Source organism: Electrona antarctica (assembly GCF_951216825.1).
Source record: "Electrona antarctica genome assembly, chromosome: 20".
In the NCBI taxonomy this organism is placed as follows: domain Eukaryota; kingdom Metazoa; phylum Chordata; class Actinopteri; order Myctophiformes; family Myctophidae; genus Electrona; species Electrona antarctica.
The window spans coordinates 3,697,688-3,841,866 of NC_136801.1; the positions used below are offsets into that span (position 1 = coordinate 3,697,688).

The window sequence follows — 144,179 nt, forward strand, 5'->3', positions numbered from 1 at the left end:
AAAGCATAACATAATGCTAACACCAAAAGGGGTTCCCGCCCAAAATGGGTTAAGTTGGTGACTGCCTTCATACATCCTTGAATATTGAGTCTTTTAAAATAAATGTCATTCTCTGCTCTGCTGCACAGAAGTAATAAAATAAAATAAAAAAGACAACGCACAACTATATTTGCAATAATATAGATCTATATTGTTTAATATTGAAATGATTTCATTACGCTCCTCTGTGTTATACAGACAGTAAACACTATAGTCAATAATACAATAAAAGACAAAATACAGTCTAATGTTAATAGCACCTCTAGACACAAATTGTCCTTGTGTTTTAGTATTCTGGTTTATAGAGTCGACAACTACTGCCTACACATGGTCTTTGTACATCAGAGTTATAACTAAGACATTGTGTTTACATTGTAAAGTAGAGAATCAGCAAATAACAGTACACATTATGTTTTCTTTAATACAGCTGCGATAATGGGTTAAATACAGCAAAAATGGAGGGGTAGGTATATGGATTATCCGAATACATCTTTGATTTGAGTATAACATTGTCGTCTATGGTTAATACCACATTATAATCTTTGCCCAAAAGGGGGAAAGTCCAAAACATTTAATGTGCAAAATAACTTATTCTCAAAACTTATTCTTTGACTTCAAATGTCATATTCTAGTTTTTGCACCTAAAATATGAGCTGAATAAAAAAAGGAGAGGAGGAAAAAAAAAACGTGTCTATTCATAAAATGACTTGTGTTTCTACTGTAGTTCTTTATCTTCAAAAACAAGGTCTTTAAAATCCATATATACATACTTTCTCTCTTAAGTAATACTATTTTTAAGCTAGCATGGATGAAATTCCCACCAAGGCCAGAGACACAATTCCTCTTGGAATTCACTTCCTCTCCAGCAGTGGTGGAAAGTAACTAAGTACATACTTTTACTCAAATGTACTTAAGTACAATTTCGAGGAACTTTTACTTCACTTGAATATTTCAATTTTTTCAATACTTTTATACTTCTACTCCACAACATCTCAGAGGCAAATATTGTACTTTTTACTCCACTACAGTTGAGACAAATAAGTTAACAGTCTAAGGCTGAGCTCACACCTTTCATGCAATTCTCTGTGCTCGTTGGGTGTTGTGTCATGGCCGCCCAGCGGCCCAATGCATTTCCAATGGAGGTCACATGGTTTGACCCAACATTGTGTTGTGTGAGGGGGAGGGGCGCACGACTGCACCCCTCCCCCTCACACAACACAATGTTGGGTCAAACCATGTGACCTCCATTGGAAATACATTGGGCGGCCATGACACAACACAACATGCATCCAACGAGCATCCAACGAGCACGAGAATTGCATGAAAGGTGTGAGCTCAGCCTAAGGCCTCACTCAGACCTTTACTGCATTGCTGTATGCTTGTTGTGTAGTGTCATGGCCGCCCCAATGCATTTCCAATGGAAGTCACATGGTTTGTAGTCCACATTTTGGACTACAAGCTGTTGTATGGCTTTCGGCTGTGTTTCGACTGCGCCCCTCCCCCTCATACAACACAAATGTTGTGTCAAACCATGTGACTCCCATTGGAAATGCATTGGGGAGGCCATGACACTCACAGCATTCATACAACAAGCATGCAGCAATGTTTTAAAGGTCTGAGTGAGGCCTAAGTATTCTGACTCCTCCCCAAAAAGGCCTAGCTGTCCTGACCCCTTATCCATAATTTATACATTATGGACAATTATTGTGGACTTGGACTGTTATTCGTCTCAACTGCTTAATTACTTGTAGTATAACAACCGGTTTTGTGGATTTTTAGATTATTACAAAATACACATTAATCTTCATTAAGATTGTAGATCTGCTAACTTTGAAAGATTTTGGCAAATTTTGATGCCAAAAAGTTTCTACTTCCACTAAAATGTGGAACACATGGTCCTTTATTTTATTGCGGTAATGCTACTTTTACCTAAAGTACAAGATCTGAGTACTACTTCCACCACTGCTCTCTAGCAGCTGAACCAGCACACACACACACACACGCACGCACACAGGCACACACACACACACACACACACACACACACACACACACACGCACACGCACACGCCTTTCTTTTTGACGACAAACATTAGCTTCAGGTGCATTGCAGAATGCACGGTTATTGTGGCTGCTAAGCACCACCTATAATCGCTCACGTACCCTCATTTTAGGACAAGGGCAGGTCCACCTTTGCTTAATGAAAAACAATCCTTTGGCTGCTAGCCTTTAGAAAAAAAAGGAGAATTTGGCCATTAATTAAAAAAGAAAACATAAAAACCTTGTCTAGAAGACAGACACGTATCAGAGCAAGTGTGCAAGGATTCCCCTCTCAATTTCTATATCTCTATTTAATAATGTCAAGATAACATTAGAATCTATGTCAAAGCACAATTCACGTAGTTGTTTATTTTTGCTCTTAACCCATTTTGGGCGGGAACCCCTTTTGGTGTTAGCATTATGTTATGCTTTAGCCATTGAAAAATAGCAGATCTACAAGCTCATAGCGCGCCACCGAGTGGCGTGCTACGAGCTTGTAGGTCTGCTATTTTTGAAAAATCGTGAAAATATTTATTTCAGAAAACTGGAGGATTTAGAAAAAATCTTTTTTAAATTTCGAGGTCAGGCCAAAATGGTTGTTTATTTGTGCTCTTACTGTATGTCAGTCAGGGTGGAACCCCGAGGGGTTTCCCTCCCCTAAGTGTTACATAAAAGCAGAATACGGCCCAGAGGAACAGCTGAGCAAACAGACCTCAGTCTCGTCATCCTTGTTGAAGACTAAAAGGATTCTTAATCTATTTTGACCTGAGATCAGATTCTAAAAATGTCTTCTACATCCTGACAGTTTTCTGAAAAAGCTATGTTTCTATGTCAGTCGTTCTTCGATTTTTCAAAAATAGCAGACCTACAAGCTCATAGCGCGCCACTCGGTGGCGCAGGCACTACGAGCTTGTAGATCTGCTATTTTTCAATAGCTAAAGCATAACATAATGCTAACACCAAATGGGGTTCCCGCCCAAAATGGGTTAATCTATTTCGTGAATTCTGTTTCAGCGTGAATTCTAATCTTCAAGACCCCAGACCATTCTCTTAACACTTTGAGCGCTGCGCCACGTTCTAAAATATGTGCATAAAGTGCTAACAAACACCAATTAATATATTATAATCAATCTATAACCAATTTGGCAGTATAGCCGATGCTGTTTTCCTTTACGTTTTGTGATTGAGGAGAGACCAAATTACAAACAATACATATTTCATGTACTGAATAAGAACAGTGCAAAGCAGGCATACTGTACTCCACAGTCCACAGCAGCACACACACGGATATACACAGTGTACGTTGGCTTTGTTCTAGGGGGTGACGTTCTGATTCCTCGCAGATTAAATTCTTGCAGTGCACTGCAGTACCATCGCCCCAACGAACAACACTGTTATTTAAACAGCAAAGTACATGTCAGAACTGAACCCACCACATATCAGCATGGCCATAGACTTCCCACATAAATAATAAACCCGACATAATCTGTACAACCATGTCCAAAAAAAACCTGTAAAAGGTTGATTGTGGTTTTAGACATTTTTTTGTCATGCTTGATCAAAACCTTTTTATGAACACAATAAACTCCCCCCAAGGTACATTTGAATATAAAATGGCATACCTGTAGATTGGGGTTTAAACTGTTGGTCACTTTTGTATCTGCATACATGTTCCCATCATGCGCTAGCGTGGCAACATAGTTCAAAGTGCATTTATCAGTAGTATTAACTACTATTCCTCCTCACCTTAGCCATCATCTACAATATCCAAAAACATTCAATTCCATGGCATATACTTTCCTTCTCCGTATAAGGCAAATGTGATCTAAGTATCACATTGGATCCAAATATCACCGCGACATATCGATAATAACTTTCGGGCTTGTGTTGTCAAAACAGTCAAGTAGGCGAAACACGTACATGATTGTGTCTTCTTGGTATTCTCTTTTTTATTATCTTCGATCATCTAAAGTAAGTACTACAGTCTATGATGACTAGAGATGCTTAAAGATGGAGTGCCACGATTTTTTCCCACCCTAAAACATGATCATCAGGTATTATTATAATATAAGGAGGAAGAACCTTTTTCCCAAAAGTGTACAGTATTTGTTAAAATCATGCTTTTATGTGGGCACGTCCACCAATTAATTAAGTGTGCCTGGTTTGGCTGGTGATGGGTGGTGATCCACCTGAACTGAAGTCGCACCCACAGCTGTAGTTGTATGATAAAGGGGGAGGGGTTAGGGGAGGTGCTGATAGTGTGATGTCACTATTTTACTGTTTATTTCATTGGCCCGTTTGACTGTCAAGGGTTCAGCCTCCAGGAAGAAACCCTAAATACAAAGTTAATACACCATTGCACATACAAACGACTCCAGGGTGTCTAATGAAGTACTGTCACCTCATAGACACATGAAAAACTGGAAAAATACAAAAATCGTGGCACTCCATCTTTAAGGATAAGGTGCTCTAGAGAGCATTTTTCTTGTATCCTTGTATTCTATTCCCTAAGGCAGTGCAGTACACTATGTTGCCACATGAGGGCAACATGTCTCAGAGATCTGTGCTGTGCCAACAATCACAAGCACCCATTAACCAATGACAAAATTAAGCTCCAGATATAGGCATAAGATGTTGATGACAACACAATAAAATACATCCAAATATCTGTTGCTGTTGTTTTAAGTGTATTAAAAGTAAGGGCTTTTACCTAATTTCTGGCAACAGTGCTTTATAGAGCTCATTCTCCAATAAGGATCCGTTTTCTTTACTCTTTTCTCTTTTTTCCCCTTTTCTTTTTTTTTTCTTTTTAAAACCACAGCCAAAATATAGCATTCAAAGTGAAACAGCTCACCAGATCTAACCTCTTCTTATTTAAAGGGCAGTCCCAAACTGGACCCTGTACAAAAGCAGCAAATCAAAGAACAAAAATGTGTTAGACACATTGAGAAAACCCCTCAAACAAAACAAAAAGTACCATTATTATCAATGTAGTTGATCGATTAAATGGCCCTAACCCCATGTTACCATGGAAACTACTATATAAACACACATGTAACTACCAACTGGGGCGACATACATAAGCTACAGTATGCTAAGGTGCAGAAGCAATTCTTTTATAAAGAAATGAAAACATAAACACAGCTTATTATTACATATAAAAGCTTATCCACTTTCAAAGACTTTTCAATAAGTACCAACCAAGACACGTGGGAGTGGGGGAGGGGGGGTATTAATTTGAATCCAAATGTAAACTTGAGGAACTAAATCACAAAGATCACACCTTACAATATATATACACAAGTTAATGCTACAACGTACTGTAGGCCATTTAAAGATAAAGTGAGCATCGATAGTGCACAGGGCGTCTTTTTGTGGAAAAAGTTATCGATCGATCAGATTCTAATAATGATTAAGATTCAATTAAAATTCTATAAGTTCTACTCCTTCAAATGAATATCATTTGTCAAAAAGTGCAAGTAGAGGCACAAGTTACATTTTTTTTCCTTTTCTTCAGCACAATTAAATTCACAAAGCAATAAAGCTTATAGGCTACTTTATATTTTAGTGATGAGCTTCACTGTGCAATAACTATTAATTGTTTTGACTCGGTGCTGCTCTCTAAAAAGCTCCTCGAAAAGGATTCGGCAACAAGCATACGACACTATGCTTACGTATGATTTGGAAATATCGACCACATTGCAATACGATGCACATTATTGGGTATTTAAGTCAACCACCTCAGAGGCAGATTGAAATAAAAACTTTTCCCTGTGCTGTTGGCTTTCTGCAAAACACACATAAACACACATCAGGAGTAAAAGATTTAGGTGGGGATGTGAACCGCATACACACTATTTAACACTATATATGCCAGGTTAACAAGCGTCCCACAGTTCAACATGGGCTTAAAACCTACAAATACAGGGATTGGTATATTGAACTATATACTGTAAAGTCACAGAAAAGTGCCATATTATATCATCTCAAAGGCCAGATTCTACAGGGTTTGACAGCATGTTGCTTAATGTAAGCAACAGACAAGAGTCAACATCATTTTTCACTTCCCACCTTGGGGAACGTCAGGCGCTGGTTGGCTGATTTTAGATCTAAGGATCCCAGTTTCCCAACAGCACCTATACTCAATCTGTTCTGCTTCATATCTCTCTCTCTCAATCTCTCTCTCTCTCTCATACACACACACACACACACACACACACACACACACACACACACACACACACACACACACACACACACACACACACACACACAGGGGTGCACAGCAATGTCCGTGTTAACCTACATATGTGACTATGTATGTGACTATGTTACTATGAGTACCGGTAGGGGCAAAAGTGGCGCTGTTGTGCCAGAAACAGAGAGAGAGAGATAGTGCTGCACTGTCGCCTGCTAATAAGAGAGAGAGGGGGGGGGAGAGGGGAGAAGGGAGTTGCACCACTCAGTTCACACGGGTGTGATTTTTTAACTAGTGGATAGCTACATCACACGCACACGCTCGCACATACACGTGTGCGCAATTGATTGCCGATTGAAATAACCTCTCTAATATGTACGTAGGCCAATTTATTAACCAACAATATCAAAATGTATTCTATTTACTTGCATAATGGGGATACTTTAGTGTTGTCATATATGCTTTTACCTTGCATACATCACCTCTGTAATTTGATGAGTTCACGAATCCATGAAATGAAATGATTACTATATTTACCCAGGGTATCTGGGCTAAGCTCAAGAACTTGTTTCCAGCCAGGCCCTGCTCATAGAACATTTCATCGTAGTGGTTCAATGCCTTGTTCAAGGGCACTTCAGCGGTGGTAATTTTAACGTGTCGGACCGCTGATTCGAACTGGCGACCTTCCGGTATCAAGACCGCTCTGCAATCCGTTCGGCCACCGCTGCCCCATCAGCCACTGTTATCCAAACGTCCTCTTTGGACTGCTTCAGAACATCTGACAGTATGTCCTACAGCTACAGTACTTATCAGGTCACACAATGGACCGTTGGTACCGTATGCATCCAGCCAGGGTCATTCCTATGTTCATTCACGTTGGATGACACTCGCAAGCTTTTGTAAGCTTTGTTAACCCATTTTGGGCGGGAACCCCTTTTGGTGTTTTAAACATTGTTATAATTTAGCTAATGAAAAATAGCAGATCTACAAGCTTGTAGGTCTGCTATTTTTGAAAAATCGTGAAAATGTGTCGCAAATTTGGAATATATATTTTTTAACTCAAATCTTTGCTTCTGGGGGGTCCCTGGAACAACATTCTTTTAGATGGAGTTCAGCGGCCTCTTACATAACATTTTTGGGTTCCTTGACATGAAATATTGAGCACCACTGATATAGAAACATAGGTATTTCAGGATTTAGACGACACTTTTAAAATTTCGACGTCAGGCCAAAACGGGTTAAGGGGTGCGAAAGCCGCTTGGTTGGTCGACGCACACGGGTACGCAGTGGAGCGGCACTCCACTTTGCCCCACCTCCAGTACACCCCTGCGCACGCACACACACGCGCGCACACACACACACACACACACACACACACACACACACACACACACACACACACACACACACACACACACACACACACACACACACACACACACACACACACACACACACACACACACACACACACACACACACACACACGCACACACACTACCAGTGCATCGTACATGGTCTCTTCTTCTCCTCTCTGCAATCCTTACAAAGATAACGTGCCACAACTTACGCTATACCACGATAAAAAAACAAAAACAGAAGAGAGAAGACATTAAAGAGTACAGACAATTAAATATCACTAGGGTTAATAATAATAATAAGGTGCAGAATTGCTTATAAATGCTGTATAACATGACCTAAATATAGCAGGTGCTAACAGGATTTGGTTATTGGCCAACGCCATATACAGGTATACGCTCAAACATATTAATCAGCATTTGGTTATTGCTGGGTCAGGTCTGAACCGCAGGGTCAGGTCTGAACCGCAGGGTCAGGTCTGAACCGCAGGGTCAGGTCTGAACCGCAGGGTCAGGTCTGAACCGCTGGGTCAGGTCTGAACCGCAGGGTCAGGTCTGAACCGCAGGGTCAGGTCTGAACCGCAGGGTCAGGTCTGAACCGCAGGGTCAGGTCTGAACCGCAGGGTCAGGTCTGAACCGCAGGGTCAGGTCTGAACCACACTCTATTTTGGTTTAGGTTTAGGGCATTAAGCGTTCATTAGTTCCCACTCAACAGGTGTTGCTACTACAATCAATGTGAATAGAAGAGGACTACCGTATGTAAGTGTGTGTGTGTGTGTGTGTGTGTGTGTGTGTGTGTGTGTGTGTGTGTGTGTGTGTGTGTACGTGCGTGTGTGCGTGTGCAGTGGTGCGTTCTAGTTATTTTTGTTGAGTGGTGCAACCACTCCAAGGAACAGCAATGTCCGTGTTAACCTATGTGACTATGTGTGTGACTATGAGTACCAGTAGGGGCAAAAGTGGCGCTGTTGTGCCAGAAACAGATAGAGAGAGAGATAGTGTTGCACTGTTGCCTATAGTGCTAATTACAGAGAGAGAGAGAGAGGCGAGGGGAGTTGCACCACTCAGTTCACACAGGTGTGATTTGTTTTGGAGGGTATACCATAATTATTCCCTCCCACACGCTATGGCACGTGTACATGTGCACGTACTGTATTATACACGCACGTGGTCACCGAATGAAGTAACCACTCCAACGTGTATATGTGTGAACTACTTAAAAACTAGTGATGGGCAAAACGGCTCATTTCAGTGAGTGAACGATTCGATTCACACTCACGGCAATGATCCGATTCAATGATTCGATCACGTTCACGGTCGGGTCTTATGAACGAATCGCTCGCTCGCGACCCACCACAATTCGAAACGCTCATGGCCAGCGGTCATTATCACCTCAATAGCCAGAGACATAAGCCTTTTCACCTCGGACGTCACATTGTCCCAAGAAAAAGGCTATAGAAAGTCTGCATGCCCCCCAGCGTTAACACGATAGAACACACTACTGTGTGTGTGTGTGTGTGTGTGTGTGTGTGTGTGTGTGTGTGTGTGTGTGTGTGTGTGTGTAACCGTGCGTTGTGATCTGAAAATCAGGGTTAGGGTTAAATTAAACACTATTGAGAGTAAATGCAGAGGATGAGGGAGAAGCATATGGTTTACAACATGTCCTACTGGACTCTGAGGTTAATCTACTGTATTCAACAGAATATAAAAGAACTATTGTCAATATGGTACAGTAAGTGTATAATAGAGTTATACTATATGTTCACTAAAAAGCCTCCAATATTAATGTTAGCCGTCGTCACTGGTTCAGTTACTGCTATAAGACCAGACAGTGGAAACCAATCGCCAGCACACTGCAGTAGCTGGATGGGCTTCACATGGCAGTTGTTTTCCTCTGTGCAAATGTCACTGATGTATGTATTATATATACTGTACATCATCGCTCTCCTGTCCTCAGGAGTTCTTCTCCAAAGGTCAAGGAGTCAAAGAAAAGAGGGGGGGAGGGGGTGGTGGGGGGAGGAAATAAACCCAACCGTTATAAAAGACCAAAGTGCTCTTAGTTGACGCTATACCGTTAGTTGTTGGAGTTCATCCTACCAGCAGAGAACAGGGGTGGCGGCGGCGGTAAATGCGCCGCGGGAGGCGCCAGCCCCCCCATGGAGTGTAGCAGGGGGTGTGACAGCGGGACGCCGTGGAGGGGATGGGTGGCGGCGGAGGCGTGGGGGGGCGTGGTCGCGCACGCCGCGGCAGCAGAGAGCGGCGCTCCCAGCGGGAGCTCATGACCGGCCCCGGAGTCCATGGAGCGGTCGAGGCCGAGGGGGTCGCCGACGCCGACGACGTCGCCGAGCATCATGGGGTTGCTGACGCGGAAGCACTTCTCCTTGTGGGCCTTCAGCATGTTGGAGAAGCGGAAGCGCTGGCCGCAGACCTCGCAGGGGTACGGCTTCTCGCCCGTGTGCGTGCGGCGGTGCCGTTTCATGTTGGGCCGGCTGGTGAAGCTCTTGCCACAGATCTCACAGATGTACGGTTTCTCTCCTGGTGGACACAGTGTGGTGAGATTTGGGTTAAAATGCTTGAAAAGCTTACCTTTCAGCAAGAACACATACGCAATTAAACAGCAATTTACTAGTAATAAATCATTTTGGTCCCCAATCCCTTTTTGGGGTCACTGTATATTTGCACATACATGAAATTCATTTATGATGAATTCCTGTTCTGTTCTCTGGCTATATAGAAGTGTCTATTTGTACGTCTCTAAATGTTTTGATGAATTGAACAAGGTGGACCCTCTTGTAAACAAGTGTAATGCTTTATTGGGTCGTCCACTCACAGTTAACAGTCTTTGTATTGAGTTGTTCTTGAACTGTACTGTAATTCTGCAAACTGTTAATAAATATTTCAATCAATCAATTTGTCCTCTGCATTTACCCATCCTATATGAACTCCAACTACTGAGCACTGCAGCCATACGGCACTCAGGGAGCAATTTGCTCAGAGGGACACGCATTGCTGGCCTGGCCTGGGGTCGTCCCTGGGACAGCCAGGGGGCTCTGGCTCCCCAGGCGGGCTCGCTAACCACTCAGCTATGGCCGCCCCCCCACCTGGTTCTCAAACGTTTTAATTTCATGGACATTTGGTTCCATTTGTACAATCTTAAGAGTTACAGACCTGTCCATTTGAAACCCTGTTCCTTGACGGTCCCTGAACCCCCCTATACTTTGAGAAACCACTGCTATTGACGTTGCCTTGCTGGGGAATCCGACATGGTTTGAAAAACTATCAAAAGTCCTATGAAGGGGCACGGTGGCACAGTTGGTAGTGCTGTCGCCTCACAGCTAGAAGGTCCTGGGTTCGATTCCCGCTCGGGACGCTGTGGGTGCTGGCGGCGTGTTTCCTCCTCCGCGTCATCAGTGCCCATACCCGAGGCGGGGTTGGCGAAAGGGCCTTTCTGTGTGGAGTTTGCATGTTCTCCCCGTGTCCCCTAGGGTATAGGTACCCTCACAAAAAACATGCAGTAATCCTGGTCTCTAAACTGCCTCCCCTTGGCCAGCCGGGGGCGCCCGATGGAGGGGAAAGGAACTGGTTGGAATAACGTGTTCCTTCCACGCGCTACGTCCAACCAGGGAAACTCCCCCCTGTCAGGTGTAAAGGAGCAACTTGGACACTCAGGCATGAAGGAAGCATGAGTTCAAGTCCGTTGCTCTCCCCATGTCCCCCATATATGGGGACTAGGTTGGCGGAGGGTGTGTAGAGCCCAGGATCACATTAGATAATTGACAAAGGGATGAAAAATGGGTTACAAAATCGTGGGATAAAAATTATATATAAAAAAGAAGTCCTATGAAGGTTCTTCTCCTCACCAGTGTGTGTCTTCATGTGCTCGTCAAAGTACTGCTTCATGTTGAAGTCCTTGCCACACCACTGGCACATGAACTGCTTGTGTCCGATGTGGATGCTCATGTGGGACCGCAGCTGGTACTTGTACTGGAAACGTTCGCTGCAGTTCTGAGGTGGCAAGGAGTGAAAGACAAGCAAGGATGAGAAAGTACAAATACAGTACGTTCTTTAACCCATTTTGACCTGGGAACGATTCTACAAAATGTCTTCTAATTCCTGACAGTTTTCTGAAAAGCCCTATGTTTCTATGTTAGTGGTTCGCAACTTATTTCATGTTATGGCCCCCTGAAATGTTATGAAATTGGCCGCCGACCCCCATCTGAAAATATGTTGTTCCATGGACTCCCCCAGAAGCAAAGGTTTGAGTTAAAAAAACATTTGCTCTGAAAGAATATATATATTCAAAGATTTGCGTCACATTTTCACAATTTTTCAAAAATAGCAGACCTACAAGCTGCCGCGCTACGAGCTTGTAGATCTGCTACTTTTTCAATAGCTAAAGTATAACATAATCCTTTAAAACACCAAATGGGGATCCCGCCCAGAATGGGTTAATCAGAGATGATGATAATACTATCATAGTATTAGTAATGCATGTGTGTGTGTGTGTGTGTGTGTGTGTATAACGAAGCAGAAGAGCTTAATGAACAGAGTTCAGACCTCACACTTGAAGGGCTTCTCTCCAGAGTGCTGCAATGAGTGAACCTTCAGAGACATGCTGCGCTTGAACGACTTCCCACACGTCTCACAGGTGAACGGCATGTCCTTGGTGTGGGCTGCGCACGCACACACGCACGCACGCACGCACGCACAGACACAGACACGCACACAGACACGCACACACACACACACACACACACACACACACACACACGCACACACACGTGCACACACACACACACACACACATTTTTTTAAAGGAGCATTCAGTGATTTGGGTGATTTGGAAAAAAACGTGGTCCGCCCCGGTAACAAGATATGCACATGCACACGCTCTACATTGGGGGGACACGCAACAGGCCAACAGCACGCGCACCAAAGCCCGCCCCGCTCGATCCTGATTGGAGGAAGGCCCCCTCTATCCTGATTGGACGAAGGCTTTCTCACCCACCACCAAAACAGAAACTAGGGTTTTTTGACCCCTGCGGTTCACTGGGAATAGGGAGGAACTAATTATATGGTCAGCACACTCTATAGTAGGGAGGATTATCACAAAACAAGAAAGAAAAAAGTGATATTTGAATTAAGTGAAATCACTGAATATACCTTTAAATAAATAGCTGTTAAAATTAGACCTTGCTGCCACTGACAAAGCAACGACCTTGAGAGCCTTATGCGCACAGGCTTAATTGGTACTGAATATCTGAGGACAATGGACTTGTTTGATCTTAGTAGGAAGTCGTTTCAGGATAAGGTATTTCCTCTGCCGCGTCAAGGAGGAGTGGGACTACCTTTTACGCAGAGCCTCGGTTTCGATGGGGCGCTGATGGGACGCTTGTTTTACTACGTGGCTGCCTCAAACCCTAACCTAACCATAACCGCAAGCACGGAGCAGCGCATCCCTCAGCAACCTTAATCCGGTCGTTTTAACGCACCCCTCACCAACCTTAATCCGGTCGTTTTAACGGACCCCTCACCAACCTTAATCCGGTCGTTTTAACGCACCCCTCACCAACCTTAATCCGGTCGTTTTAACGGACCTCTCACCAACCTTAATCCGGTCGTTTTAACGGACCCCTCACCAACCTTAATCCGGTCGTTTTAACGGACCTCTCACCAACCTTAATCCGGTCGTTTTAACGGACCCCTCACCAACCTTAATCCGGTCGTTTTAACGGACCCCTCACCAACCTTACTCCGGTCGTTTTAACGGACCCCTCACCAACCTTACTCGGGTCGTTTTAACGGACCCCTCACCAACCTTACTCCGGTCGTTTTAACAGAGCCCTCACCAACCTTAATACGGTTGTTTTAACGGACCCCTCACCAACCTTAATCCGGTCGTTTTAACGGACCCCTCACCAACCTTAATCCGGTCGTTTTAACGGACCCCTCACCAACCTTAATCCGGTCGTTTTAACGGACCCCTCACCAACCTTAATCCGGTCGTTTTAACGGACCCCTCACCAACCTTAATCCGGTCGTTTTAACAGACCCCTCACCAACCTTACTCCGGTCGTTTTAACAGACCCCTCACCAACCTTAATCCGGTCGCCTGTAAAACAACCGCCCCCTCAGTGACCATCAACTACCAGGCTCTGCGTAAAAGGTCATCCCATCAAGGAGTCTAAAGGCCACCCTCAGTTGCCAACAGCAGCTTCTGTGCACCCTCCCACTAAAGCGGTGTACACTATTATACTACGACAGGTCATTTGAAAGAACCAAACATCAGTGCCATTGCCATAGCATAGTGACACGGGGCTCCAGTGCAGGCTATTTAGGACTAGACTAATTAGTAATTTAAGTGAACATTGTTTAATAGTTTGTTAAGTTTTTAATAGCTTGTGCAGAATGAGCAGCATATTTTGTCATCACATTATTGTATCAATACAAATTTAAAACCATAACTGTGATGGATTTGCATTTTCAAGGGTATATGATTGCGAACGAAGTGATTGTGAGCAAAGTGATTGCGAACGAAGTGATTGCGAACGAAGTGAGCAATTACTATAGAAGCCGGCCTAGCTTGTCTGTCTGTCTGTGTGTGTGTGTCACGCTGTAACACCACCCGCCCGCCACCAGAGGGCTTAGGTCTCTGTGTGTGTGTGTCTGCCACCAGAGGGCTTAGGTCTCTGTGTGTGTGTGTGTGTGTGTGTGTGTGTGTGTGTGTGTGTGTGTGTGTGTGTGTGTGTGTGTCAGACTGCCACAACAGCTTCGTTCGCTTCCCGCGTTTACGCGTCTTACTTGTGTATGTAGTAGAGACATTGATTGTAATTAAATGTGAGTTGTTCATCTTTGAACAGAGGTACTGTATACTTTCGAGGCGGCGATCTCAATTATTCACAAAGGGCCAAAAGGGAACCCCCCCCCTTAGTCAAGGGTGATACATATAATTAATACACTCATCATTGCGCTACTGGGCTTCAATCAGGGCATGCTGCATTCACCGCCCAATCTGGACGAGCCCCCAATGTTACCAGCTGAATTCAAACCCAAGTCTCCCCTGTGACCATTGCAGATATTATATTAGGCGTCTGTGCTACACTGGCACAAACCCTGTTTCATTGTTGACTTAATGGGCGTGTGAGTTCTATCAATCAGGAGCCGCTGGAAATGGGGTAAACCCAAAAGAAATGTAATCGGATGCTATCTCAACATTACACTCTCGACAGCAACCCACAAACAGTCTGATGTACCGTGTACGCTGACCCACTGGATCCTTCATGAAGTGACTCACCGACCATGTGCTTCCTGACGTGGGCCATGGTGTAGAACTTCTTCTCGCAGATCTCGCAGGAAAACTTCTTCTCAGCATAGCCATGGACAATCTTGTTATGCTCATGTAAGGACCACAGCTTCTTGAAGGCCTTGCCGCACGTAACACACTGAAGCACAAAGATAGCTTAATGTAGCGTGTACTGTAGACATTCTCTTAAAAGATACATGTTATTGTATTTAAGTTATTTTTCAAGTTAATAGTCCCACATCCAAGTGTATGTGGTCACACAGACGCTGATACATTGATTGTAGAATGTATCACGGACTGTCCAAATACTGTCTACAAATCGGATTGTATACAATTATTTCTAAAACATTATGAATGTATTCGTAGTGCTAAAGGGCCTGGTCTGGCATGTGGTGGGTTTATAGCAGACCTACAAAGCTCGTAGCGCGCCACTCGGTGCCGCGCTATGAGCTTGTAGATCTGCTATTTTTCAATAGCTAAAGTATAACATAATGCTTTAAAACACCAAAAGGGGTTCCCGGCCAAAATGGGTTAAGAGACGCTTTTGAAAAATCTAGCTGAAAATAGTCTTTGGAGATAAGACTGATTTATGAACAAAATTCAAATGTCCATGAACGTGCAATGATGTTTAGCTGACACTGACTCAACTAATTTTGTTTTAATGACTTTGGAAAAAACATGAACATGCTCCATGATACAGTATAGTATGCCTGAGGCTGTATTACTAGTAGTACTACTGACAGCAGTATCGTCCCTTTAACCATGTTAAACTATACCTCGAAGCCGAGTGGCCTTTTGGCTAAACTCTAGCCAAAAGGCCACTCGGCTTCGAGATATAGTTTAACAGAGTGTCCGCCCTAAGGCCTCACTCACACCTATCGATCTAGCATACAACATTGTTGGATGCTAGATGTAAACAAAGGGTAAGTGTCATGGCCGCCCCAATGCATTTCCAATGGAAGTCACATGGTTTGACACAACATTTTTGTTGTACGGCTTTCGGCTGTGTTTCGACTGCCCCCCTCCCCCTCATACAACAAAAATGTTGTGTCAAACCATGTGACTCCCATTGGAAATGCATTGCTAGCTTGCGTCAGTAAACAAGTCTCATGCATCAGCTATACAACAATCTGTTGTGAAGGTGTGAGTGAAGCCTAAGAGTTAGGGAGGGAGTTGGGTTTCAAATCCCTGGGACCCAATGCAACCCAAAACAAAAAGTTGAGACATTTTCGCCTGTAATGACATGCTGCAAGTTGAAACAGCTCAAAGGATCACCATTACTGGATGAAACTAAAGCCACAGTACCTGGATGCTCTTCTCACAGTCCGTCTGGTGGTGCAGCAGCAGCTCGCTCTCCAGCAGGAAGCGCTTGCCGCAGCTGTTGCAGATCTGCATGCGGTTGTGCGTGACATTCATGTGCTTCTCCAGGTACCAGCGGTTGTTGAAGACCCGCGGGCACTTCTTGCAGGCGAAGTGCTGCTTGTCCTCCAGCCTCACCTTCGGGCCCAGGCTCTCCGGGTCGCCCGGCGTCCTCTTGCGCCCTCGCCGCTGGTTGGCCATGGCGGCGGCCGCGCCGAGGGTCTGCCGCATGGAGGCGGCGGCCGCGGCCATGGCCAAGGCCCTGGTGCCGCAGCGACTTCGCTCCGGTATGGCAGCTTGCTCCAAAGCTGGAATGTTTTATTATTATTATTCAATCATCTTTGTTTGAATTTGTAACCATATTCTATACATACATACACAACAAGGTCGACCGTTTCCCAAAGTGGGTTTAATTTAGCTCAAGAAGGGCAGCGTTTCGATCCAATCGGCAGGGGAGAGGGGAGCGCACGCACACGCACACGCACACGCACACGCACGCACAAGAAACCAATTTATTACTAAGGCCTGACTCACACCTTCACAACAGATTGATGTATAGCTGATGCATGAGACTTATTTACTGATGCAAGCTCGCAATTCATTTCCAATGGAAGTCACATGGTTTGACACAACATTTGTGTTGTATGAGGGGGTGGGGGCAGTCGAAACACAGCCGAAAGCCGTACAACACAAATGTTGTGTCAAACCATGTGACTTCCATTGGAAATGCATTGGGGCAAGATGTAAACAAACCCTTTGTTTACATCTAGCATGCATCAATGTTGTATGCTAGATGCGAAGGTGTGAGTCAGGCCTAAGACTGAAATCTTTGCAGTACAATAACAAACCCTGCAGAAGGCCGTGCTTTTTTTTTTACATTTCTACTATGAACTAGCCATCTCAATAAACTTCTTTCCCACCAGAAGAGTGGCTTCTTGGTTTCTTTTTCTCCTTCGTAAACAAACCTGGAATGTTTAGGGTGTTTTCCTCCTCTTCCTCGTCCACCACGTCCTCCTCTTCCTCGCTGCTGTGCACCAACATGTCCTCGGCTCCTTTGCGCTCGTCATTACCGTCGCCCTCCTCCTCTTCCTCCTCGTCCCTAAGTGCGTCCTCGGCGTCGTAATCCTCGTCGTTCTCCTCCTCTTCCTCCTCCTCCTCCTCCTCCTCCTCAGAGTCCCGGCGGTGAAGGTGGAGGGCGCGCGGCCGGCCAAACATGGAGCCTCCGCCGAGCTTCATGCCCTCTGAGCCCTTGGAAACGTTGAGCGTCTGGTTGTTGAGGTTGACCTCCACGATGATCTGGTCTCTGTTGAAGGACGCGTGGAGGTCTGAGGTCTCCGAGGACTCGTCCCCGTTGCCCTCCACCTTTTTACACAGTGGTGGTAAAAGTACCGCAATGTATAGAAATACAAGTGGAAAAAGTCCGGAATTCAAAATTTACTTGAGTGAAAAGTACAAAAGTATCAGCATCAAAATGTAAATGAATACCAGCACTCATTTTCAACATTGAACTATGTCATTAAAGGACCACTTCACCACTTTTCAACCTATCTTCATATAATAGGTCCTCACTAATAATCATGAAAAAATGGCGCAATTTACTCGGTCTGTGTCTCATAGGAGGGCTGTGTGCAGTTCAGAAACCGTCCTCCAGTGACATCATCAATGGGGAATACAAGCTAATATTAACTGCAGGCTTTCTAGTCCTGAAAAGTTGCAATGCGAAAATGGAAGCCATCGTTCTCACGATAATGAAAATCTAAACATTTTTGTAAAAGAATCTTGTTTAAAAAGAAATCTGCCTAATGATGATGTCACTGAAGGACGGTTTCTAAACTGCCCACAGCCCTCCTATGAGACACAGACTGAGTAGAAAAAAATCGTGAAAATGTGGCGCAAATCATTAAATATTCATTTCAGAGCGAACATTTTTAACTAAAATATTGGCTTCTGGGGGGGTCCCTGGAACTACATATTTTGAGATGGGGGTCTGTGGCCCAATAGAGATAATTCTGGGGGTCCTTGACATGAAAAAGGTTGAGCACCACTTAGGTTTTTCAGAAGAATGTTAGGATTTAGAAGACCTCAGTCCAGAATGGGTTAAGGTACTTTAACACCACTGACCTTGCACAGCCCCCCCATGACCCCTGAGCCTTCGTCTTTCTGGTAGTACTGACCTTACACAGCCCCCCCATGACCCCTGAGCCTTCGTCTTTCTGGTAGTACTGACCTTGCACAGCCCCCCCATGACCCCTGAGCCTTCGTCTTTCTGGTAGTACTGACCTTGCACAGCCCCCCCATGACCCCTGAGCCTTCGTCTTTCTGGTAGTACTGACCTTACACAGCCCCCCCACGGCCCCTGAGCCTTCGTCTTTCTGGTAGTACTGACCTTGCACAGCCCCCCCATGACCCCTGAGCCTTCGTCTTTCTGGTAGTACTGACCTTGCACAGCCCCCCCATGACCCCTGAGCCTTCGTCTTTCTGGTAGTACTGACCTTGCACAGCCCCCCCATGGCCCCTGAGCCTTCGTCTTTCTGGTAGTACTGACCTTGCACAGCCCCCCCATGGCCCCTGAGCCTTCGTCTTTCTGGTAGTACTGACCTTGCACAGCCCCCCCATGACCCCTGACCCTTCGTCTTTCTGGTAGTACTGACCTTGCACAGCCCCCCCATGACCCCTGACCCTTCGTCTTTCTGGTAGTACTGACCTTGCACAGCCCCCCCATGACCCCTGACCCTTCGTCTTTCTGGTAGTACTGACCTTGCACAGCCCCCCCATGACCCCTGAGCCTTCGTCTTTCTGGTAGTACTGACCTTACACAGCCCCCCCATGACCCCTGGTAGTACTGACCTTGCACAGCCCCCCCATGACCCCTGGTAGTACTGACCTTGCACAGCCCCCCCATGACCCCTGAGCCTTCGTCTTTCTGGTAGTACTGCGAGGCGCGGTCGGCCATCTTGCCTCGGGGCCCTTCTTCCTCCACCCTCACGGAGAACGGGCTGCTGCCTTCGCGCGTGTACACCCTGCCGATATGTGTGGACACAAATTACATTTCAATATTGATCTTAAAGATGGAGTGCCATGATTTTTTTTCACCCTAAAACATGATCATCAGGTCTTACTGTTATATAAGGAGGAAGAATTTTTTCAAAAAAGTGTACAGTATTTGTTAAAATGTAATTTTTTATGTGGGCACCCCCACCAGTTCATTAAGTATGCCTGGTTTGCCTGGTGGGTGGTGATGGGTGGTGATCCACCTGAACTGAAGCCACACCCACAGCTGTAGTTGTATGATAAAGGGGGAGGGGTTAGGGGAGGGGCTGATAATGTGATGTCACTATATTACTGTTTTTTTTGACAGTTTGACTGTCAAGGGTTCAGCCTCCAGGAAGAAACCCTAAATACAAAGTTAATACATCATTTCACATAAAAACGACTCCAGGGTGTCTAATGAAGTCACCTCATAGACACATGAAAAACTGGAAAAATAAAAAAATTGTGGCACTCCATCTTAAAAAATTGGCCCGAATATCGAATATATTTGAATATTATCATTTTTTATTATATATTTTTTTGCCCATAGAAAATGACTTGTTATTGTAAAAACAGGATACCAGTGGAAGAGCGTGTGCTGCTCGAATCCAATAAAAATATATATATATATATATATATTTTGTTTGTTTTTATAACTTGATACTACATTTTTTGTATTGTCACTGTCAAATAAACATATATATATATATATATATATATTTTTTTTTTTTTCGAGGCCCGGGCGTCTGGTGTAGCCATCTGGGCACCTAGGCTGGTAAACCGAGCCCCGAGCCCCGATGACATTGCTCTGTGTAACCCAAATCTCTCTCCCCATTTCCTGTCAGACTATACTGAAATCTATCAATAAAGGCAATCTTCCCCCCCCAAAAAATATCTTAAACATTATTATTTTAGAATATTGTTTTTCTTTTTTCTAAGATATATTTTTGCCTTTTTCTGCCTTTATTGATATGATGAAAGTAGACACGCAGCAAAGGCCGTCGGGATCGGGAGTCGAACCCGCGGCACGCTGTCAGACGGTTGAGCTAACCGCCAGGCTGGCTCAGCAGCCTAGGTGCCCAGACGGTTGAGCTAACCGTCCAGACGGTTGAGCTAACCGTCCGGACGGTTGAGCTAACCGTCCGGACGGTTGAGCTAACCGTCCGGACGGTTGAGCTAACCGTCCAGACGGTGGAGCTAACCGTCCAGACGGTTGAGCTAACCGTCCGGACGGTTGAGCTAACCGTCCGGACGGTTGAGCTAACCGTCCAGACGGTTGAGCTAACCGTCCGGACGGTTGAGCTAACCGTCCAGACGGTGGAGCTAACCGTCCAGACGGTTGAGCTAACCGTCCGGGCCAAATATTGTTTTTCTCCCCATATTCGAAATTCGAATATTAATTCACCCAGCAGCCATACCTGCCGAGCTCCGCCTCCTGCTTGATCTCCCGGTACAGCTGTCCGACGGGCAGCGCCATCGAGTCGTTGCCGGCGCCACCGGTCAGCCCGCCGCGACTGGCGGCCAGGTCGGCGGCCGAGGCAGCGGAGGCCCTCAGCGAATGGCTGCCGATGAGGTCGCGGCACGAGGCGGCGATGTCGCCCATCTGCAACAGCGTGGCAGCGTTGAGCACGTCGCGCACGGTGCGGCCGCTCACCAGCAGCCGCGACGTGTAGATGAAGTTGAGGATCTGTTGCAGGCCCTGCGAGGTCAGCGCGTCCAGGGACAGGTCCACGCGGCGCAGCTGCTTGCTCTGGGCGAACAGGGAGTGGAAGAAGGGGCTGTAGGATCACAGAATTCAGAAGAAGGGGCTGTAGGATCAGAGAATTCAGAAGAAGGGGCTGTAGGATCAGAGAATTCAGAAGAAGGGGCTGTAGGATCAGAGAATTCAGAAGAAGGGGCTGTGGGATCAAATAATTCAGGGAGGGTTTTATTGGTCGCCACACGTACTTGGCCGAATTTAGCCCAAGGAGTGTTTTTCGTGCTTGGAATGGGTTCAGAATCATGAAAACCCCCTAGTTTGGCCATAGCCCAAATGTGCTGACCTCATCACATTTGTGATGACGGCTATGGCCGTTTTTGGTGGAAAGTCACAGACTAAGGTCACGGTAAGTACAGTTGTTAATTACATTTTGGAGTATCACTAAAGCCTGTAGCCTGTGTGCGTGCGTGGCACTGCGTGCACGCTTGGTGGTTGTGCTGGGGGTTTTTGAGGCCACAAACAATCTGGCTTAGGGCCATGAAAATGCTAGGGCCGACCCTGGGTCACACAATAGCAGTCACATCAACCTGGTAAATGTGCAAGAAGATACCATGTATCTATATCAGCAATAACAATAGTTTCCCTGTATTTTTATTGTTTTAATATAGCAGCTGTAGTAGCGTTCAACAGTACATGAACATTAATTGTGCAATGTTGGCTTGATAACAGGCAGAGAAGAGTCAGAAGACTACAGTTTCTAGTGCCAACTCACCTGTAGGCCGCCAGCACCCCCTTGTGGGCGGGGAAGGTGCTGCGCTGGCGCACCAGGACGATGTCGACGTCACACAGGTCGGGCTGGAAGAGGCGCTGCTCGTTCAGCCTGTCCATCAGACAGGTGAAGTGCAGGGCCACATCCTCCACCAGAGAGAACTCAGTAGAGGGGAAGTCTGTCGTCTTCTCCACTATGAGCTGGACATGTGGACACACAAAACAGAAGTGGAAGAATTAATCCATTTAGGCCTGACCTCAAAATTTAAAAAAAAATATTCTAAATCCTCCAGTTTTCTGAAATAAATATTTTCACGATTTTTCAAAAATAGCAGACCTACAAGCTCGTATTTTTCAATAGCTAAATTATAACATAATATTTAAAACACCAACACCTCAGATGTTTCGACCCAATTATGCCACAAATACTGCAACATATTACCCGAGTAGAAGTACAAAAGTATTGGCATTACCAATGCCTGTATTGTTTTGTATTAATAATCCAAATCTACCAAGTTAGTAACTCATTTTCAAATAATTGTGTTGAGTATTAGGGTAGGAATTTGCCTATGAGTTGTAATTGAGTAGAGTAATGAAAAATGGAAATACTTGAAGTATATATATAGTATAATTCTACCATAGAATTTGACCTAAGTACAGTACTTGAGTAACTGTACTTAGCTATACTTTCAATAAGTGCAAACAGAGGGAATTGGGGATTCAGCTATACCAGTACCACTCATTCCAGCGATGGGAGTATTGTAAGCAAGAACAAAGCCTACATGTTACTGAACAAAAAGGCGATTAATAATAACGCTTACACCCAAGAGTAATTAGCATGTTGTCATGTTAACCCATTTTGGGCGGGAATCCCTTTTGGTGTTTTAACTAAGCATTATGTTATACTTAGATCTACAAGCTCATAGCGCGCCACCGAGTGCCGCGCTACGAGCTTGTAGGTCTATTTTTTGAAAAGTCGTGAAAATGTGGCGCAAATCTTTGAATATATATTTCAGAGCGAAATCTTTTAACTAAAATATTGGCTTCTGGGGAGGTCCCTGGAACTACATATTTTGAGATGGGGGTCCGTGGCCCAATAGAGATAATTCTGGGGGTTCTTGACATGAAAAAGGTTGAGCACCACTGAAAAATGTTAGGATTTAGAAGCCTTTTTTATCGACCTCAGTCCAAAATGGGTTAATACATTCCACGGTGTTGAGTGTACAGTACAGCACAAAGTCACAGACTCAAAGCAGTGGCTGACCACAGTAGGGGTCATTGAAAAAGGCAGAACCCTCAGCACTCTGCAACAAGGTCCACTGCTTCCCAAGGTGGGTTTAATTTAGCTCAGGAAGGGCAGGGTTTCGATCCAAACGGGATGTGAGTGGGGAGAGAGCAGCGCGCACACACACACAAGCACACACACGCACGCACGCACGCACACGACAATGACTGTCTGGCCCGTGCATTGATATTCAGTGCCACCTCTTCCCATTAGCTCGCTCTCTGAGAACACCCACTCACTATGCGGTCCCCCGGGACCTGAAGAATTATGCACAAGACAAAACATGTCCGGAGAAATAATTAGGGGGGAAATCACAATAAATAAATATTAACTAAACCCACACCCCAACAATTAATGGAATTTATCAGTTTCCTGCCCTTTTTTTCCTTTGAGGCAGAATTCTCTCTCTCTCTCTCTCTCTCTCTCTCTCCACGCGCGTATTAACTGTATATATGATGATTTATATGATGACCTGGCTGTGGTCCTTTGGGTCTGGAACTTCCGGGGACCCCCCCCCCGGGGACCCCCACACGGAGTTGCACCACTCACTTCACACAGGTGTGATTTTTTTTTACACATTAATGGAATTTCTTAGAGTTTGTATTCATGCAATTCTTTTGAAAACATTTTGATGATGGTCCACGGACCACAGCCCACTGTTGGGAACCACAGCTCTAAACCTTCCCAAACAGTGCGTTGGGTCTCGGGCACCATCTTTCACTCCTTTTTTCCTGCATTTAAAAGGATCCCTAAGACAAATATAATACATTATGATTGCCCTCTATAATTAAAATCTAAACTCATTTACCGCCAACATTGCCATCTAGTGGCTGAAAAGGAACTCACAGATTGCCACACGTTAACTTCAACATTAGAGCGTCTTAGTTTGAAAGCGTTTTTACCTTAAAGGTGTAGTGAAATGGCTTTTTTGGGCATTTTATTTTGAAGTTTCAGCCTCAGGCGGCAGGATCCAAGTTTAGTTTTCGTTTTAAAGAAAGTAATTACATTTTTATTTTTATGGACTTTAGATATAAAAACACACAAATGAGAATTTTTTCGGCATCCATTGTTAACCCATATGATGACCACGTCTGACTAAACGTTTGAAAAACGTATTTTTCATTTCACTACACCTTTAAAACTGTGAGTCAGGAAGTGAAAAACCACTATGTAATATGTCCCACAAATGTTATTTAATTCACCCAAAACATACATTTTGTAACCGAGGATCATATCGTTTAGAGAAATGAGCTACACATCAACTTTCTTGTTTTGGTCCAAAAAGAATAATCCAAGATATTTATTACGACTCTAAAAACTGCGTTCCCATAGACAGCATAAGCCAGCAGATTCTTTTTTTTATGAACTTGTAGGTCTGCTATTTTTGAAAAATCGTGAAAATGTGCCTCAAATCTTTGAATATATTGTTACAGAGTGAACATTTTAACTTGAGCTTAAAGGACCACTTCACCACTTTTCAACTTCTCTTCCTATAATTGGTCCTAACTAATGTTCATGATAAAACACCACCATTTTTTCCTACTCAGTCTGTGTCTCATAGGAGGGCTGTGGGCAGTTCAGAAACCCTTCCACCAGTGACATCATCGATGGTGAATCCAAGCTAATAGAAACGGCAGGCTTTCTTTTCCTGAAAAGTTGCAATGCAAAAGTTGAAGCCATCGTTCTCACGATAATAAAAATCTAAATATATTTAAGAAATCTTGTTTAAAAAAAAATCTGCCTAATGATGTCACTGGTGGACGGGTGTCCGAACTGCCCAAGCCCTCCTATGAGACACAGACTGAGTAGGAAAAAAATGGTGGTGTTTTATCATGAACATTAGTGAGGACCAATTATATGAAGAGATGTTGAAAAGTGGTGAAGTGGTCCTTTAAGCTTCTGGGGAGGTCCCTGGAACAACATATTTTCAGATGGGGCAGTGGAGGCATATTACATATCATTTTTGGGGTCCTTGAGCACCACTGATACAGAAACATAAGGTTTTCCAGAAAACTGTCATGATTTAGAAGAATTTTTTTTAAATTCGACGTCAGGCCAAAATGGGTTAAGGACTTAAGGTTGTGACCAGGGCCAGGCTTTTCTCTTGGCAGACGAGTAAAGCTGGGACAGAGGCTACTTTGGGACCCACTGCTCCATCCTGAGCCCTCTGCTGTGTTAGAGCAGTTACGTTCCAGTCTGTGTAACTCTACAAATTACAATTAAACTGCAAATGATCAATTCTTTAGCTTCGCCTGCTGCTCAACGATTTCTCCCTTTACGATCAATGTCGAAGGCCCTCGCATTTTAACCTTGGAAATCCTGCTGCCTCTTTGAAGAATTCAATTATCTAATGCTAGATTTATTCATGGATTTATACGCACTTGTTTTGTACTTGGAGCCAAAGTGTAGTGTAGATTGGGTTATCTTTCAGCGCGGAGGCTACAGACATGCCCAAGGGCAACTCTCCACACGCCAAATCGCATCCAATGAGAAGTCGTGGACTGGGACGAAGCCTAAACTCCTGGATGATGTGAATAAAAGTACAATAGGTGGACTTATTATGTAAATAGAATAGACTCCTGGCGCTGCTGGGATAACTGACCCCAAATATCTGCGTTTAAATCAGTGGCTCTCTCTCAACCTGTGGGCCGGGGCCCACTTGGTGGACCATGAGGATATTGCCAATGGGCCTCCAAATAATTAGCAAAAAACACTACGATGTTAATGATAATATAACATATATAACATTTATTTTCGTTTTTTTTTTATTGTGATACTTCTTGTATGATCCACAAGAAAGTCAGTTACATTGCTGTTACATTGTGATACTGCTAAATAGGAACTTCAAGTACACTATACAAGTAAGACGTGCGGACGCGGGAAGCGAACGCAGCTCGTAAATTGCAATAACAACAATTAGAATAAATTACGTAGTTTAAGGTTTTTTTAAGTTCTCTTTTTTTTAATTATTATTATTATTTTTAATAAGGGAAAATCAAAAATATCGGAGTTGGAACCTAAGACCTTGACCAGCCCCATTTACCCGCTGAGAGCTGTTCATGAGGTGGACAGCCTCTGCCCCCGCCGGCGGGGGATTGGGGCGTTTTTTTTTAAAGATTATTTTTTAAGTTACGTTTTTTTTAAGTTTTTTTTTTAAAGTTTTTTTTTAAGTTAAGTTTGTGTGTGTGTGTGTGTGTGTGTTTTTTGTGTGTGATACAGCTGCACCCTCTGGTGGCGGGCCGGTGGTGTTACAGCGTGACACACACACACACACACACACAGACAAGACAGTTTAGGCCAGCTTCTATAGTTAGTGCTCACTGCATTCGCAATCACTTCCATTGACCCAAGCCGGAACACCCAGCCGGCCATAACCCATCTGCCCAACACCACTAGATTGGTGGGCTTACTGGGCTGCGAACGCTTTGGAGACATTTTGTCAGTTTTACGTCCATGCCACCCACATGCCTCTGGCTGGCAGAACAATTTTAGAGTGATGACCTTCATCCTATTATGCGTTTCCTGTCCCCGTGGGTTCAGCCAATGTCTTTCCTCTTCCACAATGCATAGCCAGGATTTAAAAAAAATGTATAAAAATAAACTCAAAATTATGCACACACCGATGCTTTTCGAATGTCAACTTGCCTCTAGTTTCATCATTTTTTTTGTAAAAATACTGTTCTTGACTGTATTGTTGTTATTGTCGTATTGGATGTTGTGATGGGCTTGCGGAGACACCCTTCCCAGGGACTGCTTGAAGCTAACTGGTGCATTTATTTCGCCTCAATTTTGCATGGGCCCTGGTAAAGTAAACAAAATGAAATCTGTCCATGGGGTTTGGAGAACCCATAATGAGCCATCTGCTATAATGACATGAATATGGGTTGACTCTAGAAAGATGTGTGTTCAGATGGTGTTCTGTCTGTGTGTAGACTGTCCTCTCTGTATTGTACAGTTCTGTCTGTGTGTAGACTGTCCTCTCTGTATTGTACAGTTCTGTCTGTGTGTAGACTGTCCTCTCTGTATTGTACAGTTCTGTCTGTGTGTAGACTGTCCTCTCTGTGTTGTACAGTTCTGTCTGTGTGTAGACTGTCCTCACTGTATTGTACAGTTCTGTCTGTGTGTAGACTGTCCTCTCTGTATTGTACAGTTCTGTCTGTGTGTAGACTGTCCTCTCTGTATTGTACAGTTCTGTCTGTGTGTAGACTGTCCTCTCTGTATTGTACAGTTCTGTCTGTGTGTAGACTGTCCTCTCTGTATTGTACAGTTCTGTCTGTGTGTAGACTGTCCTCTCTGTATTGTACAGTTCTGTCTGTGTGTAGACTCACTGTCCTCTCTGTATTGTACAGTTCTGTCTGTGTGTAGACTGTCCTCTCTGTATTGTACAGTTCTGTCTGTGTGTAGACTGTCCTCTCTGTATTGTACAGTTCTGTCTGTGTGTAGACTCACTGTCCTCTCTGTATTGTACAGTTCTGTCTGTGTGTAGACTGTCCTCTCTGTATTGTACAGTTCTGTCTGTCTGTGTGTACTGTCCTCTCTGTATTGTACAGTTCTGTCTGTGTGTAGACTGTCCTCTCTGTATTGTACAGTTCTGTCTGTGTGTAGACTGTCCTCTGAATTGTACAGTTCTGTCTGTGTGTAGACTGTCCTCTCTGTATTGTACAGTTCTGTCTGTGTGTAGACTGTCCTCTCTGAATTGTAGACTTCGACACTAACTCTGGGGGAGCCCGTGTTCGAACTTGCGACCTTGCGGTTACCATCCAGCCACTCTACCCCTGAGCCACCGCCGTAGATACATACTATCTGAATGTATTATGTGCATGTATCTCGTCAGTAGTCTTCCATCAACTGTTATATATTTCTGTTTTGGGTTAGGTAACCAGCACCAGATGCCAAAGGAAATGATTAGCACTGGGGTGACATTGACTAAATCAAATCTCATAATATGTTGCATACCTCGATATTGATAATGACACTTTGTGATGATGACATTATGAGAAAACTAAAGGATAGATCATAATTTGTTTTTTATCCAGCTATAAAGCCATCAATTAGAATGAATAATTTATGCTTTATCACAATATTACAAACAATCAAAATCACATACGATACCTAGGGCTCCATTTTCGTCACCGCTAAACCCATTATCCCTAAACTTCTTTGCCTTTTTTACTATTTTGATTTTTTTTTTTGAATAGTTCAACTAGCCAATCTACATTGACACGTTGTGAGCTTGTAGACTGGCCATTTTAACTATTCAAAAATGCTTTTCAAAGTAGTAAAAAAGGCAAAGAAGTTTAGGGATAAGGGGTTTAGCGGTGACGAAAATGGAGCCCCTAGTCTCATAATTTAATTCGCCCCTTTCGTCAGCTGCCATCTCTATCAGACCATGATCAAAGGCCCTGCACTTCACACTTATTTGTATTCATATAATGTGAAAACCAACATCCAGTCAGTATACCCTAATGAATGACAAACACGTTGCCGGTGAACTGTTGCACCATTAACCCATTTTGGGCGGGAACCCCTTTTGGTGTTAGCATTATGTTATGCTTTAGCTATTGAAAAATAGCAGATCTACAAGCTCGTAGCGCGCCACCGAGTGGCGCGCTACGAGCTTGTAGGTCTGTTATTTTTGAAAAATCGTGAAAATGTGCCTCAAATCTGTGAATATATATTTCTTTCAGAGTTTCAGTTTTTAACTCAAATCTTTGATTCTGGGGAGGTCCCTGGAACAACATATTTTCAGATGGGGGTCGGCTGCATATACCATTACATATAATTTTTGGGGTTCTTGACATGAAATATTGAGAACCACTGATATAGAAACATGAGTCATGAGGCATTTTAAATAGACATTTTTTAAAATTTCGATGTCAGGCCAAAATGGGTTAATTCCATCCAGACTGGATTCTTCAGAGATATTTCTGCCCCAGGCAGACATCTGCGGTGGCCCGTTTGTTGTGTCTGTAACAATAATAGTCGCTGTCGGGCCAAAAATCTCTTATCTGTACTGGAACTTTTTGTGTTTTTTTTCCGTAAATCAACGCCCTACCGCCCATCATACCACAGCATCACGCCATCACACAAAAGCATTTAGAAGTAGCAAGATTCACAAGCTTTGAAACGCCACGTTTCGAAGCTTGCGGATCTGCTACATTTGATGCTTTTGAATTTGAATCCTGAAAAAGTAACAGTTTTGGAAATATGAGGTTTCCCCACACGACAAGAGACGACATGCAACACTAGTCTAACCCATTTTGGGCGGGAACCCCTTTTGGTGTTAGCATTATGCTATGCTTTAGCTATTGAAAAATAGCAGATCTACAAGCTCATAGCGCGCCACCGAGTGGCGCGCTATGAGCTTGTAGGTCTGCTATTTTTGAAAAATCGAAGAACGACATAATAGGTGGTTAAACAACTAGTCGACTAGTAAACTAGGCAACTAGTCAACTAGTAAAAATGACTAGAAGTGAATGCCCTAGTTCAGCCACAGCTGTTGTTACACATTGCCGTTACATTGTGATACTGCTAAATAGTAACTTCAAGTAGAAACATAGCATAGAAACATAGCTTTTTCAGAAAACTGTCAGGATGTAGAAGACATTTTTAGAATGTCAAAATGTCAAAATGGGCTAATGCAGAAAAAAAACAAAACAAAAAAAACACAGAGCTAGCGCTTTTCAGTTTAAAAGAGCACATCCATCCTCTTTCCGATCCGCCGTCTGTCTTCATTGTCCTCACCTGACATCACCCCCTGCCACTCCCGTTCACTCCCCTCTAAATGTCAGCGAGGGAGAGCGCCGCGGTCAGAGCGTTTGTTTCGCTGTCATTACCGGGAGCACCACCTTTAACCACCCTCTCCATCACATGGCTATGAGGATTACATTATGATTATTCATAAACAGCGTACCGGAGACAAACACCTCTAAAAGGCTGGATTAACCCATTTTGGGCGGGAACCCCTTTTGGCGTTAGCATTATGTTATGCTTTAGCTATTGAAAAATAGCAGATCTACAAGCTCATAGCGCGCCACCGAGTGGCGCACTACGAGCTTGTAGCTCTGGTATTTTTTGAAAAATCGAAGAAATCGACTGACATAGAAACATAGCTTTTTCAGAAAACTGTCAGGATGTAGAAGACATTTTTAGAATCTGATCTCGGGTCAAAATGGGTTAATAACACACCCATTTAAATGGGCTCCGCTCAGAGCATTTACGCAGCATATTATGTGCCATCTGACATGTTGCACTGGCTGTGTACTACATTTGGTGAAGACGCCTGAAATAGTATGTAAAAAGTGGGCTCCCAATGTATGAATGAACAACCCATTGTAAAGTGCATTGAGCACTTTGGAAAAGCGCTATAAAAATGCAATTCATTATTATAATGGATCTGTGAACCTTTTCTTGTCCTCATTATCAGTAATCACTACATGCAGTATGTAATACATATTGTTTGATTTATGGAGAAGGCCAATAGGCAATTAGAAGGCTCTCCAGAGCATTAACCCATTTTGGACTGAGGTCGATAAAAAAAAGGCTTCAAAATCCTAACATTTTTCTGAAAAACCCATGTTTCTATGTCAGTGGTGCTCAACCTTTTTCATGTCAAGGACCCCCAGAATGATCTCTATTGGGCCACGGACCCCCATCTCAAAATATGTAGTTCCAGGGACCCCCCCAGAAGCCAAATTTCAGTTAGAAATGTTCGCTCTGAAATAATAAATAAAAAATATATATATAATTAAAAAAAAATAAGATTTGCGCCACATTTTCACGACTTCTCAAAAATAGCAGACCTACAAGCTCGTAGCGTGCCACCGAGTGATCTGCTATTTTTCAATAGCCAAAGCATAACATAATGCTTAAAACACCAAATGGGGTTCCCGCCCAGAATGGGTTAAGTATCCACAGACAGTCACAGAGGTGGAGCTCAACTCAGTGTCTCTATCTCAGTCAACTCAGTGTCTCTATCTCAGTCAACTCAGTGTCTCTATCTCAGTCAACTCAGTGTCTCTATCTCAGTCAACTCAGTGTCTCTATCTCAGTCAACTCAGTGTCTCTATCTCAGTCAACTCAGTGTCTATCTCAGTCAACTCGGTGTCTCTATCTCAGTCAACTCAGTGTCTCTATCTCAGTCAACTCAGTGTCTCTATCTCAGTCAACTCAGTGTCTCTATCTCAGTCAACTCAGTGTCTCTATCTCAGTCAACTCAGTGTCTCTATCTCAGTCAACTCAGTGTCTATATCTCAGTCAACTCAGTGTCTCTATCTCAGTCAACTCAGTGTCTCTATCTCAGTCAACTCAGTGTCTCTATCTCAGTCAACTCAGTGTCTCTATCTCAGTCAACTCAGTGTCTCTATCTCAGTCAACTCAGTGTCTCTATCTCAGTCAACTCAGTGTCTATCTCAGTCAACTCAGTGTCTCTATCTCAGTCAACTCAGTGTCTCTATCTCAGTCAACTCAGTGTCTATATCTCAGTCAACTCAGTGTCTCTATCTCAGTCAACTCAGTGTCTCTATCTCAGTCAACTCAGTGTCTCTATCTCAGTCAACTCAGTGTCTCTATCTCAGTCAACTCAGTGTCTCTATCTCAGTCAACTCAGTGTCTATCTCAGTCAACTCAGTGTCTCTATCTCAGTCAACTCAGTGTCTCTATCTCAGTCAACTCAGTGTCTCTCTCAGTCAACTCGGTGTCTCTATCTCAGTCAACTCAGTGTCTCTATCTCAGTCAACTCAGTGTCTCTATCTCAGTCAACTCGGTGTCTCTATCTCAGTCAACTCGGTGTCTCCATCTCAGTCAACTCAGTGTCTCTATCTCAGTCAACTCAGTGTCTCTATCTCAGTCAACTCAGTGTCTCTATCTCAGTCAACTCAGTGTCTCTATCTCAGTCAACTCAGTGTCTATCTCAGTCAACTCAGTGTCTCTATCTCAGTCAACTCAGTGTCTCTATCTCAGTCAACTCAGTGTCTCTATCTCAGTCAACTCAGTGTCTCTATCTCAGTCAACTCAGTGTCTCTATCTCAGTCAACTCGGTGTCTCTATCTCAGTCAACTCAGTGTCTCTATCTCAGTCAACTCAGTGTCTCTATCTCAGTCAACTCAGTGTCTCTATCTCAGTCAACTCAGTGTCTCTATCTCAGTCAACTCGGTGTCTCTATCTCAGTCAACTCGGTGTCTCCATCTCAGTCAACTCAGTGTCTCTATCTCAGTCAACTCAGTGTCTCTATCTCAGTCAACTCAGTGTCTCTATCTCAGTCAACTCGGTGTCTCTATCTCAGTCAACTCGGTGTCTCTATCTCAGTCAACTCAGTGTCTCTATCTCAGTCAACTCAGTGTCTCTATCTCAGTCAACTCGGTGTCTCTATCTCAGTCAACTCAGTGTCTCTATCTCAGTCAACTCAGTGTCTCTATCTCAGTCAACTCAGTGTCTCTATCTCAGTCAACTCGGTGTCTCTATCTCAGTCAACTCGGTGTCTCTATCTCAGTCAACTCAGTGTCTCTATCTCAGTCAACTCAGTGTCTCTATCTCAGTCAACTCAGTGTCTCTATCTCAGTCAACTCAGTGTCTCTATCTCAGTCAACTCGGTGTCTCTATCTCAGTCAACTCAGTGTCTCTATCTCAGTCAACTCAGTGTCTCTATCTCAGTCAACTCAGTGTCTCTATCTCAGTCAACTCAGTGTCTCTATCTCAGTCAACTCAGTGTCTCTATCTCAGTCAACTCAGTGTCTCTATCTCAGTCAACTCAGTGTCTCTATCTCAGTCAACTCAGTGTCTCTATCTCAGTCAACTCGGTGTCTCTATCTCAGTCAACTCGGTGTCTCTATCTCAGTCAACTCAGTGTCTCCATCTCAGTCAACTCAGTGTCTCTATCTCAGTCAACTCAGTGTCTCTATCTCAGTCAACTCAGTGTCTCTATCTCAGTCAACTCAGTGTCTCTATCTCAGTCAACTCAGTGTCTCTATCTCAGTCAACTCAGTGTCTCTATCTCAGTCAACTCAGTGTCTCTATCTCAGTCAACTCAGTGTCTCCATCTCAGTCAACTCAGTGTCTCTATCTCAGTCAACTCAGTGTCTCTATCTCAGTCAACTCAGTGTCTCTATCTCAGTCAACTCAGTGTCTCCATCTCAGTCAACTCAGTGTCTCTATCTCAGTCAACTCAGTGTCTCTATATCTCAGTCCACTCAGTGTCTCTATCTCAGTCAACTCAGTGTCTCTATCTCAGTCAACTCAGTGTCTCTATCTCAGTCCACTCAGTGTCTCTATATCTCAGTCAACTCAGTGTCTCTATCTCAGTCAACTCAGTGTCTCTATCTCAGTCAACTCAGTGTCTCTATCTCAGTCAACTCAGTGTCTCTATATCTCAGTCAACTCAGTGTCTCTATCTCAGTCCACTCAGTGTCTCTATCTCAGTCAACTCAGTGTCTCTATCTCAGTCAACTCAGTGTCTCTATCTCAGTCAACTCAGTGTCTCCATCTCAGTCAACTCAGTGTCTCTATCTCAGTCAACTCAGTGTCTCTATCTCAGTCAACTCAGTGTCTCTATCTCAGTCAACTCAGTGTCTCTATCTCAGTCAACTCAGTGTCTCTATCTCAGTCAACTCAGTGTCTCTCTCTCAGTCAACTCAGTGTCTCTATCTCAGTCCACTCAGTGTCTCTCTCAGTCAACTCAGTGTCTCTATCTCAGTCAACTCAGTGTCTCTATCTCAGTCAACTCAGTGTCTCTATCTCAGTCAACTCAGTGTCTCTATCTCAGTCAACTCAGTGTCTCTCTCTCAGTCAACTCAGTGTCTCTATCTCAGTCCACTCAGTGTCTCTCTCAGTCAACTCAGTGTCTCTATCTCAGTCAACTCAGTGTCTCTATCTCAGTCAACTCAGTGTCTCTATCTCAGTCAACTCAGTGTCTCTATCTCAGTCAACTCAGTGTCTCTATCTCAGTCAACTCAGTGTCTCTATCTCAGTCAACTCAGTGTCTCTATCTCAGTCAACTCAGTGTCTCTATCTCAGTCAAATCATTGTCTTGGCAGTGGTTTGTTCCGTAAGTAGCAGGAGAATCCTTATTCCTTATAGACTTCATCCCTGGCCTAGGCAGGCGGTATGCACTCGGCTCCTGGCCCGAGTCGACGACTAATGGAACCACGCCAGGCGGTGGGGACGAGTCTAAGCATTTCGTAGAATTGGGAGTGAAAAAAAAAGAAAATCCCTCTCTTCTAATTTGACTTTCACTGGTGGCATTCAGGGGAAAATGCCCTCTTCCCCCCCCCCACACGGGCCAACTAGATTTACTACTCTATAAAGTCTGTGTTTCCTCCATTGAACGGCTGGCCCTGCACTGTCGATGTGCCGTGTGACATCCCAAGAGCTGCCATTTTAAAACTTCTCTTGTCCATTTACTGCAGTCTGGTGGTGCTACGCTTATCTGGAAAAGCACTGTGAGGCCACAGTAAGGGAAGTATAAACTATAAAACATTGGAACCTTTGCGTAGCAGCAATATCCTTCCTATTCCCCCTCCCTGCTCCCTGGCCAACAACATGCCTTTCTGTGTATTTTTGCAGGCTTACATTTGTATCATTCATGGCAGATGCTGTACAAATATATTTCGACATAGTCTTAAGATATAAAAGATTCTGGATGGGTGTATGGCAGTTTAAAAAAAAGTACATGCGCAGAAGATAAGACTGTTATTTCTTATTTGTATGAAATGAACACAGATCTGGTAAGTACAAGTTAGGGAAATTATTAATGAAGGCTATGGGCCCTATTTTCTCCAGTGCTTTACCGCTTATCCCTAAACTTCTTTGCCTTTTGTTCTTTTTTTTTACAAGCTCACAACCTGTCGTTGTGAGCTTGTAAGTATTTGAAAATGTGTTTCAAAATAGTAGAAAACGGTATGGCACTGGAAAAAACAGGGCCCCAATCATGCCCCATCTCGGTTGTCTGTGTTGGTGTAGTTGGTGATCGTTGAACACCCTGAGCTATTAGCCCAATGTCACAGAACACTGCAGAACCCTTTGTAGGGTGAGGGAGACGTCCTATCCAGACCGGATAGTGTGTCACCCACACATACATTATTTGCAACGTCCCTGGTTCAATTCCAGCCATAGACACTGTACTGTGTTGCATTTAACCCATTTTGACCTTAGATCAGATTCAAAAAATGTCTTCTACATCCTGACAGTTTTCTGAAAAACCCATGTTTCTATGTCAGTCATTCTCAAACATTTTCATGTCAAGGACCCCCAGAATTATATGCATTTGGCCGCCAACCCCCATCTGAAAATATGTAGTTCCAACTTCCAGGGACCCGCCCCAGAAGCAAAGATTTGAGTTAAAAACGTTCGCTCTGAAAGAATATATATTCAAAGATTTGCACTACACATTTTCACGATTTTTCAAAAATAGCAGACCTACAAGCTCATAGCGCGGCACTCGGTGCCGCGCTATGAGCTTGTAGATCTGCTATTTTTAGTATAAGTAAGTAAGTAAGTAGCCTTGCCGAGCCATGAGGCCCATAGGGCAGGAGCCTATCTCCTGTTTCTGTAGCGTGAGGCAGCTTGATGTACAAGTACACCCCCTGGACATGACGCTAGTATGTCGCAGGGACTAAAGTATAACATAATGCTTAAAACACCAAAAGGGGTTCCCGCCCAGAATGGTTTAAATAAATCAAAACAAGACATGGTCTAATAGTGGCTTGTGGATCTCAGCCGTCATGTAGCCGGTCTATGACGTCTGTCATCTCCATAGCCTATTTGGGTAAAGATTCAGCACGGTCCACCTCCCTTTGACTTTCAGTATGAACTTAAAAACGTAAACAATAAATACAAAACATTCACAATCAGAAAGATATTCAGGGATTGATGTCCTTTGGTCTACTGGCAGCATGCCCAATAGACTGATTGGTCAAGTGGTTTTCTTGATTAGCAAACTGGATTCACTCACTCACAGACAGACAGACAGACAGACAGACAGACAGACAGACAGACAGACAGACAGACAGACAGACAGACAGACAGACAGACACTCTTCTAGATGTCTCGCCCTTTTAAGCACCACGCCTTAAAGCTTCCCTAAAACTATCCTAAACTAGAAAGGTTTATGCGCTTAGGGGAGTGCATATCTCTGGCAGGAAGTACGTGTGGCCAGTCTATTTCTGTTGCAGACCTCCAATATAAAATGTAAGTCCTAAAAAGTAAACAAATATTAACAATACGTGAGCATGGACAAGACATCTTGTCCATGCTCAACCATCCCAGTGGTTTACGAGATGAACTGTGGACAAAGTGAGTGAGTGAGTTAGGCCCCATTTACACTGGCAGCCAAATCTAGCCTGAATCAGATCTGTGCCACATCCAGATTGGAATCTGATTTGTTTAAATGAGTCATGTGACATGTTAGACTAATTTAAACCAATCGGATTTCAATCTCGATGTGGCACAGATCTGATTCAGGCTAGATTTGTCTGTCAGTGTAAATGGGGCCTAGTAACATACGGACAGAGTGGCTGAGTGCAGTGAGTGGGTGTCCTTTGCATATCTTCAGAACCGTTCAACCGGTTGATTTCAAATAAATAAATAAAAATCACACGTGAAATGAGGGGCGCTTTTATCATCATCATCATCCTACATCATCACATTCCGGCCAATCACAATTGGCGTCCTCACTTATCATACAGGTTTAATTTTAGTTTGTTTTTCCTTAAACAAACATTAAATGTCATTGAAAATGAACAGAGTTTAATGTTGTTTGTTTTGTCCTCGATGTTGTAAGATGAGCGCCCCTCACTTCACACGGGTATGATTTTATCCTCAATTCCATGGTACACACAGACACAGAAAGCTGGCTATAGGCCACTATAGGAGTACCGTGCTCAGCCAATGAAATCATCGCTATATGGGGTACACACATTGCTCAGCCAATCAAAGCATCGATATGGCGTACACACAAAAGCTGGACATAGGAGGGGATAGTGCCCCTCAAAAATGGGAGATCCGGCCACTCGGAGTTAAAAGAGGGAGCAGACTTTTACTAAACCAGCACATTTCAACCACAAGCGGTCTTCTTCATCAGGGCTGATGAAGTTCTCCAAAAGATGTGTCCATGTGTCCTTTATATGCCCATATATGGAGATCCCCGATGTCACCAATATGACTTACCGCCGGTACACTTTGATACGACGTATATTGGCAGTATACACTTACTGGCCTGTACAGTAAGTACACCAGGTATTGCATAACCGACGGGGCCATTTGTTCCGCACAGGCATTGCGCAAGTAAAGTAATAACTAGTCACTGTGGCCAAAGAGCTGTCCTGGCATTGATCCGACGGCTCTTTATTCAGAAGCAACACTTGGTCTAATGTATTTATTGATCGCTAAACCCTAACCTAACATTTGTCTGACTTTTTGGGGGTACTGAATAATGGACTGTCAGACCAAAGTGCCAGGTCCCGCCACAAATGGCTCATTAAAGGGGCATTCCACTCATTTAACATTTTACTTTGTCATTAATATACCTTAGAGCTGTTATGTGGAAATAATTAAAAAAAAGTCCCCCCATTCTGTGTTTCCTAGAACTGTAATTATGAAAAGAAAAACATTAACATGGTGAAACACATCTTGATGACATCATCAAGATGTGTTTCACCATGTTAATGATTTTTTCAGACCTCTGGTTCTAGGAAACACAGAATGGGGGGACTTTTTTTTATTATTTCCACACAACAGCTCTAAGTATATTAATGACATAGTAAAATGTTGAAAATGAGTGGAATGCCCCTTTAACTGAAATAATGATAGCTATGTTAAATGGTGCATTTATATAGCACCTTTATCCAAGGCGCTTTACATAGTTTGTGCATTACATTCACCCATTCACACACACATTCACACACCGATGGCAGAGGAAACCATGCACATCGGGAGCAATTCAGAGTCTTGCTCAAGGACACTTCAACACCAACTCTGGGGGAGCCCGGAAACCTTGCAGTTCCCATCAGGCCACTCTACCCACTGAGCCACTGCCGCCCCTATCAGTTAACGGATAAAATGACAAGCTCGCAGTTTGCAACAGCAAAAACCATAACCATCCATCAGTAGATCATGATGGGGCGCCTATAACTATACGTTGGTCCGACGCAACAGTCTGACACATGCGTGGCTGGTGAAGACTCACCCGTGGCTCCCGACATGCGTTGCCGGTTAAGACACATACGTGGCTTACTTCCATGTGAGGTTAGGGTTAGGTTAGGGTGTCAGACTAATGCCTGTCAGTTAGTTAGTTGTTAGCAGAGTAGTATAAAAGAGAGTAATGACACTCCCGTTGACTCTCATTGTAACAATGGAATGCGGAAGTGCTCATTCTATCTCAATGGAATAGTTCCAGCCATAGGAGCAATGTTTGGAACTATCGCCCATAGGCACCCGCTTTGCGGCGAGATCAAAGCGTGTCACCACTCTCTTACTACATTACTCTGGTTGTTAGTACGTCGGACCAAACACATTCACCCGGCAATGATCACACAAGTTCACCCAGACGCGTTTAGGTGTCATATACAGTACCTGGACTGCGCCGCCGCTATAGCAGCCAAGGCCACTTTAAGTTCTCACTCACGGAAGAAAAGCGCACACTCAGCAGTCTGCTTCAGACCGACCACTTCCTGCTGAGGGGCCCAGGTTGGGGTTCTGTTTGAGTGACACCGCAAGGAAGCAGAGTGGGCACGGTGTCAGCACCACTCTGTCTCACTGGGATGAGGATGGCAGGCGTAGTGCGTGCACGTGCGCACACGCACACGCAAACACACACACACACACACACACGCGCGCGCACACACGTCGTTAGCCGTTAGCATGACAGCCAGACCCTACATACAAACCCAGCCCAGTGCCTCTAAAAACGCACATACATACTTTTATGTCACAGGCAATGGATCACCTCATAAATAAACAGACAGGCAACATTAAACCATTTAGGCCGGACGTCGAAATTTAAAAAATCTCTTCTAAATCCTGACAGTTTTCTGAAATTCCTATTGTTTCTATATCAGTGGTGCTCAATATTTCATTTCAAGCACCCCAAAAATTATCTGTAATTGGCCGCCGACCCCCATCTTTTAATATGTTATTCCAGGAACGATTTGAGTTAAAAAACGTTCGCTCTGAAAGAATATATATTCAAAGATTTGCGCCACATTTTCAAGCTCATAGCGCGGCACTCAGTGGCGCGCTATGAGCTTGTAGATCTGCTATTTTTCAATAGCTAAAGCATAACATAATGCTAACACCAAAAGGGGTTCCCGCCCAGAATGGGTTAAGAGAAGGTGCACAGGGCAGAACAAGGGCATGTCATGATGGGGGGGTAACTCTAATCAGGCAGCCATTAAAAAGGCATCAGGTTAATGACAGACACGGTGTCCTCTGTGTGTCCACCACTACATCCTCTCAGTCGCTGACACTGACTGAATGTATACGGTCAAAGACAGCCCAGAGATGGTTGGAACGCCCTACCAACAGTCATTAAGACATGTGAATCCCTCGACTCCTTCAAAACCGCTCTCAAAGGGCACCTACGGACGGCTGCAATTCGAAACTGGCCCCCGTAAAATCTGAATCCCCCCCCCTTTTTTCCCCTCACTGTATACGTTTCTTTTCCCTTTTTACCTCCGTTATGATGAATTCCTGTTCTGTTCTTTGACTATATAGAAGTGTCTATTTGTACGTCTCTAAATGTTTTGATGAATTGAACATGGTGGACCCTCTTGTAAACAAGTGTAATGCTTAATTGGGTCGTCCACTCACAGTTAACAGTCTTTGTATTGAGTTTGTGCTTGAAATGTACTGTAATTGTGCAAACTGTTAATAAATATTTCAATCAATCAATCAAAGATGGTAAAAGAAGCGGATTCCGTCTCCATGGCTGAGAGAGAACCGTGGCTGTTCCTCCATGCCAACAGAGAGAGAGAAAAGAACCCGCACACACTCATCTGCGCCAAAAGTTATACTTTATTGACGACGTTTCGAGCCAAGGCTCTTCATCTGGTCAAACCCCATGTGCCATGCCAAACCCATTATCCAAACCCTCCACCTGTTATCCCTCTATGGGCCCTTTTCCACTAACCCATTTTGACCTGAGATCAGATTCTATAAATGTCTTCTACATCCTGACAGTTTTCTGAAAAAGCTATGTTTCTATGTCAGTCGATTTTAAAAATAGCAGATCTACAAGCTCCCAAGGTTCCCGCCCCAAAATGGGCTAAGAACATTGGTTCTAGAACTGGTTCCGTTCCGGATTCTTGGAACCTTGATGCTTTCACAAAAACGGCGGCCATTTTTTTGGTTCCAGTTCCGAACCAACTTTTAAGGGTTATGAAACATTTCATTTTCAGTGGAAACACGCAGGAAAAAAAGAACCAAACCGGTACAACCTCGGTTGGAAAAGGGACTTTTACTGTGGACTAGCGATGGCTAAATGCAGTCACCCATAATACCGCTAGCCTGCATCGGCAGAGGACTCATGCTAAATGCAGTCACCCATAATACCGCTAGCCTGCATCGGCAGAGGACTCATGCCACACCACCCCAGTGAGGTCAACTATCATTGACCGGGGAGAGAGGATAGATGCGAGGTCTAGGACGAGTGCATCAATGGATTGCGTCAGCTCGAGCGACTCCTAACCCCAATTGCTCCCCGGGTGCTGCGTGCCCTAGACAGGCTACTCACTGCTCCTAGTAGTTATAGGACGGGTAAATGCAGTACAACTTTCATGTATGTGCAAATATACAGTGACAAGAAACACCCCAAGGAGTCGAGTGGGGGACATTCTATCTTTCTAACTATTCTAAAATCGGGCAATACTAGTTAGGGCATTAAGCAACTAGTCGACTAGTTTACTAGTCGACTAGTAAATGCACTAGTCGACCTTGTTGGTACTAGTTGACTAGTACCAACTAAAATAAAATAATGTTTTTTTGGGGGGGGTTTTCTTCCCTATTTTGTAGGCCTCAAGATCAGGTAGATTATAGTTATAGTCACCAATGTACACCGTTTTTAAATGTACAAATATTTATTTCCCAAAAAAAAAGTTTACATATAGGTAGTTAAACAACTAGTCGACTAGTAAACTAGGCAACTAGTCAACTAGTAAAAATGACTAGAAGTGAATGCCCTAATACTGGTAGTCTACTCCACGTGGTCTGCAGTCATCATCCCGTACCATCATGTTCAGGTCCCCCCCCCCCCACCCCACGTCGGTGAGAGTGTGTAGTCAATGCGTTGAAACTGGACTGGGCCAGGTCCTGTCTGCTCTCCTTCAGGTCCTGTCTATTGAAACTGGACTGGGCCAGGTCCTGTCCAAGGGGGCAGTGAGGCTATTCAACGTTGAAGCTCTGGGTCCTAGTGGTAGGAGGAGGGACTACAGGCGGACCCGTGGATTCATGACCGGGAAACCCCTTGCAGCTGGGCTTTAACGTTGAGCGCTCGGTTGCCCTACGTCACTCAGGACCTCAAAGTTGAGGTCCGGGGAGGGACTTCCGGCAGTCTTCCGGGTGCTTCAAAACGCCACTGAGCAACTTCCACTGACATGAATAGCTGGGGGGGCGGAGCTTCGCGCCAGTTCAGTCTCTATTATATATATACTCTATGGTCCTGTCTGCTTTCCTTCAGGTCCTGTCTATTGAAACTGGACTGGGCCAGGGCCTGTCTGCTCTCCTTCAGTTCCTGTCTATTGAAACTGGACTGGGCCAGGTCCTGTCTGCTTTCCTTCAGGTCCTGTCTATTGAAACTGGACTGGGCCGCCAGGTCCTGTCTGCTTTCCTTCAGGTCCTGTCTATTGAAACTGGACTGGGCCAGGTCCTGTCTGCTTTCCTTCAGTTCCTGTCTATTGAAACTGGACTGGGCCGCCAGGTCCTGTCTGCTTTCCTTCAGTTCCTGTCTGTCTATTGGGGAGTTTCTTCCTCGTCTGCAGTCTGCTCTCCTCTCAATCCAATCAGCGCAGAGACCCAGAGCACTGACCTTGAGGTAAGAATATACACAGTAACAGACCTGCATGCGTATGTATCCCCACCCCACCCCGTGCGCGTCACACACACACACACACACACACACACACACACACACACACACACACACACACACACACACACACACACACACACACACACACACACACACACACACACACACACACACACACACACACACACACACACACACACACACACACACACACACACACACACACACACACACACACACACACACAGTCATACAGTATGATAATGAAGGTACAACGAGTTCCGTTTTGTAGAACATTAGACTGTTTTTTGCTTTTAGTTTCCTTTTACAAATATGATATAATAAGGTGACTATGATAATTTAAAAAAAGTTCATAAAAATGTACTGAGCTCACACCCTACAGTGGCACGAACACGCAGATATTCAGTAAAACGGCAGTGCTCTGTCAGATGATGACGTTTGTGTGTGTGTGTGTGTGTGTGTGTGTGTGTGTGTGTGTGTGTGTGTGTGGGGGGGGGGGGTGTTCTCCCTTGCGTGCAGTGCACAGAAAGAAGTGTGTTCTGTTGCTTTTAATGAGACAGACGGTATGAAAGACAGCCCTGAAGGAGGATGGGATGGCTCTGGAGGAATGTGATCCTATAGGCCGGGGGTTCTCCTCAACCTCCCCACATGATCCTATAGGCCGGGGGTTCTCCTCAACCTCCCCACATGATTGTCTCCACCAGGCCGAAGGCATGCAGGGGAGAGAGTATGTTTTGCACTCCGTCCGTCCGTCCGTGCGTGTGTGTATGTGTGTCCGTCCGTCTGTGTACAGCTAATCTCCGGCACCGTTAACACGGTCAATGCCAAACTTTGCACACACACTCCCTGGATGCAAACGATGAACCTCTGCTTCAAATTTTCCAGAACGGCCTGTTATAGCGCCACCAGGAGGCCGAACACATTTTTTGATATTACTCCTCCAGATTTTGTCCAGAAATCCCGCAAATCGTTACACAGTATCTCTATAGTCATGTCACATGTGCTCAAGACCGATCTGTCCGATATTTCATATTCCATCCTAATTGGCTAACATTGGTTTTCAAAGTTTGCAGGATTGGCCGTTTTGTACAAAAAGCCTCAAATCATGAACGCAGCGTGCAATTTACGTGGCGTGGTGGGGGTGGTTGTGTGTGTGTGTGTGTGTGTGGGGGGGGGGGGGGGTGACAGTGAAGTGACAATAGAGAGTATGCGCGTGACATCATCATCATACCCGGAAGTTATGCGGGAACGCCTACTGAGTGGCAAAAAACTACTTTCTGGCCTTGACAGCCCATTCATCCAAACAGAAAAGTCATATTTGATTGCATTAAATGACTTTAAAACAACGCTAAAAATTCACTTTTCCACTCAAAAAGAAAAAAAAGAAAGCTCACAACATTATGAGCTTGTAGATCTGCTATTTTTACAATATTTATCTGTGGAACCGAGTCAAACTAAATAGAGATGTACCGCTACCATATGTTTTCTTCCTCATAGCGATTACCATAATTTTCTGAGTACCGATCCGATACCACACCAGTGACATAAATAAATTAACAATCTAGGACAGTGGTTCTCAAAGTGAGGTCCAGGGATCCTGTGGGTTCCTCGAGGGTGTTCCAAATGGACAATTACAGGTCTGTAATGGCGCGTACACACTGCACGATATTTCCTCCGATTATGCTGTCGGGGAGCATTTTGTCTGTTGTCATCAATATTGGCCAGCAACTCTACATCTGACCTCAAACCCTTAGATCTCCAAATATGACATTCCATATGTTGATCCTTCCCCATCCATCCTTCCTCTTCGATGTCTCCCTTTTGACTGATACCTCAGTCCATTTAAACCCTAGATGGGCCTGTCCCAAAGTTATCAGTGCAGTCGCGCCCGGCAGCCGGCGAAAACTAGAGTTCTTAACAGGCCCGAAAATTAAGATCTTACCCCCCCATGCCAAAGCGCCAGTGCTCGCCCAGCAGTCTGCTGTCACCCAGGCAGATATGTTGATCTGACCCCTCATTCCAAAGCGCCAGCGCTCGCCCAGCAGTCTGCTGTCACCCAGGCAGATATGTTGATCTGACCCCTCATTCCAAAGCGCCAGCGCTCGCCCAGCAGTCTGCTGTCACCCAGGCGGATGCGTGCACGCGACCTCAGACGTCTTACTGGTACTAATTATTATTAAGTATTGCCGAAAGCATAATACATACATGCTATAATCATCCACAGCAGGTAGTTGACTAATATAGTTAAGTGTTATGATACACACGTTGTAGTGTAGGAACAGATTGACATGCAAGACACACTTCTGAAAATCACAAAATCTGAGTTAAATTTACAGCAATCATAATATTGTAGATACAGCAAACGGGCTAATTGTTGGAAAGCACTTCAAAGTAGGGCATTCACTTCTAGTCTTTTTTTTTTTTTTAAATAAATATTTGTACATTTAAAAACTGTGTACATTGGTGACCATGGCCCTCATTTATCAATTCGAGTGTAGGATTCGTAGTACACCCACGTCGGGTCGGCATTTACAAAGTGATCGCAGACAGCTGTTCCTTCCTAATTTCATTCCTAGCAGTAATAAATGTGACGGCTGAAATCAATCTGGCACGCCCTATGAAATCTAGCCGCGCCCTCGGTTTTGCGACATGAACAACTGCAATACGACCTGGAAACCATGGTTACAGGAAGAAAAAAAGTTTCACTCGCTTGCCTAAGTTGCCTTGCTGCCCCTGCCCCCCTCCCATACACACACACACAGACACACGCACGCACACGCAACTTGTTGTATCTTAAATAAATAAACCTGCATGAATTAAATAAAGCTGTAGGACTACCCTGTCTGTTTCTCCTCTCGCTTCGCTTCCCTTGCTGCCCGCCTCACCCCCCCGCACGCACGCACGCACATATCGCAATTTGCAAGCAACTGTCACTGTGTTGTTAGTTGTAGGCCTATATTCAATTATTAAAGTCTTTATTCATTTAATATACAACAAGATATATTAGTGAACGAAAACCTGAACCTGTGAACCATGAATTATATAACAAATAGGCGCGCACACACGCTGCTGTTTTGCAAGGTGCATCTCCTGTCCTGTCTGTCTCTCTATCACTGTGGTCCGTCCGTGACACCGTGACCAATTGACCATGCAGTTTGCACGTTCAGTCTATTTAAATTGCCTCGCTGTCAACTGTCAATTATATGAATATTGCAGCCAAAACCGTAGCCTTATGTGGCACTGGACAGTGGTGGTGGTAGGCTGCAGGCTGGCTTAGCCTATACTATCTCCGATGCGTTCCCACTTGCGCTGGCACGGCACATTTGGCATTCGAGCGACGCGTCGGGTTTATTAAACGAGGAGAAGATTGCACATACTGTAACTCCAGAAAGACATCGGCCTGCTGTAGATTAGGCTACAGTAGGCTACCCATGTTGGGACTCTCCGCGCTGCAGCACTGCACTATACTCTCCAACGTCCCGTCATGGAAATATTTCAGAACAGAAAGCCCAAATCCTCGCATATATGTGCTCATCATGCAAAACACTGTTTAAATGGCTTACGCATCTACAGTAACTTGCAACATTGTTTTTAAATGCGCAATTTTAATTGCTTGCTTGTAAAGTTGGAAATCTCCTACTAATTTCATATGACACAAAGACACATCGTTGATGTATTCCTTTACTTTTTTTTTCTTTTTTACATTTAGCCCATATACATACCTATACAGTTTTATATAAACATTTTAGGAGTGAATACATATGTTTCGATGCCTGTGACAGCCTCTCAGCTGGTCAAACAATGCTGCTCCGCTGTTCTACGACAGAAAAACAGGTGAGGACAAAGCGTACGACAGCTCCCGACCAGACGTGGTTTTTGTCTTGGCTCAAGTTCAAATTCAAACGTTGGCGCAAATCGTAAATGCCGAAAATTGCGGTAATTTCGGCGTACACCCATATTTTGGCGTACGCACGGTTGATAAATGAGGGCCCATAACTATAATCTACCTGATCTTGAGGCCTACAAAATCGGGAAAAAAATAAAAAATAACTAGTCAACTAGTACCAGCAAGGGATTTACTAGTCGACTAGTAAACTAGTCGACTAGTTGCTTAATGCCCTACTTCAAAGTATGCCGAATCTCGATGGTCATTTCTGACTGAAAGTCAATTTATCTTATCACTGTACTGTACGTACAGCTTACTAAATCAACAGCAGAATTCACTGCTGGCCACCAATTACAATACCATCAATATCCTTCCTGCCCTAATCCCATTCATTCAAATCACTGATATATGCATAAAGAGTTATATTATGTGCTATAGTCTCGGGGTGGTAACTTATTCTAGACGTGTGGAGTTTACACACCGCCACTCACCATGAAATGTAAAATACAATTTCATCTATATGTTAATGCAACCACAGGTGACAAGCCAATCTACAAGTGATATGGGTTTTTACTCAAGCATGAAATTGGGATGCGCAAACAAAAAAATAAGGATGCGAAAACAACATGTGTATCATCTGAGACTGTAATCTCATCTGTAAACTAAAAAAATTCTGCTGGCTGAATGAGGGGTAACTGTCACGGAGGATTTGGATTGGATCCGGAGGTTCTTTCACCCCCTTGTTGTCCTTTTGAGCAAAAGTGAAATTATCCCATTCTGGGCGGGAACCCCTTTTGGTGTTTAAAAGCATCACGTTATACTCTAGTTATTGAAAAATAGCAGACCTACAAGCTCATAGCGCGGCACGAGTGCCGCGCTATGAGCTTGTAGGTCTGCTATTTTTGAAAAATCGTGAAAATGTGGCACAAATCTTTGAATATATTCTTTCAGAGCGAGCCTTTTTAACTCAAATCTTTGCTTCTGGGGAGGTCCCTGGAACAACATATTTTCAGATGGGGGGGGGGGGGGGGGGAGGCTTATTACATATAATTTTTGGGGGTCCTTGACATGAAATATTGAGCACCACTGATACAGAAAACATGAGGTATTTCAGAAAACTGTCAGGATTTAGAAGACATTTTTTTTAATTTCGACATCAGGCCTAAATGGGTTATGTTTGATTTGCGCGGCCCACGGTGGCGGGAGAGAGACGGCGTCGCGAGTTGGCCGACGTGATGCTGAAAGAAGACATCACGCGCTGCCTGACGGGACCCGATATGACTGAGCTAGACTCAGGAGGTGTAGGATAATCAAAAGGTACTGCCTTGGCGGGGCAGCGACGAGGTTAGAGTGTCCGCACTGAAGCTCTGCCAGGAAGGTTTGTGTCTGGGCCAATGAGCGGGGAGTGGAAGCGCTGAGTCAGGAGGCCTGGCCAAGAGAGGGGCCTGTGGTGCTGGCATCTCCTCTTCACACGCGTGCACGCGCGTAAACACACACACGTAAGCGCTTCACACAACACTGCTCTGTTGGAGGCACAACTCACTATTCCAAGCCAACAGGCACAGGTTTAGAGCATGCACACGCGCACGCACACGCACACGCACACACACACACGCACACGCACACACACACACACACAGATTCAAACTTCATCTCACACATCATTTATTTATTTTTTAAATGCCAAGAAAATGCCAAAATCCAATAACCAACACACGCAAAACACAAAATAGTTCATTTAACTCGGATAGTAAAACAATGGACCCAATAATCCAGTTTTATTTGCGAACATTGAGGTATTTGCTTTTGTATTGCCATAATTTATCCTCCGTCGCACAAATCGGGTGTAAACTCATAGTAAATCAATGTTGCCAAGTCGGATAGGAAGAATGAACTGACACCAGGCCAGAGACCGAAGCACATTGTGACGACTAAAGAACATTGTGACGACTAGCGCCTAGGAGAGGTGCTGACGAAGCCATACCCAGGGGGCAGGTATTACAGGGGATGAAGCTATGATATCTTCATCATCATCGTCCCTTTCATACCATGGCACAAAGCCCCTAAAACGCTGCTTATCGGTGGCATCTCTGGTGTGGGGAAACAATGTGTGTGTGGAGTGATATGATATGTTTGATGAGAAGCAGTGTTGCCATGATTTTGCAAGAGAAACAAGCGCCCAGGTCTATGAAAACAAGTCCACAACCGATGCGTTGTGTAGATCTGCTATTTTCAACAACAACATATCTTGGGGAAAAAAGGTCATTTTGGAAAAAAAATTAAACATTTTATCTTGTATGAGGGGTCTCTGGGCACAAAATATTTTCAGATGGGGTGGGGGGGGGGGGGAGGGGGGTCCTTGCCATGAACAGCAGGAAGCAAGCCCAAATAAGCAACTATACACTTTAGAAACACGCCAAACACAACCTGCAAAACTATACCAATATTTACAAGCAACTTTACAGCAAAAACAAGCCCAGAGTGGCTTATAATAACAACCAGACAAGACATGGCAACCCTGGATGAGAAGGTCAGCGAGGACAGTGGGGAACCAGCGGAGGAGGAGCATCGTCTTTCTATCACAGCCGTGTCCTCCGGACCAATCAATGTGTGCAGCCGCGAATCGGGGAATATGAGCTTAAAAACTGAAATGGCATTGGGTTTACTGTGGACTGAATGTCAATTGTGGCCTACAGGAGAGAGCGTGTTGGTGTGTGTTGCTACGATATAGGTTCAGACGGGAACTGTACTCGATAGTCCAGTGGTTCTCAACCTGTGGGTTGAGACCCCCAGGAGGGTCCTCCCATGATGGGGGGGGGGGGTCAACTTTTAATGCCCTTTAATAACTAAAAGGAAAAAAATAAAAATACCATTACTGCATCAAAGGTAATCAACAATCTATGGTGTATACTATAAAAATCACACCCGTGTGAACTGAGTGGTGCAACTCCCCTCTCCCCCTGCCCCCCCACCCCCTCTCTCTCTCTCTCTGTCATTAGCAGGCAACAGTGCAGCACTATCTCTCTCTCTCCGTTTCTGGCACAACAGCGCCACTTTTGCCCCTACTGGTACTCATAGTCACATAGGTGAACCAACACATAGTAGACCAACACATAGGTTAACACGGACATTGCTGTTCCTTGGAGTGGTTGCACCACTCAAAAACCATTGGCCAAATTGTCAAATAATATGAGAAAGAGGCAAACATTTTGAAAATAACTGATCTACAAGCTCACAATACGTCGCAGTGCTATTTTCACAATATTTATCTGCGGAACCGAGTCAAACTAAATGCCTCAATTCTTCAAAAATGATTATTTTGGGGGGTTGAGAACCCCTCACGACAGAGTATAGCATCTTGCAATGGGTCTGACTCTGGTCCACAAAATTCGCTACACCACCAAGATACCCGCATGTACCCGTCTAGATACTTCCTTAATGTCAACAAAGTCCACACCCACAACACCAGAGGGAGTTCAACAAACCATGTGCAACCCAGATTCGGCACTAACAACAAGGGACTAAATTAATTTCGCTCCTATGCCACAAAAATGTGGAACACCCTACCAACAGTCATTAAGACATGCAAAAGTGCTCTCAAAGGGCACCTACGGACGGCTTCAATTCGAAACTTTTACCCTTTTTACCTCCTTTTATGATGATTTCCTGTTTTCGGCTATATAGAAGTGTATATTTGTACGTACGTCTCTAAATGGTATGATGAATTGAAAATGGTGGACCCTATTGTAAACAAGTGTAATGCTGTATGGTGTCGTCCCGTGTTAGCAGTTTTAGTTGTGCTTGAAATGTACTGCAATTCTGCAAAACTGCTAATAAATACTTCAAATCAATCGAACTGGCGTAGGCTATTATCATAATTACATGGGCTATCTTCTAAAACAAATTACAACTATCGTGTTTAAAAAAAATCACACCTGTGTGAAGTAAGTGGTGCAACTCCGTGTGGGGGTCCCCGAGGGGGGAGGGGGGGGGGATTCCAGACCAACAGGAACGCACCCAGGGTGCCGGCCCGATTCCGGCGAGCCGCCCCACGTCCGAAACGGTTGAGAAATGACAGAGTTACCGTGTGGGGGTCCCTCTACTGTACCCTCCACTGTACTGTCACTGTACTGTACTGTACTGTACTGTACTGTACTGTACTGTACTGGCACACCCGAAATCACCATATATACAGTTAATATGTGCGTGTGTTTGTGTGTGTGTTATGTTGCGCACAGGTGGTGAAAAACAACCATGCTGTTTTCGTGCTCAGACACACCCAGCCAGCCAGCCAGCCAGCCACCCAGCCAGCCAGCCAGCCAGCCAGCCAGCCAGCCAGCCAGCCACCCACCCACACACATAGTCACTTAAGGAAGTGGTTGCACCACTTAAAAAAAATCTTACATTTGAATGACATTTTACTTGCTGTAGCATTTCATGTGTAGTGAGTACCGGTCATTCCTGGATATAATGAAAACATTCAACAAGGTGTGTGATTAAAAGTCCACCTGTATTTGCAGTACAGTACGCTATGGTCTCAGTTGAGGGATTCTTCAGTCCTGCGTGCTAAATATTCTCTTAAAACAAGAGTTTAAACTCATGCCCATCTGTTTTAAATCTCCTCCTCTTAAGTATTTCTGGCCCAAATTCAACTAAAAGCCCTTGGAATACTTGGGTGGGACCCTGATTATTTCTCGAAATATCTTCAAATGTCTGACCGTGAAAAAAAACGGAAAAAAACCAGTAAAGTCTCATGTCAACTTGAAAGCTTTGTGGAGGATTTTTGACTGAGGTTCATAAACGATCAATTATTTTTAAATGTTTTTTCAAATTTGAGGACCCCTCGACAATGAGATACATCTCAAGGGGCTTATCGTCTAAATACATTTCAAATAGATGAAATAAATGTGGTAGAAAGCAGAATAGTTAGAGTTAGACTTCAATAACCGTCCTGTCTCTCTGCACAATGATGCGCAGCAGTGGTGTGATCGTCACACAATACGAAACTCCTGACAGCACTTATTCCGAGAGAGACTCGAAGAAGTGACTTCAAACAAACTCAATCTATTCCAACCCAAAAAAAGAAAGTGCTTACATAAGCCCAGTGAGTTTGACCCCGCATTCTGCAAAAGGCCCTGTCTAATGTTTTTAATCTCAGGGGCATAAATTAGCAGCACCTAAGGTCTTGGTTTCCAAGGAGAGTGCCCTCCTACTGTGGGCCGGAGATGTCTGAGAGAGTTTGTTGCTGGGCTGTGGGATGGCTGCACTTGTCACAAGGACTAAAGCCAGCTCTTTGCTCAGCACCACAGAGACAGCAAAGCCTCAAAGTCAAGGGTGGGCAGGAATGTCCTGAATAGTCCATTACGTAAAACCCCCCCAGTGGCCCAGAGAGGATACAGGGCCAAGAAGAAGGAGCAACTCAAAACTTGGCTACGAACTTAACACATTTCGACCTGAGATCAGATTCTAAAAAATGTCTTCTACATCCTGACAGTTTTCTGAAAAAGCTATGTTTCTATGTCAGTCGTTCGATTTTTCAATAATAGCAGATCTACAAGCTCGTAGCGCGCCACTCGGTGGCGCGCTATGAGCTTGTAGATCTGCTATTATTCAATAGCTAAAACATAACATAAAGCTAACACCAAAAGGGGTTCCCACCCAAAATGGATTAACTGATAAAATATAGTCTGAATAGTAAGAACATCATCACTTTCACTGTGTATGAATTTCCTAGATTCACTGTGTGGCGCACTATACTCAGTAACAGTTTATAGCATGTCATTACCGGCATGCAGTGCAACAAATGAAGCTATACTTCTCCCAAATAGAGTTAGGTTAATATCAATTCACACAACATGTGTTGGCCATATAAATCGTCTTTTGATATCAACAAAAGTAATTACCTAAATTATCTGGGGGGCATGTCAGCATTTACCAACAACATATTCAAGATGCAGTATCTCTGATCACATTTACTGGGACATTTCACCCGCCTCGCTTTGCAGCTTGCCATCACAGCTTACCATCATCCGTGCAAAAAAATAAAAAAATAAAAGGTAAATGAAAAAGGTGGCTGTGGTGGTGATGGAGGGGATAAAATAAATACAAATATGAATTACGCTAACAAACATCTCTCTCTTTCTCTCTCTCTCTCTCTCTTTGCTCCCAATGTACCAGAAACCACCCAGCGAGCACCATGGCTGACCCCACTGACCTGACCCAGTTATTAACCCAAGCCTCCAGATGTGAACGCACAGCGCTGCCTGGGATTACTCCACCACTGCAGCCAGCTCCACATGCTTTCCTAAGGAAGCATCCTAACATGACCCCAGAGAGTCCATACTGACTGGCTGCCTGCATGTCTGCCTGCCCCTGCCTGCCCTGCCTGCCTCTCTCTCTCTTTCTGCTGCTCGCGTTCGGTTTGTCCAATTTCATGCATCCTTTCATCAGCCTGAGAGAAGAGAATAATATAAATGTCACTGCCTGCTGTAGCTTCACAGAGTTGAATAATAAAGTTAGTTATATCACTGAAATGTATGCATCTTTTTTGGATATGCAGTATTATAAAAAAGGTATCACTGAGGTAACAGATTACTTACTACTATGATATTAAACAATAATGGGCACCTATATATGAAGATCGACAAAGTACAATGCTTGCAAAATAAAATAAAAATGTATAGCCTTGTATACCAATAATGCTGTGGATTTTAGCACCACAGAATGTGGTCTTCAAATGTAATAATATTGCACGGGGCGCTGAGGGCAGATTCATGACTGCAGACCTATATATTTGACCAGAGTTCCTTCAACCTATAGCATGTACACTAGACACCTGTACTGTCTGTTATCTGAGGTCCCTACACTTGAAGACAAGTCAAGGAGAGGAGACTGTTACCAGACAGTAACAGCAAACCATACTTGCATACCAACTCCTTGCATTAGCCAATTCTGCTGTGCAAAAGGAGGGGCAACTGTTTATAGTTATAATATTCACTTACAGGTCCACAAATACGCACCAGTCACGATGATCCTTACTGAAGTACCCTGATATGAAAGAATTTAACTCTTCCCTTTGCAACAATGTAGCTATTGTAGCCATTGCAATTCTTGTAGCAAGCTTTACAATTTCCCAACTTACGCATATGCATTATTAAGTTGCAAACTTCGCCCCTGAGAAACGATACAGTGCAAAAAAAAATCATTTTACACGGAGATCGGCACGAAAGCATTCGTGGGACAGAAACTGTGGGCAAGTTTGATCGGCCTGCTAAGAAGCTCAAAATTTTGCAAGAGATCAAGAAGGGACAGAAAAATCAACAGAAATGCAGCGCTCTGCCGAAGCCTACCATTTTGATCCGGCGTCCAGAGGCTCAACGGAGTCCCAATATAACTCCTTTTGCATCCGCTTTCCGTTCGCCATGAAAATGACCGTTGCTTTATTCACATTTCTTCAGCTTTTCTTTAACCTCCTCAGTCTTGTTACCCCCGTGCTACAGTAGCATTCAGACAGACAAAAATGCAGAGGCTTGCTTTTGCTGAAGGAATTGGTGATTGGAGCTCGGGGATCATATGGGCTTTTTGTCAGACGTTTTAAAGGGACATGGTACTGTATTAAACGTGCGAGTTGCGAGACAGGGCATATTTTCCTCTGTACTGTTAGTCTGTCTGACATTATTTTATTTTTTTGCAAATTGCAAAATGTTATTATGGACTGACTGAATCCTGAAGAAGGACACAATCTTAAAAACTAAAAGTGCGCTTCTTCTAATGTGCGCTCCATGTAAGGGCATGACGTCAGATGGAGATGCTCTCTGGGGGAATTTAGGGTTTCGCGTGCGACGTGCGTGTGTGTGTGTGTGTGTGTGTGTGTGTGTGTGTGTGTGAAATGCTTTATGCATTTCATAAAGCATGATAATGCGTTCATATAGGATATTGTAGAGCAGTGGTTCCCAAACTTTTTCATGTCAAGGACCCCCAAATTGACACTAATTGTACCCCCATATTTGAAAAGGTATGCCAAGGACCCCCATAACAGAGGATCTTTACGGCTCTAGCAGTGATTTTCAACCATTTTCACCCCTAGTTTGATATGCATTATAGGCTACGGACCCCCATTTAATGGGATTTATATCTCTGAGACCCCAATTTATATTGTAAAATCAATGTTAATTTAACTCTGAGAGTGTACAAATGGAACCAAATGGACCCGTTAGGGTCCATTTGGTTCCATTTGTACGCTCTCAGAGTTACAGACCCATAAGGGTCCATTTGGTTCCAAATGATCATTTAGCTGGGTCCCCCCTGGAACTCCCTCAAGTACCCCTGGGGGTCCCCAGACCCCACTTTGGGAACCACTGTTGTAGAGGCACAAGAACCAAGGGCAGGGAGAGGGGAAAGACAGACCAGACAGCCAGAGTTGGATTTTGACAAACAATACAATATGCATAATGCAGGCTATAGGCTTATACACCAGTTTTTCTAAAGTTTTTCATGTCAAGGACCCCCATTAGTTTTGATTGGACACAAAAAGTCCCTGCAGGGGCCTTGTTTCCATTGTGGTCATATAGGTATTCAATAATCATCAGCACAAAAATAACACAATAATACATATAGTCCATGCGCCAGATTAGATATGGATACCATTTGAGTGTGCATTTTTGATGAATTGAACAAGATGGACCCTCTTGTAAACAAGTGTAATGCTTAATTGGGTCGTCCACTCACAGTTAACAGTCTTTGTATTGAGTTTGTGCTTGAAATGTACTGTAATTCTGCAAACTGTTAATAAATATTTCAATCAATCAAAAATGCAAAACAGGTCTAAATTGCTTATAGGGTCAATATAAGTAAATTAATATAGCCTTTCCACAGTAGTAGTTTTTCATATGTAGGCATATTGGTCATTTTGTTCTGTGTGGGGGTTCCCGGGGGGAGGGGGGGGGGGGCCTCAGACCCTCAGGAACGCATCCAGGGTGCCGGCCCGGTTCCGGCGAGCCGCCTCGCGTCCGAAACGGTTGGGGAATGACAGTTACCGCGTGGCGGTCACTCTACTGTACCCTCTACTGTACTGTACTGTACTGTCACTGTACTGTACTGGCAATCTGACACACCCGAAATCATCATATATACAGTTAATCTAACGTGCGTGTGTGTGTGTGTTAGGTTGCGCACAGGTGGTGAAAAACAACCATGCCGTTTTTGTGCTCATACCCACCCAGCCACCCATCCACCCACACAGCCACCCACACACATAGCTCCGTAAGGGAGTGGTTGCACCACTCAAAAAAATGTTTGAATTCGCATGCACATTTGGAATTTTTTTGGGGAAAAGGGAAATATATAATTTGACATGATACTATATGTCAAGTACAGAGGAAATCTTCAAAAAACAAGAAGGTGGACGGCCGCACACGCCAATAGCCAGAGTGCCAATATTTTATTTAGGACGTAGCAGGTCTGTTTTTTTCAAGATTTCCTCTGCAGTTCTCTCCCGAGTGCCGGCACCGCTACAAGGACTTTGGTGTGCGTTAGCATCTTTGTACACACTATATATGTCAAGTAAACAGAAAGAGTGTTACACTATCATCAGGGGGAGTTCCACTCGCAGTCTACCTTCCATTCTAGGGAAATGATTCCAAAGATGCAGGGTCGAAGGACATCTGTCCCGTGTTAAAAAAAATGGTGCATTTATATAGCGCCTTTATCCAAGGCGCTTTACATAGTGCATTACATTCACCCATTCACACACACATTCATACACTGATTGTGGCGAAAGCCATGCAAGGTACCAACCAGCACATCGGGAGCAATTTGGGGTTCAGTGTCTTGCCCAAGGACACTTCGACATGTAGACAGGAGGAGCCGGGATTCGAACCGCCGACCCATGGATCATTGGACGACCTGCTCTACCTCCTGAGCCACAGTCGTGTTATTGTGGAAGGGTCAGTACAGCTGGTATGATAGAAGAAGGTACAACAGAATACCAGCACATTCTCGTCTATAGGCCTACGAAGCATTGATGAGGCTTGCCTGGAAAGGCTTCCTGCTCCGGCTAAAGGGCAAACATGATAAAACAGAGGTCCATTCCCCTGGACAAAGAAGCCCTGAGGAGCATTTTACGGCTTCCAAAATGTCATTTTAGGGGGCACTGTGGCACAGTTGGTAGTGCTGTCGCCTCATAGCTAGAAGGTCCTGGGTTCGATTCCCGCTCGGGACGCTGTGGGTGCTGGCGGCGTGTTTCCTCCTCCGCTCATCAGTGCCCATACCTGAGGCGGGGTTGGCGAAAGGGCCTTTCTGTGTGGAGTTTGCATGTTCTCCCCATGTCCCCTAGGGTAGGTACCCTCACAAAAAACATGCAGTAATCCTGGTCTCTAAACTGCCTCCCCCTGGCCAGCCGGTGCGCCTGATGGAGGGGAAAGGAACTGGTTGGAATAATGTGTTCCTTCCACGCGCTACGTCCAACCAGGGAAACTCCCCCCTGTCAGGTGTAAAGGAGCAACTTGGACACTCAGGCATGAAGGAAGCATGAGTTCAAGTCCGTTCCCCATGCTCCCCATGTTCCCCATATATGGGGTTGGCGGAGGGTGTGTAGAGCCCAGGATCACATTAGATAATTGACACAGGGGTGAAAAATGGTCATTTTGGCTTTTTGAGCTGTTCCAAGTCTACCTGGACATGGTCTTTTATCAGCTTTCTGGATGTTCTACTTTGATTCATACTTCTGGAGAAGACAACTGGATGTTGTACCTCGCCTGCACACAAGAGGGTCAAAGGTTAGGATATACTTCAAGCTTACAACAAATAATTGTGTTTTCATCCGATTGCCTCAAATCAAACCCTTATGATTTCTTCCTCTATGGTGCCACACCGTAAAAATTCTCATCATAGCTACATCATACAAAATCAAAAGTTTTAGGCCTGACTCACACGTGCACAACAGATTGATGTATGCTTGTTGTATGAGACTTGTTTACTGATGCAAGCTCGCAATTCATTTCCAATGGGAGTCACAACATTTTTGTTGTATATGGGGGAGGGGGGCAGTCGAAACACAGCCGAAAGCCGTACAACACAAATGTGTCAAACCATGTGACTTCCATTGGAAATGCATTGGGGCAAGATGTAAACAAACCCTTTGTTTACATCTAGCATGCATCAATGTTGTATGCTAGATGCGAAGGTGTGAGTCAGGCCTTAGACTTCCATGTACCACAGCAGGTCAATGCACACAATGTCCAATTGTACGTCTCTAAATGTTCTGATTAATTGAAAATGGTGGACCCTATTGTAAACAAGTGTAATGCTTTATGGTGTCGTCCACAGTAACAGTTTTTCTATTGAGTTGTGCTTTCCTTTGAAATGTACCCATTCTGCATACTGTTAATAACTAATTCAATCAATCAATCAAGATTCAAAATGAAAAGACGAGAGTCTGAATATTTTAACAGACACAGGGTCAGTCCGAAATAAATTGCAATTCGGCATTTGGCTCTCGGATAAAACGGACACTGTCCCAGTTATGCCATGGGGACAAACTTTGTGTGACACAGACAGGCGCGCGCGCGCGCACGCACGCACGCACGCACGCACACGCACACGCGCACGCGCACGCGCACGCGCACACACACACACACACACACACACACACACACACACACACACACACACACACACACACACACACACACACACACACACACACACACACACACACACACACACACACACACACACACACACACACACACACACACACACACACACACTCCAAAGCCTGTCATTCAGAACAAATAGTTTTTGGGGCAGTGTGTTCCCTCTTTGGGTTGTTTTTTGGGGGTATTATAGCATACTGTCCGGAGCAGTGATCCTCTCTGCTGAAATGTAATCCTAACTGAATCGTACATGCTTTAATGAAATGGCGTACAGTATTGTATTACAATGTCCATAAATGCAGGACTGAACTGAACTGACCACCTGTAATGATTTTATTCCTATCAGTCGGGCGTACAGCAGAAGCCATTCCAGAGGTCAGAGGTCACAGCAGTGGTCCTCCTTGAGAACCACTGCTGTAGTTCAGTGGTTCCCAAACCTTTTCGTGTCAAGGACCCCCACATCAACATTTATTAGGCCACAGACCCCCCATTTGAAAACATATGCCAGTGACCACGATAAGGGAGGATTTTTACGGCTCTAGTAGTGATTCCGAAACATATTAATTTCATGGACCCCCAGTTTCACACGCATTATGCTACGGACCCCCGATTTAATGGCATTTCTATCTCTGGTACCCCAATTTATATTGTAAAACCCCTGTTAATTGAACTATGAGAGTGTACAAATGGAACCGCTAGGGTCCATTTGGTTCCATTTGTACACTCTCTGAGTTACAGACCCATAAGGGTCCATTTGGTTCCATTTGTACACTCTCTGAGTTACAGACCCATAAGGGTCCATTTGGTTCCATTTGTACACTCTCAGAGTTACAGACCCATAAGGGTCCATTTGGTTCCATTTGTACACTCTCTGAGTTACAGACCCATAAGGGTCCATTTGGTTGCAAATTATCATTTAGCTGGGACCCCCTGGAACTCCCTCAAGTACCCCTGGGGGTCCCCGGACCCCACTTTGGGAACCACTGCTGTAGGCTATATACACCAACTGTCTGAGCCTTTAGAAACCATTAACTTCAAAGCATATAGTTGCCTGCATGTCAATTTAGATGTTAACACGTCTAATCTAATGTGTATACAGAGAGGGTATTCCGTATTTGACACCATAATGTGGTTTAGGTACATGTGTGCAAAGTTCTGCTATGCTCTCTACAGTTTTCACTGGTGCAAAAACCTTTACATTTTAAGGACCCCCATAACTCAAGAGTTACAAACCTTGTAAAGCCCAAACCACACCGGTAGGGACTCCTGGGGACAAAACTGTTTAAACCCATTTAGGCCTGACGTCGAAATTTAAAAACATGTCTTCAAAATCCTGAGTTTTCTGAAAAAGCTTATGTTTCTGTATCAGTGGTGCTCAATAGTTCATGTCAAGGACCACAAAAAGTATATGTAATATGCCTCCACCCCCCCATCTGAAAATATGTTGTTCCAGGGACCTCCCCAGAAGCAAAGATTTGAGTTAAAATGTTCACTCTGTAATAATATATATTAAAAGATTTGAGGCACATTTTCACGAATTTTCAAAAATAGCAGACCTACAAGTTTGTAGATCTGCTATTTTTCAATAGCTAAAGCATAACATAATGCTAACACCAAAAGGGGTTCCCGCCCAAAATGGGTTTAAGGTCAACCACACCAATGCAACAATAAGGAGTTCCGCAGCTCCGCCCTATCCCCACTTAACCCTAGTTTTCGGTTTGGTTCCGAATGATCATTTAGCTGGGCCCCCCCTGGAACTCCCTCAGGTACCACTGGGGTCCCCGGACCCCACTTTGGGAACCACTGTTCTACTCTAGCCAATGATGGTTCCCCATGCAGTACAACCTTGTATTAACCTATTATATATTAACCTATAACCTATTATATATTAACAATTTACAATTTACAATTTAGGCATTTAGCAGACGCTCTTAATCCAGAGCGACTTACAATAGGCAAGAACAAGAAGCATGGGAATACATCACATATGTAAAAATGCATTTATCGCGAAACATGCGTAAGCTAAGAACGTGACTAGAACATATCTATATAATGACACTATACATATAAACTATAACTAGAACATATCTATATAATGACACTATACATATAAACTACACATATATGCTATACTATGCTGTACATATATACTATGAAGTGCTATGACTACATACAATGCACTTATTGTGCTGTCTACATGACATGCTATAAGTCTGTTTCAAATGCTATATAAGTCTAAGAAGTGCTGTCTAAGGGGGGTAGGGTAAGTGCTATGGGCCATGATGGAGTCTGAAAAGGTGGGTTTTCAGACTACGGCGGAAGATCGGGAGTGATGCTGCAGTTCTGATTGCAACAGGAAGTGCATTCCACAGTTTTGGGGCCAGAAGGGAGAAGAGTTTGGGACGTGTGGAGCGTTGTCCCGGCGTTTTTAGTGAGGGTACTTCCAGCTTCCCTGCGTTAACCTATAACCTATTATATATTAACCTATAACCTATTATATATTAACCTATAACCTATTATATACAGCAAAGGCATAGAAGCCCATGATAACGATGGTAGAGAAATTCTAGACTTTATGGGCAGTATTATGCGTGTCTTAAGTACCAGGTCTTATGACTTAACTTAAGACCTGGAGGCGTGGTCAATGCTGTTTGGCCACTCAGAATAGCCAAATGGCATTGATCACGCCTCCAGGTCTTAAGTTAAGTAATAAGACCTGGTACTTAAGACATAATAATGCCCCTTATGTTCTATAAACAATAATATAGTTCACATATATAGGGCATATATACATATTCTATATATCTTTTATTTGGGCTACACTTTAGCCTATACAGGCCTTGCACAGCGAGTATAGCAATAACAAATAACTAAAGCGCTGCGACTGAAAATAAACATAGCCTATATGCATTCATATTGACCTACATTTGTGTAGAATAGTTAAGTCATACATGCAGTTGGGACACTGTTGCAGACAAATATTCAGTTGAACACACAACGTGCAGCCCTCTCTAATTCCATGGAGAAACATTGGGTGGGCTCAATTATTACCAGCATAGCCCGGTATGCAAATGTTGGCACCTTTTGCCAGGGAGGGAACCCAATTTTCAATTAGGCTAGTACTAAGCATGCTATGATAAATGATTTATTACATTTGTAGCCCCATTCCCTTGTTCTGGTGAAGTCAAGTGCTTTGTGGAGTGTAATTAGTGTTAGGCTACAGTATTCTGCTACTTCTAATTGCATTGTATTTAATCAGGAAAATTAAGTCCCTTTCAATCAGGTGAGCCTTTGATGCATTGTGATGCCAACAGAGCAGCTTATGATTTATTAGCATATTTAATTTATTGTCAGTGCAAGTTTTATGAATGCAAATAATGACATGCAGTTCCGTAGAACATGCTAGATGGCGCCATTGACGTTCATTATTAGTATTACCCATGTAATACTTTTGCATATAACAATCAAGTATGTTTTTCTACTAGGTCTAAATTCCCAATTTCGATTCTCATTGAGAAAATACGGAGATAAATGGTGTAACTTGTGATTTCATTTGTTCAATTTAAAGTGCCTGGTGCTGGGAGTCTGGTGCAACGCACAGGGCCTGACCTGGTGAGAGCAGGAGTGGACCTGGTGAGACGTAAGAGGGGCCCGGACAGGAGTCAACCCACAGAGCCTAGTCCTTCCACGCGCCAGAATGGTACCTCCCAGTCCCGGCAGAGTAGTTCAGGAGGAACGGATTGTGTGGTCCTGGTTTTTCCCTAATGGGACTGATCGAGGGTAGCTACTGGGACGTAAGTCGGGACTTGATCACCCCAGCTGGGTCACCTGAGTGAGGGGTATGATGTTGGGAGACCCGAAACCCTGATGACCTTGGGATACATCACTGAGGATACGTCCCAGGTGCATCCATGTATGTATGTATTTTGTTTTAGTTTATAAACAATGCAACATTTTCAGTGTAATCAAGATGACAGACATCAACTTTATTTTGTTACATTCATGAAAAAGAAACAATACGTTTTCACTTTAAACAATCACTCAGCGGCAAAATAAAAGAAAAAAGGTATTTTCAACATATAAAAGTGAATTCACTTTCAAATCCTCTGCCTTACCTTATAAAGCAGCTTAAGGCCTCATCCTTGTCATACACTGTGTCGACAACATGCTATTATGACAATACAAACAAAGTAGTATATAAATGTACAATAGAAAATTGTTGTTACGCCTCTCAGAATATTTACATTATTAAAAAAAGGAGGTTTCAGGAGTGGGTGAGTCCTATATGCTGCTGAGGAAAGCACGTTCCAAAAAAATGTATCTAAAGCCTAATTTATACTATTATATATATGGCGTCAATCATCACAACTATCCAGTTTTCAAGCTAAAAAGATGGTATGTGTTCTTTGGTCTTTGAAGCTGCGACGCGTCGCTGCTGTCGGGAAGTAACCTTGTATGTCCATATTACAACTTTTTACGTTTAGTTTTTTTTGTCCACCAGGGGGCCCCGTTGGAGGTGCAACAACCCTAGCAGGAAGACCATAACCTGACTCTGCCAGATGGGGCAGCAGAGAGTAGCTAGAGGCGGGATCAAGGCATACACACAGTGCTGCCTTGATCCCGCCTTTAGCTGCTGCTGATTGGCCAGGCCGTTTGGTGGCCGGAGCATCGAGTCTGCCTGAGAGTTCCCAGATGGGAGCAGGAGGGGGGGAACCCAGTGTACTCTCTGCTGCCCCCATCTGGCGGAGTCAGGTTAAGGAAGACCATTCCCTCTGTATGAAATTATTATGTCCATGTTACAACTTTTTATGATTTTTTTATATTTCTTTTATTTAATGCCCTACTTTGTCAAAAACAGCCGATTGGTCCACAGCATGAATTGTTTTAACCCATTTAGGCCTGACGTCGACATAAAAAAAAACGTTCGCTCTGAAAGAATATTATATTCAATCCGTTTGTTAGGATATTTCCATTGGAGAAAAAAAAGTCTTATAATCAGGCATAAAATAAAGGGGGGGGGGGGGACCTCTAGTGGTGACGCAATTGACATCACAGCAAGCAGGGCAGTAGGTATTGCGCAAATAACGTATTTTCATAAAAGTACAAAGTGTACAGTTAATAGGACAGTTGCATGGATGCAATGTAGTGCGTTGTATTTCCTACGGCATGCATTACTATGCATTAAATGAGTTTTCTTCTACGGGTGGCTGGCATCTCCCTTAGTGAGAAGTTCAGTCACACGAGAGAGACTCGGAGTAGAACCGCTGCTCCTTCGCCTGGAAAGGAGCCAGCTGAGGTGGTTCGGGCATCTGGTTAGGATGCCTCTCGGGCTCCTCCCTAGGGAGGTCCTCTACGCACATCCCACTGTGGGAGGAGACCCCGGGGCATCTGGTTAGAATGCCTCTCGGGCGCCTCCCTAGGGAGGTCCTCTACGCATGTCCCACTGTGGGAGGAGACCCCGGGGGCAGACCAAGGCGCAGTTGGAGGAAATACATCGACTCACTGGCCTTGGAACGTCTCAGAATCCCCCAGGAGGAAGTCACTAATGTTGCTCTGGAGAGGGAAGTCTGGAGCACTCTGGTGGAGCTGTTGCCCCCGCGACCCGACTACGGATAAGCGGTTGAAGATGGATGGATGGATGGATGGATGCATTACTATTTGGGCATGTAGAGATTTGTGCAAACTGGGTGCTTTGGTAGAAGACAGACAGATAAACGCGTCCCTCCTTTTGAATCGGGGTAGAAGGATATCCAACCGATGAAAAGTATTAACAAGAGCTTGTGACTAAATAACGCCTAAATAATCTACTGTACATTGGGATCCATGTTGAACACAGGGTTCCGTGTTCCATTTCCTATTAAAACAGATTGTGCCCAAGACGTCCACAGACGTCTTGGGAAATTGGAATGACCCGTATGTGGTGCCCAAGACGTCTGTGGACGTCTTAGCAAAAGCAAAAAAAAAAAAAGAAAAGTAAAAAGTGGGCACCCTGGGTCCCTATTTTGAAATTGTTGAAAGGGCACACAATGTGTTAACACATTTTGTGCCCAAAACGTCTGTGGACGTCTTGGGTATTACCGCACGTGCATAGCCCAAGACGTCTGTGGACGTCTTTTTTTTTGTTGATACGTGGTGCCTAAGTTTGTGTTTTCGCCATTGAGAATGCATTTGGCGTTTAAATTAAATAACTCAGAAACTATAAAACATTTCAAAGTAAAAAGTTCCAGCATGTGTCTCCACAGTCAGCTGAATTATAAAAAATGTGAATGGATTTTCTAGGTGAAAGTGATTTTGGGCAGTTTTGCGTGGGCTCTCAATGTGTTAAAAGTAACCGTTTTGGACGTGCACGCGGTTTCCGTCCCGACAGCAGCATCGTCTACATCAGTGGTTCCCAAACTTCTTCGTGTCAAGGACCCCCAAATCAACATTTATTAGGCCGCGGACCCCCCATTTGAAAACATATGCCAGTGATCCCGATAAGGGAGGATTTTTACGGCTCTAGCAGTGATTCCGAAACATATTAATTTCATGGACCCCCCAGTTTCACACGCATTATGCTACGGACCCCCGATTTAATGGCATTTCTATCTCTGGGACCCCAATTTATATTGTAAAACCAATGTTAATTTAACTCTGAGAGTGTACAAATGGAACCAAATGGGTCCATTTGGTTCCATTTGTACACTCTCTGAGTTACAGACCCATAAGGGTCCATTTGGTTCCCAACTATCTCTAATTGAGCTAGGTACCCCCTGGAACTCCCTCAAGTACCCCTAGGGGTCCCCGGACCCCACTTTGGGAACCCATGGTCTACATGCTCCTCGTTCACGTGGTTGAGACACGGTGGTGGCGGCCAGACCTTGTGCTTGTTGTCGTCCCTCTGTTGTTGACGTCGACATGACAAACTGTCCCCTGAAGTGTGGCTTTTTTTCAGCTGTACCTGCTGCTTCCACTGCTGCCACTGGAGGAACGGTAGGACCTGCAGATCGGGGGTTAGAATCGACCGCATCACATTTAGATTGTTTCGAAAAAAAGGTATGTGGGATAAGCTGGTAAACATGAAGCGGAGATTTGAAACCGGTCACAAGGGAACAGAAACAGATTTCTGATCCATGCTATGCTACAGTACATGTGTACTGTATAGTATTTGGATAGTTGTGAGCTGCTGGATATGTATAGTGTTAGACCTCGTTTGTCTACTTAAGACTTTCCTTCTATGCTTGCACATGTATTCGTAGAATATTTGACCTAACCAGACCAATTCACCCTTTGTCAGTCTTCTGATTGGTCCCTGAGTGACTGACTAACCAGCAGGCTCTTTCTGCCTTGTTCCGCCCTGGTTCTGCCTTGTTTATATTGAATTTGCTAAAACATATTTTTTGGAAAAAACAAAAAACAAACATGATATGCCCTGCAGTCACCATGCTGCACCTGTGATGTTCCTGACACCAAGTTTAAAATAAGAATTGAGTGCATAGAATATCAATATTTTTTGTCCAACCACAACCACAAAACGGCAACCAATGGGTGCGAAGAGGGGCACAACCACGGGCGGGACTTGACAAAGGGTGAATTAATACATTGTCGGCCTGAAACCCAGGCCAAGCCCATCGGCTCGTGATGAAATTGAGAACTCTTGAATGCAGTTGTGGTATAGCTTTAAGGCTAAAACATGCCATGTGACTTTGGCCCACAGTGAGAAGAGAGTGAAGGTAAAAAAAGCAGCGCGATGACCTGCCACCTGCTCGGTGTCTGCAAAGCTGCACCAGGGACAGGGAGCACGTCGTCTTACCTGGAGCGGCGCTCCGAGCTCCTGTAGCTGTCACTCCTCCTTCGCCCTCGTCTTCTGCTCGCACTCCTCCGGCTACCACTCCGACTGGAGTAGCTGTCATAGGACTTTGACCTGCATTACCATAACGCCGGAGGAAAAGTCTACTGTTATTCGGGGGAAATGTGATCTAAATAGCATTTAAAATAATAAATAAATCGGAAACTAGCTTCAGTAGAAGCAACGATGGAACGTTGGCAGCATTCAGATGTATCAATGATTTATTTAATGATTTGTTTACATACACATCAGTCTTTTAAAACCCATTTTGGGGCGGGAATCCCTTTTGGTGTTAGCATTATGTTATGCTTTAGCTATTGAAAAATAGCAGATCTACAAGCTCATAGTGCGCCACTGAGTGGCGCACTACGAGCTTGTAGGTCTGCTATTTTTGAAAAATCGAAGAACGACTGACATAGAAACATAGCTTTTTCAGAAAACTGTCAGGATGTAGAAGACATTTTTAGAATCTGATCTCAGGTCAAAATGGGTTAAAGTTGCAATCCTTAAAAAATTTTGCCATCCAATGCAGTGTGCCAACTAAAATACCATAAATCAAACGATTAAACTACAATGAATATTTGCGCAATACGCATGTGCGCACGTGACATTAGGTGTGTGTGTGTGTGTGTGTGTGTGTGTGGGGGGGGGGGCACAGGTGTATCATTCTGATTCAATACATAATTCACCTCATGACAATGCAAGTAAGTATTTCTCCTCTCATAAAACACACAGTCAGACTATCTTCACTCCACATAGAGTAACCTTCCTGCAGTTTACATTGAACGCTGAGGCTGAAAGTTATTAGGTTGGATAAGATGAAAAATGGTGGATATAAATAGACTAAAGTAAGAAATGTCCCAAAACAAAACTTAGTTCCGATGCAGTAATAGGACAATGTTGTCATCGGTGCATCAGACATACCTTTACATCAGTGTTGTTTTCGTCGACTAAAACTAAGACGAAAAATGTTCATCGACTACCTTTTTTTCACTGACGAAAACTAAATGGAAACTACATGAAAACTAAGCTATGACTAAAACTAAGACTAAATATACTGACAATTTCATCAACAAATAAAAACTAGACTAAAATGTTAGGAGGACTGTTATGTTAGGAGGACTGTTATGTTAGGAGGGGACTAGTGGACAAGAGATCCAGTATAAGTCCTTTTACACTTGCATGCTGAAAATAGCAGATCTACAAGTTGTAGACTTACTTGCCGTACTTTATACCTCATACTTTAAATGCTTAGTATGAGGTATAAAGTACAGCAGCCATGTGTTCATAAAACAGAAAGATTGGGTATTGGGTAAGACTGACGTTATGTATCTTTCAGGACCTTTCACTGCTTCGTCTCAACCATTACTCAATGGCTCTGGTCTCAGACCCCGCGGTGGATATTTTGACATGCCGTTTTTTTTTAATGTTGCCACTACTGTTGGGAGCAGCCATAAACTAAACAGGTTCATCTCGATGTTCTGGGCATCTTTGTAATGTTAAGTGTTAGTAAAAAGCAGGTAAACGAGTAACGTTTGACTTGAGGCAGACTAACATCAGTCACTCTACCGTTCACTGTAGTAGAAGAGGTGCGCCTGGTGAGGGTTTAAACCCTGCAGCTATGTCGGCTCCGCCTACAGGAAATACGTAAGCTGCGACCATGAGACCCGTTTCTGAATTCGTCTATAGAGGGTCTACTCTTTGGAATGCTGTTGATTCTAGACTGAAAGAATCTCCATCTTTGCTAGTCTTTAAAGCAAACTACAAACAAACACTATTATCCAAAACATAGTAGTTTAATTCACAGTTGGCTACATGTGTGAGTAGATCTGCAGATGGGTTGTTATTATGACTGTAATATAAAATATTGCTTGTAATATATATATATATATATATATATATAATATATACTGTATATACAGTACATATCTATTTGGATGTATTACTGGTATTTTTTTGTTTATACCGGTATTTAATGTCTGATTCTTCAAATTAGGGGAAGTTCTCGATAAGCCTTTTGGCTTTTAACTTCTCCTGCACAATATTAATATGTATGGATTTTTTTTCCTGTTTTTAACCTTTTTTTATGTGCGAATAAATAAAACCTCAAACCTAAAAAAACTAAAATTACATTTAGGTAATAGTACATGACACGATGTCAACGTGGTAATTCTCTTAACCCATTTAGACCTAAGTTCGATTCTACAAATGTCTTCTAAATCCTGACAGTTTTCTGAAAAACCCTATGTTTCTATATCAGTGGTTCTCAAACATTTTCATGTCAAGGACCCCAAAAAATGTTATGGAATTGGCCGCCGACCCCCATCTGCAATTGTGTTGTTCCAGGGACCACCCAGTAGCAAAGATTTGAGTTAAAATATTCACTCTGTAATAATATATATATTCAAAGATTTGAGGCACATTTTCACGATTTTTCTAAAATAGCAGACGTACAAGCTCATAGCACGGCACTCGGTGGCGCGCTATGAGCTTGTAGATCTGCTATTTTCAATAGCTAAATTATAACATAATGCTTAAAACACCAAAAGGGGTTCCCGCCCAAAATGGGTTAAGAAATAATGTCCCTGTAAACCATCGCTGCATAATTATTTAAAGTTAACATAAGTAGAGAGTTTTACTGACCTGGATCTCCTTCGTCGACCATAAGAGTGACCTCTGGAATGGCTTCTGCTGTACGCCCGACTGATGGGAACAAAATCATTACAGGTGGTCAGTTCAGTCCTGCACTTCTGGACATTGTAATACAATATTGTACGCCATTTAATTAAAGCATGTATGATTCAGTTAGGATTACATTGCAGCAGAGGAGAGGATCACTGCTCCGGACAGTATGCTATAATACCCCCAAAAAACAAACGATATGGATGTTGATCATTAAAGCAGGGGTGCCCACACTTTTTGACTTGAGAGCTACTTTCAAAATGACCAGCTCGGCAAGATCTACCCACCAAATCAATTATTATACCATTGCTGAAAATAGTTTAAATATGTACCTGAGGGGGCTTCGGAATAGTAGAGTTTGTGTTACATTCTGTACAGTATAAGACAAATGCACTTGGAATGGGAAATAGAGGGGGAGAAATGTTTTCTTTTTTTTTTTTTTTTTTTTTTAATCGTTTTTTTCTCTTCAATATATTTAAATGAAATACTCTTTAGGGGCATGTCATGTGATCTACCTGCCTTTGTGATCTACTGGTAGATCGCGATCTACCTTTTGGGCACCCCTGGGTTAAAGCATGTACGATTCAGTTAGGATTAAATTGCAGCAGAGAGGATCACTGCTCCGGACAGTATGCTATAATACCCCCAAAAAACAACCAAAGGGGGAACACATTGCCCCAAAAAGTATTTGTTCTGAATGACAAGCGAGGCTTTGGAGTGTGTGTGTGTGTGTGTGTGTGTGTGTGTGTGTGTGTGTCTCTATACGATATGGATGTTGATCATTAACCTATTCTGGACGGGAACCCCTTTTGGTGTTTTAACTAAGCATTATGTTATACTTTAGCTATTGAAAAATCATTTTTTCATTTCATTTATTTATTTCGAACATATTAAAACATAAAAGAACAGGCAATGGAAATAAAGGAAGAACTAGATTTAAAATAATAATAAAACTAGAAATAAAACAAGGGATATCTAATATCCTTATAGTTTATGTTCGAAAAAGGGATAGGAAGAAGTTTAGTTAAAAACGTATCGGGTCCTACGCCTTCTTTGTGTATCAAAAAAATAACAAAATAAATAGTCAAGCATATACTGTACAAGACAGTCAAGGGTCAAGGTTGACCCTTGAGGACATACATTTATACACTCACAAAAACGTATGAACTACATACGTTTACAAGCTCATAGCGCGCCACCTAGTGGCACGCTACGAGCTTGTAGGTCTGCTATTTTTGAAAAATCTTAAAAATGCGGCACAAATCTTTGAATATATATTCTTTCAGAGCGAACGTTTTTTTTTAATTTCTACGTCAGGTCTAAATGGGTTAAAGGGTAAGACCACTTTTGTAGAGGTTTGGGTTGTGTAGTTACCTTGCCATGATGTAACTCCAAATGTGGACAAGAAATCAAAAATAATTTCTCCAGTGATTAGAAATTGATAATTCAAAATATGCTCCTCATTGACTTACATTGTACGCTGAAACAGCTCTCAAAGTCACTCTTTTAGTACGTAAACAAACACAAAGTTGTTTCAGACAATATAGAGCAACACCAAAACTCATGTGGTTTTATTTCTTCATAAAAATGTTAACTTCCTGTTGATTTGTCCATTTTTATTCAGAAGAAAACCCGGACTGGATCCATGGATCCGGATCCAGATCTTCATATAGTAAAATCAACAGGAAGTTACCATTTTTATGAAGAAATAAAACCACATGAGTTTTGGTGTTGCTCTATATTGTCTGAAACAACTTTGTTTGTGTTTGTTTACATACTAAAAGAGTGACTTTGAGAGCTGTTTCAGCGTACAATGTAAGTCAATGAGGAGCATATTTTGAATTATCAATTTCTAATCACTGGAGAAATTATTTTTGATTTCTTGTCCACATTTGGAGTTACATCATGGCAAGGTAACTACACAACCCAAACCTCTACAAAAGTGGTCTTACCCTTTAAGATCGGCCCATCCTGTAACGGAACGTTCCCAGCTCTCTGATCTCCTGCGATTTCAAACAGCTGTCCTGCTTTTACAGCATCTGTGAACACGACACCGACACTCCTCAGCTCAGCTCCAAGGGCATGGTTCTGACAGCACGTTCAATGAATGAAAAGAATGGATTTCTCCTCTGGGATCAATACTATAGATATCCACCCATGGAGAAGGTTTCAGGTTGTACCTGTGACTCCTGTAGCTGCGGTACGTGCTGCTGCGTGAGTGTGACCTTCCCCTGCCACGTCTTCTGCCGCGACTTCTGCTTCTACTCCTAACGGGGGAAAAAATTAAAGTTTTAACGTCACAAACTTCTATTCTCAGAGTTAAAACGACAGACACAAATGTCCCAGAAAAAGAATGTTCTTAACCCATTTTGGGCGGGAACCCCTTTGTGTTTTAAACATTATGTTATGCTTTAGCTATTGAAAAATAGCAGATCTACAAGCTCATAGCGCGCCACCGAGTGGCGCGCTACGAGCTTGTAGGTCTGCTATTTTTGAAAAATCGTGAAAATGTGGCGCAAATCTTTGAAAATATATTCTTTCAGAGCGAACGTTTTTCTTATTTCGACGTCAGGCCTAAATGTTCTTAATCTGTTAAAAATGTAATAGCCTTACTACATGATCCACATCATACATTCCACAGTCAGCAGTTAAAGGAGCATTCAGTGATTTGGAAAAAACCCTGGTCCACCCAAAGCCCAAACCGAAACTAGGGTTTTTTGACTCCAGGGGCTCACTGGGGACAGGGAGGACCTCCTTATATGGTCAGCACACTTTATAGCAGGGAGGATTATCCAAAAAATAAGAAAAATAAGTGATATTTGAATTAAGTGAAATCACTGAATATACCTTTAAGATTATAATAGCTAAAACCCTGTCGAATGTTGATGTAACAAAAAAAAACGTCCAATTGTTCCAACTTCTAACCTGGAAGAGTAGCTGGAGCTCCGGGATCTGCTCCTGGATTTGCTGTAAGAGCGGGACTTCCCTCTGGACCGGGACCGGTGGCTGGACCCCGATCGAGACTTCCTCGTCCCCGACGCCGTGGGGGACTTGTCCTCGCTGGAGCTGTCTTGGTTCCTGGGCCTCTGGTTAAGTCGCGCCGTCTTACGGACCTCGTCGAACAGGGATCCCGGTCGGACACGGCTTTTGCTCTTGATCTCCATCCTGACACTTTGGGACTTGTTGGGGGTCTGGTTCTCTGCAGCGAGTCTGCCGCTCTTCACGGTGATCGGCGGCAGACTCACCGACTGGAAAGCCGGCGTTCCCTTCAGAGGCCTCCATTTCATGTCAACGTTGCCCAGGCCTGCTTCGTCTTGCTGTCCGACAGCTCCCGTCACAGAGTAGACGGCAGGCGGTGCAGATTGCAGTTCTTTGTTCTGCGTCTGACAGACGGAATCACCATCCTTGCTCATCTTATTTGGAGAGATGGACGTGGTTTTCAGGGTGAGTTCAGAGTGTTTGTTGAAAGAATTGTCAGCGACGCGAGGTTCGACGATGGTCTCGGTGTCATGTTCTGGGGTGCATATATCCATATCGTCGTATGACTCGGCCTGATCTCGAACAACGGGCAGGTTGGGACTGTTCACACTATTTCTGTTAGATGACTGCCTTTCTGAATCTGCTTGTTTGGGGTTTTCATGGACTGCCGTTTGTTGGTTGCTCGTTCTTTCCTGATGTTCTCTTCTGTGAGATTCTGTCTGCACTGAACTGCTCTGTTTGGGAGGAGAATAACCTGGGCCATTCTTATCCGGGCCGTCAACACCAGGGGTTCTGCCGGGCCTTTCTTTAGTGATTCCTGCACGGCTGTCCATCCCTTTTACAAGCTTCAGTTCGAGACGTTTCTCTTTTTGGGATTCATCTTCGTCTTCTTCCTCTCCAAACTCTAAAGGTGGCTGCCAATGAAAGGTTTCTTTTAACTTCTGATGTTTGGATCTCTTTGCCTTGTCTTTAGTGCGACGAGACCCTGACTTGGACTCACCCCTCCGCTTGTGTTTATGCTTCCGTTTGGCCTTTTTCTTGCTCTTATGTTTCTCCACCGCTGTGACCTTCTGAGGGGTCTGCTCTGATTGGCTAAGGGCAGTGGCATTCCTGGGAGGAGCCGGAGCGATTGCTCCATCTGACGCTGCAGTGTTTCTGCTGGTCTCACGTTCAGACTCTGAACTGGCCTCGCCCTCCTCTTTCTCAGAGATGGCTGCTGCCTTGCTTAATGGCACCTTCTCAGCATCACTTTCAGAATCCCATCCCACATGGGCAGAAGATCTCTTGTTACAAGGTTCATTGACTTGAGCTGCCATTTTCTGTTTTCTTGATAGGCTATTGGTACTGCTCACTTGACTAGCTTTATCACCATCACTGTCCCATTCCGTCTTCAAGTCTTCCAAAGGACAAGGATCAGGATGCTTTGCCCCCTGAGATTCCTGAGGGATGGCCTTCTCTTTCAACGGCCCTAATGAGTCACCTCCCTTGGAGCAACTTAGACTAGGACTATGGTCGCTGTTCGTGCCACCCTCTGACTCCGAGCGGGGCTCTTGACCATCGGGAATTGAAATGTACTTATCTACATTTTTTATCCTCCTCAGAGAGCTGTAATATTTTTTCCACTGCTTGTCCAATGGCTTTTTTTTACCACTGCCTTTATCGTGTCTCTTCTCAGAGCCCGACCGGCTGTAGGAGGACGACCTGCTGTCATACAGGCGAGGGGACCTCGACCTGGAGTCACTTCTGCTCCTCGAGCGACTGTACGAACGGCTCCTCGAGGACCTGCTGTGTGACCGCCTTGTGGGCCTGTGGGTCTTATCGGTCTGACCATATCCAGCCCGGGAGCCCCCCGAGAGGCCAGCCGATGTGGCCAAAGACTTTGTGTTTTCAGTAGAACTGACGCCTGCTTGACCAGTGGATGGCAGGACGGCTGAGGCGGGCTTCGACTTTATTTCCGGAACATGAACGTAGGTGGACTTCCACGGCTTCTGGCCTGGTTTCCAGCGTGACGGTGGAGGACTGTCACTCAGTGGAATCACAGGGACAGTTTCTGCTGCTGGAATATTAGGGAGTCTTGGGACAGGCGTGCTTTTGCTCTCTGGGACCTTCTCTGTTCCTTGGACCGAGGCCTGAGGCTTTGGCTTGCTTGCCGTTCTGCTTCTCGGGGATCTGGACAGATTCTTCCGCCTGGATCGCGACACAGACCTGGATCTGTACCTAGATCTGGTCCGGGACCTGGACCTAGAATAGGTCTGAGATCTGGATCTAGACACGGAGCGACTTCTAGAACGGGAGGGAGGACTCCTGGACCTGGAGTAAGACCGGGATCTCCTACGAGATCTGGATCGGCTGGCGGTGTAGGACCTGGAGTAGGACCGCGAGTCTCTCGAGGACAGCGAGGACCGCCTTCTCCTGCTACTCGAGCGTCGATGACTAGAGGTCGAACGAGACGGAGAGTGGGATCTCGTGGTCTTTGACCTCCTCCTTGAAGGGAGTGGTCTTTCACCCTCTGGAGGGTGAGGCTCAGGGCGTTTGTCCTTGGTGCTCTTCTTGCTGCGTTTGCGTTTTTTCGCCTTCTTCTTGCGTTTGGCTTTTTTCTTCTCTTTCTTGAGAGGGCGCGGCAGACTGGATCTCTCGGAGCTGTGGTCAGAAGAGTGTTCTGGTGACTGGGACCACGCGGAGTCGCTGCCGTCGTCCCATCGGCTTTCGTCATGCAATCTGTTAAGAACAATAATAAGTCGAGCAAACAAATTACTATAGAACGTTTAAATTGTGAATAACTTTGTTATCATCATCATTCACTTCAAGAAACCATAAACATTTACAATGTTACATAAAAAAAAAATAAGATTTGTAAAAATGTGAATGCAAAGGATATTGTTTGTTTATGTTTATTAAAGGACCCCATTAGAGACACATGACATGAATGAGCCTCTAGTCTTCCTGGGGTTCTGAACAAAGTACATACTACAACCAAAAACTTAAATTAAAGTGTGTGTGTGTGTGTGTGTGTGTGTGTGTTTGTATGCTGCCCCGTTCAGAGTTACAGACCATTTGGAACCCCCCCACCCCCCCCAAGAACCTTGAGGGTCCCTGGACACTACTTTGAGAACCACCGTCTTAGATTTGTTTAAATAACACACTAGAATCGTATCATAAATGGAATCGGATCGGTTAACATGAAAACAGCTTGTCAGTCATACTTGTCTCCTTTGCTCCATCGCTCCACGCTGGGAGGAGGCTGGTAGACCTGGGTTCTCTTCATCTCCTCCTTCCAATGGGGAGGCGTCTCACTGCTCCCACGCTCCTCCACAGACGCAGAGCGGGATTTAGACCTCGTGGGAGTATGGTATCTCTGCAGATAGAGAGAGAGAATAAAAACAGGTTAAAAGGTTTAACACAAATTGTCAGCCATTATCTTATGCGCCACAAAGGTAACAGAGGTTGTGATCATTTGCAGATTGCCTCATTTTTCCTTGAGGGGTTGTGGGTGTGATTATGGGACATTTTCACAATGTAACGCATTCTTCACCCCTGTGTCAATTATCTAATATGATCCTGGGCTCTACACACCCTCCGCCAACCTAGTCCCCATATATGGGGGACATGGGGAGAGCAACGGACTTGAACTCATGCTTCCTTCCTGCCTGAGTGTCCAAGTTGCTCCTTTACACCTGACAGGGGGGAGTTTCCCTGGTTGGACGTAGCGCGCGGAAGGAACACGTTATTCCAACCAGTTCCTTCAGGCGCCCCAGCTGGCCAGGGGGAGGCAGTTTAGAGACCAGGATTACTGCATGTTATTGTGAGGGTACCTACCCTAGGGGACACGGGGAGAACATGCCAACCCCGCCTCGGGTATGGGCACTGATGACGCGGAGGAGGAAACACGCCGCCAGCACCCACAGCGTCCCGAGCGGGAATCGAACCCAGGATCTTCTAGCTGTGAGGCAACAGCACTACCAACTGTGCCACCGTGCCCCCAATCTTAACCAAAGTTTATGTTTTTGACGGCCCATCGCGGTCCCGTCGCTAGACGCGTTAGAATTAATCATACCTCCCGTTGTTGTCGATCGCCTCGGGGGTGTTTTGGCTACATCTAGCTACTTCAGCTGGGCGCTCTGATTTAATGGTCCTAAATACCCCCGGGCGTTCGGGGTGACCTCTTAAACCCCAGGGGGGTCAAGGGGGAAAATCAAAAATATCGGAGTTGGAACCGGAGACCAATTGGGTCTCTATTTACCCGCTGAGAGCTGTTCATGAGGTGGACAGCCACAGCGGGGGCAATGGGGCTCAAGGTTAGGTACAGGTACAGGTACCACCGTAAATTGAGGCAGGAGAACAGAGGGAAATTTCAGGCAAAATAATAAATACAATTGCCAATCTAAAAGCTCACAACAGGTGAGCCTGTGGATCTGCCATTTTTACCGAGATGTTCTCCTATTTTAGCCCGTATTTTGCAGAACGTTCGCCATAACATGGTCAGAATAGAGATATAGGGGCTCATGTGGTTAAAGGACAACTTTCGTTTTTTTCAACCAAGGTTCATGTTTTAGGTTGTTATTAGAGAAAGTAAAAGATGAGTGTTATTTTTTTTTCATTTGCTGCTTTCTTTCGTTTTAGGGATTTTAGCTGTCTTTGACAGGGGGGCGGGGGCATTCGAGCATGGGGCTAAATATGTATTTTTTTTACAAAATATCATGGCGATTTCTTTTTTTATTATTTACTATAGTCCTAATAAACCCCAGGAAATTACATCTGGCCACAAAAAAATCCCAGGATCTACTGAATGTGAAGGTAGCCTACTGGGGGGAAGCCACACTGTGTGTTATAGGCTCAATATGTCAGTTTGACACATTCAGTAGATCTCGTGATCTTTTGTGGCCAGATGAAATTTCCTGGGGTTTATTATGACTATAGTAAATAATTAAAAAAGAAATGGCTATAAAATTATGTAAAAAAATACATATTTAGCCCCATGCTCGAATGCCCCCGCCCCCCTGTCAAAAAAAGCTAAAATCCCTAAAACGAAAGAAAGCAGCAAATGAAAAAAAAATAACACTCATCTTTTAGTTTCTCTAATAACAACCTAAAACATGAACCTTGGTTGAAAAAAACTAAAGTTGTCCTTTAAGCTTCACAAGCAAAAATGTCATGGACAATCTAGCTTGGGAGACATGTCAGCGTACCATCGTTCCTCTGCCTTTGATCTTCCGTCCAGATTTAGTGACCGCTGGTTTCACGTCACTTGGAAGAGATGATTCTTCTTCTTTGGTCCTGAAATGATCAAGATGAACATTTAAATCACATTCACCGCTGTTGGCGTACATTTACGTTGAGTCTAAGCCAACGATTCTACAAATGTCTTCGAAGACAGTTTTCTGAAAAACCCATGTTTCTCCGTCAGTCGTTCTAGAACATTTTCATGTCAAGGACCCCCAAAAATGTATGTAATTGGCCGCCGACCCCTCTCAAAATATGTTGTTCCAAGGACCCCCCAGAAGCAAAGATTTGAGTTGAAAACGCTAATATATTAATATATTCAAATATATTCAAACATTTGGGCCACATTTTAACGATTTACAAGCTCGTAGCGCGGCACTCGGTGCCGCGCTATGAGCTTGTAGATCTGCTATTTTTCAATAGCTAAAGTATAACATAATGCTATAAACACCAAAAGGGGTTCCCGCCCAGAATAGGTTAAGAGCCGATGACGTAAATTTACATCATGGGGGTCTTTTTGGTTTCTCCCACTTGCTTGGAGTAGTAAGGTGACGTATATTTTGACGTTTATGACAGTGCCAATGCAAAAGTTTCTATTTTTATTCGTAAAATGCGAACAAACACTACATATAGTGGCGACTACAGAGGTGCTCTTTGGAGAGGGTTTTTTAGTTTCAATGGACCCTGATGAAGGCCCAAACACTTACGTAGGTCAACAGCGTTTTGTAACCCTTGTTTATGGAATAACGGATTTTCTACTTGAACAGAACAGTTGCCTTGGACCTTCTTTAAGGTCCAAGGCTTTAAGGTCTTCTTTAAGGTCCACTACCATAAGCCCTCAATGAATTGCATTGAATTGGGCTATGGGGTGTTGTGCTAATTTCCATCACTCAAAAATACATTTCTTTTGTATATATCCTCTCTTCATAATCTAAATAGTATCCCAAGGGGCACACTTTACTACTTATTTCGATGGAAATAAGCAAATTAGCACAAAAACCCAACCCCCCCATTGAGGGCTTATATTAGGGGAAATAGCCAATAATGCACTTTTGCACAAAATAACACCTGGACCCCTTTGGTGGGGACGTATAACTACAAATACATGTAAGAAAGCCTTCTAGCATGGAATTCTCCTTTAAGGTACTTAAAAATAGAACTCACATCTCTGGCTTCTCTTCCTGAGCTGGCACGTCTCGTCTCAGCAGGAAGCGGTTCTCTGGCACGGGAGGGATCTCTTCTAGCCGAACCACAGGCTTGCCTCTCTTCACACCTTGCTCCTGCTCCGGCTCCTTCTCTTCCTTCTCTCCAGCCTCTCCCTCTGCCGTGACCGCCTCTCCCTTCACGGGACTGTGGGAAATGCAAGGGCAACATTTAATTTGCCTTATTTGTTTGCTTTGAAATTACGTTGGGAGCTTGTAGATCTGCTATTTTCACTAGTCTGTCCCGCAGAGAGACATGATAGAATGTCTCTTTTGGGTCTCGAGCAAAACATTTTTTGGGGAACCACTGGTTCTAGAACTCTCCAAAACTGACAAATTCTGGCATCGGGTCAGGCTTTAACCCATTTTGACCTGAGATCAGATTCTAAAAATGTCTTCTACATCCTGACAGTTTTCTGAAAAAGCTATGTTTCTATGTCAGTCGTTCTTCGATTTTTCAAAAAATAGCAGACCTACAAGCTCGTAGCGCGCCACTCGGTGGCGCGCTATGAGCTTGTAGATCTGCTATTTTTCAATAGCTAAAAAGCATAACATAATGCTAACACCAAAAGGGGGTTCCCGCCCAAAATGGGCTAATGTTGCAATGCAAAACAAACAATTCTGTAATTGTTTTGACAATCAACAATGATGAAATAACCTTTGGACGGAAGGTGCAACGACGTCATCGTGCTTCTCCCTCTTCGACAGTCTCCTTCTCTTCCTGGTCCGCTTGCTCTTGCCGTGCTTTTTATGCTTGCGATGTCGGTGCTTTTCCTCCGCCGATTCGCTCTCGGACTCGGTGGACGAGGAGGACTGAGAGGACGTCTTGTGGGAGTTGAGGGATGATTCTGCTGAATGGGCAGTTCTTTTCCTCTTGCCTTTGAGTACTGAAGTAAAAATGACAAACACGCATGTTATTATCTCACACAACAATTTGGTAAAGGTTCACTTAAGGAAGACATCATTTGTATTTTAATAGCAGATAACACTTAATTTGCAAGAAGACGACGATAAACCTTTCTGTGAAACGTCCTGAATCCAACCAGACAATTGGCTTTTTGATTCAAGAAAACATTGCAGAGTTAACACTGTTAAACCCATTAAAACCAGGAAAGCATCTGTGCCATTTATTTAGATTTTAGCGTTGGCTATTCAAAGATAGCAGATCAAGCTTGTACATCTGCTATTTTTTTATTTTTTTTAATAAATCTTGAAAATGTAAGAACTTTAAAGATGGAGTGCCACAATTTTTTTTTCTCCAGTTTTCCAGTGTCTATGAGGTGACAGTACTTCATTAGACACCCTGGAGTCGGTTTTATGTACAATGATGTATTAACTTTGTATTTAGGGTTTCTTCCTGGAGGCTGAACCCTTGACAGTCAAACAGGCCAATGAAATAAACAGTAATATAGTGACATCACATTATCAGCCCCTCCCCTAACCCCTCCCCCTTTATCATACAACTACAGCTGTGGGTGCGGCTTCAGTTCAGGTGGATCACCACCCATCACCACCCACCAGGCAAACCAGGCATACTTAATGAACTGGTGGGCGTGCCCACATAAAAACAACATTTTAACAAATACTGTACACTTTTTGGAAAAAAGCATACCTCCTTATATAACAATAAGACCTGATGATCATGTTTTAGGGTGGAAAAAAAGCACGGCACTCCATCTTTAAATTATTTAAAAGGCATTTTTTTAGACTCAGTCTCAGGTCATAATGGGTTAAGAACACAGCCATGCTGTGTGCCTTTGGGACCTAAATGCACACCTAAGGAGGTGATGACAAGTTCAAACGCTCAGCAGTCATTCTCAGGGTGGGATTACATGGCACCACAAGACAGAGAGGCTTCGTCCTGCCATGTTAGAGGCAATGAAAGCAGTTCTGTTAAGAGTTGGAAAGGCAGTCAGCCGCCAGCTCAGCTCCACACCGATAGCATCGGTGACCCTCGTTAAATAGCAGATCCAGTTACGTGCCCCTGTTCTAATGCCAGGCGGAATGTCAGCAGATAAATGCCATCCTCTTTACGGAATCGACACAAAAAATGACCCAGTTACATTGATAGGCAACACACACAGCCATTTTGCTCTACTGGGGATGAAGACAAAACAGAAAATAAAAAAAAAAGGCGTGAAGCTATTTATAGATTCCAAAAATTATACAATTCTTGTCAAATCTCTTTTCTGCTTTGCACGGGTTGCAAGGTTTAACCCATTTTGGGCAGGAGCCGGGAACCCCTTTTGGTGTTAGCATTATGTTATGCTTTAGCTATTGAAAAATAGCAGATCTACAAGCTCGTAGCGCGCCACCGAGTGGCGCGCTACGAGCTTGTAGGTCTGCTATTTTTGAAAAATCAAAGAACCACTGATATAGAAACATAGCTTTTTCAGGAAACTGTCAGGATGTAGAAGACATTTTTAGAATCTGATCTCAGGTCAAAATGGCTTTAAAGTCTTGGGAATGTGTTCTACAAAGCAAAATTGTTAGTAATTTATGTAAGAATGCATGCTATTACCATGGTATACAGTACAATAAACGTTTGTTAACATGAACAACTCTCTCCTTAAGCCACAAACCAAGGTAGAGTTATTCATACTCACAAATGTTGTCTGGGACTAGTATCTCGTACCATACCAGAAAAAGTCTTCAACTTCAACTGGTTCCCTTCAGGCTGGGCTACATTAGTTAAGATTACATAAATAACTAATTAATAAAATGAATAAAAGGAAGGCATAGGGCAGATTCACACTCCTATTTTACAGGAGAAAAACTCAGTCCGGTTTTGTAGAGACTACAATGTGACGTCATCCGAGGTTCGGTGGGCGGGAACCGTCTTAAAAGTCGGCGCCACTGAAATTTTCTGACGAGCCGAACTAATTTCGGCACTACAGCAGCATTTCCTCATTCATTCAGCCCAGCTTCGAGTTCAATTCGTCGGCCGTGAAGCCAAGGAAACCCCGGTAGACACCAAGTCAACTTCCAAATGCTTGTGGCCAGGAGGTGAGCTCCGCAGAGCGGGCAGTAGCATGCCTCCTGCTGGCCGTGCGATCCATCTGGCTGCAGTGTTGTTGTCAGACCTGCTCCTCTCCCACTCGCTCTCAACAATAAAACAAATACTGTCTAAAATAATTACAAAGAAATAAACAACACGTTGTTCACATAAGAAACAAAACGAGGGAGTATGAATTTACTTTCATAGAGTCTAACTAAATTTGGGTCTGGGACCAGGCTTTTCTTCGGCACTTAATGCCTGGGCCATGGCTCAGTGGTCCAGGCACCTTGGCTGGTAATCCAGTCTGGCAGTGTCCCGTGGGTTCGACTCCCGATCCCGACGGCCTTTACCCCCATCTCTCTCCCCATTTCCTGTCAGCCTACTGTCTGTCCCTCCATAAAATATATAAAAATAAAGGCGAAAGCCACAAAAAATAAATAAAATAAGAGTATGAATCGGCCCATAGGGTGGGTTACGGTTGTAGGTCAGCAATCCTCCAGCGAGGAGGACCACAATGGAAACAAGCCCCTAGGGCTTTTTGGATTATCCGTTTAAACAATCATTGTAAGTATTCAATTAATCAAAATACTTGAAGATTATGTATTGATGAAAGCCTACCATCATTAGCAGACTTGGTGATCAGTTGTCCACAGTCGACCACTCTCACGTCGGCGTAAGGCCTGCTGGACGAGTCGGCCTTCAGCCCCTCGATCTTCTTGATCACCTCGAATCCGGAGATGACGAGACCAAAGACCACGTGGACTCTGCAGTGGGATATAGCAGTGGATCCCAAACGTTTCAATACCCAAAAGATACTTTTGAGGTCTCCCCTGTGTCTCCCCATACTTCCAAAAAAATACATACAAGAACAATTTAACCCAAAAAAATGTCTTCTAAATCCTGACAGTTTTCTTCTTATGTTTCTAGGCCTATATCACTCAATATTTCATGTCAAGGACCCCAAAAATGTAATCTGTAATTGGCCTCCGACCCCCATCTGAAAATATGTTGTTCCAGGGACCTCCACAGAAGCAAAGATGAGTTAAAAACGTTTGTTCTGAAAAAATATATTCCAAATTTGAGGCACATTTTCACGATTTTTCAAAAATAGCAGACCTACAAGCTCGTAGCGCGCCACTCGGTGGCGCGCTATGAGCTTGTAGATCTGCTATTTTTCAATAGCTAAATTATAACATAATGTTTAAAACACCAAAAGGGGTTCCCGCCCAAAATGGGTTAATGAGTGAAAATAATCTACAAGCTCACAATCTTGAAGACCTGCTATTTTCACAATTACGTTTTATTTATTCATTCATGGAACCTTTGATTTTTCATTGCTTGACAAGTTGAAAGACGATTGCAGAAATGTTGAAAACATAAAAAAGGTTCTGTGACACTTGTGTGAATAAATTGGTAACATGTCCCTCATTAAAAATGAATTACTGATTCATTAATTATCCCTGATCAAGGTCATTTACCCATCTAGATGAGGCGCCATCTTCGTCGTGCTGTTGTGAAGAATGGCCGGTCATTAATCGAGCCAGTTTGGGTCAACCGAGGACAGTGTTTGGGTCATAAAAGAAAGGAAAGGAAATGGAATGAGTATAAGCAAGATAATTTAACTGATTGTTAATACCATGGACTTTAAACTTACTGTATGTTCAATTCCACAAAAGGGACAGAATTCATGAGACTCATTCTTCACTTGCACAATGTAGGAGGCGGGACTAAGGGGGACTTCCTGGTGGGATATCACCCAAGTGTTTTCTTCCTGTCCATCGGGAGTGCATGTAAGTCAGTCATTTTCTACGGATAATTATAGTATTTTCTCGTCACTTGTAATTTTTTAAATTACGTTTAAAAAAAGCTTTTATGCTCCAGTGCCTGTCTGTGCTGCTGCACTGGAGCATACAACTTTCCCCTTGAGCAAAAACCCCTAAATAAAACATTACGATAAAAACAAATTATAAATTAATGAACCATATGAATAAAATTTAAATAATTACAAGTGACGAGAAAATACTATAATTGTCCGTATAAAATGACTGACTTACATGCACTCCCGATGGACAGGAAGAAAACACTTGGGTGATATCCCAACAGGAAGTCCCCCTTAGTCCCGCCTCCTACATTGTGCAAGTGAAGAATAGTCCATGATTAAGATAACAAAAAAATAAATAAATTACCAATTTGACTGTTTTGTGGGAGAATAATTGGACAGAGCAGAGAATCCCTGTGTGTAAATCTGAGTAAATGAATAAATACACACTGAACAATGAGTACTGGAAATGATCTACTCAATTTGGGATTATGCAAAGTGTGCCGTCTGAGTACCAAGACGCAGCTACAGCAAATGCATGAACACATTTGTGTTGATGTAGCCTAGTTATCCCATTTTGACCTGAGATCAGATTCTAAAAATGTCTTCTACATCCTGACAGTTTTCTGAAAAAGCTATGTTTCTATGTCAGTCGTTCTTCGATTTTTTTCAAAAATAGCAGACCTACAAGCTCGTAGCGCGCCACTCGGTGGCGCGCTATGAGCTTGTAGATCTGCTATTTTTCAATAGCTAAAGCATAACATAATGCTAACACCAAAAGGGGTTCCCGCCCAAAATGGGTTATGGTAGGCCTGTAACTGAAATGGGAGGCCTGGAAAGTGTGGTTGAATTAGATGTGGCAGCTGTAAGTAACCATTGGTGAATAATGTCATTTATATATCCAAAAGTGTCCAACCTACTATGTAGGGCAGGGCAATTAACCGAAACATATATCAATAAGGGTATTTAGAAACCAATAACCAACTTATAACAAGAAAAATAGAGAAGCACTAATTGTTTTAATATATACTTCTATCAACAAATCCACACAAAAGGAATGTCAAAAATGTAATCAACTAAATTGATTACTCTGAGTAACAGCTTGACCTTGCATTATACTTTGTTGTGCAATGGTGGCATACTTTTTTTTACATTTTTATTTGCAATTATATATATTTTTTTAACTACAAGCTCACAATGATCGTAATCACGACCCCAAAACAAATCGTGATATTGATTTGAAGTCATATTGCCCAGCCCTGGTACTGAAAGAATTGTGTTAACACAAGACTACTTAGAGATACAGATACAGTCAGGAGAGAGAGAGAGAGAGATAGAGAGAGAGAGGAAACACAGCCTTGGAGAGACACATTACCTTGGAAGGGCAGGATGCTAGAGTTTCTGCAAATGTTACACAAAAACGGCAAGAGAAAAAATGTAACACATTTGTAGACAAAAAGAATGAATCCATGTTTCTCTGCACTTTGAACTCTAAACTGCACAAAGAGAAGGGTTGTTGACACTCTCACACAGAATGTCAAATTCTACTCTCTGAGGAATCAAAATAGTTGAGGGGAGCGAAGAAAAAAAAAAAGGACAAAACGCACACCCTAAAACAAAAGTTTAAAAAGGACTGGCATCACATGCACAAAAAAAAGGAAACCAATAAATGTGCAGTTTAGTGAATGATACTCACATAAAGAACTGTGAGCCGTTGGTGTCCTTCCCGCGGTTCGCCATCGACAACAGGAATGCTCTGTCGTGTTTGAGAATGAAGTTCTCATCTGTTGGGAGGAGGAGAGACAGAGGGGGGGGGAGGATGTCTCAGAATGTAGCCGTTGTAGAATGATAAGGGATGTGGTGCGAGGCTGAGAGAGAAAGGTTTTTAAGTAAGCCTTGCCACTGCCTCATATCACCCATCTGCCTACCCACACCATGTTAACAATTTTGAGCAAACCATAAAAAAACGGGTTTTCAATTGTTCAAATTAGACAACCAACCATACACACCTGTCCTGGATATGAAGAAAAGCATAAATAAGTTTCAATACACCACCTAAATTACAGGCCTTAGCTGATTGACTTGGTAATTAAAAAAAAAAAAAAAGCTCTCAGTGGAGAGCAAATTACACTACGCTTTTAAATGACACTGTGAGGATTAGTACCTTATTTCCATTCGATACCTTAATGGGATCTTAATTAACAGCGGTCAGAGAGACCACTAGCCACAATTTAAAATAGCAAAAGAAAGAAGGCCTGTAATTACATGTCAGAACAATCAAAGTGAACATGCCTATGACACCATACAGTTAAAGTATTCAGTAAAACAAGGAAGCCAAAGTATTTGGCGTCTCAAAGTCATCAGATAGCTCTATGAATGGTGACATCCATCAACACCGGGGCTCACATTTATCCACATGATGACATTGTGTTACTGAACTTGTGTACATCTCTTACCTTCTCATTTTGCAAAAGACCACACTCTATAAATAAAAGAATACGTTGAAAATTTTAGGCAGGAAGATTTGGAGCTTTCAATAAAGAGAACGCCTACCCTACCCATGCTGATTTGTATAAAACCCATTATTTTTTTCGGCTGGACAAATTATGCAGAATAAGACAATGGAAAAGGGAAAGTCGGCATTGGGTATTATTAGGCATATTTGCGGGAGTTAAACCTGTGCTTAACACGACAGGCACATGCTACTGAACGCTCATGCATAATTAGCTTTGATGGAGGACGTTCCCGGATATGTATGGACACGTTCAGAAACGGGTCCCCTGGTCGCAGCGAACGCATTTCCTGTAGGCGGAGACGACATATCTGGCTGCGGTGTAAACTTGCAGGTCTTCTACTACATTATGGGGCGGCTGTGGCTCAGGAGGTAGAGCAGGTCGTCCAATGATCCCTGGGTCGGCAGTTCGAATCCCGGCTCCTCCTGTCCACATGTCGAAGTGTCCTTGGGCAAGACACTGAACCCCACATTGCCTCCAATGAGTTGGTCGGTGTGAGCTCGCCACCATTGGTGTGTGAATGTGGGAAGTGAGGACGCTGGCGTCGACTGTTAGCCGCTTCACCTCCCAATGTATGAATGAATGAACCATTGTAAAGCGCTTTGAGCACTTGGAAAAGCGCTATAAAAAATGCAATTCATTATAAAAATGCAATTCATTGAATGGTAGAGTGACTGATGTTATAGTCTGCTCAAACGTTACTCTTTTACCTGCTTTTTACTAACACTAACTTTACAAAGATGCCCAGAGCATCGGGATGAACCTGTGTAGTTTAAGGCTGCTCCAACAGTAGTGGCAACATTCAAACTACACAGGTTCATCCCGATGTTCTGGGCATCTTTGTGAAGTTTAGTTCTTAGTAAAAAGCAGATTAAAGAGTAACGTTTGAGCAGACTAACATCAGTCACTCTACCGTTCAATGTAGTAGAAGACCTGCGAGTTTACACCACATATATGTCGTCTCCGCCTACAGGAAATACGTTCGCTGTGACCAGGGGACCCGTTTCTGAATCGGTCTATAGGTTAGTGAATTAACAATCCTTAGGGTTCACATCACACATCACACATAAACACTCCTGCTTACCTTCAAAGTAGCCTCCATATATGGACTCCCCTCCTCTTCCATTGCCTGCAGAGATCAGAATTATGTTTTTTATTGTTACGTCTGCGTCTTACAGTAGATTGTCGCTGTCAGGTGTAAACCTTGTATTTCCAAATCCATTTCTTGTGTTGCAGAACATGTGTTGCAATTGATCCAATTATTTAAAGCTGCTATAAGCAATAATATGTCAAAGTATTAATGACATTTTTATTTTTTTGGTATTCAGACAGCCAGCAATGGCTAGAACGCTCCCAAAAAGAATTTAGTCTCTGACACATCTAGGGGCCGCAATCTGCATTCAAAGATGTTCCTAGAAGCTTTGTCATTGGTCGAAAAAAACCCGGTCGCAGTGACTAACCAATCAGGAAGCAGACAGGCAAATCGACCAATGACAAAGCTTCTTTGTGGCCCCTAGATGTGTCACAGAGACTAATTTTTTTGGGGGAGCGTTCTACCCATTGCTGGCTGTCTGAATACAAAAAAAAAGAAAAAAAGGGGTCATTAAAATTTGGACTTATTATTGCTTATAGCAGCTTTAATCACAATCTCTTGTTAATACTTTTTTTTTGGTTAAATATATATATATATATAACCCACAGACACAACAACTACAGTTTCAACCTGGTGTCTCTAATTTGGGCATGTCATTGTAGGCGAAATGTGTCAACACGTCACGCTTTGAGCTTAGAGTATAAAGTATAGTATGCAGTGATGTAAACAGGTTCTCAATGTAATGAGTCCCGGGATGCAGGGATGGTCTTTTAGATGAGTCCCAGCAGGGACATTTTATGAGTCCCACTTCAACAACGTTAGGAGTCATATTTCTCCATTTTTACAAATTGCAGCATTTAACTCCCATTTCATTTTATATGGTTATAATAACCATTTCTGCTTCTGTTTTCTACATGAATATAACCACATTATAACTAAAGCTAGCAGAAATAAACTAGAATAAAAAACAGTAGTACAGTAGTGCATCCCGTGGATGCAGAGGTTGTTGTTTTATTGCGTCCCTTAACTATAAACTGCGTTTTGGGATGCAAAATGCACCCTATTTTAATCTCTGAGTATGAGTATAAAATAGGGCATTAAGTTATAGAAAAACATAAAAAATGGAGACACAATGCTTCTGCTCGACAGCAAAATATAGAAGTACATGAGAGCAAAATTATTAAAACATTTTTAAAATTTCACAAAACTGTGAAACTGTGTTTTAAATATGGTCAGTCAGTCCTAACTCAAGTCACCTTGGAAAAAGGTGACTTGTCACATTTCTTATATTGTTCTCATGAATCCAGTCAAGAGTTTGGGAGTAAATGAGCTGTTATTAGATGGTCATTATCTTAACCCATTCTGGGCGGGAACCCCTTTTGGTGTTAGCATTATGTTATGCTTTAGCTATTTTTGAAAAATCGAAGAACGACTGACATAGAAACATAGCTTTTTCAGAAAACTGTCAGGATGTAGAAGACATTTTTAGAATCTGATCTCAGGTCAAAATGGGTTAAAATGCATGTTAACCTTCAGTGAAGTCCCCTCCCTGGATCATGAAGTTCTTTACAACTCTATGAAACGTGGAGCCTTTAAAGCACAGCTTTTTCCCTGTGGCTTTGCCAGTTCCTTTCCCACCTGAAAAGAGAAGAAGTGAGTTACTAGTAGTACAGAACAAACCACATAAAGTATACTAGCCATTCTGTGGGCTTCAGGGTAGTTGCAAGTTGTCCCCCAAATAATTGGCAAACACTAACATTTTAATGATAGTATAAAAAAGAGAACGTGAGGGTTTTCATTGTGATACAGATTATATAGTCCCTGTGACATACTAGCACCATGTCCAGGGGGTGTACTTGTACATCAAGCTGCCTCACGCTACAGAAACAGGAGATAGGCTCCTGACCTATGGGCCTCATGGCGAGGCAAGGCTTACTACTTACAGATATATAGCAACTTAACTTACACTACGTTGGTTCAATCGATCCAAGCCGGAACACATGACACGACATGATTGATGATAAAACTAAACAGGCTCCGAAAATGCACAAAGACCTTCCATCTGACCACTTAAAGCAGCGGCTGTGGGCCGTGAACGCTCTTAAGATTTTTAAGTGGGCAATGGTCCAGAAAGGTTTGAGAAGCGCTGAAATATATACAACAGGCCTGCATTTTGTAGAAGGTGGTTAGTGTGTACAAGGAACCAGAAAATAGCCTGCAGGTCTAAGAACTCCTGCTCTTGCATGTTGCCACTGCCACGTCGGCCACAAATGGTTTATTCTAAACAATGCAGTGAAACCACAGGTGGGTTGGGGAGGGTTTTAATAAACCAGATGACCTTGTTCCGGCATCTTCTTGTTAAGTCTGCAGAGGAGGACTGTGTCGTTCATTAAAGAAAGAGGGGATCCTTCCCTGCTGGTCTAGTGTGTGTGGGGCCAGGATATTGGACCAAAGCACACCCCTCCCTGACGCCCCAAGGTGTTTCACTTTGGTCAAAAAGGGAGAGTTTTCATGAGACAGACGTTTGGAAATTCCTGCTGGGTACAGAGGACTGACTGTGCAACAGCCGAGCTTAGGTTGCTAAATGCACTTGGGATTTTACTTTGCTGGCCCCGGCAGCGACACAAGGGTTCGGTTTCCTTTGGTGCAAGCTGAGCGGCTCCTAAAACAAAACTGACACGCTAAAAAGCTTTCACTGAGAGCCAGAGCAAAGTGACCACCACTAATGGTGTGTCACATTGTAGGTGTATGTCTGCCCTTGACAGCCTCATGTTCCCCATCCACCAGGTGGGGTCGAAAACTGAGAGGGTGGATTGATCTGCCTCCTGTCTGGAGATTTATGGACATTTCCAGTTATTAGACCATCTCCACTACAGTACCAGCAACAGCTACTGTATCTAGAGTCAGACTATAGAGGGCGACCAGGGCTCTCCATCCATCCAACTTCTGTATGCCATCAAGTGATATACTGTGTACATTTTTGATAATTTCCTCTGGAAGTTATGGGAACGTTTTTTTTGCAATATACAACTATGACGTTGTTCTATGACTATTCATAAATAGTGCGACTACAAGTTCACGACAACGTGTTCCGGAGTAGTGAGCTTGTAGATTGGCTATTATTGCTGCAATACACTGTCATTCAACAAAGTATAAAATAGGGTATAAGAAATTAATCTCTCGTCATTATTATTATTTCATTAAAAAAAAGCATAATAATAATGTTTTGAGATGTATAAGAACACCTCAGTTGGAGTTCTACTCACCAGTACACAAACAGAGGAAGTTTTTACTTGTCTTGGGACAGTGATCCGAGTAAAGTTGAAAGACTATACGCCCAACTGTAAAAAAAATAAATAAAAGTAAGAAAAAGGGAAAGTAAAGGTTACAGGATATACAGATACAGAAGTTTAGAGAGATGGTTTGGAATCATAAAGATGTCTTGCTGCTGATTGGTACAATACTGTAGATTTCGGAAAACAACGTTGATAATGGTACAAACTAGGACGTCTTTTAAATGGGCCATGGATATAACTACGATGTTCATTAATTATTCAGACAACACGATTATTATATTAACTTGTTTCTAACAATTAGAGGGATTCTGTGGTGAAAAATAGATTAGATTTTTAGAAGCAATGTCATGGGAAATAGTGAGACTGAATAATAAACAATGCTTAAGGGAGTTGGAGGGAGGGTGAGTTCATTGTATCCTACCGTTAACAAAGTTAATTTAATTATTTCAGACAGAACAGTCACCAAAGTAGTTCTGGTTTTCATTTTAGGTCAGACAAAATAATGTGAACTACATTTTCCCTTCTTAGACAAATAAATAACCCATTCTGGACGGGAACCCCTTTTGGTGTTTTAACTAAGCATGTTATACTTTAGCTATTGAAAAATAGCAGATCTACAAGCTCATAGCGCGCCACCGAGTGGCGCGCTATGAGCTTGTAGGTCTGCTATTTTTGTAGGTCTGCTATTTTTGAAAAATCGGGAAAATGCGGCACAAATCTTTGAATATATATTCTTTCAGAAGTATCTTTTTTACGTCAGTTCTAAATGGGATAATATCAGACCCCTCTCACAATGAATTGATAGCCAAGTTGTTCCACTTTGTTGTGGATTATTTTTTTAATCACACAATTGAACCCATCCACATCGGGCTCACTACCCCTAGTAGCCCTTGTATAACTAGACAAGACTTTCTTTGAGTGAAGTGTTAAGTCACAATATCTGCAGTAACTACATAACTACAACATCCAATTGAAACATCTTTATTACATAATTATCTATCAAAGTTCTACAGGTTCAATTCACACAATTTCAGTGGAAAAAAGAAAAGGGAAAAGTATTGTACAATTATAGGCATCTCTTACCTGGTTCCCGGTTGAGCTCCACATCAAAGTAGCACTGAGGGCGGTCTTTAACTCCCATTGTGATCCAGGTCTGGATGAGCTGAAAAGTGGAATGAGCAAAAAAAGTGGTATAAAGATATAGTCTTCCCTCAGTCCAGCGATATAATGCAGCAAAACAGTTAGTTCATTCTTCTCAGAGCAAGACGACAAGTACAAGGAAAAGTAGAGTGGGAACTGGGCTGAAGTAGACTGTAGAGACAAGACTACGACAGGAAGGAGGGGAGGGAGAGAAAGAGAGGGAGAGAAGAGAGAGCCCAGTCAAGCCTATGGGGAAATGTACCACTATGCAAATCCAGTCACAGCTCAACTTCCTCAAAGCATGTTTTTCCCCTATAGTCCCTATCTTCCCAATCCCATTGTCCCTTCTGAACTATCAGCGATAGTCTAGGGATGATAGATGCCAGATGAAATGTCACTAGAGACCCTCCCCTCCTTCCCACACTACTAGTGGACGTGTTTACGACGTGGTGAAACTGGGGCCGGACAGATGAGATAACGCTTAGATTTAAATCGCCGAGGCGAGGTGTCAAGGTCCTGCTAAACTAGGAAACCCTGTGAAACCAAAGATGCACTACGAGGCGAGGGTACATATTGTTCTGCAGCTGCCCTGGCACTATGCGGCTTACATGTGACAGATTCTGTCATTATAAGGGAACTGTTATTTCCACAATGCAGGGAGCGGACTTAACAACAGTCCTCAGACAGCTGACAACATATATCTTTTGAGCCCTAGAATGAAATGACGAAGCAACTTGTTGCCTAAGCCTATCTGCTATACGGCAATACATACCTGCTTTTTAATGTAATCAAGACCAGTCTTGTTGACACTCCTCTCTCTATTAGCCTCCTACATACCAACCAAACAGATCCTATGGAGCAATGAACAAGAACAGCAACAGTCATTGTTCATAGCGAATACCTGGAAGGCTATAAACGCAAATTGTTTGGAGGGCCTAGAATCTGCATTAGCAGAAAGACCTGTGTTTCACAAGTGGACAACTGAAATTCTGAATAGAAAATATTTTATCAGTTCCATCCCTTATTTGTAACCTGCCGTGAGAATGACCTTGTTTACATACAGTATGGCCCAGCCAGCCACACCTCAATTCCCTTTAGGCTTTAGTCTAGTATCTGTCATCTAAATAATAGTATCTATACTAGTTGCAGGCATTTTGAAAGATACTCAAGTCAGACTACGGTTTTCTGTTTGATATTCAGACAATTCAGGGCCTGTAATTAAGGAATTATAACACCAGTGACAAAAATAGTACAAATGCACTGCACATGCCATCTTATTTTGACTTGGCACTGAGTCAAGTATAGGCTACAACTTAATAAGACAAGCCAAGCCGATGAATCAAACGTAGGCCTATATAACCAGTAAGACGCCTTGAGGGCGAGAAGCGACCTAAAAGGGCGAGGTCGCGCTGAAACAACAGAGGTTCTTAATACGGCACAGTTGAGAAGCATGTTGTTAAACTATTAATCTGGTGTCCGTGAGGTCATAATTATGTAGAGTTGCTAGACGACACCATATACGGTATGCAGATCTAGTATGTCAAACCATGTATGGCTATCCAGGGTTTGATGAGGTCAGTGTCGTGAATCGTGATCTCCATATATGCATGGAGACCCAGGTGATGATAGTCAGCTCCACATATGGAGGAGGGGGGAGGGGGGGTCTGTGACCCGTGGCACAAACTCTTTTCAGATGGAGCTCGGTCTGCGGCCAAATACAGTACATACTTTATTAATTTGTGGGTCCTTGACATGAAAACGTTCAAAGAACCACTTACATGCTGTGAGTGCTGTGGTGGTGTAAGCATTTTGGTTTGTATTAAATGCCCTAACTCGTAGCATAGAAGCTGGATGCAGTGTTAAAGGATTCTCTGCTTAGTTCGACAACAATCACCTTCAACTTTCGGTTTCTTTTTAATAGACTGTAGCTCGGCTTCACATTCCATTCCATGCAATGATATGACACCAAATCAATCAGATCACAAATGCATACTGTCTCTATGTCTCGTCATCACTAATGTGTTATGATATGAGACCCACACCACACGGCCACAGCCCCCCTAAAGCCCCAGCATGCAGAGATTAACAAGTAAGGGTTAGAATTCCATTCTAGCAAAGGCTAGCCTGCTGCAGCCTGGGGGGGGATGCATCCGTGCAACAAACTGTACCACCAGGAAGGAACAACTGGTAGAAGAATCAAAACTAAAAGGTCTATAATATAGTGCGCACTGCGCGTACGGGTTGATTAATCAGAGTTAACTTGACGGTTTTTACACACATTTTCCCATCAGAGATGCATAAGAAAAGAATTAGCTGCAACAACATAGCCTTTATCCTCCCCTCCCCACCCCCAAGATGGTAGAGAGAGACTAGAGATCAGAGAGAGAGAAAGCTTAGCAGGCAGCGAACGTGTCTCTCATTCACAATAACAATAACGTCTTTACAAAAATCACTGTTATATCACCTAACGCAAGATGTTTGATCTTTGATCATAATGTCTGTACCAACCTGTATGCAGTAGCTAGCAGGGCAGATAGCTAGTCACTGACTGGTCACCGTAGCAGCAGCATGTTCTAACTCCATAGGGCTTGGTGTGGACTGGTAGAAAATCACTGTTATACCGAAATTGGTGACCCTTCGCAACTTGACTACATGGCAGAGGTCGCCAAATTCGCCATTGATTGTTTTTGATTGAAATATTTATTAACAGTTTGTAGAATTACAGTACATTTCAAGTACAAACTCAATACAAAGACTGTTAACTGTGAGTGGACGACCCAATTAAGCATTACACTTGTTTACAAGAGGGTCCAATTGTGGCAGCGGTGGCCGAACGGATAGCGGAGCGGTCTTGATACCGGAAGGTTGCCAGTTCGAATCAGCGGTCCGACACATTAAAATTACCACCGCTGAAGTGCCCTTGAACAAGGCATTGAACCACTACGATGAAATGTGTTCTATGAGCAGGGCCTGGCTGGAAACAAGTTCTTGAGCTTAGCCCAGATACCCTGGGTAAATATAGTAATCATTTCATTTCATTTCCTTGTTCAATTCATCAAAAACATTTAGAGACGTACAAATATACACTTCTACAAAGTAGCAACGTCTCGCAAAATTCGCAATGCAACACGTTGAGCTTGTAAATCTGCTATTTTCAAATAATACTAATTATTTGTACATGTTATACATTTGAAATTTTGTGAAATCATTACAATCTCTTCTAGCTGTAGCGCTGCTGCTTCTGGTTCTTTATAGAAAACTACTAGTTACATGATTCGATAGGTCACTAATATATGTATAACACTGTATCGGGGACGTCGTACTAAATCTCTTTTGTCCTTCTTGCCTTCCCGTAGGCTACGAGATACAGTGTTATGGTGTGGTCGTGTTCGGCATGTTGTTTTGTCTCCTCTGCCTCTGCTCTGTCTACACCCAGTAGTAACATTGTTATTTAGCTAGCTTGTTTGCTAATAGGATTAAAATCTGCTGCTCACTTATTTTACGAAGTTCAAATTCTGTTTTATATTTTGAAAGTCACAGTTAAACTTGTTGCTTGCAGATGGTCTTTATGTTATTACTATGGTGTAGCTAGTATAGTCAGCTAGCCTATCTATAAGCTATCCAACCATTTGAAATTATGACTCCAAGGATAATGAGGTAAGGGATTAATAAACACATTCAGTTACAGCATTGTATTTACATTTGAACTATTGGGCCGGCATCTTGGCTTCTGCCTTCTGACTGCAATACATTTCCAGTCAAGAGCAGATAATGGCACCCATTGTGAGAAAATGAGCCATACAAGTTTAGTAGTCACAACTACAATAAAGTGATTGATTGATTTAATACTTTATAGTCAGAAATGTAAACAGCACGAGGTACAGTCAGACATTTAGACTTAAAGGATAACACAAAAAAAGTGCTGGGTTTTGATTGATTGATTGAAATATTTATTAACAGTTTGCAGAATTACAGTACATTTCATGCACAAACTCAATACAAAGACTGTTAACTGTGAGTGGACGACCCAATTAAGCATTACACTTGTTTACAAGAGGGTCCACCGTGTTCAATTCATCAAAATGAGGGGACTTGTTTCCACTGTGGTCCGACTCCTAGCCTATGGATTCAATTCAAACATATACTCGTAGGCAGTTACATTAGGATGATGTTGACTCGTCCTGTCAACCTGGTGTCTCTACTGTCTAGGTTAGGATGATGTTGACTCGTCCTGTCAACCTGGTGTCTCTACTGTCTAGGTTAGGATGATGTTGACTCGTCCTGTCAACCTGGTGTCTCTACTGTCTAGGTTAGGATGATGTTGACTCGTCCTGTCAACCTGGTGTCTCTACTGTCTAGGTTGTCTCTTCACCATGGACCTTGTGGATCATGCCTCTGATCCTGTTTGCCTTCGTGGTTCGGGTCAGGGATGGACTCCCCCTGTCAGCCTCCACAGACTTTGAGCACGAGCAGGAGCTTCAGGAGAGGAAGCAGCAGCTCAGGACCATCAGCAAGGCCCTCGGCCTGCTCCCTGAGAAGGGCACCTTCAAAGGCCACAGCCTCAACATTTAGTAAGGACTCATGAACACCCACAGTAACCCATTTCGGCCTGACATCGATCAAGTTTAAAAAATGTCTTCTAAATCCTGACAGTTTTCTGAAAAACTTCATGTTTCTGTATCAGTGGTGCTCAATATTTCATGTCAAGTCAAGGACCCCAAAAATTGTTGTTCCAGGAACCCCTCAGAAGCAAAAATTTGAGAACTTAAAAACGTTCGCTCTGAATATATGAATATATATTCAAAGATTTGTGCCGCATTTTCACGATTTAAAAAAAATAGCAGACCTTCAAGCTCGTAGCGTGCCACTCGGTGGCGCGCTATGAGCTTGTAGATCTGCTATTTTTCAATAGCTAAAGCATAACACCAAAAGGGGTTCCTGTTAGATTTATAGCTGAGGCTATGGAAATAGCCAAGATAGCAAATACCTCGACCTTATAAGACTTCACTGGAAAAGTGAGAACACCAAGTATCAAAACCCCAAAAGATGGACTTAGAGTAATGTAAAAAAAACCTGAAAGGATTTTTTTGACACAAGACACAAGTTCTTAAAGTATTTCTCGGATTTCTTTAGTTTTTTCTTCAGATTCAGAGCGTGTACAACGGTAAAGGATAGAGGAGAGAGAATTCTCCTAAGTGCTCTGAATGTCAACATATCATTTTGCACAAACATATATACTGAAAAACATGTCATTGATTAGGATTCAGCTGTCACATTTCAATAGGCTGAAAGGTCCCATCAGTGTAAGATGTCATCAGGCTGTCATGGGCGTCCGATGGTCTGAATCCTGTTTTCGACTTTAATCACGTTCCGTGATTAGGATTCTGTTGTTGTCCATTTATCTCATAGGGTGAGAGTGTATGTTTATCCTCATCTTTAAGAGCAAGGTTGTTGTCGGGTTGTTTTCCATGTTTCTCCATTTAATCTTATTTCCCTTTTGGTATAATGACAATGACAATCTGGAGTGGGCGACAGCTGATAGTGGAATTAATACACACGCAAATATTGATATGACATCACTGTGTGACAGGGCAGTCCTGTTCACCAGATACAAGAAGATTTACAAGGTCTTTTTTAACATAGTAATAAGATGTGAACATAAAATATGAAACAATAAATCATAAGGTAAGAAAATACCCATCAGTCCCTTCCGCAGCTCTCTAGCAACTTTCTCACCGTTCAAGGGTTTACAATTCCCAGCAAATAAACAAAACGACGTAACTACTCACCGACACAAAGCCTGCTAGACCTTGGTAAAAGTCTATTCTCGAAGCTGGGAAGCATCTCAGGTCCCCAGCTTCTCTCTAAAATACACTTTGTGCCATTTTAATAACGCAATGTACCCTGAATTTACCGGACAGAGTCATTTACTACGTTGGATTCATTTTATTTAATGACTAAAATAGTGCATTTTAGTGAAGCTGGGGACCTAGGACACTCCCCAGCTTCGAGAATAGACTTTTACCAAGGTCTAGCAGGCTTTGTGTCGGTGAGTAGTTTTGTTTATTTGCTTGGAATTGTAAACCCTTGAACGGGAGTGAGAAAGTTGCTAGAGAGCTGTGGAAGGGACTCCCACAGGGCATCAGTGAGAGACTCGCTGTAAGCACTGGACCAGGGCTAACCCACATTAAGACTAAGTTTCATGTCACATGTGCCATCTTGGGATATAAACTAGTGCTGCTTGGTACCTTATGGGTCAGGGTGCATATGGATAATTCCATTTCTACTTCTAGTTGAAAAACAAAAGGGAACCTTGACCCTTATGGGGTGACCAGAAGGCTCGCCCCCGAAACACAATCGCGGACCGCAATGGACCGCTTGCCCCCAGAGGTTTCAGGGGTATTTAATTTTTTACAGATATTAGGTTTAGGAATAAAATTAGGTTTTAGGCATAGTTTACAGAGGTTACGGTTAGAAATAAGGTTAGGTTTATGCATAGCTTTACTGAGGTTACGTTTAGAAATATTAAGCTTAGGTTTTGAGTTGACATAGTTCTGCTGAGGTTACGTTTAGGAATACCTGGTGGCGACCGTTCCGTGGTCGCCGGATTTGACCCGAGGCGAGCGTGTTTTGGGGGAGAGCGTTCTTGTATTCCTGCGGCTGTGGCTCAGGAGGTAGAGCAGGTCGTCCAATGATCCCTGGGTCGGCGGTTCGAATCCCGGCTCCTCCTGTCTACATGTCATCCTTGGGCAAGACACTGAACCCTACATTGCCTCCAATGAGTCGGTCGGTGTGAGCTCGCCACCATTGGTGTGTGAATGTGGGAAGTGAGGACGCTGGCGTCGACTGTTCACCGCTTCACCTCCCAATGTATGAATGAATCAACCATTGTAAAGCGCTTTGAGCACTTGGAAAAGCGCTATAAAATGCAATTCATTATTCCCTAAATGGCAACCCAAGAGGATGGGAAGAAAATCTGATTTTGATTTGTCGTGTCCATCCATATATTTGGTCAAGCTGTGGCCGGCTGTTTGTTTGTTTCCTAAACACCTCTCCTCTGTCCTTCATTCAGCTTCGTCTCCTCCGAGGGTGTATCCTACATGAGTGTGTGTCACAGCAGCCTCCCCGTGGCCATGGCCTTCTGCTTCCTGGAGGACCTGCGCTGGGAGTTCACCGCGCGCTTCCACGGCACCGTGGTGGCCTTGGCAGCCAGGCCGTATCCATTTTTGGAATTTGGTACGCGGAAAATGTTCAGTGTTTTTAACCCATTTTGACCTGAGATCAGATTCTAAAAAATGTCTTCTACATCCTGACAGTTTTCTGAAAAAGCTATGTTTCTATGTCAGTCGTTCTTCGATTTTTCAAAAATAGCAGATCTACAAGCTCGTAGCGCGCCACCGAGTGGCGCGCTATGAGCTTGTAGATCTGCTATTTTTCAATAGCTAAAGCATAACATAATGCTTCCCGCCCAGAATGGGTTAAAGGTGTAGTTCACCTAAAACGTACTTATTTTCTATCAGTCACACACCCCATGAAGCCTTGTATTCGTGGAGATTGTTTTGTTTTTCCTCGCATTTTTTGAGCCAATAATTTGATGACTTATTATCCGATACGAGACTCAAAAAGTTTCCTATTGGCGGAACCCCAAAGTAGTGCACTATATGGGGCATAGGGAATGAATTCGAACACAGCCTATGATTTCACACATACTGGCAGTCATGTGGCAACACACACACACACACACACACACACACACACACACACACACACACACACACACACACACACACACACACACACACACACACACACACACACACACACACACACACACACACACACACACACACACACACACACACCATGTGACGCTTCCAAGATTCCTTCAGAGATCACTGTCAGGCTTCACATAAAGTATCAACAACACTACATGGATTAGAACTAGACTAATAAGCACATTGTTGCAATTTTCCACTACAAGGAAATTGCGATGATGACAGTTTCAACTGGGAGAGCGTAGCAGTTGACGTGTAACTTTACACCAACCTTGAACCAAGTGCCAGCTGCATAACTGCATAATGTCATCAAATAGCTTTCTGACATTGCACAGAGGCCTGACCAGGGATGGAAGAAGTACACTACTCCCATTTTTTACCTAAGTAAAAGTATCAATGTAGAAATACTCTGTTACATGTAAAAGTCTTTGGTATTCAACATTTACTTGAGTAAAAGTACAAAAGATATTGCCATAAAATTATACAACTCATTGTGCAAGAATGACCCATTTTAAAATTTCAAAATTATCTACGCTTTACAACACATTGTGAGCATGTAGATTTGCTCTGTCCAAATAGGGGGAGGGGGGGGTGTCCCGGAACGCGCACAGGGGGCTGGCCCGGTTCCGGCGTGCCGCCCCGCGTCCGAAACGGTTGAGAAATGACAGAGTTACTGTGTGGGGGTCCCTACTGTACCCTCTACTGTACTGTACTGTCACTGTACTGTACTGTACTGTACTGGCACACCCGAAATCATCATATATACAGTTAATATGTGCGTGTGTGTTTGTGTGTTAGGTTGTGCACACACAGGTGGTGAAAAACAACCATGCTGTTTTCGTGCTCAGACCCACCCAGCCAGCCATCCACCCACCCACCCAGCCACACACATAGCTCCGTAAGGGAGTGGTTGCATCACTCAAAAATCACACCCGTGTGAAGTGAGGGGCGCTAATATATTAAAGTCTAACTCATGTTGATTAGGTGATGAAATGGTGATTTCAACATTAAACGCCGTTAACAATAAAGAGACAATATAACGTTATGAGGCACATTATATTGTGACGTAACATTTCGCGTCATTGTCAATGGCGTTTACAAAACAAACATCGAACTAAAGACAAACATTAAACCTGTGTTTAATGGCAGCCCCTCAAAAATAAAATTGACATATTGCTTATAGCTACTTTAAATCATTAATCGCATTTATTTGTATGACAATGAATCGTCAACTTAAATTGGGTAATCGTGACAGCCTCGTCCATAAGCACTTATGTTTGGCATTATGTGTTCCAACGGACAGACGGCACCATTCAGAAGCTGAAGCAGCAGTACAACCAGAGTGGAGGTCCGGCTCTGGAGGTCACACTGGCTGAGGTCCAGGAGGAGCTCAGACTCCGGCCCCCACAAGTCCTCACCGTGGAGGATGTGCAACTAACTAACGGAGCCACCAGCGATCATATAGAGCAGCAGCTACCTGAATCTGGTAAGACTCATGCATGGCATTGATTCACACCCAGCGAGCATATAATATAAAGCAGCTATACCTGAATATAGTAAAGGCCTAATCATAGTCCGGTTTTCGGTGAAGAGGTGACCACCGAAAACTGCAACATGTGGTCACCGGCGCTAAAGGCTCGTACATAGTCTGGATTTTTGGTGGTTAGGTGACCACCGAACTACAACATGACGTCACGAGCCGCGGTGAAGAGCAAACCACCGCCCCAGCCCCTCTCTCTGTTTTTTCTCACCACCGCTCAACGTTATTTCAGCTCCGGTGGTCACCTCACCACCGAAAATCCAGACTATGAATAGGCCTTAACACAACACATCTCTGTTTTTACTAACCACCATTTCGGTGGTCACCACTTCACCAAAAAATGGACTATGAATGAATAGGCCTTAAGACTCAGGCATGGCATTGATTCACATACACCTGTGATTCTTCTCAACCGTTTACTTTCAAGGACACCCAGTTTTATATACGTAGATTACAGCAGATTGTCTGCATCGAAGCACCACGTTGTGTGCTTGTAGATCTGCTGTTTTCACTAGTTTGGGTTCCGGGCAAACGTCTACCGGTAATTTCTCTTTTGGGTCTCGACCTGAAAAATGTGGGAACCACTAGACTAGCTCATTTTGGGCAGGAACCCCATTTGGTGTTTTAAACATTATGTTATAATTTAGCTATTGAAAAATAGTACAGTAGGTCTATTTTTGAAAAATTGTGAAAATGCGCCACAAATCTTTGAAAATTGAACATATATTCTTTCAGAAGACTTTTTTCAGAAGACGTCAGGTCTGAATGGGCTAGAACGGTGGTGCAGCTAACACGTGTATTTGAAGGAGTAGAGCCATATAATATTAATAACCGCCTCACTCCAAGCATCCAGTATTAAACCTTTCACCCCACAGCTCTGAGATGAAAGATATGTTCTGCTCTTCCCTGACATCTGCTGACATGTTGTCAACATGTCTTTGGCTTCTCCGTTTCAGATGGATAGTGTTAACCCATTTTGGGCGGGAACCCCTGTTGGTGTTTTAAGCATTACGTTATACTTTAGCTATTGAAAAATAGCAGATCTACAAGCTCATAGCACGCCACCGAGTGGCGCGCTATGAGCTTGTAGGTCTGCTATTTTTGAAAAGTCGTGAAAATGTGCTGCAAATATTTGAATATATATTTCAGAGACAACATTTTTAACTAAAATATTTGCTTCTGGGTGGGGGGGTCCCTGGAACTACATATTTTGAGATGGGGGTCCGTGGCCCAATAGAGATAATTCTGGAGGTCCTTGATATGAAAAAGGTTGAGCACAACTGACATGTTTTATTTTTTTTAATCGACATCAGTCCAAAATGGGTTAATTTAATTCTGTCTGGTCTAGCTGCCTAGTTGTTCCCTACAGAGGAAAATACAATGTCCCGCAGAATTAAAAAAGAAAAAAAAGAATATCAGTGTGTTTTGTTTACTTATGATGGTGTGTTTTTCCTTTTGTCACTTAGGTCAGAATCTGAGACTGGCACCCGTTACTGCGCCAGGCATCCTCTCCCTGGTACTTAATATCATGTGTGCATCTTTGAATCTCATCCGTGGTGTCCACCTCATAGAATACAGCTTCCAAGTATGGGCCAGTATTGACTTTTGCTTTGCAATAAAAATATATATCTCTATAGCTGTCTGGAAGAAAACACCTAACTCCAAAATGTACATTTTTCAGGAAATGAAAAAAAAAAAAAAAAAAACATCCAGCTCAAATAGTTAGGTTTTTGTCAAAGCACTTTTTAATACTTTCCATTGGTTCAATATTGTTTTACTCAACACACAGACGTAAAGGGAGTTTATAGCATTGATTTATGCAACAAAAAAGTGTTAGGTGTTTTCATCCAGACAGCAACAAATTATATATTTTATTGATGATTTTATAACATTTTACAATGTACCTGTACATTAACAAAGTGTCCATACTGAAAACTAATGGTAGCAAAATGGAAGAAAGACAACGCAGGGAAAAAGGAACAACAAAGAGCTGACAATTGTTAGACAAACCACCAGAGCTTGATATGTGGTCGCTTCCATATTCATTTAATTATAGCTGTCTGAAGCTTACTCAGAAATACTCAATAGTATTGATTATTGATTTGTAAATCAATAATACAAACGAGAATGCAGTTGCTTTATTACAGCAGTATATTTTACAGAAACATAGGTGACATATTTAATAAAACAGATTGTCTTTGATTAAATGTGATCAACACAAAGTGACAAAGAGTATTTGTTGATTTGTATTTAACCAAGGTACTTTTGTGACCAGTCATTAGTCCTACAACTACAACCTATCTCAAACCCTCACCCTAAACCTAACCTCCCACGGGGCAGCACACCTAAACCTAACCTTAACCCATGTCTAACCAATGACTAGTCTAAACTAAGTATGCACCCCTCCCAGGGGGCAGCACACCTAAACCTAACCTTAACCCATGTCTAACCAATGACTAGTCTAAACTAAGTATGCACCCCTCCCAGGGGGCAGCACACCTAAACCTAACCTTAACCCATGTCTAACCAATGACTAGTCTAAACTAAGTACTGCACCAGACTAGTCTAAACTAAGTATGCACCCCATATAAATTAAGTAATTTGTTTGGAAATAGTTATGCTGTACACACCAGCAAGCTAACGAGGTTACTCTTTTGCCTTGGGCATAAACAGTGTACAACTGTGTATTGTATTGCCACAGAAATGTTACATTAATGATTAACCTGTTTGTGCAGTTAAGGGTATCAGCAAATATTGAAATGTTAGGAAGTAGGAACGCCTTTCATTTAAACACTGATGATATTTATATTGTTTTCCTCATACTGTAGGACGACTATGAAGGCATATGGAATGTCGTGGCATTTCTCCTGGGATTTCTCTGCTGTGTTTCTCAGGTAAAAGTCAATCATTTTCATCCTTAAAGGACCACTTATCAACTTATCTTCATTTAATTGGTCCTCACTAATGTTCATGATAAAATACCACAATTCTTTTCTACTCAGTCTGTGTCTCATAGGAGGGCTGTGGGTAGTTCAGCAACCCGTCCACCAGTGACATCATCGTTAGGCAGATATTTTTTAAAACAAGATTTAAAAAATATATATATTTAGATTTGTATTATCGTGAGAACGATTGCTTCCATTATCGTATTGCAACTTTTCAGGAATAGAAAGCCTGCAGTTTCTATTAGATTGGCCTTGGATTCCCCGTCGATGATGTCACTGGTGGACGGGTTTCTGAACTGACCACAGCCCTCCCATGAGACAGACAAAACGTGGCATTTTATCATGAACATTAGTGAGGACCTATTATATGAAGGTAGGTTGAAAAGTGGTGAAGTGGTCCTTTAATGCAATCATGTTTGTTTCTTTGGCGTGCGTAATTAACACAATGAAAACCCTCCATTACGGTCATCCATGCATTTGAATGATTGCGAACGAAGTGATTGCGAACGAAGTGAGCACTAACTATAGAATCTGGCCAAAACTGTCTGTGTGTCTGTGTGTGTGTGTCACGCTGTAACACCACCCGCCCACCACCAGAGGGCAAAAGATTGGGAGCAAACCAATATGAACTGAAATTGGAATGATATAGAGGTCTGTGTGTGTGTGTGTGTGTGTGTGTGTGTGTGTGTGTGTGTGTGTGTGTGTGTGTGTGTGTGTGTGTGTGTGTGTGTGTGTGTGTGTGTGTGTGTGTGTGTGTGTGTGTGTGTGTGTGTGTGTGTGTGTGTGTGTGTGTGTGTGTGTGTGTGTGTGTGTGTGTGTGTGTGTGTGTGTGTGTGTGTGTGTGTGTGTGTCAGACTGCCACAACAGCTTCGTTCACTTCCTGCGTTTACGCGTCTTACTTGTTCCTATATATGCCAACAGTGCCATCTGTACCTTTTCCACTCATCCCTGAAGAGAATCATGGCCTTTACTCTGTGGAGTGTGATCATCCTATGCAACACCTTTCTGTTTGGCCTGAGGAACAAGTGGCAGCTGCTGTTCCACGCGTCCGTCGCGTCCCTCTCCGCCGCCCTCATCGTCTCTCGCAAGCTCCAGGAGAGACCAAATGACTGTGGTGGCGTGTGAGGAGGAGCATGGGGACTGCTCAAGGCGTGTGGAACCTCTTCTTGCCTCGCTGGGTTTCCGTACAGGCGGCGTGTGAGGAGGAGCATGGGGACTTCTCAAGGTGTGGAACCTCTTCTTGCCTCGCTGGGTTTCCGTACAGGTGGCGTGTGAGGAGGAGCATGGGGACTTCTCAAGGTGTGGAACCTCTTCTTGCCTCGCTGGGTTTCCATACAGGTGAGAAAGCAGCGGATTCGACCGTTATCTCTGTATTGAATAGGTGAAATCATCCGTTATCAGCACCTTCGAATAGGGCCAATATGGCCATACTGGCATACTCACCCTTGGCTGAACATAGCCTGGTCAAGGTTTCCCCCTGGTGGACGTGTCATTTCCAACTATTGTCGGTGCATGGAAACTAGGGGCTACTAATATATACTATTCTCTGCCTATCGGGACGTAACTCGGACGGCGCAGAGTCGGGTCTGGTGGCCGTCGCAACGCTCGGCACGGCGACTCGCTCGGCGGTGCCTCACGTGGCTCAAGGCCACCAGACACGGCGCGCCTCCGTCAGGACATCAGTGATCATGACAATAGGTGATAATGACATACTGAAACAGTGAGTATGCCAGTATGGCCATACTGGGCCCTATTCGAAGGTGCTGATAACGGATGATTTTGCCTATTCAATAGAGAGATAACGGTCGAATGGGGTGCGAGAAAGAAAGGAAAGCAGGCGACTTGGTTCACCTCAAACTCATCAAGACGTCCAGTGCACATCTTTAAAAGGACTGAACCTCACCGTCAATGACTTGAAGGGTTATATATTTGTCATATACAGTAATTGGTTGCACTTCTGTTTGTTTACAATTGTAAAGAGACAAGACTGTAAAGAGGATATGCGAAAATGTTTGGCATATTGAATCCTCAAAATACAATCATAAGAACTCCAATTACTCCAAAATATATATTATTAATAGTTAATCAAACAATAATGAGTAGATTTTTATAGACAAGCTTAGGATGTAGTAAACAGAATTTCTATATTAGAAAAAAAGTGCTTCACCGTCCATTCAAGACATTTCTTAAGCTAGGGCAAGGATCGTTGGGACCAAAGTTTTTCTTTTGAGAAAACAATGTTGCTTCAGCTGAATTGTTCAAGTTGACGATCTTTTGCATTTTGGAATCAGGCTGTATGTCTATTTCTTATTCAGCGCAGTATTATTTTTTTCTACCACGGGTAATTAATTATTGTCCTGTAATATAAAGTATTCAGGATGGAAGCGTTTACATTGATAAATGAGGTAAAATGGTTGCTAAAGCTTGGGTCTAATTGTATAGGTTTAGGTGGTCGTGCTTGATGAATGAAGATCTGGGCAGTCTAAAGATACTTGGACATATTTATCATTGTAGATACTGTACTACTGCATTTGTTGTTATAATTGCTGCTTAGGCTATAAGGTAACAACTAGGGCTGTGAATCTTTGGGTGTCCCACGATTCGATTCGATTCCGATTCCGATTCTTGGGGCCACGATTCCATTCAAAATCGATTAAACTCGATTCTCAATCCAAAAACGATTCTCGATTCAATACATAGGATTTCATCACAATCTACTCCAGTCTTGAACTGAAGTGACTACAGTAACTTGAGAATGACTGAAGACATGATGTTTACTGTGATTAGGGTGAGCTTACATTTCATATCACAAACACCATGTAGTGAAAACTCCTGTAACTGTAACCAAAAACAATCTTTGGAAATTATGAATCGATTTTTAATCGTTCATAACGGGAATCGCGATTCTAATTCGAATCGTTTTTTTTGACACCCCTAGTAACAGCGCTGTTGTTTAGCTCTGATACTGTACATACTGTACATACATACAGTATGTTTCATGTCTTACTGTTTGGCAAAGCAAATAGATATAATGTATCTCTAGTATTTTATCAAATGTACCAGCAAGTGCTCAACTACTTATTGTATATGAAAAAAAACTAAGGGCTCGGCTAATGACCTCATAGATATTGCATTCTGTAAAGCGCCAAACATTGTTCTTACTGTATGTCCATTTAAGGCATAAGATTTGATATTATCTTTTAAACATTTACTGTTTTAACATAATTTATGATATGTTACCGCTTTATAAAATTAAAGCGGTAACTATATAACTATGTAACACAGCACGTCCTCGACATGCTTGCAGAGAATCTTGGGTAATGAAGTCAAAGTCCTTGGCTGTTATGTGTGTCCAAAGTGGCCACCAGGGGGCGTGCACAGATAGGGTGCAGTTCGGAAATGCGCCCTGAACGCACTGGTGTGCTCTCTTGTCGTTCGTTTATTCAGTGCAGTCGGTGTGTTGCCGTTCGAAAATCCAGTGCGCTGCGCACCGGGTGTGCCGAGTGCCCGCCGCGCTGAGCGACCCTACCCTGAAGCTGGGGTTGTCCGGTGTGAATGCGTCACAGCTGTGGTCGTTCGTAAATAAGGCACACTGAACGCACTCTGTGACGTCACCGCCCACCACACTCAACAAACTGACCACATTCCCGGTGCGCATTTCCGAACGCACCCATAGACACGAGATAGTGCTAGAGCACCTGCTCTCGTTTGTTCATATTATTTTTGTTTTTTACAGTGTACAGTATGTGGTACATGGTGACATCGACCAATTATGGATTAAAAGATATTATTTATGCCCCAAAATCTATAAATCTCATATAAGGCAGCCAGCGGTTCCACGCGCCACACAAGGTGCCCTTTTTTCAATTGAGCACCTGCCCCTCAAAATGTCTGTGCACGCCACTGGTGGCCACTGATGATACCCCAAACTAAATGTCTGTGCACGCCACTGGTGGCCACTGATGATACCCCAAACTAAATGTCTGTGCACGCCACTGGTGGCCACTGATGATACCCCAAACTAAATGTCTGTGCACGCCACTGGTGGCCACTGATGATACCCCAAACTAAATGTCTGTGCACGCCACTGGTGGCCACTGATGATACCCCAAACTACATAGTGCAGCTTTAAAGTATCCTCCAGGACGGTTATGTAGCTGGAAGCACTGAATTTGATGTTCTAAATTATTATGAAATGTATTGAACAGAATACAATACAACAAGTCTGCACTACTGTTAGGCACATATTGTTTTTCCTTATTTTGTTTTGTTTTGGCTACCAAAATACCACATTTATATTTCATTGAATGACCATGTCATGTAACAAAAATGTGTTTCATATCAACACATTTTTTTGCAGTAGAAAATAAAAAAAAATTGTCACATGACACGGTAGTTTGACAAAATATAAAATAGCCTTAACAGAAAACATCTATTTCAATTGATAATAGCGCTGCTAATAAGTATGAATGATAGGCTAGGTTTATATCTTTAATTTATTAATTGCTCAGTTTTTGATATTGTGTATACGGTTAACTACTTATTTACTGTATAAATGTATCTCAACTAATGCACTCAATGTCCAACACGAGAAGCAAATAATTGTAGTCCTAGTTTTTAGAAGAGCTTTATGTCGAAGAATTAGGGTTGTGGTTGCTTTGGAAATGTATAAAGTCTTGTGTAAAACCTTACTTATACTTATGGCCGATTCATACTCCTATTTTGGAGCCGAATAAAAGTGGGTTCGGCGCTGTAGAGCCTACAATGTGACGTCATTTGAGGTTCTGGGGGGGCGGGTACCGTCCTAAAGTCGGCTCTTCGGTGCTACTGAAAATTTCTGACAAGCCAAAATCATTTCGGCACTACATCGCCGAAACAGCGGTAAATAGGAGTATGAATCGGCCCTTAGTTGCACCGAAAATAGCCAATCTGCAAGCTCACAATACAGTACGTCACTATGAGCTTGAATATCAGCTGTGTTCCGTGCGCGACACAAGTATAATGCAGGCTTCAGATAAGTTAAAAGGAATTGGTCAACAGAAGAAACAGGTTAGATTTCATTTGGCATCCCAAATGCAGAGTTCTCTTGTACTTCACTAATACTGTACTGTCGTTAATGCAGTTTGAACTTTTTTTTTTACTAGAGAGTTTGGTTGTGTTCAATATTTCTTTCAGAAAAGTACTTGGTCATAATAAAAGCAATTATAAAATAAACTATGTAAATTAAATTTGAATACACTTTTTTTGTTATTTAAGGAACAATGCAATCATCAATCAATGTAGTGTTGCTTGCTTTAGATAAAATAAGTGGATTCTTTATTTTTGAGTGCTCCTATAGACTATGTGTGAGGCTGGGTCTGTCCCTGGCTGTGTCCGAGCACGAAAATAGCGTTATAGTGAATGTTCACCACCAAGTGTCACTGTTGCACAGCCTAAGACACAGACACAGACAGGCCAGGGAGGAGGGCTAGTACAGTACAGTACAGTACAGTACAGTACAGTACAGTACAGTACAGTACAGCACCACTCACTTCAGACAGGTCTGATTTTTTTCTCAGCTAAGCCAGATTTTGTCGTCCTTTGGTACAGTGAGGAACATACGGTTAACCCAATGATCTGCTAATAATTCTTCAAATGATAGACATTGGACATCGAGTCGACCCTAGATGACGCATTTAAATACTTTGATTTAAGTGTTGCTCAAATAATGAACGAGGGTTTGTTCATCGAGTTTGTTGATCGAGTTTGTTCATTGTACCTGCCAAATGTACTGATGATGACAGGGATTGATGTGGTATTTTATGTGGTGAAGGGTGAAACTGACATATGATCAATAAACTGCCTTTTCTCACTTGCTGTTTGGTGTGTTTGATTCAGCAGTGGGTAGGCTATATATACTAGTATGTCCGCAGAACTCCGCACGTCGAGAATCGTAGTCGAGGAGCCTAGGGATATTTTGCGCTAATTTGTCTAAAAGCGCCAAATTATGCATGCATGTTGCAGTACTAAGTTCCGACACGTGTTTTGGTCTGACGGTCATTAGACCGACAACCTACCTCTATCCCTAACCTAACCATAACCGCAAGCACGGGAGCAGCCCATGTTCGAGCGGAGTGTTTTCGTGCAAAACTAATGCTTGGAATGGATTCAGAATCATGAAAACCCCCCAGTGGCCTGGGCCGTGGCTCAGTGGTCCAGGCACCCTGGCTGGTAATCCAGTCTGGCAGTGTGCCGCGGGCTCGACTCCCGATCCCGACGGCCTTTACTGCATGTCTTCCCCCCATCTCTCTCCCCATTTCCTATCAGCCTACTGTCCATCCCTCCATAAAAAATATAAAATACAGGCGAAAGCCACAAAAAAACATAAAAAGAAAGAAATCCTGAAAACCCCCCAGTTTGACACGTCACATGCAAGTTAAAACATAATGAAATTTAGAAATGTTTTGCCTTATATGGGATGTTAATGGTGGCTATATGGATTTGGCCGTTGTGGCGACCCCAAAGGTCGCCAGCTCGGGTGCCCCTATAGACGAATTCACAGAGGGGTGCCCTGGGCGTGGCCATTACTGAGGTGTAATCCATGGAGCAGGTGCTCCGTAGGCCAGGTGTAGCTAATCAGTGCTGCTGCACTTAATGGTACACCTCAGTAATGGCCGCACCCAGGCAAGCCTCTGTGGATTTGTCTATAGCTAAATCATTAGAGCATGCCCTGGTCTACATCTGTGCAAAATGTGGCGCTTTGAGATGAATTAGCACGAAATCACCCGTATCTCTCCCTAAGCTCCTCCACTATAGCCCATCTACAAGATCACAACGTCTCCCACCCAGAGACTGCTGTACAACAAAGTATAAATTGTGCAGGGCTGTAGTAGACCATACCACAACAGGGCTGTAGTGGACCATACCACTACAGGGATGTAGTAGACCATACCACTACAGGGATGTAGTAGACCATACCACTACAGGGCTGTAGTGGACCATACCACTACAGGGATGTAGTAGACCATACCACTACAGGGATGTAGTAGACCATACCACTACAGGGCTGTAGTGGACCATACCACTACAGGGCTGTAGTAGACCATACCACTACAGGGATGTAGTAGACCATACCACTACAGGGATGTAGTAGACCATACCACTACAGGGCTGTAGTAGACCATACCACTACAGGGCTGTAGTAGACCATACCACTACAGGGATGTAGTAGACCATACCACTACAGGGATGTAGTAGACCATACCACTACAGGGATGTAGTAGACCATACCACTACAGGGATGTAGTAGACCATACCACAACAGGGATGTAGTAGACCATACCACAACAGGGATGTAGTAGACCATACCACAACAGGGATGTAGTAGACCATACCACAACAGGGCTGTAGTAGACCATACCACTACAGGGCTGTAGTAGACCATACCACTACAGGGATGTAGTAGACCATACCACTACAGGGATGTAGTAGACCATACCACTACAGGGCTGTAGTAGACCATACCACTACAGGGATGTAGTAGACCATACCACTACAGGGATGTAGTAGACCATACCACTACAGGGATGTAGTAGACCATACCACTACAGGGATGTAGTAGACCATACCACTACAGGGATGTAGTAGACCATACCACTACAGGGATGTAGTAGACCATACCACAACAGGGCTGTAGTAGACCATACCACTACAGGGATGTAGTAGACCATACCACAACAGGGATGTAGTAGACCATACCACAACAGGGATGTAGTAGACCATACCACTACAGGGATGTAGTAGACCATACCACAACAGGGCTGTAGTAGACCATACCACTACAGGGCTGTAGTAGACCATACCACTACAGGGCTGTAGTAGACCATACCACAACAGGGCTGTAGTAGACCATACCACTACAGGGATGTAGTAGACCATACCACTACAGGGATGTAGTGGACCATACCACTACAGGGCTGTAGTAGACCATACCACTACAGGGCTGTAGTAGACCATACCACAACAGTTCCATCATGTAAAACGTGAAATTAATTTCCATTTAATCTAACAAAAGTATCCAACAGCAAGTAGTTTGCTTCAATGTGAGCGACAGAAACAGAAACATCAAAATTACAAAAAACATACAGAGAAAACATAGCAGGTCATACAACACAAGAACGGGCTCGAAACTAAAAATGCTCAAACTTTATTCACAGCAGTGACATAACAGTTCTGCTACTGTGAATAAAGTTGGAGCATTTTAGCAGTGGTGTAAGTGGTGTAAGCAGTGGACCCAAAGTGGGGTCCGGGGACCCCCAGGGGTACTTGAGGGAGTTCCAGGGGGGACCCAGCTAAATGATAATTTGCAACCAAATGGACCCTTATGGGTCTGTAACTCAGAGAGTGTACAAATGGAACCAAATGGACCCTAACGGGTCCATTTGGTTCCATTTGTACACTCTGAGTTAAATTAACAGTGGTTTTACAATATAAATTTGGGTACCAGAGATAGAAATGCCATTAAATCGGGGGTCCGTAGCATAATGCGTGTGAAACTGGGGGTCCATGAAATTAATCCTCCCTTATCAGGGTCACTGGCATATGTTTTCAAATGGGGGGTCCGTGGCCTAATAAATGTTGATTTGGGGGTCCTTGACACGAAGAAGTTTGGGAACCACTGGTGTAAGTAAGCTACTTTTACATACAAGTTTGAGGTATTTTGACTTTACTGGAATATTTACAGCTTCCAGTACTTCTAATACACTACATCTCAGAGACAGAGGCAAATACTGTAACTCCACTACAATTTGAAAACTTTAGTTGCTAGTTACTTATTATTACAAAAATCACTTCAGCCCTATATTTGAAAATAGCCGATCTACAAGCTCAAGATCGTGAGACGTTGAGAACTTTTAGATCTGCTATTTTCAAATTTGTTTTTTTACAATACTTACATTCCGCATAATGAGTAGTTTTACATTACATTTGGTATATTTTGATACCAATACTTACTAGTACTTTTACCGAAGTACATTTTGAATACAGAGTATTTCTATATTGCATTACTGATACTTGCATTGCTGCATATATTGGGGTGCATACTTAGTTTAGACTAGTCATTGGTTAGACATGGGTTAAGGTTAGGTTTAGGTGTGCTGCCCCGTGGGTGGTTAGGTTTAGGGTGAGGGTTTGAGATAGGTTGTAGTTGTAGGACTAATGACTGGTCTAACCAATGACTAGTCTAAACTAAGTACTATATTGCATTATATATTGAAACCATTTGAGCACTTCTTCCACCACTGACTGTGTAGCTCTGGCTGATTGGTCTGGTTTCTATGGAATGTTCTGGCTCCATATACTGAATACAACACAGACATGCATAGCAGACCTAGCCTACTACATGTAGAGCACCATTATGCCACCAGAGGGACCCATTGCACCAATTTATCTAACCCAGCAGTTCATGCACGTTTTCATGGTGGGAGTATAGGTACATGATAAGGTCGTTATTAATGACATGAGCTTCTATCTCATGCATGTTTGAATATTGTCATAACTTTTTAAGGTAACATTGTGTCCTGTCTAGTGTATGATTTAATTATATACCTGTACTTGTTTCTGTGTCCCTTGACTGTATACAATATAAATTGAATATAATCAGTCATTTATCACCAATAATTAACTTTAGCTTATGTCCTTAAGTTTCCTCTACAGCCCCAGAAAAAAAACTATCAATAATATTTTGTGAGAGTGCTAAAAGGCCTGAATCAGCAAAAAGGTAGCCAGGTTCAAACCAAGTTCATGGATACATATACTGCAATTATGTCTTGACTCATTCATGGGCCGTTGGGCACAGTACAGAAATGTGAGTGTGATTCCATGTCCCTGTGTTGTGTTGTGTTGTGTTGTGTTGTGCTGTGCTGTGCTGTGGTGTGGTGTGGTGTGGTGTGGTGTGGTGTGGTGCTGTGTGGTGCTGTGTTGTGTTGTGTTGTGCTGTGCTGTGCTGTGTTGTGTTGTGTGCTGTGCTGTAGGGCAAGGCAGGGTGGCACCACCAGGGTTCCAGAGGGGGGCCTGACAATTCTGCCCCCTCTGTTTACGTTTTATATTATTTTACTATATAAAAACGACGTGTGCCTCCTCACCATTTTCAACTGCTCCCCCTCAGTCATTTCATCCTGGAGCCCAGCCTGATGCTGTGTAGCAATGTGGGTGTGATGTCATGTCCTTATACCGCAAGGTGGTTTTACTGTTAAGACAGTTGGGGGTTGTTCTGATCAGTAAGGCTTCACTCACACCTGCACAACAGATTGTTGTATAGCTGATGCATGAGACTTGTTGACTGTTGCAAGCTCGCAATTCATTTCCAATGGGAGTCACATGGTTTGACACAACATTTTTGTTGTATGAGAGGGAGGGGTGCAGTCGAAACACAGCCGAAAGCCACACAACAAAAATGTTGTGTCAAACCATGTGACTTCCATTGGAAATGCATTGGGGCGGCCATGACACTTACCCTTTGTTTACATCTACCATGCAACATTGTTGTATGCTAGATGTATAGGTGTGAGTGAGGCCTAAGACATTCTGTGTGAGTTATACCGTAGACATCACATTCATCCACATAGTAGACCACAGTAGACAGTAGACCTGGCCATACCTGTTTTTCATTGTGCATTTTTTGGTCAAAGTTGATCCCATATGCCAAAGCGACAGCACTCGCCCAGCAGTCTGCCGTCACCCAAGCGGATGCGTGCACACACGCCGATCTGCCCCAGCAGCGCGACCTCCACACTCTCACGGAGAGGAGACTGCCGACGAGCGAGTTTGAGTCTCACAAACTGTGCTGTATTAAGAAGCTCCGTTGTTTCAGGCCTGAAAACATCAATTAAAAAAAAAGAAAAGATAAAAAGGTCCATATTATATATATCACCAATATATCATCAATTTTAACCCATTTTGACCTGAGATCAGATTCTAAATATGTCTTCTACATCCTGACAGTTTTCTGAAAAAGCTATGTTTCTATGTCAGTCGTTCTTCGATTTTTCAAAAATAGCAGACCTACAAGCTCGTAGCGCGCCACTTGGTGGCACGCTATGAGCTTGTAGATCTGCTATTTTTCAATAGCTAAAGCATAACATAATGCTAACACCAAAAGGGGTTCCCGCCCCCAAAATGGGTTAAGCCTGAATGTCAATATATTGCCATATTGTGACAGTTGGTACAACACATGGATCTCCATATATGTGGAGCTCAGCTGACTGTCATCACCTGGATCTCCATGAAGATCACAATACTGACCTGGATCATCAAACCCTGAGGATAGCCATGCATGGTTTGACATACTAGATCTAGGCCAGCAACATTGTTATAATATGTTGTCATTATTACTTTAGGCTACACAGCAGAAGACCTTAAAAAATAAGAATTGTGATGGAATAAAGATCAATAACGTCTTCAATAAGTTCATTGATAAGAAATTCTTATTTATTTGTAACCTAGAAATAAATAAGAATACGAATTTAGTTATTTATAAGTCTATTGCAACAGAAGGCAGAGAATTATTTATTATTATTCAAGTATTTTGATTGAAGTGTGCACATGAGACAGGGCAGACAACAGATACATGACAACAATTACAGAACAGATACAGAACAAAACAACCACACCAGTACTCAACATTCATGTATAGAGTGTAAAAGTCTGAAATGCAATGTAAAAAGTCAGAGAATTATTTAAACAATATTTACTTTGCATCGAAGAAAAAAATGACTCGCCTTAAATAAATAAACATTATAGAACCATTTGAAGTACATTATTATTATTTTTTATAATTTTCAAAATTAATTTTTATTTTGGAATTATAATTTTCTTTTATGTAGAAATTATTTATGAATGTGAAATTTACGTTAACCCATTCTGGGCGGGAACCCTTTTTGGTGTTTTAAACATTGTTATAATTTAGCTATTGAAAAATAGCAGACCTACAAGCTCATAGCGCGCCACCGAGTGGCGCGCTACGAGCTTGTAGGTCTGCTATTTTTTTTAAATCGTGAAAATATTTATTTCAGAAAACTGGAGGATTTAGAAGAATTTTGTGTGTGTATTACTGTGTAATGCACGTTTCTCGAGAACCTTTTCACCCACCGACCGACTCGATACCGGGCACCCCCACAGGGGGTGTAGCACGCGTGTGTCGAATGTGAAGTCGGTGGGTGAAACGGTTCTCGAGTTACGTGCATTACACACACACACACACACACACACACACACACACACACACACACACACACACACACACACACACACACACACACACAGCAGCAGCAGCAGAGACATGGCGCATTTATAGTAGGATTTCATTGGAAAAAAACGTCTTATAATCAGCACAAATTGGGTACTTGATTCTTTAATCATCCTTCTTTGCACAACCATCACATGACTACTCTTGCCATGTCAGTGAGGGTCAGAGTAAACGTTTCAATTTCACCTCTCTGCTGACCCTGGCCATTATAGTTACCGCATCAGAATGACAAATTACGTTAAGCTGTAGGTCTAATAGGCGACTGCATGACAACAGAACAGCGTCTTATACCAGAAAGGGTCAAACCTGTGAGTGGCTGACCTGAATATGAATGTGAAAGCCCATCCATCAGTCTATGTACTCGCAATGTTGTCTCTGCCCTGCATGGGCGTAGCAGTTGGGGATGTTGTCTCTGCCCTGCAGGGCGTAGCAGTTGGGGATGTTGTCTCTGCCCTGGGTGTAGCAGTAGGGGATGTTGTCTCTGTCCTGCAGGGAGTAGCAGTTGGGATGTTGTCTCTGTCCTGCAGGGCGTAGCAGTTGGGATGTTGTCTCTGCCCTGCTGGGCGTAGCAGTTGGGGATGTTGTCTCTGCCCTGGGGGTAGCAGCAGTTGGGATGTTGTCTCTGCCCTGCAGGGCGTAGCAGTTGGGATGTTGTCTCTGCCCTGCAGGGCGTAGCAGTTGGGGATGTTGTCTCTGCCCTGCTGGGCGTAGCAGTTGGGGATGTTGTCTCTGCCCTGCAGGGCGTAGCAGTTGGGGATGTTGTCTCTGCCCTGCTGGGCGTAGCAGTTGGGGATGTTGTCTCTGCCCTGCAGGGCGTAGCAGTTGGGGATGTTGTCTCTGCCCTGCTGGGCGTAGCAGTTGGGGATGTTGTCTCTGTCCTGGGCGTAGCAGTTGGGGATGTTGTCTCTGCCCTGCAGGGCGTAGTAGCAGTAGGGGATGTTGTCTCTGCCCTGCAGGGCGTAGCAGTTGGGGATGTTGTCTCTGCCCTGCAGGGCGTAGTAGCAGTTGGGGATGTTGTCTCTGTCCTGCAGGGCGTAGCAGTTGGGATGTTGTCTCTGCCCTGGGGGGCGTAGCAGTTGGGATGTTGTCTCTGCCCTGCAGGGCGTAGCAGTTGGGGATGTTGTCTCTGCCCTGCAGGGCGTAGCAGTAGGGGATGTTGTCTCTGCCCTGCAGGGCGTAGCAGTTGGGGATGTTGTCTCTGCCCTGCAGGGCGTAGCAGTAGGGGATGTTGTCTCTGCCCTGCAGGGCGTAGCAGTTGGGGATGTTGTCTCTGCCCTGCAGGGCGTAGCAGTTGGGGATGTTGTCTCTGCCCTGCAGGGCGTAGCAGTTGGGATGTTGTCTCTGCCCTGCAGGGCGTAGCAGTTGGGATGTTGTCTCTGCCCTGGCCTGGGTGTAGCAGTTGGGGATGTTGTCTCTGCCCTGCAGGGCGTAGTAGCAGTAGGGGATGTTGTCTCTGCCCTGCAGGGCGTAGCAGTTGGGGATGTTGTCTCTGCCCTGCAGGGCGTAGCAGTTGGGGATGTTGTCTCTGCCCTCATGGGCGTAGTAGCAGTTGGGGATGTTGTCTCTGCCCTGCAGGGCGTAGCAGTTGGGGATGTTGTCTCTGCCCTGGGAGTAGCAGTTGGGGATGTTGTCTCTGCCCTGGGGGGCGTGGCAGTAGGGGATGTTGTCTCTGCCCTGCAGGGCGTAGCAGTTGGGATGTTGTCTCTGCCCTGCAGGGCGTAGCAGTTGGGATGTTGTCTCTGCCCTGCAGGGTGTAGCAGTTGGGATGTTGTCTCTGCCCTGCAGGGTGTAGCAGTTGGGATGTTGTCTCTGCCCTGCAGGGCGTAGCAGTTGGGGATGTTGTCTCTGCCCTGCAGGGCGTAGCAGTGGGGGATGTTGTCTCTACCCTGCAGGGCGTAGCAGTTGGGATGTTGTCTCTGCCCTCATGGGCGTAGCAGTTGGGATGTTGTCTCTGCCCTGCAGGGAGTAGCAGTTGGGATGTTGTCTCTGCCCTGCAGGGAGTAGCAGTTGGGATGTTGTCTCTGCCCTGCTGGGTGTAGCAGTTGGGGATGTTGTCTCTGCCCTGCAGGGCGTAGCAGTGGGGGATGTTGTCTCTACCCTGCAGGGCGTAGTAGCAGTAGGGGATGTTGTCTCTGCCCTGCTGGGAGTAGCAGTTGGGATGTTGTCTCTGCCCTGCAGGGCGTAGCAGTTGGGGATGTTGTCTCTGCCCTGCTGGGCGTAGTAGCAGTAGGGGATGTTGTCTCTGCCCTGCTGGGAGTAGCAGTTGGGATGTTGTCTCTGCCCTGCAGGGCGTAGCAGTAGGGGATGTTGTCTCTGCCCTGCTGGGAGTAGCAGTTGGGATGTTGTCTCTGCCCTGCAGGGCGTAGCAGTTGGGATGTTGTCTCTGCCCTGCTGGGCGTAGTAGCAGTAGGGGATGTTGTCTCTGCCCTGCTGGGAGTAGCAGTTGGGATGTTGTCTCTGCCCTGCAGGGCGTAGCAGTTGGGGATGTTGTCTCTGCCCTGCAGGGCGTAGCAGTTGGGGATGTTGTCTCTGCCCTGCAGGGCGTAGCAGTTGGGATGTTGTCTCTGCCCTGCAGGGCGTAGCAGTTGGGGATGTTGTCTCTGCCCTGCTGGGTGTAGCAGTTGGGGATGTTGTCTCTGCCCTGCAGGGCGTAGCAGTTGGGGATGTTGTCTCTGCCCTGCTGGGCGTAGCAGTTGGGGATGTTGTCTCTGCCCTGCTGGGCGTAGCAGTTGGGATGTTGTCTCTGCCCTGCTGGGCGTAGCAGTTGGGATGTTGTCTCTGCCCTGCAGGGTGTAGCAGTTGGGATGTTGTCTCTGCCCTGCTGGGCGTAGCAGTTGGGATGTTGTCTCTACCCTGCAGGGTGTAGCAGTTGGGATGTTGTCTCTGCCCTGCAGGGCGTAGCAGTTGGGGATGTTGTCTCTGCCCTGCAGGGCGTAGCAGTTGGGGATGTTGTCTCTGCCCTGCAGGGCGTAGCAGTTGGGGATGTTGTCTCTGCCCTGCAGGGCGTAGCAGTTGGGGATGTTGTCTCTGCCCTGCAGGGCGTAGTAGCAGTTGGGGATGTTGTCTCTACCCTGCAGGGTGTAGCAGTTGGGATGTTGTCTCTGCCCTGCAGGGCGTGGCAGTAGGGATGTTGTCTCTGCCCTGGGGGGCGTAGCAGTAGGGGATGTTGTCTCTGCCCTGCAGGGAGTAGCAGTTGGGATGTTGTCTCTGCCCTGCAGGGCGTAGCAGTTGGGGATGTTGTCTCTGCCCTGCAGGGCGTAGCAGTTGGGATGTTGTCTCTGCCCTGCAGGGCGTAGCAGTTGGGATGTTGTCTCTGCCCTGCAGGGCGTAGCAGTTGGGATGTTGTCTCTGCCCTGCAGGGCGTAGCAGTGGGGATGTTGTCTCTGCCCTGCAGGGAGTAGCAGTTGGGATGTTGTCTCTGCCCTGCAGGGCGTAGCAGTTGGGATGTTGTCTCTGCCCTGCAGGGCGTAGCAGTTGGGATGTTGTCTCTGCCCTGCTGGGTGTAGCAGTTGGGATGTTGTCTCTGCCCTGCAGGGTGTAGCAGTTGGGATGTTGTCTCTGCCCTGCTGGGTGTAGCAGTTGGGATGTTGTCTCTGTCCTGCAGGGTGTAGCAGTTGGGATGTTGTCTCTGCCCTGCAGGGCGTAGCAGTTGGGATGTTGTCTCTGCCCTGCAGGGCGTAGCAGTTGAGGATGTTGTCTCTGCCCTGCAGGGCGTAGCAGTTGGGATGTTGTCTCTGCCCTGCAGGGCGTAGCAGTTGAGGATGTTGTCTCTGCCCTGCAGGGCGTAGCAGTTGGGGATGTTGTCTCTGCCCTGCAGGGCGTAGCAGTTGAGGATGTTGTCTCTGCCCTGCAGGGCGTAGCAGTTGGGATGTTGTCTCTGCCCTGCAGGGCGTAGCAGTTGGGATGTTGTCTCTGCCCTGCAGGGCGTGGCAGTTGGGATGTTGTCTCTGCCCTGCAGGGCGTGGCAGTTGAGGATGTTGTCTCTGCCCTGCAGGGCGTAGCAGTTGGGATGTTGTCTCTGCCCTGCAGGGCGTAGCAGTTGAGGATGTTGTCTCTGCCCTGCAGGGCGTGGCAGTTGAGGATGTTGTCTCTGCCCTGCAGGGCGTAGCAGTTGGGATGTTGTCTCTGCCCTGCAGGGCGTAGCAGTTGGGGGATGTTGTCTCTGCCCTGCTGGGTGTAGCAGTTGGGATGTTGTCTCTGCCCTGCAGGGCGTGGCAGTTGGGATGTTGTCTCTGCCCTGCAGGGCGTAGCAGTTGGGGGATGTTGTCTCTGCCCTGCTGGGTGTAGCAGTTGGGGATGTTGTCTCTGTCCTGCAGGGCGTAGCAGTTGGGGGATGTTGTCTCTGCCCTGCAGGGCGTAGCAGTTGGGATGTTGTCTCTGCCCTGCAGGGCGTAGCAGTTGGGGGATGTTGTCTCTGCCCTGCAGGGCGTAGCAGTGGGGGATGTTGTCTCTGCCCTGCAGGGCGTAGCAGTGGGGGATGTTGTCTCTGCCCTGCTGGGCGTGGCAGTTGGGGATGTTGTCTCTGTCCTGCAGGGCGTAGCAGTGGGGGATGTTGTCTCTGCCCTGCAGGGCGTAGCAGGGATGTTGTCTCTGCCCTGCAGGGCGTAGCAGTTGGGATGTTGTCTCTGCCCTGCAGGGCGTGGCAGTTGGGGATGTTGTCTCTGCCCTGCAGGGCGTAGCAGTTGGGGATGTTGTCTCTGCCCTGCAGGGCGTAGCAGTAGGGGATGTTGTCTCTGCCCTGGGGGGCGTAGCAGTTGGGATGTTGTCTCTGCCCTGCAGGGCGTAGCAGTTGGGATGTTGTCTCTGCCCTGCAGGGCGTAGCAGTTGGGATGTTGTCTCTGCCCTGCAGGGCGTGGCAGTTGGGATGTTGTCTCTGTCCTGCAGGGCGTAGCAGTTGGGATGTTGTCTCTGCCCTGCAGGGCGTGGCAATTGGGGATGTTGTCTCTGCCCTGGGCGGGCGTAGCAGTTGGGGATGTTGTCTCTGCCCTAGCAGTAGGGAGTAGCAGTAGGGATGTTGTCTCTGTCCTGGGCGTAGCAGTTGGGGATGTTGTCTCTGCCCTGCAGGGCGTAGCAGTTGGGGATGTTCCGAATGTTGCTCTCTACTCTAGTCAACCTTGTATTTTTTATTTTTGTAAATTAATGCACCACTTGTCACACTATAGTGTCACACAAAAGTAACAAAAAATAGCTGATCTACAAGCTCACACGTCTGGGTTTCCGAGGCTAATTTAATGAAGGTCTGGTTTCATGGTATCAACCGCTGCTCCTTCGCCTGGAAAGGAGTCAGCTGAGGTGGTTCGGGCATCTGGTTAGGATGCCTCTCGGGCGCCTCCCTAGGGAGGTCCTCGAGGCACGTCCCACTGGGAGGAGACCCCGGGGCAGACCAAGGCGCAGTTGGAGGAAATACATCGACTCACATGGCCTTGGAACGTCTCGGGATCCCCCAAGGAGGAAGTCACTAATGTAGCTCTGAAGAGGGAAGTCTGGAGCACTCTGGTGGAGCTGTTGCCCCCGCGACCCGACTACGGATAAGCAGTTGAAGATGGATGGATGGATTGATGGTATCATGGGCCAGCATCCACACATCCACAACTATATTTTATTTTTTGGCACCGCATGAGGTACAGTCCGACATTTAGACTAAAAGGATAGTGCTACTATAAATCATTTAAATAAATAAATCCTTTTAGCCTAAATGTTGGACTGTACCTCATGCTGTTTACATTCCTCTAAAATAAAGTATTCAATCAATCAGTCAACGTTTTTATGAATAAAATGTAATTCTGTATATGGTAAGAGAGAAGAAAGGACAGGCACAAGTTTTGCTTAACAGAAAAGAAAAGACAACACAAGAAATAAATCAATAGATAAAAACAAGACATAAACCAATAAGCATGACAGGCAACCTTTGCGTAAAAGAGAAACCAAAAACAACACAAGAAAGTCCTCAGTGATGTGACACAAGTAACTACTCACCTACCTCTGGTATCCCATTGATCTAGGGGGTGGGTGGGGGTGGGGGGAATATTGTTCTTGGCTGGCCTTGGACATTGATGAAGTGGCTGCAACAGCGACAGGTTCCCACAGGAACAGGTCTGCCACTTTCTTGCGGTTTGTTTGACCACCACTGTGTCATTTTGCAGATTTGATGATAGAGGCAATCAGACCACACAGTCGCGCAGTTAGGGGTTAACCCATTTTTGACCTGAGATCAGATTCTAAAAATGTCTTCTACATCCTGACGGTTTTCTGAAAAAGCTATGTTTCTATGTCAGTGGTTCTTCGATTTTTCAAAAATAGCAGACCTACAAGTTCATAGCGCGCCACTCGGTGGCGCGCTATGAGCTTGTAGATCTGCTATTTTTCAATAGCTAAAGCATAACATAATGCTAACACCAAAAGGGGTTCCCGCCCAAAATGGGATAATAACGGGGTGAGTCGGACCAACGCAGCATCAGATTAATGACACATAATGATAGGCCTTTGGCAGATCCTTGATTTCTGCACCTCGCCCTCTCTCTATGCACTCCTTCTGCACCTCGCCCTCTCTCTATGCACTCCTTCTGCACCTCGCCCTCTCTCTATGCACTCCTTCTGCACCTCACCCTCTCTCTATGCACTCCTTCTGCACCTCACCCTCTCTCTATGCACTCCTTCTGCACCTCACCCTCTCTCTATGCACTCCTTCCTCACCTCACCCTCTCTCTATGCACTCCTTCCACCTCGCCCTCTCTCTATGCACTCCTTCCTCACCTCGCCCTCTCTCTATGCACTCCTTCCTCACCTCGCCCTCTCTCTATGCACTCCTTCCTCACCTCGCCCTCTCTCTATGCACTCCTTCTGCACCTCACCCTCTCTCTATGCACTCCTTCTGCACCTCGCCCTCTCTCTATGCACTCCTTCCTCACCTCGCCCTCTCTCTATGCACTCCTTCTGCACCTCACCCTCTCTCTATGCACTCCTTCTGCACCTCGCCCTCTCTCTATGCACTCCTTCACCTCACCCTCTCTCTATGCACTCCTTCCTCTCTCTATGCACTCCTTCCTCACCTCACCCTCTCTCTATGCACTCCTTCCTCACCTCACCCTCTCTCTATGCACTCCTTCCTCTCTCTATGCACTCCTTCCTCTCTCTATGCACTCCTTCCAACAGTTATGTTACTATAAACACTCTCACCCTCTCTCTATGCACTCCTTCCAACATTTATGTTACTATAAACACTCTCACCCTCTCTCTATGCACTCCTTCCAACATTTATGTTACTATATAAACACTCTCACCCTCTCTCTATGCACTCCTTCCAACATTTATGTTACTATATAAACACTCTCACCCACACTAAACACTAATCCACTCACCCTCTCTCTATGCAATCCTTCCAACATTTATGTTACTATATAAACACTCTCACCCACACTAAACACTAATCCACTCACCCTCTCTCTATGCACTCCTTCCAACATTTATGTCACTATAAACACTCTCACCCACACTAAACACTAATCCACTCAACCTCTCTCTATGCACTCCTTCCAACAGTTATGTTACTATATAAACACTCTCACCCACACTAAACACTAATCCACTCACCCTCTCTCTATGCACTCCTTCCAACATTTATGTTACTATATAAACACTCTCACCCACACTAAACACTAATCCACTCACCCTCTCTCTATGCACTCCTTCCAACATTTATGTTACTATATAAACACTCTCACCCACACTAAACACTAATCCACTCACCCTCTCTCTATGCACTCCTTCCAACATTTATGTTACTATATAAACACTCTCACCCACACTAAACACTAATCCACTCACCCTCTCTCTATGCACTCCTTCCAACATTTATGTTACTATAAACACTCTCACCCACACTAAACACTAATCCACTCACCCTCTCTCTATGCACTCCTTCCAACATTTATGTTACTATATAAACACTCTCACCCACACTAAACACTAATCCACTCACCCTCTCTCTATGCACTCCTTCCAACATTTATGTTACTATAAACACTCTCACCCACACTAAACACTAATCCACTCACCCTCTCTCTATGCACTCCTTCCAACATTTATGTTACTATAAACACTCTCACCCACACTAAACACTAATCCACTCACCCTCTCTCTATGCACTCCTTCCAACATTGATGTTACTATAAACACTCTCACCCACACTAAACACTAATCCACTCACCCTCTCTCTATGCACTCCTTCCAACATTTATGTTACTATAAACACTCTCACCCACACTAAACACTAATCCACTCACCCTCTCTCTATGCACTCCTTCCAACATTTATGTTACTATAAACACTCTCACCCACACTAAACACTAATCCACTCACCCTCTCTCTATGCACTCCTTCCAACATTTATGTTACTATATAAACACTCTCACCCACACTAAACACTAATCCACTCACCCTCTCTCTATGCACTCCTTCCAACATTTATGTTACTATATAAACACTCTCACCCACACTAAACACTAATCCACTCACCCTCTCTCTATGCACTCCTTCCAACAGTTATGTTACTATATAAACACTCTCACCCACACTAAACCTGATCCACTCACCCTCTCTCTATGCACTCCTTCCAACAGTTATGTTACTATATAAACACTCTCACCCACACTAAACACTAATCCACTCACCCTCTCTCTATGCACTCCTTCCAACATTTATGTTACTATATAAACACTCTCACCCACACTAAACACTAATCCACTCACCCTCTCTCTATGCACTCCTTCCAACAGTTATGTTACTATAAACACTCTCACCCACACTAAACACTAATCCACTCACCCTCTCTCTATGCACTCCTTCCAACATTTATGTTACTATATAAACACTCTCACCCACACTAAACACTGATCCACTCACCCTCTCTCTATGCACTCCTTCCAACATTTATGTTACTATAAACACTCTCACCCACACTAAACACTAATCCACTCACCCTCTCTCTATGCACTCCTTCCAACATTTATGTTACTATATAAACACTCTCACCCACACTAAACACTGATCCACTCACCCTCTCTCTATGCACTCCTTCCAACATTTATGTTACTACAGTATATAAACACTCTCACCCACACTAAACACTGATCCACTCACCCTCTCTCTATGCACTCCTTCCAACATTTATGTTACTATATAAACACTCTCACCCACACTAAACACTAATCCACTCACCCTCTCTCTATGCACTCCTTCCAACATTTATGTTACTATATAAACACTCTCACCCACACTAAACACTAATCCACTCACCCTCTCTCTATGCACTCCTTCCAACAGTTATGTTACTATATAAACACTCTCACCCACACTAAACACTAATCCACTCACCCTCTCTCTATGCACTCCTTCCAACATTTATGTTACTATATAAACACTCTCACCCACACTAAACACTGATCCACTCACCCTCTCTCTATGCACTCCTTCCAACATTTATGTTACTACAGTATATAAACACTCTCACCCACACTAAACACTAATCCACTCACCCTCTCTCTATGCACTCCTTCCAACATTTATGTTACTATAAACACTCTCACCCTGCACTAAACACTGATCCACTCACCCTCTCTCTATGCACTCCTTCCAACATTTATGTTACTATAAACACTCTCACCCACACTAAACACTAATCCACTCACCCTCTCTCTATGCACTCCTTCCAACAGTTATGTTACTATATAAACACTCTCACCCACACTAAACACTGATCCACTCACCCTCTCTCTATGCACTCCTTCCAACATTTATGTTACTACAGTATATAAACACTCTCACCCACACTAAACACTAATCCACTCACCCTCTCTCTATGCACTCCTTCCAACATTTATGTTACTATAAACACTCTCACCCTGCACTAAACACTGATCCACTCACCCTCTCTCTATGCACTCCTTCCAACATTTATGTTACTATAAACACTCTCACCCTGCACTAAACACTGATCCACTCACCCTCTCTCTATGCACTCCTTCCAACATTTATGTTACTATAAACACTCTCACCCACACTAAACACTAATCCACTCACCCTCTCTCTATGCACTCCTTCCAACAGTTATGTTACTATATAAACACTCTCACCCACACTAAACACTGATCCACTCACCCTCTCTCTATGCACTCCTTCCAACATTTATGTTACTATATAAACACTCTCACCCACACTAAACACTAATCCACTCACCCTCTCTCTATGCACTCCTTCCAACAGTTATGTTACTATAAACACTCTCACCCACACTAAACACTAATCCACTCACCCTCTCTCTATGCACTCCTTCCAACATTTATGTTACTATATAAACACTCTCACCCACACTAAACACTGATCCACTCACCCTCTCTCTATGCACTCCTTCCAACATTTATGTTACTATAAACACTCTCACCCACACTAAACACTAATCCACTCACCCTCTCTCTATGCACTCCTTCCAACAGTTATGTTACTATAAACACTCTCACCCACACTAAACACTAATCCACTCACCCTCTCTCTATGCACTCCTTCCAACATTTATGTTACTACAGTATATAAACACTCTCACCCACACTAAACACTAATCCACTCACCCTCTCTCTATGCACTCCTTCCAACATTTATGTTACTATATAAACACTCTCACCCACACTAAACACTAATCCACTCACCCTCTCTCTATGCACTCCTTCCAACAGTTATGTTACTATATAAACACTCTCACCCACACTAAACACTAATCCACTCACCCTCTCTCTATGCACTCCTTCCAACAGTTATGTTACTATATAAACACTCTCACCCACACTAAACACTAATCCACTCACCCTCTCTCTATGCACTCCTTCCAACATTTATGTTACTATATAAACACTCTCACCCTCTCTCTATGCACTCCTTCCAACATTTATGTTACTATAAACACTCTCACCCTCTCGCTATGCACTCCTTCCAACAGTTATGTTACTATATAAACACTCTCACCCACACTAAACACTGATCCACTCACCCTCTCTCTATGCACTCCTTCCAACATTTATGTTACTATATAAACACTCTCACCCACACTAAACACTAATCCACTCACCCTCTCTCTATGCACTCCTTCCAACATTTATGTTACTATATAAACACTCTCACCCACACTAAACACTAATCCACTCACCCTCTCTCTATGCACTCCTTCCAACAGTTATGTTACTATATAAACACTCTCACCCACACTAAACACTAATCCACTCACCCTCTCTCTATGCACTCCTTCCAACAGTTATGTTACTATAAACACTATCACCCTGCACTAAACACTAATCCACTCACCCTCTCTCTATGCACTCCTTCCAACATTTATGTTACTATAAACACTCTCACCCTGCACTAAACACTAATCCACTCACCCTCTCTCTATGCACTCCTTCCAACATTTATGTTACTATAAACACTCTCACCCACACTAAACACTAATCCACTCACTCTCTCTCTATGCACTCCTTCCAACATTTATGTTACTATAAACAGTCTCACCCACACTAAACACTAATCCACTCACCCTCTCTCTATGCACTCCTTCCAACATTTATGTTACTATAAACACTCTCACCCACACTAAACACTAATCCACTCACCCTCTTTCTATGCACTCCTTCCAACATTTATGTTACTATATAAACACTCCCACCCACACTAAACACTAATCCACTCTTGCATACGCGCATTACACTACTGACTACTACCGATTTCCCCACTTCATCTGTTTATTCCTAGTTTGTTTATTTAATAAATACCAATATTTACCTTTTAAAACTGCGTCTCCCCTGTTTTGTGTTATGTGCGCTGGTACCCCTATTAGACATGCAGGGCCATAACAAGATAAGAAACAACAGAAACCATCCTAACTTATTATCTATCCAAAATAATACAACCAAAAGACCACAATTACCTAACTCTTAGGCTTCGTACACACCTACACAACAAATGTTCGGTCCGTGTATGATGTCTGATTGCTGTTTGATTGCTGCTCCAATTCATTTTCAATGGGAGTCACATGGTTTGACCAAACATTTTTGTTTGATGAGGGGGGAGCAATCAGCAATCAAACACAAATGTTTGATCAAACCATGTGACTCCCATTGGAAAAGCATTGTGGTGGTCCAAGGCTTCGTACACACGTATCAGACGAACATGCTCTGTGCTGTCCGTGTTTCATGGCCGCCTCAATGCTTTTCCAATGGAAGTCACGTGGTTTGACCAAACAGTTGTGTGTGATGGGGGGAGGGGGGGCAATCAAACACAAGTGTTTGGTCAAACCACGTGACTTCCATTGGAAAAGCATTGGGGCGGCCATGAAACACAGGCAGAGCACAGCACAGTTGTTCTTTATGTGTGTACGAAGCCCCAAAAAACGACCAAACATTGCTTGATTGGTGTTTGGTACGTGTGAATGAGGCCTTAACCAGCAAAACAGGAGAAGAAATGCCAGCCACCACCTGTAGATCGTTAGTTCAGTATATCTTTGAACAATACAATCAATGAGCAAACAAATGGTGTGGTTTCTGGTAGTCAGGCTGCGAGATAGAGGAGAATGGTGTGGTTGACTGGTAGTCAGGCTGAGAGATAGAGGAGAGAGGAGAATGGTGTGGTTGACTGGTAGTCAGGCTGCGAGATAGGAGAGAGGAGAATGGTGTGGTTGACTGGTAGTCAGGCTGCGAGATAGAGGAGAGAGGAGAATGGTGTGGTTGACTGGTAGTCAGGCTGAGAGATAGAGGAGAGAGGAGAATGGTGTGGTTGACTGGTAGTCAGGCTGCGAGATAGAGGAGAGAGGAGAATGGTGTGGTTGACTGGTAGTCAGGCTGAGAGATAGAGGAGAGAGGAGAATGGTGTGGTTGACTGGTAGTCAGGCTGAGAGATAGAGGAGAGAGGAGAATGGTGTGGTTGACTGGTAGTCAGGCTGAGAGATAGAGGAGAGAGGAGAATGGTGTGGTTGACTGGTAGTCAGGCTGCGAGATAGAGGAGAGAGGAGAATGGTGTGGTTGACTGGTAGTCAGGCTGAGAGATAGAGGAGAGAGGAGAATGGTGTGGTTGACTGGTAGTCAGGCTGAGAGATAGAGGAGAGAGGAGAATGGTGTGGTTGACTGGTAGTCAGGCTGAGAGATAGAGGAGAGAGGAGAATGGTGTGGTTGACTGGTAGTCAGGCTGCGAGATAGAGGAGAGAGGAGAATGGTGTGGTTGACTGGTAGTCAGGCTGAGAGATAGAGGAGAGAGGAGAATGGTGTGGTTGACTGGTAGTCAGACTGCGAGAGAGAGGAGAGAGGAGAATGGTGTGGTTGACTGGTAGTCAGGCTGCGAGATAGAGGAGAGAGGAGAATGGTGTGGTTGACTGGTAGTCAGGCTGAGAGATAGGAGAGAGGAGAGAGGAGAATGGTGTGGTTGACTGGTAGTCAGGCTGAGAGATAGAGGAGAGAGGAGAATGGTGTGGTTGACTGGTAGTCAGGCTGCGAGATAGAGGAGAGAGGAGAATGGTGTGGTTGACTGGTAGTCAGGCTGCGAGATAGAGGAGAGAGGAGAATGGTGTGGTTGACTGGTAGTCAGGCTGCGAGATAGAGGAGAGAGGAGAATGGTGTGGTTGACTGGTAGTCAGGCTGAGAGATAGAGGAGAGAGGAGAATGGTGTGGTTGACTGGTAGTCAGGCTGCGAGATAGAGGAGAGAGGAGAATGGTGTGGTTGACTGGTAGTCAGGCTGAGAGATAGAGGAGAGAGGAGAATGGTGTGGTTGACTGGTAGTCAGGCTGAGAGATAGAGGAGAGAGGAGAATGGTGTGGTTGACTGGTAGTCAGGCTGAGAGATAGAGGAGAGAGGAGAATGGTGTGGTTGACTGGTAGTCAGGCTGCGAGATAGAGGAGAGAGGAGAATGGTGTGGTTGACTGGTAGTCAGGCTGAGAGATAGAGGAGAGAGGAGAATGGTGTGGTTGACTGGTAGTCAGGCTGAGAGATAGAGGAGAGAGGAGAATGGTGTGGTTGACTGGTAGTCAGGCTGAGAGATAGAGGAGAGAGGAGAATGGTGTGGTTGACTGGTAGTCAGGCTGCGAGATAGAGGAGAGAGGAGAATGGTGTGGTTGACTGGTAGTCAGGCTGAGAGATAGAGGAGAGAGGAGAATGGTGTGGTTGACTGGTAGTCAGACTGCGAGAGAGAGGAGAGAGGAGAATGGTGTGGTTGACTGGTAGTCAGGCTGCGAGATAGAGGAGAGAGGAGAATGGTGTGGTTGACTGGTAGTCAGGCTGAGAGATAGGAGAGAGGAGAGAGGAGAATGGTGTGGTTGACTGGTAGTCAGGCTGAGAGATAGAGGAGAGAGGAGAATGGTGTGGTTGACTGGTAGTCAGGCTGCGAGATAGAGGAGAGAGGAGAATGGTGTGGTTGACTGGTAGTCAGGCTGCGAGATAGAGGAGAGAGGAGAATGGTGTGGTTGACTGGTAGTCAGGCTGCGAGATAGAGGAGAGAGGAGAATGGTGTGGTTGACTGGTAGTCAGGCTGAGAGATAGAGGAGAGAGGAGAATGGTGTGGTTGACTGGTAGTCAGGCTGCGAGATAGAGGAGAGAGGAGAATGGTGTGGTTGACTGGTAGTCAGGCTGAGAGATAGAGGAGAGAGGAGAATGGTGTGGTTGACTGGTAGTCAGGCTGAGAGATAGAGGAGAGAGGAGAATGGTGTGGTTGACTGGTAGTCAGGCTGAGAGATAGAGGAGAGAGGAGAATGGTGTGGTTGACTGGTAGTCAGGCTGCGAGATAGAGGAGAGAGGAGAATGGTGTGGTTGACTGGTAGTCAGGCTGAGAGATAGAGGAGAGAGGAGAATGGTGTGGTTGACTGGTAGTCAGACTGCGAGAGAGAGGAGAGAGGAGAATGGTGTGGTTGACTGGTAGTCAGGCTGCGAGATAGAGGAGAGAGGAGAATGGTGTGGTTGACTGGTAGTCAGGCTGAGAGATAGGAGAGAGGAGAGAGGAGAATGGTGTGGTTGACTGGTAGTCAGGCTGAGAGATAGAGGAGAGAGGAGAATGGTGTGGTTGACTGGTAGTCAGGCTGCGAGATAGAGGAGAGAGGAGAATGGTGTGGTTGACTGGTAGTCAGGCTGCGAGATAGAGGAGAGAGGAGAATGGTGTGGTTGACTGGTAGTAAGGCTGCGAGATAGAGGAGAGAGGAGAATGGTGTGGTTGACTGGTAGTCAGGCTGCGAGATAGGAGAGAGGAGAGAGGAGAATGGTGTGGTTGACTGGTAGTCAGGCTGCGAGATAGAGGAGAGAGGAGAATGGTGTGGTTGACTGGTAGTCAGACTGCGAGATAGAGGAGAGAGGAGAATGGTGTGGTTGACTGGTAGTCAGGCTGCGAGATAGAGAGAGGAGAATGGTGTGGTTGACTGGTAGTCAGGCTGCGAGATAGAGGAGAATGGTGTGGTTGACTGGTAGTCAGGCTGCGAGATAGAGGAGAGAGGAGAATGGTGTGGTTGACTGGTAGTCAGGCTGCGAGATAGAGGAGAGAGGAGAATGGTGTGGTTGACTGGTAGTCAGGCTGCGAGATAGAGGAGAGAGGAGAATGGTGTGGTTGACTGGTAGTCAGACTGAGAGATAGAGGAGAGAGGAGAATGGTGTGGTTGACTGGTAGTCAGACTGAGAGATAGAGGAGAGAGGAGAATGGTCTGGTAGTCAGGCTGAGAGATAGAGGAGAGAGGAGAATGGTGTGGTTGACTGGTAGTCAGGCTGCGAGATAGAGGAGAGAGGAGAATGGTGTGGTTGACTGGTAGTCAGGCTGCGAGATAGAGGAGAGAGGAGAATGGTGTGGTTGACTGGTAGTCAGGCTGAGAGATAGAGGAGAGAGGAGAATGGTGTGGTTGACTGGTAGTCAGGCTGCGATAGAGGAGAGAGGAGAATGGTGTGGTTGACTGGTAGTCAGGCTGAGATAGAGGAGAGAGGAGAATGGTGTGGTTGACTGGTAGTCAGGCTGCGAGATAGAGGAGAGAGGAGAATGGTGTGGTTGACTGGTAGTCAGGCTGCGAGATAGAGGAGAGAGGAGAATGGTGTGGTTGACTGGTAGTCAGGCTGCGAGATAGAGGAGAGAGGAGAATGGTGTGGTTGACTGGTAGTCAGGCTGCGAGATAGAGGAGAGAGGAGAATGGTGTGGTTGACTGGTAGTCAGGCTGCGAGATAGAGGAGAGAGGAGAATGGTGTGGTTGACTGGTAGTCAGGCTGCGAGATAGAGGAGAGAGGAGAATGGTGTGGTTGACTGGTAGTCAGGCTGCGAGATAGAGGAGAGAGGAGAATGGTGTGGTTGACTGGTAGTCAGGCTGAGATAGAGGAGAGAGGAGAATGGTGTGGTTGGTGGTAGTCAGGCTGAGATAGAGGAGAGAGGAGAATGGTGTGGTTGGTGGTAGTCAGGCTGAGAGATAGAGGAGAGAGGAGAATGGTGTGGTTGACTGGTAGTCAGGCTGAGAGATAGGAGAGAGGAGAATGGTGTGGTTGACTGGTAGTCAGGCTGCGAGATAGAGGAGAGAGGAGAATGGTGTGGTTGACTGGTAGTCAGGCTGAGATAGAGGAGAGAGGAGAATGGTGTGGTTGACTGGTAGTCAGGCTGAGATAGAGGAGAGAGGAGAATGGTGTGGTTGACTGGTAGTCAGGCTGCGAGATAGAGGAGAGAGGAGAATGGTGTGGTTGACTGGTAGTCAGGCTGCGAGATAGAGGAGAGAGGAGAATGGTGTGGTTGACTGGTAGTCAGGCTGCGAGATAGAGGAGAGAGGAGAATGGTGTGGTTGACTGGTAGTCAGGCTGAGATAGAGGAGAGAGGAGAATGGTGTGGTTGACTGGTAGTCAGACTGAGAGATAGAGGAGAGAGGAGAATGGTGTGGTTGACTGGTAGTCAGGCTGAGAGATAGAGGAGAGAGGAGAATGGTGTGGTTGACTGGTAGTCAGGCTGAGAGATAGAGAGGAGAGGAGAATGCAGGAGTTGGTAACCACCTCTTATTATACCTTTCGGTAGGTTGCACCCAATCATCTCCTGTCTCCACTTACATCTCAATCATCCCGTCACTCAATCGGCACCTGCAGCACAGCCCCCACAGTCACAGACAACAGCAGAGAGTACACTCTACAGTACACACACACACACACACACACACACACACACACACACACACACACACACACACACACACACACACACACACACACACACACACACACACACACACACACACACACACACACACACACACACACACACACACACACACACACACACACACACACACACACACACAGGGGTTATAACTTATAAAGAAAGTTAGGCTACAGCATGGACGTGGTTCAGCGGTCCAGGCACCTTGGCTGGTAGTCCAGTCTGGCAGTGTGCCGTGGGTTCGACTCCCGATCCTGACGGCCCTCACTGCATGTCACCCCCCCCCCCCCCCCATCTCTCTCCCCATTTCCTGTCAGCCTATATACTGTCTGTCCCTCCATAAAAAATATAAAATAAAGGCGAAAGCCACAAAAAGAAAAACATTCAGAAAGTTACGGCACAACCTCACAACTCACATAAATGACCATGTCACATGACCATGTCACATGACCTCACGACATCAGGCTCATAACAGCTGTTATGGGGGGGGTTTGGTTGCATTTTTTCCAATTACTTTTTTCAATTATTTTATTGCACACAAAGTCGAGTGCTGCTGCTCTAGGCAGTGCGTTAGAAGAAGAACATTTTAACGTGGTTCTCAAACGTTTTCATGTCAAGGACCCCCAAATTGACACACTTATTAGCCTGTGGAGTGGACCCCCATTCGAGAAGATAATGCCAAGGAGCCCCATAAGAGAATATTTTTTACAGCTCTAACAGTGATTTTCAACCATTTTACCCCCCAGTGTTCTATCTCAGAGACCGGCGGGGACCTTCTATCTCAGAGTCCGGGGACCCCACTTTGAGAACCACTGGTTTAATGGATAATTACACCATAACATTGTACGTTTTTCATGAAGTAAAAAAAATCTACACATCTACAAAGGCAACAAATCTGCTCCTCTACAGCAGGGGTTCTCAACCCGTGGGTCGCGACCCCTCGGGGGGTCGCCAAATTATTTTAGGGGGTCCCCAAATTATTTTCAAAAAAATATATATATATTTTTTTTAAATTTTATTTTCACGATTTTTCAAAAATAGCAGACCTACAAGCTCGTAGCGCGCCACTCGGTGGCGCGCTATGAGCTTGTAGATCTGCTATTTTTCATTAGCTAAATTATAACATAATGCTTAAAACACCAAAAGGGGTTCCCGCCCAAAATGGTTTAAGGTTATTGTAGCAGTCAATTTATATTGGGGGTCGGGAGGGGGCGGGGCGGGGGTCCCGAGACGTTGCCAAAGCATTTCCGGGGGTCCCCGGCCAAAAACGTTGAGAACCCCTGCTCTACAGAGGCGACAGGCACGTAGGAGAAGACCAAATGAGAGCCCCAGCGTACTGAAAGAAAAGATTCCACCATGCTGTGTTCAAATGCAAAAAGACCTTCATCTGGGTATCTTTCTTTTTTTCAGTTTTCTTTAGCATTTGAAGACAGTGTGTGGGAGTTTGAATTGCTTTCGGTATGAAGTAACAGCATACTGACCTGACGGAGATCTGTCAAGATCGAAACGTTGTTGTTTATTTATTCAATAAAGTCATTCTTTACCAACAGAATGGTGTGCGTGGGCCCTACCTGCTTCCATAATTGCTTTCTTGGCCCTGCACCCACTGTCGAGGTGTGTGTGTAAATAGGTATGCTATGAAGTAAAAGCATGCAATTAAAACATTTCCCTTGTAGTATACTTTGGTCAAAGGTTTAATTCAAAATGAAAAAAAAAACAACAAACTAAAACCTGTATTTTAATAAATCAATTGATAATAAATCAAAATGCACTTTGGCTGCATTTTCAATACTTTTAATGAATGCAATTTTCATTTCATTAGTTCATTCTGACAGCACTTTCCCCGATTATCTTCTCATAATGGCTCTCTGCCAATGAGCCTGTGCATGTACGTCCTTGCCCGCACCCTTCTTTCAAAGCACATTGAATTGCCTTGCTGCTAAAATGTGTTAAACGAATAAACTTTGCCTGTGTGTAAGAGTAGATTCAGTTTAATTCAAATGTGCACATTTGTTTTGTGCTCTCTTGAATATTTAGTTGTATAACAGTGTTTGGGAATGTTTGAGGATCGGAGGCTAGTTGGCATGTAGAAGGTGGTGCAAATGCCCAGGTTTTGTCCAAAGCACTTTTCATTGGTTCAATATTGTTTTAAGACCCGACATCGAAAAAAAAAAAAAAAAAGACTTCTGAAAGAATATAGATTCAAAGATTTGTGCCGCATTTTCACAATTTTTCAAAAATAGCAGACCTACAAGCTCGTAGCGCGCCACTCGGTGGCGCGCTATGAGCTTGTAGATCTACTATTTTTCAATAGCTAAAGTATAACATAATGCTTAGTTAAAACACCAAAAGGGCTTCCCGCCCCAGAATGGATTAACCAACACACAGACGTAAAGGGTATTCAAAAACCTCAAAATGGAGTTAGGAGGTTTCCTCCCGACAGCAACGTTACGTTCTTATGTTCCAAACCTCAATGAATGTAGTGAGAACTCATTCATCCATATAGTTCCAGGCCTAATATACAATGATCACTTAACTCAGACGGGGGTGGGGGTGTATGCTTTAAATAGTAGATGAGTCATACTCTCCCTGACTGAAAAGAGAAACTGGGACGTGAATTATGTATTCGTGTCAAAAGTAAGATCAAGCATCCTGTCATTGTATAAAATGTGTGGGACAATTTCCCAAGCCGTTTTTCTTTAAGGTTTACATGTAGGTGTGTATCTCCATCACTGCAACTATAGCATTGTATTAGTGTGTTAATCGATTTAGACCCGAGGACGATTCTACAAAATGTCTTCTAAATCATGACAGTTTTCTGAAAAACTATTTCAAGGACCCCAAGAATTATATGCAATTGGCCTCCGACCCCAATCTGAAAATGTGTTGCTCCAGGGACCTCCCCAGAAGCAAAGATTTGAGTTAAAAATGTTCGCTCTGAAAGAATATAAATTCCAAATTTGTGACACATTCAGTGACTCGGTGCCGCGCTATGAGCTTGTAGATCTGCTATTTTTCAATAGCTAAAGCATAACATAATGCTTAAAACACCAAAAGGGGTTCCCGCCCAAAATGGGTTAAACAAAACATTGCAAGTTGCCTTTGACAAATTACTATACATTATGCTTGAGGATATGTTTGTTGGCAGGTAAAATATGACTCCTTTTAATGAATTAGTAGACCGGGAGCACAGTCAAGTGGAGGTATAATGGAGGAGGAAGTTCAGGGGGAGTTCATAGAAGGTGTAGCATCAAGATATGACTTCAATAATCTCAAGTCCAGTAATGACAGGGTGGCTCTGAAACACTGACATGTATTGTTATGCCATGATGAGGGACGCCAGTCTTGACCAATGACCACGCTGCCTCACCTGGCTGCAGGCATAAGGATGAATTCCTGTTCTGTCTATAGAAGTGTCTATTTGTACGTCTCTAAATGTTTTGATGATTTGAACATGGTGGACCCTATTGGAAACAAGTGTAATGCTTAATTGGGTCGTCCACTCACAGTTAACAGCCTTTGTATTGAGTTTGTGCTTGAAATGTACTGTAATTCTGCAAACTGTTAATAAATTCTTCAATCAATCAATCAAAGGATGTAAATGCCATGTGCTCAATATAGGAACAGAGATTCTAGGAAGCATGAGTTCAAGTCCGTTGCTCTCCCCATGTCCCCCATATATGGGGACTAGGTTGGCGGAGGGTGTGTAGAGAGCCCAGGATCACATTAGATAATTGGCACAGGGGTGAAAAAATGGGTTACAAAATCGAGGGATAACATTTTTTAAGGAACAGAGATTCCATTACATTTTGACAATCAATTATGTATTTAGATGTACGTATGTAGACAGATGCCAGGTCATTATTGACCTGGCATCCTATAGTGTTTCAATGTACAAGTTATATTTCTGCTGGCTATCCCTCTTTCCTATTTTATTACATTATTCAAGTTCATTACTCCCGACACACCGTAGGTGTGCAAAAGGACATTTCTCTTCAAATGCCATGGACATACACAATCATAGACATATAAAGGTAATGAATTGCATTTTTAATGAATTGCATTTTTATAGCGCTTTTCCAAGTGCTCAAAGCGCTTTAAAATGGTTCATTCATTCATACATTGGGAGGTGAAGCGGCGAACAGTCGACGCCAGCGTCCTCACTTCCCACATTCACACACCAATGGTGGCGAGCTCACACCGACCGACTCATTGGAGGCAATGTGGGGTTCAGTGTCTTGCCCAAGGACACTTCGACATGTGGACAGGAGGAGCCGGGATTCGAACCGCCGATCCAAGGATCATTGGACGACCTGCTCTACCTCCTGAGCCACAGCCGCCCTTTACATTGATGAACATTATCAAAGTTCATTACTCCCGTAGGTGTGCAAAAGGACATTTCTCTTCAATCCCATGGACATACACAATCATAGACATATAAAGGTAGACGCCAGCTCTTCCGGCTCTGGGGTGTGTGTTTTCGAAAGGGGGCAAAGCTTTCCTGAGATTCCTTGCGAAGCATATAGCGGAAGCATGAGCGGAAGCTTGCCAATTAAGCTTCCACATGCGTCACAGAAGTGGACGTTCAGGTCTGACAAGTCCCGGAAAAGATGTGCTGTGATTGGCCAGTAGTCACTTGAGTGAGTGGCAGTGTGGCGTAGCGTTGCTGTTCACACTTCCGGCACACTTCCGTCCCCAGAGTGTAAATAGTTCTGCCCTCCCGTTGACACACATGGCTCCAATGAACTGCAGCACTATTTTTTTTATATCTATGTACACAATGAGTAGACTAACACAAAGAGCTAGTTGTGGCTGGCGCGGCTGTGGCTCAGGAGGTAGAGCAGGTCGTCCAATGACCTGGGGGTCGGCGGTTCGAATCCCGGATCCTCCTGTCTGCATGTCGAAGTGTCCCACTCAAATCATAATTGCCCACTCAAATCATAATTAACGTTCCAATTTTGGAGGTCTGGTTCTGAACTGAACCAGTTCCCAACCAGTGGAAAAGGTGTGTTATGCGGGTCCTTGAAAATAAAACTCCATGGACTCCCAATGTGCCACAGGCTAGCGTGTCATAATAAATCATAGTCATACATATTCTGAAGAACACCTGGAGACTGACATTCTTATTTGCCACATGAAAGATTAACCAGCGGTATGAATATTGGACGATAGCCCCATGGCAAGATGGAGAGATGCCCGTCTCAAATCTTAAGGAATCTGAATAATGTACTCCTCACTTTATTTTTTAATGACATGGCGCCTAAGGGGCAAACAGTGTGTAGAAGATGTTTGTGAGTGGGTTAGGGTTATGGGGGGGTTCAGGTAGGAAGGGGGGGGGGGGGGGGGGCAAGCAAGGTGCATTTTATAGTATAGTTGGTTGAACTCATCAGTATTATGCCGCTACAGTATCTGTGCATCGGCATCCCCCAAACCACCAAAATAATGTCCATTTGAAACCACCCTTCATTATTTCCATTTGGCTGGACTGGCATCTCTCTTCTCTTTCCTTCTCAGTCCAGTCATTCACCCAATCATCTATTGATTCCATTTGGATCTTTGAATCTTTTCCTAATTTATAGATACGTAACAGTTGTATTCTGATATCTTCACCTGCACATTTTGACCTTTCCACAAAACCAGAAATTAAAGCATTTAAGGACTTAAATGTCTTCCTCCACAGAAAGGCATATATACCCTACAAATATCACTCATCCGACTCACTCAATCACACTTACAGTGTGCCATCCTTGAATGATCTCCACTATTAAATCACTAGCCTCGGAAACCCAGACGTTTTTATTTCCAGGGAGAAAAAAAAAGTCTGGGTCCGAGTCAAGGGGCCAGGGAGGCTTTCCAACGTTGAAGCACTGGGCCCTAGTGGTAAGAGGAGGGACTGCAGGCGGACCCGTGGAAGTATGATTGGGAAACCCCGTGCAGCAGGGCTTTAACATTGAGCTGTGTATAGATTCTCCCGGCGGATCCTGCCAGGAGCTGCTTATGCCATAGAAAGCATAGGTGGACCCCAGGCTATCTATTAAATCACCAACAAAAGGCAGTTTGTGAAACATTTACTTTAGCTTAAAATGATATGCACTGTAAGTGATATTATTTGGTAAAAAAAATAAAAGTTTGTTGTTAAAAAGTTAAGGATCTATATTCTGATTGTCTCTATAGAGTTTGTTCAGTGACAGCGGTCTCCCAGTTCCTTCAGCCCGATTGGTAAACAAAGGAAAATAATTACAAATTTCGGGTGGGTTGACAATTCTCTGAGTCTGATCCAAGACGCATTTTCAACTTTATCCGCTCATTTGTTTCTTTCAGCCCATTTCATTTCCCCTTGTTTTGTCTGTGTGATTGTGCAGGGCGGGCGGGCGCTGCTGAAGAAGAGCATTCGTGCTCAGCATGGGTACATCAAGGTTAACCCCTACAACCACACACAGAGATTTTGAAAACATGACCAATGACAAGAAACTCCCATATCTGCTGGGCGAAGTACAACAATGTGCAAACAAACACAGCAGCAAGATTAGTGAGTTGCTGTGATAGGAGAAGGATATCAAATGGAACACAACCACCCTAAAGACTAATCATTGTGTATATTCCTGCACTATACCTGCATCCAGTGATCTTGGTACATAGAAAGTGATCTATTGAAGATTCAATCTTTGTTTTGATTGTATTGCTGTATTGTTATATTGTACTTTCTGCTTTGGCAATGTAAACGTATGTTTTCTCATGCCAATAAAGCCCTTTGAATTGAATTTTAATTGAATTGAATAGGCCTATCTCACAGAATGTCCTCGCCCCCTTTCCACGCCCCCTTTCGGAGCTAGTGGTGATAGCGTGACGTCACTCCATAGACACTACATGTTAACAGAGGTCATTTAAGAAGTCTACAACTTTTGTTTTCTCAAGGTAAGGTTTGTTCTATCTGTTCGAGCTGATTTACCATCTTGTTTGCTTCATAATAATATTGGTCTGTCACATTTTTACATTAGGAAATGTACTTAGATTCTCCAGAGAAAAAAACGTGTAAATGCTAATGTTAAATGACACCACTATCTACCGGAAGGGGGCGTGGAAAGGGGGCTGTGAGATAGGCCTATTGCAACCCCAGCATCCATATTCTGGGGGGGGGGGGGGGGTTCTCTAAAACTAGAGAGTTCTTTAACTCATCTACTGACAAAGTAGACAAAGAGTTAAGAGTTCGGGTTCTTTTCCCAGATTGCCGTTTTTGATCAAAACAAGCTATATGCATATGGTTCATAACTAAAGCGTCACTGGTCGTGGTTACAAAATGTATGTTTCGGGTGAATTAAAATAAGATCGCTGTATTGCTCAGGCAGCATGTTTAATAAGATCGCTGTATTGCTCAGGCAACATGTTTAATAAGATCGCTGTATTGCTCAGGCAGCATGTTTAATAAGATCGCTGTATTGCTCAGGTAGCATGTTTAATAAGATCGCTGTATTGCTCAGGCAGCATGTTTAATAAGATCGCTGTATTGCTCAGGTAGCATGTTTAATAAGATCGCTGTATTGCTCAGGTAGCATGTTTAATAAGATTGCTGTATTGCTCAGGCAGCAGGTTTAATAAGATCGCTGTTTTGCTCAGGTAGCATGTTTAATAAGATCGCTGTATTGCTCAGGTAGCATGTTTAATAAGATCGCTGTATTGCTCAGGCAGCATGTTTTGCACTTCTATAAAAGCAGATGTTCAGTATGAAAAGTTGCTGGCAAATGTGTTGTTCACTCATTCAAGTACAATCAAGATCCAGCCTGTACAAGTAGGCTTGAAGCGTGGGCAGATGGGAATGGGATGCATACGTTGGTTAGACATACTCACAGTTGGCATGAAGCGTGATGCATACGTTGGTTAGACATACTCACAGTTGGCATGAAGCGTGATGCATACGTTGGTTAGACATACTCACAGTTGGCATGAAGCGTGATGCATACGTTGGTTAGACATACTCACAGTTGGCATGAAGCGTGATGCATACGTTGGTTAGACATACTCACAGTTGGCATGAAGCGTGATGCATACGTTGGTTAGACATACTCACAGTTGGCCTGGGCCATGGCTCAGCGGTCCAGGCACCTTGGCTAATCCAGTCTGGCAGTGTGCCGCGGGTTCGACTCCCGATCCCGACGGCCTTTACTGCATGTCTTCCCCCCCATCTCTCTCCCCATTTCCTGTCAGCCTACTGTCTATCCCTCCATAAAAAATATAAAATAAAGGCGAAAGCCACAAAAAACATATATATATAAAAAAAAGAAGACATACTCACAGTTGCTCCATATATTAAAACTAACCCGTGGCAGGTTAAAACTAACCCGTGGCTGGTTAAAACTAACCCGTGGCAGGTTAAAACTAACCCGTGGCTGGTTAAAACTAACCCGTGGCAGGTTAAAACGAACCCGTGGCAGGTTAAAACTAACCAGTGGCAGGTTAAAACTAACCCGTGGCAGGTTAAAACGAACCCGTGGCAGGTTAAAACTAACCAGTGGCAGGTTAAAACTAACCAGTGGCAGGTTAAAACTAACCAGTGGCAGGTTAAAACGAACCCGTGGCAGGTTAAAACGAACCCGTGGCAGGTTAAAACTAACCAGTGGCAGGTTAAAACTAACCAGTGGCAGGTTACAACTACTCCGTGGCAGGTTAAAACTAACCCGTGGCAGGTTAAAACTAACCAGTGGCAGGTTAAAACTAACCCGTGGCAGGTTACAACTACTCCGTGGCAGGTTAAAACTAACCAGTGGCAGGTTAAAACTAACCAGTGGCAGGTTAAAACTAACCAGTGGCAGGTTAAAACTAACCAGTGGCAGGTTAAAACTAACCAGTGGCAGGTTAAAACTAACCAGTGGCAGGTTACAACTAACCAGTGGCAGGTTAAAACTAACCAGTGGCAGGTTAAAACTAACCAGTGGCAGGTTAAAACTAACCCGTGGCAGGTTAAAACTAACCAGTGGCAGGTTAAAACTAACCCGTGGCAGGTTAAAACTAACCCGTGGCAGGTTAAAACTAACCCGTGGCAGGTTAAAACTAACCAGTGGCAGGTTAAAACTAACCAGTGGCAGGTTAAAACTAACCAGTGGCAGGTTAAAACTAACCAGTGGCAGGTTAAAACTAACCAGTGGCAGGTTAAAACTAACCAGTGGCAGGTTAAAACTAACCCGTGGCAGGTTAAAACTAACCAGTGGCAGGTTAAAACTAACCCGTGGCAGGTTAAAACTAACCAGTGGCAGGTTAAAACTAACCCGTGGCAGGTTAAAACTAACCAGTGGCAGGTTAAAACTAACCCGTGGCAGGTTAAAACTAACCAGTGGCAGGTTAAAACTAACCCGTGGCAGGTTAAAACTAACCATCGCTCTGGATTAAGAGCGTCTGCTAAATGCCTAAATTGTAAATTGTAACCAGTGGCAGGTTAAAACTAACCCGTGACAGGTTAAAACTAACCAGTGGCAGGTTAAAACTCATGGCTCCCCCTGGCCAGCCGGGGCGCCTGATGGAGGGGAAAGGAACTGGTTGGAATAACGTGTTCCTTCCACGTGCTACGTCCAACCAGGGAAACTCCCCCCTGTCAGGTGTAAAGGAGCAACTTGGACACTCAGGCATGAAGGAAGCATGAGTTCAAGTCCGTTGCTCTCCCCATGTCCCCCATATATGGGGACTAGGTTGGCGGAGGGTGTGTAGAGCCCAGGATCACATTAGATAATTGACACAGGGGTGAAAAATGGGTTACAAAATCGTGGGATAAAAATTATTTAAAAAAAAACGAACCCATGGCAGGTTAAAACTACTCCGTGGCAGGTTAAAACTAACCTGTGGCTTCCTGTGAGGTTACGTTCAGGGTTTGGGCTTTGGGTAGGGTGTCAGACTAATGCCTGTCGGACTGTTAGTATGTCGGACCAAACACATGGACCCCTTTCAGATCATAGCCTACTGTAAATGCATCAACAACTCTTGATCTTTTATGGAACATTGTGCAACTATAAGCCAGCAAGCCTTTTATTCAATATAACAGAAGAACAAATCTTGTCCTTGAAATGAAAAGGCTTCATGTCCAACATTGTTGTAAGTGGACAGGATGCTCTGTTGACTCCAATGGGATTAGCAGAGAGGAGCTATTCCCTATTAAGACATTCTGGGCGGGAACCCCTTTTGGTGTTATGTTATACTTTAGCTATTGAAAAACAGCAGATCTACACGCTTATAGCGCGGCACCGAGTGCAGCGCTATGAGCTTGTAGGTCTGCTATTTTTGAAAAATCGTGAAAATGTGGCGCAAAATTTGGAATATATATTCTTTCAGAGCAAACGTTTTTAACTCAAATATTTGCTTCTGGGGGGGGGGGTCTCTGGAACAACATTTGACATTGGGGTCGGCGGCCAAATATATAATGTTGGCGCTCCTTGACATGAAATACGGCCTAAATGGGTTAAAATAAAGAGAGGATTTAGTGTAACATGAGGGGAAACACTGGTCTGCTGCCAGATACAGTCTGGAGAATAACAGCCTACGTAATGATACTGATACAGGTGTTTATATTTAACACGCGGGCACAGCACTTATTGTACAAGCAGGTATAGTGATGTTTATTAAAAATGTTCCGCAGGAAAACATTTGTATCCATTTCACACAGATACAGATCTCTGTGTTTTAATGTGCCATCTGTTTAAAAGAAAATAAGTGGCTATATAACAACTCATGTGCTTCTTTAAAGCTTCAGACATTTCTCTGGGAGAAAAGGGTAGAAAAAACAAGAGGGTGACCGGCCGCACACGCCAATAGCCAGAGTGACAATATTTATTAGCACAGCAGGTAAGACAAAAAATGAATGTAAAAATAGTTTTTTGTCTTTGTGTCTTTTTTTGTCTTTTTTGTCAAAGTCCTACAAGGACTTTGATGTGCGTTAGCTTCTTTGTACACAGTATCTGGGAGAAAAGGGAACACCATTGATGGGCTCAGAGACGGGCGCAGGCAGGCAGGGGCTCAAAGTATTCAAAACATTCACAAAAAGTACATCATGTTTTTGCCAGCTGCTTGAAAAGCGGCTGGCATTGCTGTCAAACAAGTCTATGAAGATATCTATGAAATCGATGAAAAGGTTTCACAAGTCTACCAGGGATGGGAGGCGGGCGTCCGTTTCCAGCGCTAGGTTGATCCACCCCTCTATGCCAAGAAATTAATTGCTCAGGTACTTTCAGGCTATGCTGTGTGTACGCAACATGTTTTGCCACTGTGCCAAACTGTGTTCAATTTACAATTTACAATTTAGGCATTTAGCAGACGCTCTTAATCCAGAGCGATTTACATTAAGCAAGAACAAAAAAGCATGGCAATACCTCACATACATAAAAGTAGTTATCATGAATCATGCGTAAGCTAAGAACGTAACAGTGGAATATCTATATAATGGAACTATGCATGTATACTTTATAGTATACATGCATGTCTACTTAATTGCTATGTCTACATAAAAATGCTATAAGTCTATATAAAATGCTATCAAAGTCTATATAAAAATGTTGGGGCTAGGGCAAGTGCTACGGGCCATGATGGAGTCTGAAGAGGTGGGTTTTCAGACCACGGCGGAAGGTTGGGAGTGAGGCTGCAGTTCTGATTGCAATGGGAAGTGCATTCCATAGTTTTGGAGCCAGAAGGGAGAAGAGTTTGGGACGTGTGGAGCGTTGTCCCGGCGTTTTTAGTGAGGGTACTTCCAGCTTCCCTGCGTCGGCTGATCTGAGTGCGCGGGAGGGTTTGTATGGTTCGATCAGACTTGCGAGATATGGGGGAGCCATACCTTTGGTTGCTTTGAATGCCAGCATCCAGGGACATACTGGGCCCATAATTCAGCCCGGGAAGTGGAGTTGCGGAGGCCCTCTAGGTCCACCTGGTCCAGTCCAGGCCGGTCGTTCGGGAGTTGTCCCGAATTTCCCAATGGCCAGCACGTCTCCGCCAGCATCAGAGTTTTGTATTCTGTGTGGGCAGCGACCGGGAGCCAATATAGGAAGCGGGGAAGGGGGGAGA

General features: G+C 44.1%; 3 protein-coding genes across 5 annotated transcripts; 1 reads left to right on the forward strand and 2 right to left on the reverse strand.

Moving 5' to 3' along the window:
• Window positions 1-9,705: 9,705 nt before the first annotated feature.
• On the reverse strand, window positions 9,706-53,479 carry zbtb47b (zinc finger and BTB domain containing 47b; the record flags this gene model as incomplete). Its single annotated transcript, XM_079489439.1, has 10 exons — window positions 53,347-53,479; window positions 21,795-21,991; window positions 20,742-21,101; window positions 19,178-19,313; window positions 17,259-17,655; window positions 16,240-16,601; window positions 14,926-15,073; window positions 12,189-12,304; window positions 11,492-11,636; window positions 9,706-10,166 (listed from the first exon to the last, which is right to left on the reverse strand). The coding sequence occupies exons 1-10, from the start codon at window positions 53,347-53,349 to the stop codon at window positions 9,706-9,708; spliced, it is 2,325 nt and encodes a 774-aa protein (XP_079345565.1). The 5' UTR covers window positions 53,350-53,479.
• Window positions 53,480-64,499: 11,020 nt separating this feature from the next.
• Window positions 64,500-93,001, reverse strand: nktr (natural killer cell triggering receptor). 2 transcript variants are annotated; one of them, XM_079489997.1, is made up of 19 exons: window positions 92,930-93,001; window positions 91,194-91,272; window positions 90,365-90,443; window positions 89,252-89,326; window positions 87,516-87,623; window positions 85,977-86,021; window positions 84,076-84,163; window positions 82,039-82,068; window positions 81,179-81,324; window positions 80,203-80,244; window positions 78,221-78,449; window positions 77,525-77,710; window positions 76,327-76,414; window positions 74,344-74,495; window positions 71,087-73,858; window positions 70,342-70,428; window positions 68,123-68,182; window positions 65,444-65,554; window positions 64,500-64,630 (listed from the first exon to the last, which is right to left on the reverse strand). In XM_079489997.1, exons 3-19 carry the CDS (start codon window positions 90,420-90,422, stop codon window positions 64,582-64,584), a joined length of 4,326 nt encoding a protein of 1,441 aa, XP_079346123.1. In that variant the 5' UTR covers window positions 90,423-90,443; window positions 91,194-91,272; window positions 92,930-93,001; the 3' UTR covers window positions 64,500-64,581. The 2 variants fall into 2 exon arrangements, with proteins under 2 accessions (XP_079346123.1, XP_079346124.1); XM_079489998.1 differs by lacking the exons at window positions 80,203-80,244; window positions 92,930-93,001 and having other exon boundaries at window positions 91,194-91,717.
• An 849-nt stretch (window positions 93,002-93,850) lies between these two features.
• On the forward strand, window positions 93,851-106,066 carry sec22c (SEC22 homolog C, vesicle trafficking protein). 2 transcript variants are annotated; one of them, XM_079490033.1, is made up of 9 exons: window positions 93,851-94,078; window positions 94,781-94,992; window positions 97,494-97,657; window positions 99,500-99,682; window positions 101,203-101,321; window positions 102,565-102,630; window positions 103,603-103,795; window positions 103,872-103,908; window positions 103,981-106,066. In XM_079490033.1, the coding sequence occupies exons 2-8, from the start codon at window positions 94,811-94,813 to the stop codon at window positions 103,880-103,882; spliced, it is 918 nt and encodes a 305-aa protein (XP_079346159.1). In that variant the 5' UTR covers window positions 93,851-94,078; window positions 94,781-94,810; the 3' UTR covers window positions 103,883-103,908; window positions 103,981-106,066. The 2 variants fall into 2 exon arrangements, with proteins under 2 accessions (XP_079346159.1, XP_079346158.1); XM_079490032.1 differs by lacking the exon at window positions 103,872-103,908 and having other exon boundaries at window positions 103,603-103,832.
• The last annotated feature ends 38,113 nt before the right edge of the window (window positions 106,067-144,179 follow it).

Coding starts and splice junctions, on each gene's coding strand:
- nktr (XM_079489997.1), bottom strand. CDS start 90,422: ATGGGAGTTAAAGACCGCCCTCAGTGCTACTTTGATGTGGAGCTCAAC. Junction 84,164..85,976: donor ATATGGAGGCTACTTTGAAG/GTAAGCAGGAGT, acceptor TCCTCCCAACAG/ATGAGAACTTCATTCTCAAA. Junction 73,859..74,343: donor CGATGGAGCAAAGGAGACAA/GTATGACTGACA, acceptor TGTTCTTAACAG/ATTGCATGACGAAAGCCGAT.
- sec22c (XM_079490032.1), top strand. CDS start 94,811: ATGCCTCTGATCCTGTTTGCCTTCGTGGTTCGGGTCAGGGATGGACTC. Junction 97,658..99,499: donor GTATCCATTTTTGGAATTTG/GTACGCGGAAAA, acceptor TCCAACGGACAG/ACGGCACCATTCAGAAGCTG. Junction 101,322..102,564: donor TCATAGAATACAGCTTCCAA/GTATGGGCCAGT, acceptor CTCATACTGTAG/GACGACTATGAAGGCATATG.